This window comes from Phyllostomus discolor, chromosome 12, assembly GCF_004126475.2.
Source record: "Phyllostomus discolor isolate MPI-MPIP mPhyDis1 chromosome 12, mPhyDis1.pri.v3, whole genome shotgun sequence".
NCBI classification, from domain to species: Eukaryota; Metazoa; Chordata; class Mammalia; order Chiroptera; family Phyllostomidae; genus Phyllostomus; species Phyllostomus discolor.
This window is the reverse complement of record NC_040914.2, coordinates 65,463,823-65,582,749: the sequence shown is the minus strand read 5'-3', so window position 1 is coordinate 65,582,749 and position 118,927 is coordinate 65,463,823. Positions and strand designations below refer to the sequence as shown.

At 40.7% G+C, this 118,927-nt stretch overlaps 1 protein-coding gene and 1 pseudogene across 1 annotated transcript; both read left to right on the top strand.

The window, feature by feature from the left end:
* Positions 1–7,132: 7,132 nt before the first annotated feature.
* Positions 7,133–116,213, top strand: GLG1 (golgi glycoprotein 1). The gene is made up of 26 exons (XM_028534741.2): positions 7,133–7,596; positions 60,874–60,906; positions 62,998–63,084; positions 67,179–67,394; positions 74,890–75,093; positions 76,149–76,220; positions 77,119–77,302; positions 81,181–81,395; positions 85,049–85,170; positions 86,606–86,707; positions 89,154–89,307; positions 91,257–91,394; positions 94,122–94,208; positions 95,852–95,914; positions 96,648–96,761; positions 97,802–97,890; positions 98,819–98,936; positions 100,111–100,203; positions 101,621–101,758; positions 103,278–103,401; positions 105,018–105,160; positions 105,353–105,454; positions 106,404–106,511; positions 107,850–107,970; positions 108,580–108,686; positions 111,229–116,213. Exons 1-26 carry the CDS (start codon positions 7,147–7,149, stop codon positions 111,394–111,396), a joined length of 3,552 nt encoding a protein of 1,183 aa, XP_028390542.1. The 5' UTR covers positions 7,133–7,146; the 3' UTR covers positions 111,397–116,213.
* Positions 43,857–46,763, top strand: LOC114488352 (annotated as a pseudogene).
* Positions 116,214–118,927: the final 2,714 nt, after the last annotated feature.

The following is a 118,927-nucleotide window of genomic DNA, read 5'->3' as shown; positions in this document are numbered from 1 at the left end:
ATTTCTCGGTGCTGAGGCTGGGAACACTGTTCAGTGGATGAGTCCATGACATGGGGACTAGAGCCACCTGTTCTGTGCTCATCCCAGAGGTCAAGTGAGGAAGGGAGGAAAGAAGGTGGTGGAGCTGCTCAGGCTTGTTCTCAGAAATACATGGACACTGTGAAGGAGCTTGCTTACCCAACTTTTGTGGAGAAATAAATCAGGGCCGGGGGCAAGGTGTGGCATATAATGGTCATGAAAATGTGTCTCAGATCTCCAACTGTGGGAACTGTAGTTGACCAATGTCCCAGCTGCCGTCCTCTGGAATTTCATCATGTTCCCTTTGAGGCCACACTCTAAGGATTGCTCCTAGCCAATGACTGAGAATGCCAGAGATGTTGAAACAGGCCCATTGCTGGGAGGCTTACATCCTAATAAGTTGTCCATAGCTAATCCTATCTGGAGAAGACTTCTTATAGAACCCAAAGTAATCCACCAGCGGGCAAGTAGTGAAGTACATAATGAAACCCAGTCTAGGCTAGTTCTAACTGCAGTGCTATCCCCAAGGCAGAAAATAACATAGGTGCTCAGAATATAATTACTGAATAAATGAATATAAACATGACATGTTGACAAGGGATAAATTTTCCCAGGGAGGCTTTAAGATGTTGAGACTTGAGATAAGCCTTCAAAGATAAATAATTTTAGGATGAAAGGGTTAGAACTTCATGGGTCCATGTTCTGTTTGATCTTGAAATCTTGGACATGGCAAAGATCAGGATGTTGCTTGAGGAAAGGGAGACCACCAAGGCAGTCTTGTACTACAGTAATAGTTGCTGTAAAGACTGATGGCCCATTACTGGCTTAGTTTTGGGGAAGAACATACTTTTTTTTTAAGATTTTATTTATTTACTTTTTAGAGAGGGAAGGGAGGGAGAGAGAAACATCAATGTGCGGTTGCTGGAGGCCATGGCCTGCAACCCAGGTATGTGGCCTGACTGGGAATCGAACCTGCAACACTTTGGTTTGCAGCCCACGCTCAATCCACTGAGCTATGCCAGCCAGGGTGGAAGAACATATTCTTGATGACCACAGAAATTTTTGAAAATGGCTCCAAGTGTTTGAGCTGCACAGTCAAGTTTGGGAAAGGATACTTGTATTTCAGAAGCTGCAGTAGTCCTCAAGTGGAAAAAATGGTTGAGAAGTGAGGGTCGGGGGGGAAGTGCTCTGCCCAAAGGTCTCTTTTCACCTTACCTAAATAGTGGGTGACAGAGAGCAACTAGTGTGTTTCGGGGGAAGTAGGAACATTTCCTACTGCAGTTTCGCTCAGCAGTGCGAGCAGTAGTGTCTTCACTGATGGCCAACACCCTGCTGAGTGCCGTGAAGGTAATTGTGAGGTGGTTAATGGCTACCTTTACTAGCTTTTGCTTGGCGATTAAATCACACACCTGCTGAAAAACCCTTCAGTGGTTTCCCATTGCACGTACTTTTAAGTATGCTTAAACCTAATGCAATTGTTTTCTATTTATCCCATATGTTCTTTTTGGGGGGACTAATCAAGTGCTTTCATTACAGTATTTTTTTTCTTTTATTAGCTTTTCACATACACATTCTTGTAGTATTCCTTTAGTGTTTACCCTAGACTCTAGGGCCTGCAGATTACAATCTGCATCCTTGATTTGTGCTGTGGGAGCCATATCTCTATTGCGTATGTTATAATCCCTCATTATTGTCCACATATTTAATCTTTTGGTGCTCTCTATTTCCTCCTCAGTCCTGTGTTGGGGGATCACTTTCCTTCAGCCTAAAGTAATACAGTTCTGCTAGCAATGAATTACCTATCTCAGCTTTAGTTTGTCTGAAAATGACTTTCTTTCTTTTTTTTTTTTTTTAAGTAGGACTTTAGCCCTGGCTACTGTGGCTCAGTGATGGAGCACTTACCTGTGAACCAAAGGGTCGCTGGCTCGATTTCCAGTCAGGGCACATGTCTGGGTTGTGGGCCAGCTCTAGTGGGGGCCGTGTGACAGGCAGCCACACACTGGTGTTTCTCTCCCTTTCTCCTTCCCTTCCCCTTGCTCTAAAAATAAAGTATTTTTAAAAATTGCCCTGGCTGGCGTAGCTCAGTGGATTGAGTGCGGGCTGTGAACCAAAATGTCGCAGGTTTGATTCCCAGTCAGGGCACATGCCTGGGTTGCAGGCCATAACCCCCAGCAACCGCACATTGATGTTTCTCTCTCTCTCTCCCTCCCTTTCCTCTCTAAAAATAAATAAATAAAATCTTTAAAAATTAAGTCTTATTTTTTAAGCAGTTTTAGATTCACAGCGAAATTGAAAGAAGGGCACCTGGTCAGCGTGGCTCAGTTGGTTCGAGCATTGTCCCGTACATACACAAAAGGGTTGGGGGTTCAGTTCCCGGTCAGGACACATACCTTGGTTGTGGGTTTGATCCCCCATTGGGGTGTGGGTAGGAGGCAGCCTATTGATGTTTCTCTCTTTATTGCTGAATAATATTTTGTTATCTGTATGTACCAGTTTGTTTATCCATTCACCTATTGAAGGATATCTTACTTGCTTCCGAGTTTTGGCAATAATGAACAAAGCTACTATAAACATCCATGTACAGCTTTTTGTGTATGTACTAAGTTTTTTTCCTTTTTTAAAATCACCACCCAGGAATATGTTTATTGATTTGAGAGAGGGGAACATCTATGTGAGAGAAACATCAATTGGTTGCTTCCCTCATATGCCCTGACCAGGGATCGAACCTACAACCAAACCCACAGCTGCAGTATGTACCCTGACTAGGAATCAAATTCACACTCCTTCAGTGCACAGGGCACGGGACAACACTCCAACCAACCAAGCCACACGGGCCAGAGTGACCTTCAGTTTTGAAATACATTTTCCTTGATTGTAGAATCTTAGGCTTTAGGCTGTAGAATCTGGCTTTATTCCTAGGGTATAAACCTTCTGAGGTCTCAGTTAAAAGCCCGGGTACTTGCTAAGGCCTCTGTACCTCAGCAGGGTTTAACTCTAACTTCTATTTCCTCAGTACTTACATGGCCAGTGAAATCTCTTCCAATTTATTGTTCCATTAGCTATTATTTTCTTCTGGATCTGTTCCTGTCTCATCCTGTGCCTGCACAGCTTAGGAATCAGCCAGTGACAAGAGAAATTTGTTCATAGATTTTTGGCTCTTTCTCTGTGGTTTCCTTCTCCAGTGTTTTGACCCTTAAGTCCCTGCAATTTGGGGGGCTCTGAACTCCTCCTACCTGTGTATTTTTAGCCCAGTAAGATTGCTGCTCACTGCACAGGTTTGATTCTTTTGAGCCACAATTTGGATAGTACACTTGGGGAAAAAAATGGGCAGTGGAGGTTCCCCATATACTTTCCTTTTCTTAAAGATTGTATGTCGCCCCTTACTTCCTGACTGCATTGGTTTCTTTCTAATTTCTTCCAAAGATATTTTATGTATATTATCTAGATTTTATGGTTTTATTTTAGTGAAAGTGGAAACTCTTAGTCATGGTTGGAATCAGAATCCTCCCTAATAACATGTATATGTAGGGCCTACAGGGCCCTGCATGATCTGACCCTTGACCAGTTCTCAACTCCTTTTAGTCCCCCACTTTTCTCGTTTTAATTCAGCCACACGGACCTTCATGTTAAATGCTTATTCCCACATCACAGGCTTGAATTTGTTAACCTCTGAGGTTAACATCTGCTCGTGGAGCACTTTCACTATGATCTAAATTTTTTGTCCCCTAAATTCATATGGTGAAATCCTAATGCCCAATGTGATAGTATTAGTAGGGAATGGGGCCTTTTGGAGATGCTTAGGTCATGAGAGTGGAGCTCTCATGAGTGGGGTTAATATTCTTATCTGAGGCCTCACAGAGCTCCCTGGCCCCCTCCACTATATCAAGACACTGTGAGAAGTTGGCATTCTGCAACCTGGAAGAAGACCTTTGCCACAACCCCACAGAGCTACACCCTGATCTCAGGGTTTTGGCCTCCAGAACTGTGTAAACAACAAGTATTGTTTATAAGCCAACCAGTCTGTGTTATTTTTGTTATAGCAGCCTGAACAGACTAAAACAACCTAGATCCATTTCTTTACATGGTTGTCATCTTTATGCCAATTGGCTCATTTATTACTCAGTTTTTTCCTAGCTGCCTTCATGTAGAAGTTCCTACCCACCCAGCCAATAGGAGAAAATAAAGTATTTTTTTATTTTCTTTATAGCACTTAACACTGTCTGAAATTATCTTGCTCTCTCTTTACTGTCTTATTGTTTATCATATAAGCCAGTGCAACTGCGCAACATATCTGTTGAACAAATTAGGAAAATGAGAATAAAAAAACTAAGGGTACAATAATGGGTAAAATGAATTCCTAGTTTATGACAGAGGTAGTATATTTTATCTTGAAAAGTCAGTGAAGCCAGGAGACCCCACATTAGGTCAGCCCTCTTTCCAGTGACATGGGGGTTTGTGACTTTTGGAAGGTCTAGGCTTGCTGCCACCGCCTGAGCTGGCCAGGCTCCCAGATTTCTCATGGTATCTTGCTTCTTGGTCACTGTGATTTCAAGATAGGCTCGAATACTTGTCCCTATCTCCAGAGGCAATCTGTGGCTGGGCATAGGGTTTCCTCATTGCAGGATGAGACATAGGCAATTGCTGGCTCCTCTAAGCAGGCTGTCAATTTCTAGCCTTAAATTGGCTTGAAATAATCTCCCACTTGTCTGAGCAGATGTATATCTGTCATTGAAAATTAATGGTCCTTAGTAAGAACTACTGGTAATGTCTCTTGTGTGCCTGATTGAGACTTACCTATGCCATGTATCTGTTAATATGTACACTTATCTGGTCTACCCTGGGCTGCCTTAGTCAATGCTCAAGGTTAGCAAAAGTCTGAGGGCCATTTTATAGCAGTAGCAGATGTGAATGTTGGTGGAGAGGCAAACATGCCCTTATTCTTAGAGCTAGCGACCTGGAGTCAGCCACAGTGGGCAGTTTGTACCCCCCAGGATATTCAGTCTCAGGGGCTCTAAAGAGCCCCACCCCACATCCCAGACTCTAGTTATGTCTGATTTGTTTTTGACTGCTCATTTGTGGGTCAGCACAGCCAAAAGAGCCAAAGCTGCATTTTTTAACGTCTGACCAGTTGGTATCACGTGCTTCAAGCTGCCGTCATTTCCCAACATGCTGGATTGGTAGAGTAGGATACGGGTGCACCAGGACAGTGGGGAGCCCCAGGGACACTGGTCCTAGGCTGGCAGAGTTCATCCTGGGCAGATCATTTAATCCTGCTCTGCAGAACTGTTACCATCTCTGTGCCATTCCTCAGTTTACCGTATTTTGTCATGTATAATGCTTACTTTTTTGCCCAAATTTTTGAGGGAAAAATAAGGATGCACATTATATATGGGTATAATGACTTCATACCATGGGTAAAATAATCCCATGTATAATGTGCACAAAAACATGGGTGCGCATTATACACGGGGGCTTATTATACATGAAAAAATACAGTATTTTTCAGTCCTTTTTATTTTCTTCATTTCCTTTCATCCTTTTCTCTTGCTTTTTTCCCCCTTTCCTTCTTTTCCTCCTATGATTGCTCTGTACAGATAAAAATCACACAGTCTGATTTTGAATTTCCTGGTTTTCTTGACTGTTATAGCCTATGTAGTTTCTAAGGTTGTGGAAAATTTACTGTGGACCAATACCTTTCATTGTGGGGAAGTGGCAATTTTGTCCTCGGGGGACATTTGAAAATGTGTGAAGACATTTTAGTTGTCTTAGTCAGAGGGGGGTTTGCTCCTAAACGTCCTGAAATGCACAGGGCCCTTCCCCACAATGAGCAAGTACCTATTCCCAATGCCAGTAAAGTGTCCTTGTGGACAAACCCTGTTGTAGATACAATGTTTGATCGTTGCATATTATTCTATTGTTTTCAAGTCATTTATTTATTTAAACACGTCCTCTGTTGTTGGATGTTTGATTTTTTTTACCTAATACAAATAATATTGAAATATGCTCATGTGTTTTGAATTAACACAAAACATAAATATTCCTGTTTTCCTGTAAATGCTGAACCAAATTTCAGCAGTGGATATTGTAAATGTCAAACGATCGTGACAATTAGAACCCAACCCTGTCCTGATGCGTGACTTAAATGACACGGTGAATGTCAAAAAGCTTTGGGAAGATACCTCTCCTGAGGGAAGGGAGGGGACACTGGTTGAGTTGAAACAACCTATCCCTGCCTAAAGTGCTGCATTCAAGTCAGCAAGAACAGTTACCCAGGCACAGACTTAATAGGCCTCAAAGATGTTTTTTCTTTTCCTTGTTCTTTAAAATTTATTTTTTATTGTTTTTCAAGTACAGTTGTCTCCTTTTTCTCCCTTCTACTCCCCCCCCCCCCATCCTCATCTTTTTTAAACATGAGTTTAAGTTCTGGCGTACAATCAGATTCACGTGCAAAGGGCTTCACAGTTTATTTATAATGCTGGCTATAACTTTAAATTCCATGTTGTGGGCCAGGCACTTTCCTTTTTATTATCTCTAATCTTCACAATTATACTTTACATCAGAGCTCCTCTTTTGAGACGCAAAGAATGAGGTTCGGAGAAGTTAAAGAACTTGCCTAGTCTGCGGAAGAGTAAGAATTATAAGGGGTCTTTTCTTATCCCAGAATCTGTGCTCCCAACCCTGATTCAATACTACCTTCTCTGGGTAAGAGAGACTTTTGAGGCGGGGTGAAGGAGGCAGGGAGAGATCAAAGAGACTCTTAGATTGTGGAGTACACCTGACCGTGTAAAATTCACCTCTGTATTGAATGGGCAACATACTCTATCGGCCATCTTGGTTGTGGCAACCCCAATTCCTTTAGATTTTCCTGTGACGACAACCAAGAGAATAAGGCAAAGCCGTTCAACTTAAATTTTTTTAAGAAGCACCAGCAACTCTCCCGGCAAAGAGCGCGGCTTTCTAGGCGGCGGAAGTCCCTGGCGTGGACCTTCCGAGCCGGGTCTGCATCGTCCCGTTCCCAACTCGTGGGTCCGCGCGGCCGGGGAGGGGCTCCGGAGGGCCCTGCCTGCCCCGCCCCCTCATTTAAATACGCGGCGCCCGCGGCTGCGTCGAGCTCGCCGCGGACCCAAGATGGCGGCGTGTGGACGTGTACGGAGGATGTTCCGTTTGTCGGCGGCGTTGCAGCTGCTGCTGCTGGCGGCTGCTGGGGCGCAGAAACTACCGGGCCAGGGCGGCCACAGCCAGGGTCTGGGCGCCGGGGCCAACTTAGTGCCTTTCGAAAGGCAAGCTGGAGGCGGCGGGCCGGCGGGTCAGCCGCTAATCCAGCTGCCTCCGTCATCTCAGCTCCAGCAGCAGCAGCAGCAGCAGCAGCAACAGCAGCAACCGCCTCAGCCGCCACAGCCGCTTTTCCAGGCTGGTGGGCCTCCAGCCCGGCGGGGCGGAGCGGGGCCCGGCGGGGCTGGTGGGGGCTGGAAGCTGGCTGAGGAAGAGTACTGCAGGGAGGACGTCACCCGTGTGTGCCCCAAGCACACCTGGAGTAACAACCTGGCGGTGCTCGAGTGCCTGCAGGACGTGAGGGAGGTGAGGAGGCGGAACGGGCCGGGAGGGCTAGTCCTGGTGCGGGCCGGTGGGTGTCGCCAGCCTTGGAAGCCGCTGACGCCGATCTGCCGCTTACCTCGCTTCCTCTGTGCTGTACTTGCTCCTTCCTTCTCTGTCCCTTTCTCCTCGGCGCATTCCGAGAAGAACTCCCCCGCCCCCGCTCCCCGCCACTATCCCTCCCGGGTGCTGGGGTATGGGACGCAGACCCGGACTCCTGGCCGCAACCGGCCAAGGCCCAGAGCGTATTTGTGTTTGTTCCGATCTTTTGTGTGATGCTCTAAGCACAGTGGCTCCTCGCCGAAGACCTGTTCAGGATTTTGCCATCCGTTTCGACTTAACAATTTGCAGCAACCCTCTTTTAACGTGAAAATGGTTGGCGTACTTAAACGCTGTTAAAGAATGAACTGCTGTTTATTGCCAAAGATAATGTTTGTTTAGAGATCTCGGGTTCTGTCTGATGTGTATTGTAGTCAACAGCCGAATTCACTGTCTTGACCTCATTCTTTTGTAATTCGCCTGTTATTTACTGGGCACTGAAACTGATGTATGCTTTCCACCCTATTCACTTTCTTTTTTCATTTTAAGTTTAAGCAATTACTGCAAGTGATTTACAGTCCCAGAGCTTGAAAAGTTGGGGCAACATTTGAAGCTGTAATGCATATACAGTATTTGTGATTGGGTTGTGGAGTCTTGTCTTTCTGATGTCTGAATGTGATTTTAACAATGCCTCTTAATGAAATCTAGATTCGATGTTATTTGATGTGATTCAGTTAAGTGATAGGGCATTTCTTCTCTAGATTTAATGCTGCAGACATACGTGCAAATAGAATTTCCAGTCAAAGTTTGAGGAGCAAATCTGGTAGGGATACTTAAAAAAATAGGTATATAGAATTAGGCCCAAAGGTTGACAAGTAGAATGAAGTTGCTGTTTGATACAGTTGTGTTTGACAGATTGTATCATCAGAGTTGTCTGAAGCGTTCATGGTCATGGGAAGACCACTGGTTTGTAGAGTAGAGCTACTCTTGGCAGTCCATCCCCACCCCCAATCCCATGGTGATGTTTGGTCTATATTCTATACAAAGTAATTCTCGAGAGGAAAAGACATGCATGATCAGGAGACAGGGAGAAAGGAAGTTTCTAGAGCAGCCAGAAATGTGGGGCCTTCAGTGACTTCTCAGCTACAGCTTGAACACTGGGAAGATGATAATCTCTTGTATTCTCTGTGCTTCAGCTAGTCCTGTAGTAGATACAACTAAGAATCTTAACTCTGTCAAGCTTTTTGGAATTTTTCTGTTGGCAGTTGCACATATATAATAGAAGTTGCTACCTCAAACTAGGATCCTGGTATTGGTGACTGAACACATTGTTAGTGGTTTGTGGCAAAACAGGACATTATCAGGACAAATGGCAAAAAGTGGCCCTATTCAAGGAGTGCGCGTCTCTTTCTTTGTGTGCATCTGGGACACCAGTTACAGGAGCAGTTTTCCTTTGTCAGGCATGTAGAAGTAGGTAGCAGCATATGTAATCCATAAATAGTTCTGACCACTTTTGGAGAGTGTTTCATTTAGTAGGTACTATCTGTCTGGTATTATTTACTGTAAAGAACTTGGCCTGGAAATGTAGTCCTTGCTCCACCTTTGCGTGTAAGATTCTCAGCAAATATATTGTTTCAGTAAGTGCATTTTCTTCTTTGATGGGATGATATATAAACTCTTCCAGGGTAGTCACTGGGTCCATATTTCCTTTGTAACTTTACAGAGCACCTAGTTCAGTGCTGAGTCAGTTAATATTGTTGACCGGTTGAGGATGAGCAAACTAATGGAGTCAGTTTTATGCTCCAGAAGAAGAAAAGGTCTCAGTAATTCCAAGGTGGGGGTAATTAGGGGGATAAGGGAATTTTGAATTTCCAATTTAAGTAATTTTCCTCCAATTTTATATACATAAAAGTAGAGTGCCATGAACAACTGTGTATATTGTTCAGAAAGTGGAGCTATTTTTAAACTTTTTTTCTTTATAGGCGGCAGAGGAAGTTTTATTCCATTTAGTTTGAGAATTAGTTAAATCTGATTTATGTGTTTGAAACAGCACAACTTAAAGTAAACTAGCTAGGTACATTTGAAACGAAGTTATGGAATATGTTTTATATTTTCTGTTCAGTAAATGGGACTATTGATGGGAAAGGAGACATATGTACCTCTTTATCCTTTGGGATACAAATTCAAGGATTTTTCTTTGTGTACTTGCTGTTAGAATTATGAAAAGGCAAAACATATGGGTATTTAAATGGCTGCATAGTAAACCACATTTTAATTTTGAAACAACATGGGGTATGTAGTGTTAGGTTAAATCCTTTTTTTAATTTTAGTTTTCTATTACAGTTTATATTCAGTACTTCTTTGTATTAGTTTCTGGTGTGCAGCACAGCACATGGACATTCATACAGATTATCAGGTTAAGTCTTTAGAAAACATATTTTTTATTTTTTGATGAAAGAGAGAGAGGGACACTGATTTGTTGCTCTACCCATTTATGCATTCATTGGTTGCTTCCTGTGTGTACCCTGACCAGGGATGGAACCCTCAACCTTGGCATATCAGCACGATGCCCTAACCAACTGAGCTACCCACCAGGACCAGTTTAAGCCTTAAATTCAAATATGTTAACGTTCTCCATAGCGTAGTGTTCAAAGTTATATAGCAGTTCACTTGCAAAATATACTTAAAGGCATTATGGTTACCTTTAAATAATTTCAACTGATATTAGTCATAGTTTGACTAATGCATCATTTGAGTGTGCCAACAAATTAAAAATATATGTAGAAACTATACTAAAATTGCATACAGACTCTAGATCTGTTTACAGCTTTTTCTCAGTCAGTTTGGCCATTATTTTGAAGGTGTGTGTTAATCCAAGGATTCTTCCTTTTTAAAATACCGTGTGATGAGTCATGTTTTTTAAAAGGTCAAGTATCCAATGGGCCCACTGTTAAAAAGTAGGTGTAATAGTAGTAATGGTAGGACAGTAGAGTTCTAGCGTGTGTGTCTACTGATTAGTAGTTCTGGTTAATGAAAAAATAACTAGAAAGTATAGGGAAAAGGAAAAATGAACCTCAGAACTGCTATGTCAACCAGCAGGACCTGGAGCCATTTTCCTGTGACATCCACATCGACTATATACTTGATAAAGCCGTTTCTGGGTTCTACCTCTCCTGTATGATTCTCAAAATTCTCATGACCCTCACAGTGCCTGCCCGCCCCGGCCCATGAGGCCCTGATGGCTACTCTGTGTGTGAGACACAGCCTACTCTACCACAACCCCAGCTCTGCCCATGGACCAGCAGAGAGGTCACCATTGATCAATGTGCTAAGGGAGGCCTGGATGAGCTGGATCTGGCTGTGGCTCTAGCTTGTTGGTAGGCCACCTTCACTGGCTGCGTGATTGGTGTAAGGCTGCTTCTCTTGGCATCACTCTGTGCCCTGGTGGCTGGAGGAGAGGTCAGGGAAGTTGCCATACTGCTCTGGATCCCCAGTGTAGGATTGATGCTGGGGGCGAGTGCAGTCTATCTGTTCCACATGCAGGAGGTCAAGGGCTTATGTAGGACCTTGGCTGAGCTCCAACATGTGCCGGGAAGGGCATTGGAGGCCCAGGTCTTGGGCCCAGAGTCTCAGCCAGCCTTGTTCCTGGGACATCAGGAGGGTGACAAGGCTAAGGACCAATATAGATTGACACTTAAGAAAGAGAGAGAGAGAGAGAGAATAAATACACCGTGGAGTAAAAGGTAGAAGAGTAGTTAATACTGATGCAAGAGAAGATACGGCTCTCTAGTTAGTATTTGATAAAGAGATAAGACATACTTCGGTTAAGAGTAATTTTAAAATACTTTCTGTATTTTTGGCTGAAATGACTAGTAGTGTCTTGTGTTTAGAAGTTTTAGATGGAGATGTTTGTTCCTGAGGAGTTTATTAGTGCTGTACATAGTTTTTCTTAGTTTTTTTGTTTGTTAGATTAAAAAAAAACCTTTCTAATTTGGAAGTTTCAAACATACATAGAATAGTATGACTTCCCATGTATGCATCACCCAACTTTAACTATCTTTTTTGGGGTGGGGGGCACAGGGTTTGGGAAACAGGCATGTTTTAGCAAGTCCCAGGCGCTACCTCATTTTTCTTTCATACTTCCATGTATGTCTCTGATAAGGACTTAAAAAATAAAACTAGAACCTAAGTATAATTTTTAATATTAAAAATTATGAAATATTTCTTCTGAATTTCTTGGTGACTTCTTGGTATATTAATTTCAGACTGTAAATTTGTAAACTGTTATCTCTAAGCTATGCACAGAGTGAATGCTTTGCAAATATTTAAGATGACCTATTTTTTGTATTGAACAGGAGTTAACATTTCAACATTACAAACTATAAACCCACTTTCAAACTTATAGGTGAACATTTTTCTTACTATATTCTTAACCTTCACTTAACTGTGTTCTAAGATAGAATACCACATTATCTGTAATATGTCATTTAATACTTTTGTTAGCCATGTGAAGTAGATGGTGTTATCTTATTATCTTAGTTGAGAAACAGGCTCAGAAAGATGAAGTAATTTGTCCAGCATTATAGCCTAAGTGGTTGAGCTGATATTCAGGAAATTCTTTTGGACTTCAAAGACCATCATTTTTCCAGTCTACCACGGATGGCTGCAGCTGGGGACATTACTATGTGACTGTTGGAATGCCTGGTGTTCACATAGAACCTTCTTCACTTCACCAACAAAAACAGTTGGGTAGCAACAGCTAGTATGCATTGAAGTATTAATGGATTTCTCAGGCAGATAGGCCAGCATTATTAGACAAAGCTAATTTAATTACTAGTCTGAGTTCATGATCAGCAGATTTCCTTCTTAATGAAAAGAATTTTTTTTTTAGATTTTACTTATTTGTCTTTTTAGAGAGAGCAGAAGGAAGGGTGAAAGAAAGGGAGAGAAACATCGATATGCAAGAGAAATATCAATTGGTTGCCTCTCACATACCGTAAATGGGGACCTGGCCTGCAGCCCAGGCATGTGCTCTGACTGGGAATCGAACCAGTAACCTTTCAGTTTGCAGGATGATGCTCAGCCCACTGAACCACACCAGTCACGGCTTAATGAAAAGAATTTTTAAATTCCTTTTAAGCAAGATTTGTGCTACTATAACATAAAAAAATTAGATATATCCCTCTACTCTTTGTATAGAATCCATGGAGTGGCATAGATTGTGAATGAGAACTGCAGCTGGCACTGTCATTAACTAATTGAATGACTGTGGGCAAGTCATTTTACCACTCTTGAGTCTCAGTTTCCCATGTGTTAAATTAGAGGCTTGAGTAATAATACAATTTTAAGATCCCTGTTATTTAACCTGAGTTGTTCCTTGTATGAGGCGGGACCAAAAAAAAAAAGGCACCAGAATTTTATTATGGAGGTGGACCCCTTGTAGTACAGGTTTCCCCTGCTAGGTGAGTGTTCTAGGAACCCACCTGTATCCATGTACTAGCTGGCGTTGTGAGAGGCTGCGCTTGGTTCAGTGAATTTTTTTTGAAGCCTCTTTCAGCCCACTTGCCCATTTCATGGTGGGTGATTTACAAGCACAGTTGTCCACACTGTGCTGAGTGTTTGGCAGTTTTTGACCAAAAACAGCATGACCCCTGTGTCCAATGCTTCCGATTCACCTGATCTTACCCTGAACAACTTTTTTTTGTTTCCCTGGATGAAGAAAGTCCTCAAAGGGAAATGTCTTGTCAGTGTAGAAGAGGTGAAATAAAAAACTGCAGAAGCACTCAAAAGCATCAAAATCAATGAGTTCAAAAACTGTTTTGAGCAGTGGAAAAAAAATGTCTTAATAGGTGTATTGCATCAAATGGAGAGTACTTTGAAGGTGACTGAAGTTTAGGCATGTAAGAATACAATATTTTGTGTAAGAATACACAATTTTTTATAAATATATTTCAGTTTTGGGAGGTTCCCCCTTGTGTATATATATTCCCTGTATTATGTATTGTATACAGTTATACCTCAGGTGTTACAGATTCAGTTCAGACTACTGAACTTGTAATCTTTTTGCTAGTGGAGGGTCTTGCCCTCAATTTGTTAAAAATGCAACATTTGTGAAGTATGGTAAAATGAGATATACCTGCAGTTTCTAAGATTTATATGTGTATCATCTTCTGATTCCTTATTCATTCACGAGAGAAGTAGTGGTCTGAATAACACAAACACCAATTAATCCAAACATTGTTTGGCTTTAGGATGTATTGTGATTGTTTTGTTTGAGCCATAGGAATTTCCTCCTATGGTAACTCTCAGTGGTTGGAAGCAGTCTAACCACATAATCAAGGCATTATTGATCTCCTGTTCTGGACCTCTCATTGTGGAAGAACACTAGCACTTTACGACACCACCATCTCTTACAGTTGGTTTGATAAATGAGACTGATCGAGAAACTGTTATGTAAGAGTGTTGATCGCTTGGTGTCATAGAATACGTTTTTTAGAGCAATGAAAAGTGCACAAAATTAAGATTTAGACGTGGATGGAACTCAGCTCTGCCACTCTTAGCCTAAAAATTGTATCACTTTCCCCTCCTTAAGTAGGGACTACTTTAGTCCTATTGTAACTGAAGATATCCATGAATTCTTGAGCTTGATGTACTAATTATATTTCTCTAATGTATACTAAACAAAATTATATAGTGATCGAAGTACACAATTCTAATGCATACCACCTAAAATCATGTTGCTTACCACCTATGGTACATGCTTTGGAAAATACTAAGACTGGATTATCTCTTAAGATGTTTCTGGCTGGTACTTTGTGATTTTGTGATCTGTAGAAATACAAAAGATTGCACTGGAGTTATAAGCACAGGAGAAGAGGAGAGATGCTTTGATCATTTCAGGGGGCTATACTGACTGAAGAAGAGTTTGAGAATTTTTTCAGAGCCTGTTTATAAAGGATCTTACATGTACCACTGGCTGGTTCTCCAAGTAAAGCCCAGAAATGGAATGTGTTTTTATCCCAACCCAAGATAAAAATATTTCTGTAGATAATCGAGAGTTACCTATAAAATAGCACTGTCATTTATGGCAAACACTTTTAAGCAGCTGCTTGATAAAAGTGCTTTACAGCGCATAGTTGCTTAATAATTCATTGTTTTTTGGAAGAAAACAAAATGCTTGATCAATCCAAAAGATAAAATGGTACATTTTCTTTTGTACATTTCTCCTAATGTGTTCAAAACAAATTTAATCTGTAACAATCCAAAAATATTTTTGAGATACTTATGTAGTCGTTTTAAAAGAAGCAATTGAATGGGGATGGCTTATAGGATGTCATGCACATTAATTTTTCTTCTTTCAGCAAACATTTACTGAATACTTAGTATTTACAGAACACTGTGTTTAGTGTAGAGGATACAAATATTTGATAATGACTTTCTGTGTGCCTTGTAAGGGACAAGATGTTTTCTAGGCATTATATCGCATTAATCCTGTGAGAAGTGTATTATTATTTTAAAATGTTTTTAAATATTTATTTTTTTAGAGAGAGAGGTTACGGGAGGGAGAAGGAGAAGGAGAGATACATGGATATGAGAGAGAAACATTCATTGGTTGCCTCTCGCTAGTGCACTAAGGGGGGCTGAACCTGGAATCCAGGCATGTGCCCTAACCTGGAGATAGAACTGGTGACCTTTTGGTTCACAGACCGATGTTCAACCAACTGAGCCACACTGTCCAGGCTTAAGGTTTATTTATTTTAATGAGGAATCTTCTTTAGGGCCAGTAAATTGTAGAATTAAGATTTGAAAGTAAGTCTGTCCAGTGTAAAATAACTGGACATTCCTTTTCTTCCTGTCCCAGTAGCAGTCCAATGTGGTAGTCACCAGCTAAATGTAGCTATTAAACAGTTAAAAAATAAGTTATCTGAATTGAGATCTGCTGTAAGTGTAAAATATACACTTGATTTTGAAGAGTTAGTATCCCCTCCTGAAAATGTAAAGTATCTCATTAATTTTTATATTGCTACATTTTTAAATGATAATATTTGGGTATGTTGGGTTTTGAAATCAATTTTACTCTTTATTTGTTAATGTGACTATTAGAAAAGATAAAATAATATATGTGGCTCCCATTATATTTCTATTGGACAGCATGGACCTAGAAGAAAAAGATACCTTCATTCTAAAAACCATAATACTTTATAAAGTAGTAAGGACCATAAGAGAAAGATGAATTAGATGCTATGGGCATATAGTAGAAGAAATGGATGGGGGATCAGAAAGAAAATCTCTTTAGTGTTTTTTGTTCTTCTTAAATTGTTAGTTCATGTGGTATTCCTTAATGTAGCTATGTTAAAATGCCTCCCAACCTGGTTAATGAATGGATCTCTTCTTCAGCATGCCTGATTTGTTGGTTGTAATAGGTGCTGTAGCTCCTTCAACTTGAGAAGGACAATATTCTTATGAAACCCTAAGTCATAAGTGACTCATCTGTTTTTGGTTGAGCTAAATAAATTTGAAGCTTAAGAAAGAATCTCAAGGATGGCCCCCACAACTTGCTAGTACTAACCCTTGTATCTGCATTAAAATAGTGTGTGGAGGAACAAGCAGTGTGGACTGGAATCTAAAAACAATGGACTAAGAGAACCAAGCATCCATTTTCCTTCACCCTTAATAACTTTACTGAAATTAGAAAATTTTGTTAGGTTGAATGCATGGTATTTACAATACCTATTGAAGGCTTGAATAACATCTGTAACTCTTTATGGGAGAAGTCATAGTGAAAAATGAGTGCTGACTTAAATTCTTGTATTTGTACACTTGTAAAACAGAACACACTCTTAAAATGGTTTTGGGTTTCTTTTAAAAATACCAAATGTGATGTATAATTAAAATAATAAGCAAGATAAACAGTAAGGTGAAATCAAATTAGCCAGGAGAATGTGAATATAAGTCAAAAATCAATTCAAATCCAAAATTACAGAAAAGAAAAAAGAACCAAAGAAAAGGAAATCATGTTTAAAGAAGTGTTCTGTTATCTAGGAAGGTTTCATTTGTAATTTAAGTTTAAATTAGAAAGACAGCCTGCAGGTCTCTTAACCGAACTCCCAGAGTTCCTGCATTGGCCGCAGTAGGTCTGCCGGGTGAGTGAGAGACGACACGCAGTGGACAAAATTGGACCAGGGGGCGTGAAGTGGAGAGTTTCAGTCATGAACAGAATCTGCCACCTGTTGATTAGTGCCATCAGCTGAGCACACCTATTACTGTGAGATAAAAACCAGAAGAGAGAGGTCCTGTAGTCATGTGGAGTCCTTGGGAGGAGCAGTATTGTGAGTGGAAAAACAGAATGGGCTTTGAACTACAAAATGTATAGATAAAAATCTATGTGCGGAGATAAAAACCTAGATCTCTTACCACTTACTGTGACCTTGGACAGATTAATCTCTTGAACCTGCAATTTTCTTATTTATAAAATGGAGGTATGAAACCTACCCCCAACAGGATTATGGTGAGGATAAAAAAATTTAAAATATATAGACCATCCATCAAACTACATTTGTCCATAAATGGTGGTTCCTTTCCCTTTGTTGTTGCAGATGAAATCACTGAAGATAAGGCTTTATATTCTATTTTAAATGTCTTAAGAGAAAAGTTCAAAAACATTGATATAGTCCTACCAGGTATTTAAAATGTGTATGCTGTGAGATTATGGAGTGCAAAGGGGTGCATTCTCTGGGCAAAAGAATTTGGTTCTACCAAGTGTTTTTTGTTTTTTTTTTTTCAGCTTAAATAATGGCTAAACTTAGAATATACTGTCTATCACACAAAGGAAAACTGTTTTCTCATGTAAGGGGGAAGAATATAGCTCTTCTATTCTGGAGACTGTCTACTTAAAACAGATCCTCCATCGAGTGCAGTGAGTGACTAAGGACATAGCTATTTTATCAGCTGAGAAACCGCAGGCATTGATTGTATCTCTTGCCCTTTGTAAAATGAGATAAATATAAAAATCGTCAATGTAAGAAACATCCGGACCTGTAGAGATTTTTATTTTAGGTTTATTTGAGCCAAACTGACAACAATTGCTGGGAAGCAAAATCTCAACGGATTAAGAAAATGCTCCAGAGAATGTCAGTTTGGCAGTTTATGCATTAAAATCAGAGGAGGAGACATAAGGAGAGTTACATGAAATTCATTGGTGGTAGATTAGGGAGGCAGGAGAAAGCAAAAAGGGGAAATCTCTGAGACTGGAAAAAAAGTTGGATGGAGAGACACATGCTTTTGCATGGGTGGGTACAGGATAGTTACCATTTAGGGGCTCCTGTGGTCTTGTGCTCTGGTGGGAGGTTGTACCTTGCAGGGTCCAGAAAAGGGGGGTTACTCTGACATTCCAAGGGTGTTACCTTAGATGCAGAAAGACAATAGACAGCTTTTCTTAAGGTAAAGATAGACTTTTGTCAAGGAAGCTACAGGCCTAGGATGTGACTACCCACCCTTACCTACTTTCAGTTATGTTCAGACTGTCCTATGTGGTTACTTTCAGGCTCTGAGTTTGTAAGGCCCCCCCATTCAGGCCCCCCCTGAACTTGTCAGGTTTAGTGTGTGGCCCTTTTTCATCCACAAAATCACTGAAATTTCCCCCAAAGTTGGCAGCTTTTCGGAGGGAAAGTAGTGTGTAAGGACTTTTATATTGCTGTTAAATAGAATATTGGAGTTTAAGTACATATTGTAAATTAATCATTCATTAAGGACAATGAAAAATATTTTCAGTATGTAACCTTGTTCTGAGGTAATTAGATAGCAGAGTTAGTTTTGAATAGTTTTGAAAGTTCAAATTCTATAATCTCATATTAAAACTCAAATTTGATAGATTTATTAGGACCTGGCTATTTGTTATATGTATAGATAAAAACCTTTAGTGTATCTGGTGGTTGTTCTTTATCATCACAAGAAGTTTCGAGGATTTATACTATTATATATTGATTTTTCAACTCTATAGTGTACCGGAGTAGAGGAAATCCGGGTGTGAAAGCAGAAGTCAGAAGACACTGGTGTGGTTGCTGTCGTCTTACGGAAACAAATTCACTGTCCTGGGCCTCACGGTCTCAGTCTGCCTCTCCTACTCTGCAGTCCTTCCCTCTGGCTCTTTACACAACATCCTGCTTTCTCAACACCTACAAATACACAGTGGGGTGCTGTGGGCTTCCAGAGAGTAGCAGGGTACAGCATTTGAGTTTACAGGGTACATGTAAATATTAGTTGTTGGTAAAGGTTTTAAATTGAGTGGTTTGGGGGTTTTCTGCACCACAATATTGCTCTGTAGCTTTCCCTTTTGCACAGCCCATTGCACCTCTCCCCACTGTCCTTGGAGCATTGTTTTTAGACTTCATTGGTTGCATTAGATTGAACCATAAGAAATTACCAATATTCGATGATGTTTGACTTATAAAAGCAGCACTTTTATGTGGTTCAACCTAATTGTTTTGATTTTGAATAAGTAGTATCTCCTTTCCAGCAATTTCATTGCTGCTATTTTTTTAAAAAAAGACTTTATTTATTTTTAGAGAAGAAAGAGAAACATCAATAGGTTTGCCTGTTGCACCACCCCCAACTGGGGATCTGGCCTGCAACCCAGGAGTGTGCCCTGACTAGGAATCAAACCAGTGACCGCAGTTTGCAGGACGACATCCAACCTCTGGAGCCACATCAGTCATGGCTGCCTTTTGTATCATCTTGAAATGTACAGTTACAAACTAGGAGATAGGAGGAATTAGTCATTTTAGAGGTCTTCCTCAAATTTTTTTTCCAGTTTCTCATTTGGCTTATCTTTGTAACCAAAAGAAGAAAAGCAGTTACTTTTATATTTCTACTGTATACTTTTTACTCATTCATTTATAAATATTTACTGAGCATTTACTTTATGGGTTAATTAATAAGCAAGATTATTATTTGGCATCAAAAAGGTGACTTGAGAGTTGTTTCATTTAAATGTGTTTTGAAACTTTTCTTAACTCCTTTACAATAGGGGAAGTGTAGAGCCAGGTATAACTATTAGAGAGGAACTCCCTAATATTCTTGCTTTTTAAAAACGGATTGTGGACCTAACCACTTTGTCCCTAAATGTTTCATCATTCTGAGTCAAGTTGCTATCCAACATTTAATTTATGGAACCCTTTGTATCTCATTTACAGTTCTGGATAATGGTATGTAGTAGATAGGATAAATGTCAGCCTTGTTTACAGACTTAAAAAAAATGAATCAGATGGGCTGTGATTTGCATAAGTATTAAGAAACAGTTTAGATGCCAACTCAAGTCTTTTTAAATTCAAAGCTTCAGTTCTGTGTTACCACATGGCTTTTCTGATAAGTTTCACACACACATATATATAATGTATTTTCATATTATTGTTTTTCATACTTTATATCCCTTTCCTACTTTTATTTAAATCTGTCAATATTTGAACACATACCACGTGCCCATTATTTCTTCAAATAGTTTTTTTGTTCCTTCTCTCCTGAGTTCTCATCTTACAAAGATTAAGTGCTGGCTACTGACTCACAAATTGAAAGGCTCTGTTCCTCACCCTCCCCTCCTCCCAACAGTAGCCCCACTCCCAATTTCGTTTTATGTAATCACCACTGCTGTATCTCTGTGTCCACCAATCTTTTCTTCTATAGTTTTTAGTCTGCTATTAATGCCATCTAGTGAATTTTTTTATTTAAGATACTCTATTTTTCATCTGTAGAAGTCTGATTTGGGTCATATTTTTATATACATATGTGTGTGTATGTATATATTCCATTTCTCTCTTAACTATGCTCATGTTTTCCTTTATATCCTTAAGTATACTTACAATAGCTGTTTTAAGGTCTTCATTCGCTAATTCCATCATCAGTCATTTCTTGGTCTTTTCCTAATGATTGATTTTTCTCCTGGTGATCACATTCCTGCTCCTTTGCACGTGTGCTAATTTTTTATTGGATATTGGCCATTGTGACTTTTACATCTTCAAGTGCAGAATTTTGTTGAATTCTTTTCAAGAGTGTTGTATTTTGCCTGGTACTGAGGTTAGTTTGGTCCTTCAGAGACTTGTTTTGAGGCTTTTCAAGGGCAAGCCTTCACGTCTGTGCCTAATTGAATTGTTCTGCTAAGATGTGGCTCTTCTGGGACTCAACCCAATGTCCCGAGTTACATGAGGTCCTTCCTTTTTAGTTGGTGGAAATGAACTCCTCCCTTCCTTGTGTGATCTTCAGGAATTAATTTGGTCTATTTGCTCTTGTATTTTATTTCCCACCACACATACATAGGACAGGACTTGACTCAGAGGAATCCTTCTGCAGCTGTCCTGGGATTTTTGTGCAACTGTCCTTTCCAGGATTCTGTCTTGCAAATTTTAGCCACCATGGATTCCCTGAACTTGGATTTCTCTCCTCTGTTCTGTAAGAAGGCTGGTTTCTGTTTGGGTTCTCCCTCCCTGTACTGCAGCCTAGAAACCATCTCCAGGCAGTAAGCTGGGGTAATCATCAGGTTCACCGTGTTTATTTTCTTTCTTTTAGGATTTACAGTTCTAGGCTGCCTGTTGTCCAGTGACTAAAAATTATTTCTTGTATTCTGTCTAGTTAATTACTATAGGGCAATTCCTGTAGTAAATAATCCTTCATTGAGTGGAAGTAAAAGTCATCATCCCTTGAATTTTAACTTCTGTCATATCAAATGGAAATTAATGGAGAGAGATTGTTAGAAAAGGAAATTGAGCCCTGGCTGGTGTGGCTCAGTGACTGAGTGCTGGCCTGTGAACCAAAGGGTTGCTGGTTTGATTCCCAGTTAGGCTACGTGCCTGGGTTGGGGACCAGGTCCCTGGTTGGGGGTGCATGACAGGCAACCACACATTGATGTTTCTCTCCCTCTCTTTCTCCATCCCTTCCTCTCTCTCTAGAAATAAATAAATAATTTAAAAAAGAAATGGAGAATTATTAAAATTACAAATATATGTATATATTCTTCGACTCAACAGTCCTACTTCCGAAAATGTGTATGTAACTGTGATGAATGAACAGTGGGAGGGGTTTTATTGAAGGATTTTTTGGTAATAGAAAACAATTGGAAGCAACCCAACACTTCTCAGTAAGGAAATAAATAAATAATTGTGCTGCAGTACAATGCACTATTGTATAGTTAAATACATTATTGTGCATCTATACAATGAACTGTTATATTGCTGTGGAAAAGAAGCTCTTTATGTCAGATATGGAAAGGTCTTCAAGATCTGTTGTTAAATGAAGAAAGTCAAGTTACCACTCGAGAGTATACTATCTTTTTTGTAATCAAGGAGGAAGAATAAAAATATTTGCTATTCTTTGCTTGCATTTGCATTAGAATACACTGGAGGGGTGCAGAAGGAACTAAGGTAATGGAGGGTTAAAGTAGATGGGAAGCTTTCCGCTGTGTTCTTTATATTTTTCATTTTTTAGTGAAAATATATGAGCCATATATGTGTATGTTGCCTATTTAACATTTTTTGGAGTTTATTTCAAACTGTCTTTTATTATTATTATTATTACATCCATTCTTTTTTAAAATTCTTACTTGTTTATTTAAAGTTAGTGAGGAAAGGAGAGCAAAATACTGATTTGTTGTTCTACTTACTGATGCATTCATTGGTTGATTCTTGTATGTGCCTTGCTGGGGATCGAACCCACTTCCTTGGTGTAGCAGGACAACACTCTAACCAACTGAGCTACCTGGCTATGGCCAAATTGTCTTTTATTGAAATCGAATTTATTGGGGTGACATCAGTTAATAAAACTACACATTTCAAGCGTACAACTCCATAATACATCATCTGTACGTCGTGTTGTGTGTTTACCACCCAAAGTCAAGTCTCCTTGCCTCACCATTCATCTTACTATAAGTAACATGAATCATCCATCCATCTGGGAAAGAAGCATACTTACCCTCAGAAAACCCATTTTAAATTATTGGACTTAAATATTAAAGAGAAACCAAACCACTCGGTTGTAATACGTACTATTATTTCACAGAGATTAAAGTATCATAGCATAGTCACACATTATTGAAGTTTTTATTTTTAGGTATGTTTTTTACATTTTATTTTGTACAGAAACAATCCCTTGAGAAAGAAACTTGCAGTTTCTTAATGGATATGCTGCATTAATGGATTTTTCTAATGTTGAACTAGTGTTCATTTTTAAATTTTAAAAAGCTAAATTTAATTTGCCATAATTTTACTTAAAATTTTTGAATTTGTGATTAGAATTTAGGGACAAATTTATAAAATGAGACTATTTGATACTGTAATTGAGAAGAATGTTATAAATAATAATATAATCATACTTTATAGGAAACACTTCCTAAGAGATGGTTATAAAATGTGCTATCAACAAAACTTGGTTAATCTTAGGCATTTGTGATGCAAGAGTCACATTGCCAAGGTAATATCACTAGTGGTGGTCTTCAAGGAGAATAAGGGAGAGTCAAAGAGAAGGCTCATGTCAGTGTCTTTCAAAGCCATAGCTGGTGGGAAAGGCTGCCCTAAGCACCTGACTTTCATGTTCTGGGCAAATTGAACTTTTAAGTGAAATGTCTGTGTTAGCTTAGATTTGTATTTGACAGAAATAGAAAGTCACTGAAGGTTATTGGGTAGGAGAATTGCATGGTAAAATAATTAAGGAAATTGGCCCTGGCTGGTATAGCTTAGTGGATTGAGCCCGGGCATGCAAACCAAAGGATCATGGGTTCAGTTCCCAGTCACGGCACATACCTGGGTTGTGGGCTAGGTCCCCAGTTGGGGGCACGTGAGAGCAACCACCCATTGATGTCTCTCTCCCTCTCTTTCTCTTTCCTTCTCTCTAAAAATAAATAAAATCTTTTTAAAATTTTAAAAAAATAAAATAAGGAAATTATTCTTGTGCAACATGGACTGTAGTAAGGAAAATCTGAAGGAGCTCATTAAATAAATTGCTTTTGTAATTAAATTGTATGGTAAAGACTTAAACTACAGTGAACTAGTAACAGTGAGATAGAAATGTGGTTGACGGGAGACTCAGTACCTAGGTAAAATTTAGAGTGCTTTTATTCATTCATTTGACAAACTTTGGATAAATATTATTTAGTACATGCCTAAAACTTAATGGTAGATGCTGGGAATACAGCCATTATCAAACCCTTCACCTCCCACTCCTAAAAGACATGTCCCTGCTCTCGTGGAGCTTGCCATCTACTAGAAGAGGTAGCCATTAAAGAATCACAAAATAAATGGAAAATTATAGCTCTGATCAGTGCTATAAAAGAGAGGTACATGGGCATTAGGCTAATTAGATTCTCAGAAAGTGTTTTCCCAAGAAAGTGATGACTGAGTTGAAGGAGTGGTAGAATTTAATCAGGTGAGGAGAAGTCAGAGTTGAACTGTTTGGCTGCCTCCAGAAATATATATCTCAGCTTGTGTGGAATTTGAAATGACAGCCAGGCACTTCAAGCAATTTCCAGTAAGAAGATTTAAATTTGGAAGTAAATCTTGAACTGAATCTAAATTTTAGAGTGATCCAGCTTAAAAGGCTATAGTTGGAGGTATGAAAATGTTTGAGCCCTCTTAAAGAATGTGTAAATAGAAGAGTACGATTCCAAGGATTGAGCCCTGGGGAATGCTCAAAATTAAGGGTTGCAAGGAGGCTTGTTGAGGAAATTACAGGGAACAAGAGTGGCTGAGAGTTAAAAGAAGATTTAGAGTTTAGTTGTAGAAGCTAAGGGGGGAATTTTAGTTGTGTGAGCCCAGGAAAGGGAAATTTGAAAGGAGATGGTAGTAATCACTAGGGGAAATTGAATGACACAGTTAAGGTTAATGACTGAGTACAGAGTTTGGTTTTTGGTAAATTAGTGATAGAACAGTTTCTATAGAAGCCAGATTTAGACTATTTTAATCTATTTCAGAAGTTTGATAGTAACAAGAGGTGAGACTATTTGGAAGGGAGGACACCCAAGTTAAAGATTTGTCAAGATTAAGGAGATCAGTTTTAGTTTAAAGGCAAAGAGAAAGCAGCCAATAGAGGAGGAGATTGGAGATGCTAGAAAGGAAGAGGTTGAATTATAAATGCTCATAAAGACAGGGGGAGGAAATTTAATAAGTTTGGTGCCCTAAAATATGATTTAAAATTGTTTTTGACGTACTTAAAGGCTGTAGTCATTTTGGATTTCATAAACCTATTAGTTCCCAAGAGAGTTGCTATTTCAGGTTTCACTTATGATTCACAGAGTAAAGATGTTCTGCTTTTCTTTTTTTCCTTCCTCAGAGCCTTTTCACTCTGCAGTTACATTTCAGCAAAAGTGAATAGAGATATTTAGCCCTATTGTCCACAATAATTGTGTAGCCACTTTCTAAATTGTCACCATTTGATTAATATCACAAGGTAGTTTTGGGTTGGAGCCAAACCCTTAGGGCTTTGTGCCCTCAAAATAATGTTTAGTTAGCCTGGGAAGGCTCAAGGAAAGTAGACCAAAGATGGTTTAAATGTCATTCTGGAATAGATCCAAAACAGTTAAGAGAAGCACCATAAGTAGCTATCATAAAGAAGAATTGTAGCCTTAAGAATGCAGAATGTCAATTACAAAGAGTGAACATTCTGGATCCAGCTAGAAGTTTTCCAATAAATCTTATGCCTAAACCTGATCAGTGTGTCGTCTAATAGTGAGTTTGTTTAGAAACACCTTGTCTCTTGGGCTCTGAGTGTAAGCAGGCCTAGAGCAACACATTGTCTTCCCAGTTCCTAACCCCGTGCCTCTTGTGTGTTCAAAAATCCTTGATGGAAAAAAGAAAGCAACTTTCTACTGACTGTGAGTAATTAAAAACTTAATTACTTTAAGTTTCTCTGCCACCAGTGGAAACAAGCAGTATCTGGTTTTGTATAACTTGTTTTCAAACTTGGCATCTACCTCACTCTTTGTTTTATTATTTTACCAGCATCATACAAGTTCAAAAACAACACAAAACGTATGCCAGCCATTTTTTAAACAATTTTTATTGTGGTAAAATATATATAACATGGAATTTGCCATTTGAACCATTTTTAGGTATGTATTTCAGAATGAATTAAGTACATTCACATTGTTTTGAAACCACCACCATCATCCATCTCCAGAACTTTCCATCATCCCAAACTAAAATCCCATACGCATTGAACAGTAACTCCCCATTCTCCCTCTCCTCAGTGCCTGGGAACCACGGTTCTAATTTATGCCTCTGAATTTGACTACTCAAGTACCTCATATAAGTGGAATCATACAATATTTGTCCTTTTGTGTCTGGCATATTTCACTTAGCGTAATGTCTTCAGGGTTCACCATGTTGTAGCATGTATCAGAATTTCATTCCTTTTAAAGGCTGAACAGTGTTTATACACACATACCGTTATATATAGTACATACCCACATCTTGTTTATTCATTTGCTGGTGGAAATTTGGGTTGTCTTTACCTTTGGACTATTGTGAATAATGTTGTGCTATGAACATAGATGTACAAATATCTGAGACCTTGCTTTTAGTTCTTTTGGGTACATTCAGAAGTGGAATTGCTGGATCATACAGTAATTCTGTCCTCAATTTTGTGAGGAACCACCGTGCTGTTTTCCACAGTGGCTGCACAGTCTCACGTTCCCACCAACGGTGCACAGTCTCAGTTTCTCCATATCCTCTCTAGCACTGTTGTTTTCTGCTTTTTGTTTCTTTTTTTAAAAAGTAACTATTTTAATGGGTATAAAGTGGCATCTTGTTGTGATTTTGATTTACATTTCCCCAATGATTAGTGGTGTTGAGCATCAATTTTCATGTGTTTATTACTGATTTGTATACCTTCTTCGGAGAAATGTCTAAGTCCTTTGCCAGTTTTAAATCAGGTGAGTTTTTTTGTTGTTATTCTTGAATTATAGGAGTTAATATATTCTGAATGTTAACTTTTTATCAGATGAATGAGTTGCAAATATTTTCTCCCGTTCCATGGGTTGCTTTTTAATTTCAGTGTTATCCATTTTATGTATTTTTTCTTTTGTTTGTATTTTTGGTGTCACCTCCAAGAAATCATTGCCAAATTCAGTTTCCTGAAGTTTTTTCCCCTATGCTTTTTTCTAAGAGTTTTAGCCCTTATATTTAGGTCTTTGACCCATGTTGAGTTAATTTTGTATACACTATAGGGTAAGTGTACAACTTCATTTATTTGCATTTGAATATTCATTTTTTCCAGTATTATTTGTTGAAAAGACTGTCCTTTCCTCATTTAATGATCTTGGCACCCTTGTAAAAAATCATTTGACCATATACAGGGTGGGACAAAAATAGGTTTACAGTTTTTCATATGGAAAATAATACAATAATTAATAAACAATACAAGAATAATAACTTCTGCGTTTTGCAGATTCACAACTGTAAACCTACTTTTGCCCCATCCTGTATATGCCAAAGTTTGTTTCTGGGTTCTATATTGTATCTCATTTGCCTGTATGTTTGTCTTTACGTCAGTGCCACACTGTTTTGATTTTGTAGCTTTGTAATAAATTTTGAAATCAATAAATGTGAGTGAGACCTCAAACTTAAAGATTGTTTTGTCTATTCAGAGTCCCTGGAGATCCTTTCTGAAATTTTAGGGTGGGTTTTTCTATTCTGCAAAAAATGACATTAGGATTTTGATAGAAATTGCATTCAGTCTGTAGATCTCTTAGGGGATTGTATTGACAGTGTTAAGTCTTCTAGTTATTGAATATGGAATGTTGTTTCATTTATTTGTATCTTCTTTAATTTCTTTTAACAGTGTTTTGTTCTCAATGTACAAATCTTTCTCCTCCGGAGTTAAGTTTATTCCTAGGTATTTGTTTCATTTTGATGCTAGTATGAATGAAATTGTTCACTTAATTTCCTTTTTGGATTATTCATTCCCCTGGGGTTTTAACTCTCAGGTTGTCCACACTGAGTCTGGAGCAGTTGTCAGTTACAGTTAAGTGGTCCTGTGGGCACTGCTCCAGCAGTGGGCTTTTGCTCCTGGGCCTCAGCTTCCACTGAGCTGTGATTCTCTGAACTTGCCTCTCTCTCCAATTTGGGGGCAGAGGTTTGCCTGTTACTTTAGTTCTCCAGTGGACCTAAGAAGAGTTGATCTGGAGTTTCTTTAGCATTTTTTCTTGTTGTGATATTTTAAACTTTTTAAGTCAGTAAAACTAACATGCTTCTACAGTTGCCTCCTTGCTACACCTTTTACCCCATTCCCATCCTTCCATCCAGGTTTTCTTCCCATTTTTAGAGTAGTTAGCCTCAACTCTTAGTTTATACTTTCTGTTTCTTTGTGTACAAGGGAGCAGATACATGTATATTTTCTTGTCCCTGCCCCCCTTTTTTAGATCCTTATCCGAGAATATTTTTACTGTTTTGAGAGAGAGAGGGAGAGAGAAGACATCAGTTGGCTGCCTCCCATACGCTCCCCAACTGGGGACCAAACCTGTAGTCTAGGTATGTGTCCTGACTGGGGATCGATCCCCCAATCTTTTGGTGAATAGGATGATGCTTCAACCAACTGAGCCACCCAACAGGGCTTTCTCCTTTTTTTCCTTATTCAAAAAGTGGCATACTTGATATTCTTTTGCACTTTGCTTTTTTTCATTAAACATTATGTCTTGGAAATCACTTCATATCAATTCATAGAGATCTTCCTTAGTTTATTCAAGCACTCTCCTCTGCATGGATATTTAAGCTATTTCCCATATTTTGCAGTTATGAACAATATTGCAGTGAATAATCTTGTGCTTGGGTAGTTTCATATTGTTGGAGGTACTATTATTAGAAGTGGAATTTCTTCCCATTTGTTGGCTTTTGTTATTGCACCAGCAGCACATAAGCTAAATAGGAAACAAAAAACTCTTGAAGTTTTGGAGAATTTATTGTTCACCAACATTAGTTGGTCTTTCAAACACCTGTTGGTAGATGGCTCCTCAGGTACCACTACTGAGTGATGTAACCTGGCAGAAAAAATCCCCCCTTAACAGAATTGCTCTAAAAGTGAACATGCTGAAGTAATACAGAAGGCATTTCCTTAGTCAGTAGACTGCTCATTCTGTGACATGCAAGTCTGATTCTCTTAGGGGGGAAAATCTAGACATTTAACAGTACTTAAAGTTCTTTAATTGGCACCAGATTATGAAGCAAAACCTCATTGCATTAATTGTTGGTATGGCTTTGATTTTCAAGGACTTTCTGTGATGAACCGTTGCTGTTCTTCTACTCAGTTATCTCCCATTTTCCTGAGAGACCCAAAAAAGCCTCTCTGTGATTTGTTCAAGTCCTCATTAGGAGCACATTTTCAATTTAGTTCTTTGGCTTAGCTCTTTAATAGCAAATAAGCTTTAGGATTTAGACCTGTGTTTTCAAAAATGGTGCAGCATGGGATTCAACTATTCTGGAAGAGTTATGCTAATATATTTAAATGAAGATCTCTTGAGTTTTTAGAAGTTTGTACATTTAGTTTCTCAAATCCTGGTGTGTGATTGCTGCTCAACATTCCTGGGGCAGCCTTGAACTCTCTGGTTCAGGATTCCAACCCATTTATGTGAATTATTAAGAGCTGGCTCTTTATAAATGCAGAACTTTCAGAGCCCATTTACCTACTTTCAACTAACGGTTACTGAAATGCCTTATAAGACCATGTCATCTTAGAAAAGAACATTGTTTCATAGGTCTTTTCTTAAACTTTATTTTAACAGGATGACTCTATGCAAGTGGTATTTTGGGGAATGAAAACCAAACCAAAACAATAACAAGAAGAAACAGTATTTTTAGATCAGGTGTGTGTGTGTGTGTGTGTGTGTGTGTCACAGCAGAGTAGAACGGGAATGTATCTTCAGAACCTGGTCACATAGACACCATATGACCTGACAGGCATATGCATTTAGTGTCTTCCCTTTCTATTTTTATTCAAGCAATGTGTATATAGTATTAATACGTAGCTTTAAAAGTTAGGGTGCTGCAAGGTTTATAATGGAAAACTTTAACCTCTTTTAGATCTCTCAGCTTTCAACTTATTTAACTCTTTATTCTTGTATTTACCTAATTTTTAAATAAAATACGCCATCCTCTTGTTTTTTTTTAAATATTAGACATGTATTGATTTCTTACAAACGATATAATCCTCATGAAACACACTTAACTATATTCGCCTCTGAAATTGAAATTCATAGGAGAAATCCTACAAAGCTAAATAGGATAAAATAGACTATGCAGCACCACAAACAGTATTCACACAAGTCAGTAGCTTTAGAATATGGCATTAATTGACTGAGTTCTACAGAAAGCTTTTAACTACTTTAATGACATTGATTTTGGTCCATTTCCTTCACATCTCAGTCTCATTCATCAATCAGGATCATCATCATACTGATACAGTAAATAGTTTTTTTAAAAAGAGGTCAGATTTATTGCTATTAGGTCTGATTAGTTTTTTTAAAAAGCAAATAAACAAACACCCCAAACCTCCCCAAATTGCATCTTATTTATTCTTTTAGTTTTAACAGAGAACAAAGAGCAAATCCTAAATTGTTACTATAAGTTGTATACAAACAGCCCACTCTAAAACACATCATAATTAAAGTGCCGAAGGTTAAAGATAAAGAATCTGAAAAGCAGAGGGTTCCCTTTAGACTGTCAGCTGATTTCTTAAAAGAAACTTTGCAGGCTAGACAAGATTGGCAAGAAATATTCAAAGTCATGAAAAGTAGGGACCGACAGCCAAGATTGCTCTACCCAGCAGAGCTATCATTTAGAATCGAAGGGCAGATAAAGAGCTTCCCAGACGAGAAAACATTGAAAGTTCATCATCACCAAACCATTATATGAAATATCAAAGGGACTTATTTAGGAAAAAGAAGAAGCCCTGGCTGGTGTGGCTCAGAGGACTGAGTGCCAGTCTGCAAACCAAAGGGTCACAGGTACAATTCCCAGTCAGGGCATGTGCCTGGGTTGTGGGCCAGGTCCCCAGTAGGGGGTATGTGAGAGGCAAACACACACTGATGCTTCTCTCTCTTTCAACCCCCCCTTCCTTGTCTACAAATAAAGAAATAAAATCTTTAAAAACAATGTAAAAAATTAAATGCTTAAAAAAAGGAGATCAAAACTATTGACAGTAAAATGGCAATAAATACATACCTGTCAACAGTTGATTCTAATAAACTAAGCAAACAACCAGAACAGAGACAGAGTCACAGATACAGAGAGAGTTTTGATGGTTGCCAGATGGGAGGGGTTGTACGGGAATGGATGAAGAGGTGAGGGGATTAAGAAGTACAAATAGGTAGTTGCAGAATAACCATGGGGATATAAAGTCCAGTACAGGAAATGGAGTAGCCAAATAATTTACTCACCTGACCCCATGGAGATAAACAAAGGTGTCAGGATTGCCTGAGGGAGTGGGGAGTGAGTACTGGGTAGAGGGGGGCAAAAGGAGAAAATTGGGACAACTATAATTGCATAATCAATAAAATGTAATTTTTAAAAAATTATATGTTGTCTCCCAAGTAATTCTTTTTTTAGCCTTTAGTGAGCCATTTTGTATTATAGAGACAGTAAGGGTTTTTTTTAAGCTTATTTCAATGGAGAACCATATGTCAGTAACTTCAAAAAAGGCAAGCCAAGTAAAAGGAGAAAGGTGGGTGTTAGTACCAACTATATATCTGCAGGCATCAGTTTGTTTGTTTGTTTGTTTGTTTGTTTTTTCATTTTTAAACCTAGCAGTTTAAACCTAACCAAGGTAAGGTGATTTTTAAAAAAATATCAATACCCAGATGTCCCAGGTAAATTAAATCAGAATGTCTGGAAGTGGTTGCTAACATTGGTTTTATTTTTAATTAAAAAAAATTATTGATTGATTTGAGAGAAGGAGAGACATGGATTTGTTGTTCCACTTATTTATGCATTCTACTGATGGATTCTTGTCTATGCCCTGACTAGGGATGGAACCCATAACCTTGGTGTATTGGGATAATGCTCTAACATACTGAGCTATCTAGCCAACGTGAATTTTTTTAGTCCTTTAAGGTACTTTTATTATTGTATTATAAAAGCAGTGTTTTCATAGATTTACCTGCATATTTAGCTCTTTTTTTATTCTCATACCTTGCATCTTTGATCTTCCATGTGGAATCTCTTTCCTTCTGCCTATAATACAGTCTTTAGAATTTCTTTTAGCAGGTATCTGCAGGTGGCTAGCTGTCAGGTTTTGTTTGTTTGGAAATGTCTTAATTCTATCCTATTCTTGAAAGATTTTTTTTTAATTTCCTAGAAGTCACCTCTTTTTTTTTAAGATTTTATTTATTTTTAGAGAGGGAAGGGAGGGAGAAAGAGAGAGAGAGAGAGAAAGAGAGAGAGAGAGAGAGAAACATCAATGTGCCGTTGCTGGGGGCAGTGGCCTGCAACCCAGGTATGTGGCCTGCTGGGAATCGAACCTGCGACACTTTGGTTCGCAGCCCGCGCTCAATCCACTGAGCTACACCAGCCAGGGCAAAAGGTATTTTTTGATAGATCTAGGTATCAGTTATCTATTTCTGGATAACAAATCATCTCAAACTTAATGTCACAAAAACAAGTATCTGTCCATAAGTCTGGACAGGTCAGCAATTTGGGCAAGGCTCAGGGGAATGGCTTGTCTCTGGTCTACATGGTATCAGCTGGGCCCATTCATGTATCTGTAGCCACTTGTCAGGTCAGGTGGCATCTGGATAGTCTCAGATGGCCTCACTTCTATTACTGGTAGTTTGCGAGGGTGAGACATGAAACTAGACAACATATCTGTCAGCATTAAGCTGACTAGATTAGGCTTCTTCACACGGTGGCTGGGTTCAAAAAGCAAGGTAGAAATGCCAAGCAAGCTCAAACCTCTGCTATTATATTTGCTAATGTTTGACTGACCAAAGCACTTAAGGTGGCCCACCAACCCCAGATTCCAAAGGGCGGAGGAATTAAGCTCCATCTGTTGATGGGAGAAGTGACAGTGTCACATTCAAAGGGGTATGCATATAAAGTGGGAGGGATTTATGGCCTTAAAAATCTATCACAGTATATACAAAAATATCTTATCACAGTATAGAATTTTAGGTTGTAATACTTTTTTTTTGCTTTAGCACATTTTCTTCCTTCCACTATTTTTTGGTTTGCACTGTTGCTCTTGAGTAATCAGTTAATTCTTATTGTTTCTTTTCTGATTTTCTTTCTTTGTGTTCTCTCATTCACTTTGATTTGATTAGGTATGAACTTACTTTTATTTATCTGGCTTGGGCTTTATTGAATTTCTTTTGATTTGTTATCTTTCATCTTTTCTGAAAAATTCTTAGCCACTGTCAGCCGCTGCCCCTACTCTTTCTCTACTTCTTCTTCTAGAACTTCAGTTAAGTTAGATTTCTTGCTCTTTTTCCATGTCTATAGTTTTTTTTATTCTGTAAAGGTTTTATTATGCACAGAGTGGGAAGGATGGGGGCTCAGTTCTTGGCAACTGCTTTTCTCTTTGCAGCCAGGACATTACACAGCTCTTCTTGCTTCCTCTTGGCATGAATGTGTGTCCTCATTCATTTCTTGATGAATTTGGCCAGCTTGTCCTGGGAGACCTTAAGCAGCTCCAAAGTACTGTGCTTGTATGAGGCAAACCTGCATACCTCTCAGATTATGCCCCACATAAACTTGGTGAGCTTAGTGAGGGTGTTCATGGTGGTTGGCTAAGCTTGTTCATGTTCCTGGTCACCCTGTGGCCCTTGTCGAGACCCATGGTCATGGGGTAGTGCAGAGCCATGGCTGGTGCTCCTCAATGGCTGCTGCACTGAAAGCCTCCGTATCTTCTAACATCTTCTAAATACCGCATTCTGGATAATTTCTTTCGATTTACCTTCCAGTTTACTAATTTTTTCTTTAGTTATGCCCAGCTGTTTAACTTTTCTACTTTTTTTAACCAAATTAAACATAATTCACAATTTTTTTTAACTAAGGTACAATTTACGTGCAGTAAAATTTGTGCTTTTGGGGGGGCTTGGTGTGCAATCTGTGAATTTTAACACATGCATGGATTCATTCCTTTTACCTCTATGTCTATGCTTTCATTGATATCACACTTTTAAGTACTGTTGCTTTTATAGTAAGTCTTGAAGTAGGTATGAGCCTTCCAACTTTCTTTTTTAACAGTCTTCTAGTTTTAATCTGCTAGGTCACTTTTTATATTTTCCTATTTCCTGAAGATGTTTTTCAAGTTTGTCTTATTTCTTTAAGTTTTGTACTATAAAGATCCACTGGATCTATTCTTAGTATTTTTTTTTGTTTTTCTTTAATTTAATCTTAATTGTATTTTTTTCCATTACCATTTAATCCCATTATACTCTCCTCCCCCAGCAATCAGCCACACTGTTGTCAATGTCTATGAGTCCTATTCTCTTTTTGCTCAGTCCCCCCACCCCTAACCCCCCACCCACCCAGCTGTCATCCCGCTCTACATCTATGAGTCTTTCCCCAGCTTCCTTGTTGTTCAGTTTGTTTGTTAGACAACACATACGAGTGAAATCATATGGTATTTGTCTTTCTCTGACTGGCTTATTTCACTTAGTATAATGTTCTCTAGGTCCATCCTTACTGTCACAAAGGGTAAAATTTTATCCTTTTTTTTTTTTTTTTTTTTGACTGAGCAGTATTCCATTGTGTAAATGTCCCATGGTATTATCCCACTCATCTACTGATGGGCACTTGGGCTGCTTCCCTATCTTGGCAATTGTAAGTAGTGCTGATATAAACATAAGGGTGCTCACGTTCTTTCAAATTGGTGTTTTGGATTCCTTCGGATATATTCCCAAAAGTGGGATAGCTAAGCAGATCCATTTTTAATATGTTGAGGTATTGCCATATTGCTTTCTACAGTGGGTTTACCAGTCTGCACCCCTCCCTACCAACAGTGCAAAGGGGGTCCCCTTTCTCCACATTCTCACCAGCACTTGTTGTTTGTTGATTTATTGACTGATAGCTGTTCTGACAGGTGTGAGATGACAGCCATTCTGGCAGGTGTGAGGTGATGTCTTATTGTGGTTTTAATTTGCATTTCTCTGATGATTAGTGACATTAAGCATCTTTTCAAATGTCTATTGGCCATTTGGAGAAGTCCTCTTTGGAGAAGTGTCCTCTTTGGAGAAGTGTCTATTCAGATCCTTGGCCCACTTTTTACATGACTTGTTTGGTTTTTTGGTGTTGTTTTGTGAGTTCTTTATAAATTCTGGATGTTAACCCCTTATCAGATGTTCTTCCATTCTGTGGGTTGTGTTTTTATTTTGTTGATGATTTCCTTTGTTGTGCAAAAAATTTTCAATTTAATATAAGCCCATTTGTTTATTTTTTTCTTTTGTTTCCCTTGCCTAGGGAGATATATCTGATAAAATATTCCTATGAGCAATGTCTGAGATTTTGCTGCCTTTGTTTTTTTTTTCTTGAAAAATGTTTGTGAAGATGACCTTTATTTTTAGAAGTTTTTCAAAAAAACAGAAACTCACTTTCTGTCTTTGCAGTGACTGTACGGATGCATTGAACCCTTTTGGAATTCTGAGATACCATCTTTGTAGTTCACTTGAAGCTTTGATTGAACACAGTAGCAAAGTCAGAATTTTTCATTTTCTGCCTATAATGGCAAAGCGAAGAACATTGACAGAAGAAAATATTTCACTATTATATGTATTAGAAAATAAATGTGAAGAGACAAATAGCAGCACCTTAGACTTACGCTTTCCTGTATGGTAGCTGTCAGCCATGTGCAGTTATTGAGCACTTACAGAGCACACTTGTGTTGTGCTGTAATCATAAAGCATGCATGGGTTTCAAAGACTTGGAGAGAGAAAAGAAATGTAAATTATTTCAATTTTTGAGGTTGACTACATTGTTGAAATAACATTGTGGATATTTTAGGTTAAATAAAAATATTAACATTAATTTCACATGCCCCCCCCACCTTTTCTTAGTGTAGCTACTGGGAAATGTACAAAATTACACGTGTTGCTCATACTGCCCTTCTGTTGGGCAGCACTGGTCTGTACTCTGACGGTACGGAAGCAGCATGTTAGCCTGGGTCTTCAGATGGCAGCATCGTAGATCAGCTTTCTGAACAAGTTATTTATGGTGAACAAATATTTTCTAAGGATGAAAATGAAATATATTATTCTCATCTAATTAGTCATTCAGTAAGAAGGCCTTCGTCACGCAGTATTTTGTGACAAGCACCTAGAACGTCTCCTTCTGCTAGGAGACTGTGTGACAGTGTTTGTACATCTTTTATGTTTTTGTACTAAAATTTCCTAAACAAGTGGACAAATACTGAAGTCAAGTGTATATGCAGAGGTGAATAGAAAGAAATGATGATATAGAATTGAAAATATTCTTTGGATTTATTCCTTGGCTTTTGTTAATATTTGAAAATGTTTTGCAATTTTGGAGAAAGAAGAGATAATTCTGTTTTTAACAAAATTGAACCATCAAAAACATTTAAAACTTACATTTTAATGATGCAAATGCAAGAAGAACTAGAAGTAATAACTAGAATCTGTTAGAGATGTGTTTGAAATCTGGAATTTATTTACAAGGAGGGTATGTATGTTCCATGTTTATAGTTGATAGTTGATAAGCAGCTGAGTATGTATTGAGTTGGCCAAAAAGTTTGTTTATTTTTCCATAAGATGACTCTCGTAGCGCTTAGTTGTCTTTAACTTCATTTGAAAAAATTTTATTAGATTGTATTGTGGCAACTGTCATATCAACATGCATTAAAAAAGATTTTTCAAAACTGGTGAATTTTTGTGCAGCCATTTTAATATTGAAGGTGGAAGAAAATAAGCAACATTTTCAGCACATTATGCTTTACTATTTTTTTTTACGATTTAATTTATTTTTAGAGAGAGGGAAGGGAACAAGAAAGAAAGGTAGAGAAACATAAATGTGTGGTTGCCTCTTGTGCACCTCCCTACTGGGGACCTGGCCTGAAGCTCAGGCATGTGCCCTGGCTGGGAGTTGAACCACTGACCCTTTGGTTTGTAGGTTGGTACTCAATCCACTGGGCCACACCAGTCAGGGCAGAAACTGTAAGGTTTTTTAATTTACTTCTTTCATTAGAATACAGACATACCTGTCAATTTGTTCATTTCACATTCTAAAGAGCTGGCATTGCAGACTTCACTGAAACAACTGTGAACCAGGCTACAGCCAAGGGAGATGTTCCCAACACAAGTAATTGAACTTACTGTGTTCCTCCCACCAAAAAAAAAAAACAGACGAAAAGATCTCTCTCTGTCTCTGTCTCTGTCTCCATCTCCTGTCCCCCACTTCCTCCTTCCCTCCTCTTCTCCATCTCTCCCTCCCTTTTTCCTTCTCCCTCTCACTGCCCTCTTTTTCTCTGTCTCTCTCGTCCAAGAGGTCAGTGCCTGTGTTTCAGAACCTGAACTATAGATCCCAGCTGTTGGTCCTCATCAGTAACCTTAGAAGTTTATAATAATTAAGTTTCATTTTGCTAATTTAAACAGCTTTTGACCTCTGCAATCATATCTCCCTACATTAAAAATAATAATTTTAAATTTTATCTAGTCAGGAATGTTATTAGCATTCTATAAAAGCAAAGAAAAGTAAATGACACTTGGGAAACTTGCACTTTATTTCCTCAACAGAATAAGATCTGTTCACCACCCCCCACTTTTGCCACTGCCCTACCATTCTTTCTTTCTTGTGTTAAATAGCTGCACCACAGTCTCTCCTGCCCAGACATCAAGAGCTGGCCTTGGATTTCTGTGTTAGAGCATATGAAGTTTAAGTCAAGATTTTTTCCTATAGGAAGTTCAAGATTCTCCTAGTAAAAATTTTAAACTTTCTAGTAAAGAACTTCTAGTATCCAAAGTCAGGTTTTATAAAATGACGAAATAATCAATAGATTTTTATTTTTGCTTATTTCTACCATCTTGCTTTTCTCCTACTGGATTGTTTCTGCTTTCTTGTAGTAAAAGCAAAAGGGATTTTTGTGTGTGTGTGATTTAGAAATTTAGAATTAACCCTTACTGTAGTATAATATAAAGTAGGTGAATTATCACCAGCTTATAACTGTCCCTGTATGAATCGGTGACTATTTTTTCCCACAGAAATCTTGGCCTAATTGTTGCTGAGCCATTGGCCAACCTGTATTCAGAAATGGGAGCACATTTTAATAATTAGCTTAAGGGAAACATAACATTAATCTGTTGCCAATCCATATGTTTTGGAAAGTCTGATATTCCAAAGCAAAATACAGATATGGGTTTACATATTCCAAACCAAGGTCGTTAGTTAGCAGAAATAAGTAAGAGAAATCCTGGGAGTCATCCTGCTTCCTGCCATTGAAGGAGGAGCTAGCAGGAGACCTCTTTTTCACCATCCTCTGCAGTCTGTGAAAATTTTGTTAGTGCTGCACTTTATTACAGAAACTGATTAACACACATTTATTAACAGTTGTCTTGGTGTTATGCCTTGTTATTTGACACAGAAACACAAAAATAGTTGCAAATTATTCTTTAAAGAATGGAATCACAGCCTTGGCTGGTGTGGCTCAGTGGATTGCATGCTGGCCTGCAACCTGAAAGGTTCGGTTCCCAGTCAGGGCAGATGCCTGGGTTGCAGGCCATGTCCCTGGCTGGGGGCGTGTGAGGGGCAACTGATTTATGTGTCTCTTGTCATCAATTTTAAATAACTAAAATATTTAAAAGAGAGAATGGAATCACATTTTAAATGTACTGGTAGAATTGTCAATTTAAAGGATACTTGTACTAAATTTAAACTTTTTTGTTTTTTTCCTCTGTTGTGGATATTTTCCTAGCACAAATAATTGATCTATTTTATGTTTTGTCAATCTGGAACAAAGCCACTAAACAAAAACAAGATTATGATTTGGGGAATTTGGTGACCTGATCTATTTTTAAAGAAGGAAAAACTGCAATTTGTGAACATTTTTAAAACCGCCACAGTGGCCATTATGATCAGTTTCTGAGAGTAATCCATCTAGTTGTACTTCTAAGCAAGCTGTAAATGACTTTTTTAATTTCTTATTGATGGTTTTTTCCATTTCACCACAAAAATTTTATGAAATAAACTGAAGGAAGTTACAACTTTTTATACTAGCATCTCATTTTTATTTAGATATCTAACAAGTCCACTGTTGAGCAGAGAGCTAGTTAAAGTCACAGTGATGTCATTGAATTTGCAAATTGAGGAAATGAATGTTAATAAGATACATCATTAAAAGATACTTTCATTCATACACTTTACCGAAGTTCCTGTCCATAACTTTGTTCCTTTCCTGACTATTCATTTTCACCATGATTTAATTACTATGTTGAGAAAAGTGTAGGAGTCTCAACCCATTTATTGAAGAAATCCTGTCTTAAATCATTTTGGAACAAAGTAGGGTGTAAGTAATACTGAAAAATTGTGCAGCTTGTTTTGTTTCCCCCAGGACTGACGTATGCAGCAGTGTTCCCCAAGTGCCTCCTGCAGGTGACTCCTTCGTGCTGCACCCGGTCTGAGAGATTCCGTCAGATTTACCAGCGTCGTGAACCGTGTTGCTGTGTTTGAGAATGTGGGATGCGTGTGCTTTGGTTGAGGATGTTTAACAATCCCTTAATTAGTCAGTGCTGGGAATTTGTAGGGCAAATGTGATAACCTATATTAGTAATTTTTAACTTTGTGTATGTGAGACATAAGAGATGGCTACTTTAAAAAAGTGCTTTTCACCAAATTATGAACTTTGAGTACATAGTGGAACCTCAGCCGTTAGCAACCACAAGAAAACCAACTAATGGCAGAATGCACTGGAGTTGAAAATGCTGTGGAGTCTATACCTACTTTAAAGAATGTTCCAGAAAATTGCCATTTACATAACTAGTAATGTTAAGCTATGTCAATGTAAGAAACATCCAAACTGGTAGGGAATTTTTATGAGTTTATTTGAGCCAAACTGACGACATATGCCAGGGAGCAAGATCTCAAATGCTCCAGACAATAACAGTTTCGCAGTTTCTTTTGTGCATTTGGGATTAAGGAGGAAACGTAAGGAGGATGACGTGAAGGTGGGGGAGAGCAAAGCAGGGTGAACCCATTCCAGGGTGCCCTGCCTTTCACAAAATCCCAAGGCTGCCACCAGCTCTCCAGCTGTTGAAGTTGGGGAAGCAAGTGTCCTTTCTTTCAGGGCCAGAGTTCAGTCTCTCATTTAACCAGCAAAGTGTTTATTCATATTCTCAGTAAGCAATCCAATAAAAAAGTGAAATTAAAAGCAGCGACCCATTTCTTTTCCCTTTCCCTGGGTAATCTCAACCCTTATCCACCTCAAGGATTTTCTAAGAACAATTCAGATAAAGTCATGGACCTGATACTTAGAGCAAGGAGGCCCGACTCCTAGAGAAAACTCACCCACGTTCCCCTGGTGCAAAGTGGGGAGTCAGCAGGGCACGATGGGCTCTTGCTGGTGTCTGGCCCCGGGTCCCGGTCCTCAGGGTGGTCCTGGGAGGGCTTCTTGAGAATCCTCCCGTGCTGTACTAAGCAAGTGTCCACTTAGGAAACATCCAAAATTGTAGAAAATTTCTCTAAGAATGTATTGAGCCCAAACTGACAACAATGGCTGGGAAGCAGGATCTCAGATGCTCCATGAATAATAGTTTGCCATTTCTTCTATGCAGTTGGAATTAAGGAGGGAGTTTAATGAAGATTACATGAAGGTGGGAAAAAGCACAGTGTGTATTGGGTTGCTGAAGTGTTAACAAGATTATGTGCTCTCTTGAGTGTGGTTGCCCCTTCAAGCGGTATTATTTTTGGCATTTCAAAGGTGTGTTAACCTAGATGCAGGAGAACAATGGACAGGGAGTGCTTAAAACCTTTCTCTAAAGAAGTTACAGGTCTGTGGCATGACTGTGCAACATGACCTGCTCAGTTAGGAACATATGATTTATTAAAACTCCCTTTTTTATCCACAAATTAAACATTTAACACTGAGTTAGTGTAAGTGAATCTGAGGGTTGTTGTCACGAAGAGTGTTGTGTTAGAGGTAAATTATGCTCAGAAACTGAAATCGCCTTTGCCAATAATTAATTTAACACAAGTTCACTATGGGAATTATAATTTATGATAATTCACAAGCCAGTAGCATATAGGATAATGTCTTTTAATAAGCCAATAAATAAATAACATACTCCAAATGGTAGATTAATGATACCATTGTTGCAGGCAAAGGAGAGATGAAAGAAATAAGGTTCAAATTTAATTGAGGTGTACCTTCCCACAGATTGGTTCTTGGCAGAATCAGGCCTTCCAGCTAAAAGCTGTTTTGGCTGCCGCCTTAGTTTTCTTGCCTTCTGGGGCACATAGCTAGTAAGTGACAGCATCAGTGTTAGCAGCAGTCAAGGTGAGCTGCTTTGAAGGTCATTACTGCAGGAACCTTTACATGGCTAGCACCACTGTCCACAAGTAGTAACTTCACCAAGGCAGGAACAGATGTCTCTTGTCTTACAATAATGACCTATATTTAGCATATTTTTTCCTTATATCAGAGGCCCAAGTATCGTTACCTCCATGGTTCTTAAACTTGAGCATCCATCAAATCACCAGGAAGCCTTGTTAGAACACAGATTTCAGTACATGAAGTGTGGGGATCCAAGAATTTGCAAATGCTGATATTAGTGCACTTTGAGAACCACAGGAGCTTCTGTGGATGTTTTTGCATATTTGTGTTGGCCAGCTCAGAGCCCTTTTGAGTTTACAATTCACCTTACTAGATAATTTGTGTTTATTGTTATGCAAGGTATTGGGTGGGCAGGTAAATGGAGTTTTCACTTGTGATTTTAGATTCAGCCTAATCCTTAAAATTTTCTTGCTTTGTAATGAAGCAGTTCATAAAATGCGTTTTGCCAACTCAGGGCAAACTAAAAGCTGTTTTTTAAAGATCTTATTTATTTTTAGTAAGAGAGGAAGGGTGGGAGAATGAGAGGGAGAAAAACATTGATGTGAGAGAGAAACATCAGTATGTTGAACCCACAGCCCAGGCATGTGCCCTGACCGGAAATCGAACCAGCAACCTTTTGCTTTGTGGAACAGTACCCAACCAACTGAGCCACACTTATCAGGACTAAAAGCTATTTTTATTACCTATAGTCATTAACCTGATTCAGGAAAAAGGAGCAGACTGGGAGGAAAGGCCAGCATTCAGACAAGAATAGAAGCTCAAAAATTGCTTTTTTGAAACAGCTTCAGTACAGCATTTGAAATGATTGATTTTAGAATTCTGGTCCTAGTTACTCAAAGCTAGGACTGAGTTGTAAGGGCTAAAGAGTTTGTCTGTTAGGTTCCATGTGAATGTTTCCAAGGTTGCTGTAACTTCAGACATTATATCAGCTGGTTAGAGTAGTTGGAGGTGTGTTACTATGCAGAAACTTGGAGACGTGGCTAGAGAGAAATACAGGGTTGATCACAGTGATGAGCTGTCATTCATATTCTCACATCTACTGCCCTTGTTTGATTTTATCAAGACATAGTATTCCAAAAGCTGTTTTTACACATTGTGCCTTTATAGTATAACTATAAAGAGGTTTTATTTAAATCTTTTAAAAAGTTTTTCAGAGAATTGCTGCCAGGCTTATTCCCAATCTTGACTTTTGTTTCTTTGTCTTATCTCAAAAACTGAGAACTGTTACACAATTGAGCCTTGAATTATAAAAGTACAATCTTTCTGAACCCTTAAAATTAAAAAATAAAGACCTTTCTTAATTTAGAAAATTTGTATGTTTTAAATTTGGGATTGATCGCATTTCATGGCCCAAAATTGCACATTTGATTTTTGGCACCTTCTGTCCTGCTTCTGCCAGTGAAAGCAGCACCATATGGTCTGACTGTTGTTACACTAGGAAACCCACACCCTTTGGAGACTGCGTGGCACAAAGCAGAGCCACTGCTTCCCATATGCTTAACCTTTTAAGTCAAAATATTGACCAAGATACATTAAGATTTTAGGACATCGCGGTATCCTATCAATTGAGTCTTACAGCTTTTTCCTACCAGCTTTAACAGTTAGCCACATTGTGAAAACACCTACTCAGAGCTTCATGGAAGCTCTCACCCAGCTTCATTAAGAAGCTTTTGAATGATTATTGCAAGAAAACAAAGTATGTACCTTTGATAATGCAATCAATAAGTATTTTAGTGTCCCTTAACTGCTGACGCCCCTCTACCACTGTGCCCTTTTTTTTCATTTATTTTTTTAGAGAGAGAGAAACATCAGTTTTTGTTGTCCCTCTTATTTATGCATTCATTGGTTAATTCTTATATGCGCCCTGACCAGGGATTGAACGTGCAACCTCGTGTATCAGTACAATGCTCCAACTGAGCTACCCAGCCAGGACTGCCCTCTCTGATTGGTAATAATCTCGTCCTCTCCTACTCACCCCACTCCCTTAACCAAATATCCTGAAGGACGATAGTTTGCAAATATTGATCCTAAGTGTTAGTATCGGAAGGTAGGCTGAAATTTGTGATGGAAAGAGTTTAGAATGTGACAAGTAAAAGGAACTAATCGCTGCTGTTTTTCTCTCACTTCTGTGTGTTTTGTCCTTTGTTAGAATAGATGTATTATGTTTTCCAAATAATACATCCGTTTTCCGAATAACCGACTCTGCCTGTTTTCGTTTAGTTCATTGTGACCCTCATCCAAATGTTTCTCAACCTTGTAAAATTACTGTGAAGACTTTCCAGTATAAAATTAGCTAATTCTCCTGAAAATAAAGGCACACCGGTGGGTTTTGTTTATGAGATACGTTAGCTTTTGTGGGGGAGGATGAAACTTTTCCTCTACCATTTTGGATTCTTTCACTTGGTCTAATAATCAAATAGACGTGAGACAAGCTTCAACGGAGCGGCGACTCGCCTAGCCACCTCTCTTTGCCCAGCATCGCATCTTCCGCTTTTTGGACCAGTAACCTAAAGAAAAAGTGTTTGGTTTTTTTTTTTTTTAACTGAAAATACTTTAAAACCTGGGAAAAAAAGAAGAAAGAAAGAAAAAGTGAATCCTCTTCAGAGGACCCAGGGGAAGTCACTTTTGCACGCTTGTGGCCTCCCTGCGCCTGCCTCCGAACTAAAGCATTTGGGGGTCTGTCGGTCTCCATGCATCAGTCCAGTGGTGAGCCGTGGTGGCCTCCACGCGCCTCTGCTGTGGCAGTGCAGCGCTCCACGTGGCAGTCCCACCCCTGCCTCACGCACCTGTCTCTGGGGCTCACCCAGTTGGCACTGACACATATTTTATCTTGCTTTTCCCCTGGCTGCTGTAATCTTAAACTGCCAGGAGCCCAAAGCCTGTGTTCATAGAGATATGTGGTCTGGGGGCCATGTGGACACCATTTGGTTGCTTCTTGAAGAATTTTTTTAATTTGAAGGGGGTCCCCATTTTAATTTTTTTTTTTAAATTTGGAGGTTCAGACCAGGCTAGCTGAAAATTGCAAACCCCAGGGAGGGCCATATTGCTTTTGAGAGCCTTTTGTCTATGGTCTTGCAGTTTTTTTGTTTTTTTGTAACCATGGAGAAAAATTTTTATTTTTTCCTAAACATCCTCCTATATTTCATTTTTAAATATATTGTATTGGTTATGCTATTATAGTTTGTCCCATTTTCCCCCCTTTATTCTCCTCTGCTCTGCAACCTCCCTCCTACCCACATTTCTCCCCTTAGCCTTGTACATGGGTCATACATGTAAGTTCTTTGGCTTCTCCATTTCCTATACTATTCTTAACCTCCCCCTATTTTGTACCTACCATTTATGCTGCTTATTCCCCATGTCTTTTTGCCCATTCTCCCTACTCCCTCTCCCTGCCAATAATCCTCCATGTGGTCTCCATTTCTGATTCTGTTCCAGTTCTAGTTATTTGCTTAGTTTGTTTTAATTTTCTTTTTTTTTAGGTTCAGTTGTTGATAGTTGTGAGTGTGTTGTCATTTTACTCTTCATAGTTTTGATCTTCTTTTTCTTAGATAAGTGCCTTTAACATTTCCTATAATACAGGCTTGGTGATGATGAACTCCTTTAATTTGACCTTATCTGAGAAGCACTTCATCTGCCCTTCCATTCTAAATGATAGCTTTGCTGGATAGAGCAGTCTTGGATGTAGGTCCTTGCCTTTCTTGACTTTGAATAGTTCTTTCCAGCCCCTTCTTGCCTGTAAGGTTTCTTTTTTTTTTTTTTCTTTTAATTTTTTTTAAATATTTTATTTATTTTTAGAGAGGGAAGGGGGAGAGAGAGAGGGAGAGAGAGAAAGAGAGAGGGAGAAAGAGAGAAAGAAACATCAATGTGCGGTTGCTGAAGGTTATGGCCTGCAACCCAGGCATGTACCCTGGCTGGGAATCGAACCTGGGACACTTGGGTTCCCAGCCCGCGCCCCATCCACTGAGCTACGCCAGTCAGGGCGCCTGTAAGGTTTCTTTTGAGAAGTCAGCTGATAGTCTTATGGGAACTCCTTTGTAGGTAACTCTCCTTTTCTCTTGTTCCTTTTAAGATTTTCTCCTTATCTTTCATAAGGAGAAATTCTTAAAAGAACAGGAAGTCAAGCTTAGAGCCAAAGCCAAGGAGTTCACCAGAGTGTGTATCAAAAACTTTGGGAAAGAGGTGGATGATGAGAGTCTGAAAGAACTGTTCATCCAGCCTGGTAAGACCCTGAGTGCCAAGGTCATGACAGATCCCAGTGGGAAATCCAAAGACTTCGGCTTTGTGAGTTACTAAAAATGTGAGAATTTTAACAAGGCTATGGAAAAGATGACTGGAAAAGAAATCAGTGGGAAAGTCATTTTTGTAGGCCGTGCACAGAATAAAGTAGGGTGGCAGGCTGAGTTAAAACGGAGATTTGAGCAGCTGAAACAAGAGAGTTCGTTGATTTCAGGGAGTAAATCTCTACATTAAGAACTTGGATGACACCATTCATAATGAGAATTTAAGGAAAGTGTTTTCTTTTTTGGATCCATCACCAGGGCTAAGGTAATGTTGGAGGATGGGGGATACAAAGAGTTGGCTTTGTTTGCTTCTCCTCTCCTAAAGAGGCAACCAAAGCAGTCACTGAGATGAATGGATGCACCATGGGCTCCAAGCCACTGTGTATCACCCTGGCCCCTTGGAAGGAAGAGGGAAAGGTTCTGCATACCTGACCAACCAGTATATGCAAGGAGTGGCTGGAATGAGAGCACTCCCTGCTGGTGCCATCTTAAATTAGTTCTAACCTGCAGCTGGTGGCTGCTTTGTGCCAGCAGTTCCACGGGCTCAGGGAAGACCTCTGTATTACATACCTAACAAGTTAGCACAGATGAGACCTAATCCAAGCTGGCAGTAAGGTTGGAGACCTCAGAGTTTCCAATGAATGCCAAGTGCTATATGCCAGCCTGAGCCTTGTCCAACTCTTTGACATCTGGATCCAACTGGTAATGCTCTCCTTGCCTGTCATACAGCCTCTGCAGGCACCCCAGCCTTCAACCCATGTGCAGGGACAAATGCTGGGAGAACTTTTGTTCCTGCTCATCCAAACCGTGCACTTGAACTTGGTCAGAAAGATTACGGGAATGCTGTTGGAGATTAACAATACTGCTACACATGCTAGAGTCCCCAGTCTCTGTGCTCCAAGGTGGATAAAGCTATGGCGGTTTTACAGGCACATCATGCCAAGAAAGAAGCTGCCCAGGAGGTGGGGCGCTATTGCTCTGCTACTTCTTAAACAGGGAAAAACCGATGTAAAAGCCAAATAATTCCTCATGGAATTCAGCTCAAGGTTTGAAGGCTTCCTGGCTTGCCCTATGGACCTCAACACTAAGAACCACAAATTGCAAATTTAATAGGTCATTTTTGTATCAAAAGGTCAATTATGAAGCACCTGGAATTTTTCAATTAACAGACTATATTCTCTGGATTCTGTTATGGCCCAGTGTCTCTTTCTTTTTCTATTGTGGCTTTTAATTCCCTCTCCCCCAGACATAGGTTTTATTGATGTATACAAGTCTCAAATTTCTCAATGAAGAAAAACAATCTTCGTTAAGAAAAAGAGATGTACCATATTTTTCAGATTATAAAACGCACCCCACGCCCCCAATTTGGGAGGAGTAGTGGTTGTTAATGCTGCTGTTGAGTTCTGTTTACATTTACATTGGTGAAATATTATGTTATTTATGTTATTAAATATTTTACCACATTTTTTGCTTCAAATTTTTTTTCCTATTTTCCTATAAAACCTAGGTGCATCTTATGGTCCAAAAAATACGGTAGTTGTCCTTGTAAGATAACTAGGCTTGAACTTCATCCAGGAGTTCTCTCTCGTTTTTCCTTCAGATCTAACTTATTGATGTTTATTTGTGATGAGCAATTTCTCCTGGGGGAGTTGGATTTAAATAAATAATGGTAATGAATTCTTTAGAATTGTGCAGAGGAACTCCAGGAGTGTGATTTTTTTTCCTTTAAAGATTTTATTTATTTGTTTTTAGAAGAGGGGAAGACAGGGGGAAAAAGAGGGAGAGAAATATCAATGTGGGAGAGAAACATGATCAGCCACCTCTCGCATTTCCCCAGCCAGGACCTGGCCTGCAACCCAGACATGTGCTGTGACCAGGAATCAACTGGTGACCTTTTGATTTGTTTTGCCAGATAATGCCCAACACACTGAGCCAACACTAGTCAGGGCCAGATATGTTACTCTTCATCATCCTTTTCTTCCCTGTCCTAGTTCTTTTTTCATCTGGAAACCAGAATAGTGGACTTAATTTCCTGAGGCTAATGCTTTTTTGACATCCTTTTTTGGTAATTTCTTGTCCTGTCAGCTGAAGTCATTGCACAGTTTTAGTCTTAGTTTAGGACTGTGTTAGATAATTAACGTTAAATTTTTATTATCTGAGAAATAGACCAGAAAGGAGAAATTGAGGAGAAACTATTTATTTCGTTGTGACCCCAGTGACTGACACTCTGCCTTTGGGAACCTAGAGATCAGGTAGAATTTCCTTCAGCCAAATAACAAATGTACATAGAATGCTGGTGCGTGTGCCCAGTGTTGTGGTAGCCCAACCTGCGATTGCTGCCCCCCCCCCCCAGGAACTTTCTTACATGTAATTTAAGAGGAAGAAAAATTTTGCCCAGAGACTGGAGTTCTTGTCATCAACCAAGAATTTATTTCATTAGGACACTAATATTTTCAGGAAGAATTTCAAGGTAGATATAACTTGGAGCCAAATTTATTTCAACAGAATTGTTTGTGCCATTACCAGCTCTGTGACTTCATGGTTGCACCAAATAAGAATTAATTAAGAACATAGATTTGAAATTCTTCCTCACTTTCAGATTGAATAAGGTGTCCCTTGGCAGATATTTTTAGAACGGTAGAGCTGCTAAAAGGCTTGCTGTGAGTCAGATTCTCATTCAGAAGCTGATATGGAATACCGACTTCTAGACTGGGTTTTTCATTCCGAGTTAATTATTTTTCTGTTCTGAAAACCCAGGCTTAAGCTGTCATCCACAGATTAAATAAATTATATATATCACAAGAATACAACTTTTGGCATCAGAGACAATGTAAATGATCCCTCTATTTGGAAGTGTATATTTTTCACAGATGTAAACTGTGGTAAGTTGGTAATTATGTTATTAGAATTGTCAAAGGGCTTCACAAAGGTTTGGTTCTAATTTTTTTGAGAAAGGTTTGAAAAAATGTGTTTTTCTCTTTTCACCATAGTTCAAATTCAAAGCATGCTAATGGCAAAGGATGGGAGAAATGATTGGCTTCTCCCCAGTCTTTGTGTGGGTTAACCGGTAGAATATGAATTGGAATTAACTAACAATTGCATACATAGTCTTACCCAGTAAGTTGCTTTCCTCATTATGCCCCCCCAAAATAGATAATTGTGAAAAAATTGGAATTTTGTCGTAAATGGAAACAGTAGCCTTAAGCCAATGCACAGATGCAAGACACTTTTGTTGTATCTGATCTATTTTGGTGGCAGTTATGTGAGCCCCTATGTACTTAATCTTCAGTTCTAAGGCGATGGTGATTAGTCATCTTTGGAAAAAAGAATTTGCCGTTTGTTTTTTTCTGGTTTTGTTTTTCTGGTACTTTTAGAGGGGATTATAATTATGTTAAATAAACTACTGGTGAAACAGAGAACAGGTTGAGGAGGTAACTTACATTTATAGGAATTGTTTTGTTTTTAATTGGGGTGCTACCTCCTCCAAGGGTGCAGGGGCACAACAACAAAAAGTACTATAAAAACTTAGGCATTTTTAATGGCCCCAAAATGAACTAATAAAAGGCACTTTAAACCAGGGAAGTCAACTTTCTTATACACTGATTCTTTGTTTTGAGGGCAGGGACAATTTTAGAGACTGGTTGAATAAATTACTTCGTTAAGACATGGATATTGAAATAATTTGTTCCATGTCAAGCCTTTTAGAAAGAAGTGTTAATATATTTCCTTCTCTTTCTTTTCAAACTTTACTAACTTGTTCTTAGGTCACATTTACCCCACATTATTTTATGTTTTAAAATGTGTATTTGGTAGTTTTTCAATAAAATTTAAAAATTAAAATTCTCATGGGGGGGTAAATGCAGACAACTGTACTTGAACAACAATAAAATAATTTTTAAAAAATTCTAGCTAAGGTTTTTTAGTAAGTTAATTAGATAAAATATCTTAAAATATCTCAGTTTGAGTTATATCCTAAATTTTTATTTTGAAAATCTGTTATGAATCACATAAATTGACTTGTGTAGGTGCTTCTGAATTTCTTCATGTTAATGGCATAGCTGGCCACCCATATTTATAGTGCTGTAAGAGTTCTCACCAGACGATGACTCGGGGCAGACATACACATGTGTACAGTACCTTTTACAACCTAACCGTGTAGATTAAATGTCTTCAAGTGTTGCATTTTGTGGACTTTATGTAGTATATATTACAGAGATTATCTCTCATAAAGGCTTGAAACTTTTCTTCTTGCATGCCGGGGTGAATATAAGGAACATAATTGACATAAACAAGAGTTAAGTTCCTACAGCACCTTATCAACCTTATAACAAAAGGACACTGAATGAAACAATGTTATTTAAGGACCTGTGGTATGGTCTTTTTGATGAAATTTCCTACAAAACATTTTATAAATGTTAGCCACTTAAGACTGAGTAACAACGCCACTCTTAGGGCATGGGCACGAGAACCTGCTTTACCCAGGCAACTGGGTAATGGAAAACAGGCCTTTTATCCCTGTACAGCTATGGGCCTGCCATGGCCGGGAGCCAAATTCGTAGACCTGTCCGGGATTGTTTCCCTTGAGGCTAACGGGGAATCTGGCCAAGCATTTGATAGAATGCTCGACCTGTTTCTTTCCCCCATAAATTAGGTAAAAATTCTTCTCACCAGCATCAAACTGGATAGATTTTTAGTTGACTTCTAGAGAGAAAAAAATGAATGCTAGGAGGTAACGTTTGGCTCCCTGCTGGTAGTAGGCTTTCATGAGGGTAATGTCATCCCAGAGAAGGTCACTTGTTCACATTGGGGAAATGAGGCAGAGGCTTTGCAAAGCCGTAAGTGGATTTCAGAACACTTGGCATTACCAAACAGCTCTACATTTCTTGAGTGTTGGTCAGTCCCAGATGGGAAAATGATGGAAAGGTTAACTGATCTCTATATGTGAAAAGAAATAATCCCTAAACATTTCTTTTCATGATGGCCTGCCTCCTACAGTTTATAGGCACCTCTGTTTCTAATTTATAATAGTAAAATAGGGAGGAAAATGGGGAAAGAATCCACAGTATTTCTTATAGTAGAGAAAATTGTATGTTTTTGTAAGATTTGTAAAACCATCATCCAGTGTGTGTCCATTAGCCATATGTAATGGTAAAGTTTTTATTCGGTAGTTAGATTACAGTGGTCCCTCATTATCCATGGCTTTGCTCTCCAAGGTTTCAGTTATCTGTGAATAGCTCTGGCCTGAAGATATTAAATAGAAAATTCCAGAAGTAAACAACTTCCAAACTTTAAGACACATGCCACTCTGAGTAGTGTGAGGAGGTCTTGTGCCGTCCCACATTGTCCTCCCAGATGTAAAAGCACCCCTTCCTTCAGCATAGCCACACTGCGTGTGCTTCTTCCCTGTAGTCTTCTTGGCTGTCGGATCAGCCGTGGTGGTGTTGCCGTGGTGGTTGTGTGTTAGTAACCCTTACTGTACTTAGTAACGGGCCTGAAGTGTAAGAGCAATGATGCTGGCACTTCAGGTATGCCACAGAGGAGCCACAAAGTGCTTCCTTAAAGTAAAACGTTGCGTGTAATACAGTAAGACATTTTGAGAGAGACCACATTCACATAACTTTAATTATAGTATATTATCATTGTTTTATGTTAAGGTATTATTGCTAATCTCTTAACTGTGCCCAATTTATAAAACCTTAGTGTGTGTGTGTGTGGAAAAAGCAGTGTGTATAGGGTTTTATACTATTCATGGTTTCAGGCATCCACTGGGGGTCTTGGAACATCCCCCCCATGGATAAGGATGGACTGCTGCACTATGTTTTTATTTGGTATTTCCTCCTTTGAGCACAGAAAATGATAAATTATATTAATTTTCAGTATTTCCATTTGGACAATTTAACTAGGTTTTAGAGTTTCCTTAAAAATAAGATGTAGTTTGATTTCTCAGAGTAAATTTTGGGGTATAACAGCTTCATGGATATGGATCATCTTTCATGAGGCAGGAGTTTCTCAGTCTGTTTTCTCCCCCCCCCCCCCCCTCGCGTTACTGAGTCCGGTAATTAGCCAAATTGCTATGTGTTCTCATATTTTCAGAACAGGGATACAACCTCCCTGAAGAAGAATGAATTAGTACTTGACAGAGCTGAAAGTCTTAGCAGTATTCATACGTTTGAGTAAGAATGCTGTCTAAACAAGAGCAGAACTATTTGCTAATTCCCACTCTTGCACGCCCTGCCCCCCATACACACATCTTTTTCGTTTTTAAGAATTAAAGTATATTGAGGGTATTTTCATTTTATGTTTAAATTTTATTTAATTTTAGAGAGAGGAAGAGAGAAACAGAAACATCGATTCATTATTCCACTTATGCACTCATTACTTGATTCTTGTGTGTACCCTGATTGGGGATCAAACCTGCAACTTTGGTATATTTGGGATGATGCTCTAACCAACTGAGCTACCTGGCCAGGGCAGAGGTTATTTTCACCTTAATGGTATAAGACAGGCAAGCCTTGACCTCACCATAGCTCCATCCCTGCCCTGCATTTATGTGAGACTATCTAAGAACCAGGAATAAATGGGCCCTAATTTGTGGAGGTCTTGCCTATCATCTTTTACCCCTTTAAAACATAGCACATTCCTATAGAAGTAACAGTAATTATTCTTGGCATTAAGTTTTTGGGCTGCTCCTCTGAGCTATGCCTAAAGTGGTGTCCCAGGAGGAATATGACAAGGACGGGAAGCCCCTCCACATCTACTACTATTTGTGCGGCCAGCTGGTCCTGGTGCTGGACTGTCAGAGAAATTGCTGTTGAGGCCCCGGCATTGGTTCTGTGCAATTGATGCTGCCAAACACACCCACAAGTTTTGTGACACAAAGGAGGCGGAGACTATTTTTGGAGCCCTGAAGGCACTGAACGGCAGTAGAGGAAGACGTGTGGACTGCCTCTCCTCTACCAGTCCCAGCAGGGGAATGCTCTTGTGCCCTTCATTGTGAACGGAGCAGTAGTCAAAGTTTGGTCAGGGTTTTGAGAAAATGAACATATAATATATACTCAGAAACAAGAGCCTCCTGGCCCTGGCTGGGTAGCTCACTTGGTTAGAGAATCATCTAGATACACCAAGGTTGTGGGTTCGATCTCTGGTCAGGGCACGTGTAAGAATCAACCAATGAATACATAAATAAGTGGAACATCAAATAGATGGTTTTTTTCTTTCTCTCTCTCTCTTTCCCTCTCTCTGAAATCAATAAATAAAATTTTAGAAAAGGAAACACGAGCCTCCTAAGAAGGTAATATGACTAAAAAGACCAAAGACATGGACAAGTTCCGCTCTGTCACCGTGTCTACTATTGGTGAAGAGAAGAGGACACTGAGGAATTGCTGACTTGTAAAAACAATGCCAGAGTGATTGAATAACAGCTGGAGCTCAAGGGCTTGAACAAAATGAGTCTGCAAGAGCTGGCTGAACTGGAAACCAAGAAAGCGAAGATGAAGGGGAGCTTGACTGAGCCCGTTCACATGATCAGGACCTTTTTTTGAACCCAGACCAGAGGCAAACATCTAGATTAAGAGGAAAAAGAACTTTTTCTTGACTACATGGACTGGCTTCTTTCTTTATGCCCCAGCAGAAGGCTTCACCACATTGCTTCCTGTTGGTTCTTCTGTATTCAGTGAGGTGTTTGAGTCCATCTGACCCTGCTTTCCAGAGATGGATTTTTAGAAACTATTCTGTTGTTAGGTCTTCTATATGATCTTTTGTCCATTTAGTGTAAACTTCCTCACCCTTTAGAAACTCTATGAACAGATCAGTACTACAGTGTCTCTGGTTTCTGAAGTACCTGTCCTTATTCCTCCTTCAAAGTTACTAGTATAAAGAAGACATAACTATACAGTGTTTCTTGGCTGTTACCCTTCCACCCACCTGGAAGCCCATAGGTAAATAACAGTAAATTTAATTACCACTCTCCACACTGTGTTTAGTTATAACATTAATTTGGGTGGTGGGAAACCATTATTGGACCAGTTTTAAGATTTTATTTAAACTTTGTAGTTATTCCACCACATATTAGAAGATGCCAAATATGTACTCATAAACCTGAGAATATTCACCATAGGGTGTCTCACCGTCTCACTCAAGCCCTGCCCTCTGCCCAAATGTGCCTTACCAACTCAGGGCCCCCTCTTGTCTTCCTCAGCAGACACACAGCATGACAGCGTCAAATTACAACTTCCTTTTAAGGCTCAACTCAAATATACCCTCCTCCATTAGGCTTTCTGGTTTCCTTTCTGTCATTCTGTTAGTGGGGGTGGTGTTACTTTTTCATCCTTTAAAATATCAGGCCCTCCCCCTGTCCCCACAAACTCCACATTTAGCTTTGAAGGTTAGGTCAGACTTGTGTTTTATCTCCTTAGCACACTAGTTTACTTGAGAGCTAGTATCTGTAATCTCTATCACATACCTTTTTAAAATCTGCTGGGCTCGTATAGTAAATCCTTTTTGAAGAGGTGGATGATGTTAAAGAATCATATAAAAGAACAGCTCCACAGTGAACCAGAACATCGTTGGAGGGCACAAAGCCTATGTTGATCACTGTCCTTTTGGAAAAGCAATACTTAGCAGCTACCCCTGGGTACAAATAAGAAAAATTAATTCTGAGCCCAGAATAAGGCACTAAAAGGAACTTAATTATGAATCTAAGAGTTAAGATTCAATTTATACTTGCTCAGGGAAAGTTTATCAAGACTAAAAGACTGGGTTTAGCTAACATTACTATGTTATATTGAGTTTGTTTTTCAGGTGTGCAGGAGGTGGGTGGTTTGGGCCAAGTTAATGATAAATGGATTGCTTATATAGTTTATTGGATTCTTAGTGAATAAACTCCCAGAAGAACTTACTGACTACTGCAGCAGAATGCCTCTAATCGGAAGGAGGCATCCGGTTGTTGCCCAGCCTTCGGATTTCTGCAAGTCCATTAAAGCACTGACACTATTGACTTTTTTTGTTTGTTTTCTCCCAGGTGATTAATAAACAGAGTCTGTTGTCACTTAATTTAGTACCAGGTGTGATCTGGTGGATAGTTCAACTTTAGTCGATGTAACTGTGTAGAATATTCCATATTTTAGACACAGTCCAATTCTCAAGCATTTTTGTTTCAGAAACTGGCACAACTTCCAAGTTAGTTTTGTGAATCCTTTAATATCTCCTTCCAGACTCATTAACTCAGCCTGTACACCTTGGGGAAATCATAGTTCCAGACTTGTGCTTTCTGTAAAAACCATCCTGTTAAATGAGTGTGATGGTTGAGCATTCAGACTCATGCTTTTCAGTTCTTTATTCTGAAACCTGTTTGCAGTGAATTTGACCAGCAGAGAATGATTAGGTTGAAGAAGGGAACCAAAATCATAATATGTAAATTACCAGCATTAAAAAGATGTGGAATTCAATAAATATTTCTCTTTATAGACTCAGAAAGGTAGAATCTCACCCATTTTAGATAAATGTTCTTAATCTTTTTTCTTTTTAAAAAATTTTTATTTATTTTGAGAAAGAGGGAGAAAGAGAAGGAGAGAAACATCAATGTGTGGTTGCCTCTGACACACCCCCTACTGGGGACCTGGCTCAAAGCCCAGGCATGTGCTCTGACTGGGAATCGAACCAGCGACCCTTTGGTTCACAGACCAGCACTCAATCCACTGAGCCACACCAGCGAGGGCAAATATTTCCTTGTCTTATGGATCTTTCCAAGATTATGACAGCTGTGGATTCTCTTGTCAGAAAAATGTACTCAACATACAAAAGTTTATATTTAGATTTAAGACATTCTCACTCCTTAGTATGTTCATGGATCCTAGGTGGAAGAAATCCCTTTTCTAGTCTAAAACTCATCCTCAGGGGTCTGGAGAATTGACCCATCCAAAATCACACTGCTTCTCTAGCTAACTACTTCTGTTCTTCCACCATTCTGTTTCTTTCCTTAAAGCCAGTTCTTAAAGGAAGGACTAGGGGTTTTAAGCCTTAAAATCAACTCTTTCAACTTTGGCTACCCAACTAGGAGATTAAAGTACAGTAATACCCAAAACATTTAAATCATTGATTTAGAAAAGCCAAATCAAGCAAAGTTTTTTATAACTTGCTGTGATTATTCAGGGGCTAATCCAAGATCCCTAGTTGATCTAATTTTTCCATCAGTTTCTTACCTGGGCTGCCTACATCTAAATTCATCATATATCTGTCAAACAAATCATTCTAGAGGAGTGATTTTCAACCTTTTCCATCTCATGACACATATAAACTAATTGCTAAAATTCCATGGCACTCTAAAAAAATATATGTTTTGTCCATCTGAAAAAAAATAGGAGTAATTTTTATTCAATCACACCAGGCTGCTATTGTATTTATTGCCTGTTGTCATTTTTTTATTTGACAGTCAGAGAGAAAAGACATCAGTGACCCCGACTACATAGTCAGGTATTGCACATTTACAAATGCCTGTGGCACACCGGTTGGAAATGGCTGCTCTAGAGCAGGAGCTCTGTTTGTTTATTCCATCTACCTTTCTTTTTCTTGTGCCTCCCAAAGGCCCCCCACCATCATCACTGTGCTGAACCTGACCTACCGAGCGTTTTGGAAGAGGTAGTGAGCTGACAGCATCACAATAAACCTGTGATGCCACTTACTATCATTATTTAAATCTAATTTTGTTGTCTCTTAGGACTGTACCTTTCATCACATTACTCAATTTCTCTGTATTTCAATGTCTTCATCTGTAAAATTGAACACATTACAGCTCATCATGTTGTAAGAAATAAAATACAGCACCTAGCTCAGTTAAGAGACTGCTTTCACTGTTTCCTGCTACACTCATCACATTCTTTATTGGAGTTAGGCAGGTGCCTCCAGATGCTCGGTGCTTATCTCCTTGGCAGTGTTACTGTTGTGTCATTTCTTCAGCGTCAGCTAAGTTTCTTCTCTATACAGTCACTGCTGTGTTGGGTTGGGGGGTTATATGTCATGCTCTCTTTCTTCTTCCTTGATTTATCATAGTTTATTGATACTAACATATGCAACTTTAGCAGTCTCTTCTACAAAATTTGATCATTAAATTAACAGAAAATTATTTATGAAGCTTTTAATAAACTTTTATCCTCCAAATTTTTTATTGTTAAAATGACAACCATTTTATTTCCAGTGAGGAAACACTTGATGTAAAGGACACTTCTTTTCAAAGTCAGACTTCATCTCCAGAGTGATAGAGAGCAGTTAAAATGTGACAAAGCTGAGCTAATTTGATGCTTCCACAGGCCAGGAGCCCTCACTTTGCCTTTGGTTTGAAGGGGTGGAAGTAGAAGTTCTAAACTGGTTAGAAGAAAAGTTTCAGCTCTTAATCCTCTATGTTGATTATGTTCTTATCATTTGAAAAAATTGTTAAGCATATCCCTAGTAGATATATAGTTATTTATAATATATTAACTATTCTAACATAAACATGATAAAAATTAAACTATAACTTAAAGGTGAGTTTTTGTTTTTGTTTGAAATTTCCTTTCTGAGCCCTGGGGGATCATCTAACTTATATCCTCTTTGGAAATCATTCTTCTGTCTAATTCTTTAGATCCAGCTCAAGTACATACTCCTGCTTAATGGCTTGATTGCTCAATTTTATCTCTAGAACTGGATTGTAAACTGCCCAAGGTTAAATCTGTCTGTCTTCTGTGTCCCACAGCGATGCTGAGTGCACTTTTGTATACATTATAATTTTTCAATACTGCATGTACTTGCTGGTTCATTTCTTGGAATTATTTCCAAGTATTGTTTCATTGATTGTGAACAAAAGGGAAAAAAACATTCCTAGCCTTATTCTACCTTAGCAATTGGGTTTTATTCCTCATATTATTATTATTGTAAGAGTAAAGATAATCAAGTCTGCCTTCACTTACAATTTTATGGAAATAGATATGCTGCATGTAATGAAGTGGTTTGATTGGGACATCATAGGACTGGTGTAGTCTGAGAACCACACCTGTGTCGGCACCCACATCTGGTTTTGTTTCTCGAGATTTCTGTCTTTTAGTGTCTTAAAAATGGCTGAATGGTATACTGTAACATTTTCTCTACAGTTAATTTGCGCTGGTATTATTGATGTTCCCACTGTTAGGGTATACTACTTCATGTTTTGTATTTTGCAGGTCTCTGTTCTGTTTTTCAGAACCAGTGATTTTAGCCATTGTGCTGCGGCAAATCAGTGTGCCACAAGAATTTTAAAAATAGCCCTGACCGGTGTGGCTCAGCCGGTTGGGTGTTGCCCTGCAAACCAAAAGGTGCTGGTTCCATTTCCGGTCAGAGCACATGCCTAGGTTGTAGACTAGGTTCTCAGTTGGGGGCATGGGAGAGGCAACTGACAAATGTTTCTCTCCATGTGTTTCTCCCTCCCTTTCTCTCTCTCTAAAAATAAATAAAATCTTTAAAAAAATCTTAAATGTTCCAATACCAAATTCTTTAAAAATTTTTTTGCCCTGGCTGGCGTAGCTCAGTGGATTGAGCACAGGCTGGGAACCAAAGTGTCCCAGGTTCGATTCCCAGCCAGGGTACATTCCTGGGTTGCAGGCCATAACCCCCAGCAACCGCACATTGATATTTCTCTCTCTCTCTCTCTATCTCCCTCCCTTCCCTCTCTAAAAAATAAATAAATAAATAAAATCTTAAAAAAAAATTTTAAAACATGCAATAATACATGGACACATTCTCAGGAGTGTGAGGATACAAGTTAAACCACCCAAGCACATTTAAAGTCTATGCTCCTGTTATGTCTGCTAAAATCCCATTAGCTAGTGCAAGTCCATGGCCTTGCCGAACATCAGTGGAGCAGGATGGATGTGTCCTCGGTCCAGGCAGTGGGCTGTGCAGAGTTACAGGGCAAAGGGTCTGGCTCTCAAATTCTATTAAAGAGTGAAAAACTGAGGGAAATCATTCAATCTACCACTCTTGGGAAGCAAGCATTAAAACAGTCATAAATTTGCTATAATAGGTCCCTTTCAACTCTAAACATGACAACACTTTTTCCCCAATGGGTAACTTACATCTTATTAACTATGTTATTTTGAAAATTCTCCAGTGCTCTGAATTTCTTTAAAGAGTAGCCCTTTAATCTAAAGTTATTGTTTAGCAGAAATGAGTATGAGTAGAAATAATAATGATGTTAATTACCTTCCATGCTTTGTTTAAGAACTAGAATTGCTGATTGATTGAAAAAATTAAGGGAGGGATTAAAGGGGTATAAGTTAGAAAACTGCCTGAACAAAAAGCATTCTTGATACTAGACTTTTAAGAGAGATAAATTATGCATTTGGAAGTGAAGTGTAGGGAACAGAGTTACTAGATTAACTCATAGTAGGAGGTTGATTTCTCAGATGCAGAAAAGCACCTCAGAAAATGCATTAAAATATCTTTCGTTACTTAGACAAGTAGGGAGAAAGTTCAGAAGTGCTATGTTATGATCTTACAATTACCTAGCAATCTGTTAAAGTCAGTTTTAATAAAATATTTGATTAATAAGTATGAAAATGAGTTTTTATATTAATATTGACGCCTACTAAGTCCTGCAGTGAAATCAAGTTTCCTGGAAACTTTTTCTTCTTGAAGTGATATTAGGTGTGGCTGCTCAGTTTGTTAATATTTACCAATTTCTTTCTTTACATTTTTTTTTAAAAAATTATTTGAGAGTGACATCAGTTTTATTGTTCCACTTAGTTATGCATTCATTGGTTGATTCTTGTTATGTGCCCCAACCAGGGATCAAACTCGCAACCTTGGTGTATCAGGATGACACTCTAACCAACTGAGCTATCTGGCCAGGGCTTACTATTTTCTTTTCTTTTTTCTAAATTTTATTTTAATTGTTGTTCAAGTACAGTTTTCTGTCTTTTACTCCCATCTCAGCCCATGCACCCAGCCCTTCTCACCTCCCTCCCATTTCCATCCCCCCTAGTTTTTGTCTATGTGTCCTTTATACTTGTTCCTGTAAACCCTTCCCCTTTTCCCCTGAAAGTCCCTCCCCTCTCCCCTCTGCACACTGTCAGTCTGTTCTCTATTTCAGTGTCTTTGGTTATATTTTGCTTGTTTGTTTGTTTTGTTGTTTAGATTCCTGTTAAAGGTGAGATCATATGGTATTTGTCTTTCACTGCCTGGCTTATTTTGCTTAGCATAATGCTTTCTAGTTACATCCATGCTGTCGTGAAGGGTAGGTGCTCCTTCTTTCTTTTATTTTCTTCTCTCTCTCTCTCTCTCTTTTAGAGATTTTATTTCTTTATTTTTCGAGAGAGGGGAAGGGAAGGAGAAAAAGAGGGAATGAAACATCAAAGTGTGGTTGTCTCTCACACCCCTCTACGGAGGACCTGGCCCGCAACCCAGGCATGTGCGCTGACTGGGAATTGAACCGGTGGTGCTTCGGTTTGCAGGCCCACGCTCAATCCACTGAGCTACACCAGCCAGGGCACTATTTTCTTTATTGTCTTTTTCTTATCCTTAAATAGAAAGAATCTTTTATTTTGAAAATGATACTTTTCACAACCTACGCTGGTAATATTTCATGGAAGGCACACAGAATTGACTTTGAACAGGTTGGGATGCTATGGAAACTCAAAGGAAATGGTACTTTATTGTGATGTGTATTATTATAATTGTATCTCCTTTAAGTTTACAAACAAGGGAACTAAAGGAAATGTATATTGCAAAGCTATGCAATATTAGGCATAACCTAGTCTACCTTTTTTGTCATCGGAATTCAAAGTGTATTTTATCTCTGGTACAGGTACCTTGTTTTATAAAACAAATGTATTCATGGGAAAATATGAATATATGTATATATTGCTGGTTTTCTAAATTTTATATTTTTAATTATAGACTTGCAAGATTAGAGACTCATAGAAGTTACAAACATAGTACATAGAAGTTCTGTGTACATATTACCTACCTTCCCAAAATGGTGACAGGAGACTAATTTTTAAATTATTGATGGACCTTTTTGCCCTTTTTAATAATCCCATTTTTTTCTTTAGATTTCTAACTTTCTTTAAAGAAAGGACACCCTTATTTTACCTGATGCTCTTTATCTTTCAGAATTATGAAGTGTCGTGTAAAGATCCTCTTGTCCCTTTTGCATTAGCTCCAGTATAACTGAGTGCTTCTGCATTTTCCCCTTCTCCAGACTGTACTGTTGATTGGGAAAGGATTGCATCTCATCTGCTTTCCTGTCGTATTTCTCCCCAGCAATCTAAAAGATATATGAGCCCCACTTTACTCCTTGTATTGAAGAAACATATTTAGTTGAATATTCAGATTTCTTGTTTTGAGTTTATTTTGGTGCTGTTTGAAAACTTGAGATTTGAGATTTTTTAAGCACCCTCTCATTTTTTTTCTTTCCTTTTAGCCTGAAAATGAAATTTCTTCAGATTGTAATCATGTAAGTATGACTTTTTCATAATTCACCATATGTGCTTTCGATATATGACGACAAGTTTTGGGATGCTTTTCCTGTTGTTCTGGGAAGTGTTATATTTTGTGAAATTCTCTTAATCTTAAAAAGAGAATGATAAATCCTGTATAAGGGCCATGGTAAATTTACAAATATCCCTCCACTGTAGAAACCAGCAGGTTCTGTCAAATAATATTTGTAATAATAATAATAATAATATCGCTGTACTTTAGCTTAAATTTTCCTTTAGCTACCACATGAAATAATTGTTTCTGTGCTTATCAAGTTTACAATTTAGATTTCTCTATTTTAAGGTGGTTTTATTTAGTCAAAGTCATTTAGTAGTTGCAGAAGTGACTGACTAATAGATTCCTCAAAATCTAAAATATTTACTTTCTGGCCCTTTGCAGAAAAAGTTTGCTGAATTCTGCTCTGGCTAAAAACAGGAATATAAATAAGAAAAATTTATTTATAAAGCCCTCATCTTAAAATGCATATGTGCTTTGGTCCAGCATTTCTTACTTAGAATTTATGTGTAATTTTACTTAAAAGAATGGATTAAAATGTGTCTATAAAAGGATATTTGCTATGGCATTATTTATAAAGCAAAAAAAAATTAGGGAAAAACTTCAAAATTCGTCAGTTGAATCAATTTGGCAGAGGGGAAGCTCAAAAAGAAGCTTATCTGTGCCTTACAACCCCAAGGACTAGAGAATAGGAAGGATATGAAAGGAAAATAGGGACAATAGTATACAGAAAAGGGGACAGTTGGTGTCACAGAAAAGAGAAGATTAGGACACAGACACAAAGGGAAGAACGTGTGAAGATACAAAGAGAAGATGCCCACCTACAAGGAAAGGAGAGAGGCCTCAGAAAAAAATCCGTACTGTCAACACCTTGACCTCAGACTTCTGGCCTCCAAAATTATGAGCAAGTAAATTTCTTTAAGAAATTTGTGATATTTTGTTATAACAGCCCTAACAGTCTGATATGTGGGTTGGCATTATAATTTTTCCTGTAATGGAACAAATTTTAAAAATTGAATAACTTCACACATAGTAGGAAGTTCAGGGATGAATTAATGTCATTAAATAAGAGATAAGATAGTTATGAACAATTTTTTTGGCCAATGAAATTGAAAATGTTGATGCAGTGGACAAATTCCTAGAAAAACGAACTTACCAAAACTAACATAAGACATTGAAAATCCGAATGTTTATTTTTAAAATTGAATCTGTAAATAAAAATCTCCCCAATAAAGAAACCTCCAAGGCTAAATGGATTTATTGAAATCCAAAAAGTTACAGAAGAATAACAACAGTCTTTCAGAGAATAAAAACGGGAAACATTCTCCTGTTCATTACGGGGCTGATGTAACCTCACTGTCTCCTAGCAAGGATGTAACAAGAAAGGAAACACTGGCCAGTGTCACTCATGAACCATAGATGAAAAAATGCTAAGCAAATTAGTAGCAAATTGAATCCTGTAAAATATAAGAAGGGAAATACATCAAGACAGCATTGGTTTTACTCCAGAATTGAAGTTAAATTTAATATTTGAAAAATTAATCTCATTGAAGAAGAAAAATCATGTTATCTCAATAGACACATTAAAAAGCATTTGATTAAATTCAGTACTCGCTTTTCTGCGCTTTAATTATGGTGAATTTCTGACATGCATAATTAGAACTTTTGGGTTAGGCTTTTTGGTTTAAGCAGAATTTAGCTTCTACTACCTATGAATATTTTCTCTGAAAACTTCATCAGGGATTTGGTGTTTAATTTTTTTCTTGGCATTAAAAAAATTACCCTTACATAAAAAAAAGAAAAAAAGGGTATCTGAATGGTAGTGTTTGTTTTGTCTGTACCTTTTTTCCTTTTGCCTATAAATTCAATGATATTTTGTTTTCCTTTTCTGTTCATTAACTGAAATGTGAGTATGCTTTGTCTGACTCTGTATGATGAACTATCATCATTTATTGGTGTCATAATTTATTATAAATCACTTACATTTATCATAGTTGATGGTGTCATACGATTCGAACTGAAGTTTATTTGTTTGTTTCTTTCTTATACCTAGTTGTTGTGGAATTATAAGCTGAACCTAACTAAAGATCCGAAATTTGAATCTGTGGCCAGAGAAGTTTGCAAATCTACCTTATCAGAGGTAAGTTGTAAAAGAATTTTGTGGGTATTTAATGAAATTGAAGAGAACATTACATCTGTTTACCTGACCAGTTATTCAGGGAGGAATGACTCATTCATTTACTTTACTTTTCTTGGAATTCACATCTGTGTTGGTTGAGAGACAGGCCCAGCGCAGTGCAATTAGACTTCTCTTTGTTCACGTTCACCTGCACTTGCAATAGGATGCTGTTGACTCAGACAAGCTGGTAACCAGGCTCTGTGGGAACCCAGAGAATATATACCTGCTCCTGTCGTCAGCACTCCCCTCGCACATGTCACAGTCTGCTTATGTCTGAGGCATACGGAAATGGTTTCCCCAGGAGGCTTGTAACTGTTTCTGAATATTTTGACTGGACAGTTGGATCAGTTGAACCACAGGGGAATATGCTTCAGATAGGAATTAGTATTAAAAAGGAGTATAAAAAGATTGTATAGATTGTTATAAGTGGATGTTGAATATAAAGACAGAAATAAGTAATGAAAATGTGTAGCATTGTATAGATACTAATTGGGGAAATTTTTCAATCATTTCTCTTGGCTTAGTGTAGAATACTGTATTTTTCAGACTGTAAGACCCCACCCCCACCCATTTGGGAGGAATAATGGTTTCTAATGCTGCTGTTGAGTTCTGTTTACATTTGCATTGGTGAAATATTATGTTATTTATGTTATTAAATACTTTACCCCTTTTTTGCTTCAAAGATTTTTTCCCCTATTTTTCTCTAAAACCTAGGTGCATCTTATGGTCTGAAAAATATGGTGACTAATGTTAGTGAAAATTGTGGTATTGAAATTTTTATTGTATTTTATTTTATTTTTTGCTATCAGTGATAGAAATTCCAGGAAGACAGATTTCTGTATATTGAAGTATAAGAATCACAAAGCACACAGTTGCTATTTTTCCACCTCAAAGTTAATAATCGTAGATCCTGCAACATGTAGATCTGTCCTCAAACTACCCTATTTGATGACTTAAGTTGGGATCATTTTCTCATTTTCTCCTGAGCTCTTAAGGAAGGTCCTGCTCCAGCCAGATAAGCCCTCAGCTTGTGATCCTCGCGGAAGTCGTTATGGGATCCTGTAGAACTTGTTTCTTCCTCAAGCCTTCTGATCTTGGATCAGATACATTTTATTCTTTTCTTTTTTTAATCCTTACCAGAGGACATGTTTATTGATTTTTATAGAGGAAGAGGGAGGAAGGGAGAGAGAAAAACATGGACCCATTCCCTCTTGTATGCACCCTGACCAGGATTAAACCCTCAACCTAGGTATGTGCCCTGACTCGGAATAGAAGCCACAACCTTTTGGTGCATGAATGATGCTCCAACCAACTGAGCCACCCAGCCAGGGCTGTTTTATTCTTTTATAGGAATGACTCTTCTTCCTATTACCCTTGGGCTTCAGAATAGAATAGTATATCTTTGAAACAGTGCTCTTTAGCTTCTAGTTCCAGTATTCTCCTCAAACTCCCTTGGCTAGCCATATGACTAGCTACACATACCAGTTTCATTGCCATGTGGGAATTTAGCTCAGAGTATACGCAGATTTATCTGAATGATTTCACTCTTTGCTTATTTTATTTATATATATTTTATATACACATATAAAATATATTTCAGACACCATGTATAGGGTATCAAAGGTTTTAAAGGAATGAAGATAGATACATTGGGAATGACATACACAAACACACACTGACTTCCTTATAATGCATATGTAATGACGGCCGCCTCGTAACATTTTGGAGTGTTGTGATTCTGTAAAAGATTCAAGTAATAAGGGCATTTCTCCCTTCCTAGAAGGATATTATACAGGAGTCAGGAAAATTAAATATCAGGAAAAATATAGTTGTAAACTAAGTATTTTATTCTACATCTCCCTCCTATCTTCTTTCCTGATTTTGGAATCCTACTTCCAAGGAGAAAAACAGCAACGCACGAATACCTGCAAACTGCAAGCCAAACTTTTTATGTGCTCTCCATGATTGAACCAAATACTGCCAGCTCCTCTCCTGTCCTCATGTCAGAAATGGAGTGGATCTGCCCCCTGCCACTTCAGAGTTTACTCCTATTCATAAATATGTTGATGATTTAATGCTGTTTTTTGCTATTAATCTTGGAATTTTTTTTTCATAGTAAACTTCTGTCCAATAGAAAGGTTGAAGAAAAGCATAAACTTCTAATTCAAACACTATACAGCCTATTATAATGGGTGGTGAACTAAAATACAAATAGATACTACATTTCTGTGTTTCAGTAAAATCTCAAAGTGATTAGAAGTAAATATACATTCCATTTCTTATTGGGGCTCCAGTTTAACTTGTAGTCTTGTGTTTTCTTCAGATTTTTAAACTGCCAATTCTCCAGTATTAGACTCTATCTGAAAATTTCTACTTCATTAAATTTTCAAACCCACGTGTCTGCCAAGTGCTAAAATTTTCAAGGAGTTATTTCTCCTTTTACTTTTTGAACTGGATTCTGTTTTATTCAAAAAAAAATCCTCCTCTTGGGAATAATATTCATGGCCAACTTTTTAGCCATCACAAAAAAAAGAGATCAAGGTTAGGCTGAAAGAATTGCATTCATCTTGACTGTTGAAGATCCATGCCTCTTGAAGCCAGTGTGAGACTATTTACTTAAATTCCAAAGTTTGCTTCTTTAAAAGTAAACACAGTTTTCTGTCTTGAACGGAGTCTTTGACTTGGTCTGGAGTTAAACATGAAGAGACCCAGCGGCCTAGAGTGTAATGTGTGGTGCGTCCTTCACGCAGCATCTCTTGGGAAAGAGGTTGTATTTGTTTTGCCCTATGTACACATTTGTGTTAAGTGATGTGATAGTGGAGAACGGTCTCCATTGGTTTAAAAAAAGAAGAGGAAACAGTAAAACCAAAAAATTCCCTTCTCATTTATATTCAGAATGAACATTTATATTTGGTTCCTTTCTCTTCTCAAAATTGCTATTTTTGTTTTTAATTTCTCCAAATGCAATAATAGGCTTTTTCCAAACAACCTTCTTTGCATTGTAATCCAAGCTTGTAACCCTGTAAGTAGATTTGAATTTCAGCATTTTGGGTTAATTTGCTTCATTAGCACTTGTAGTTTGATACACACTTCGCAGGACCACTAACCATGTGAAATCACTGTGTGCTTGATCCACTAGATCTTATGTTGAAACCACACAAATTAGATTTGCAGTGGCCTTCCCCCTCGCAAACTTCTTGCCAGACTGCACTGAACATTACTTTAAACATGATTCTGTTCCAGACCACAGTGGTGAAGCTGAGATTTTACTAAGCTCAAAAACACATGTCCATATTTATAGTTAATTCAGAACACATTAATGTCATGTCAAGAAGTAATATTATGCCTTTTCTCCCTCCTCCCTCCCCTTGGCCCTTAGGTTTACTTAACAATAGTTTGTTGTGTAGCTGGGCTTGCAACCTGACTTCAGTTCTGCACCTGTTTTCCAGACCTGTTCTCTAGATTAATCTCCTCGCTGTCCATTGCATTCTTTGCATACATAAAGGAATTTCTCAGTAGAACCATTTTGAATGTTAAAAGCTCTCTTTAGTTATATTTCAATAAAGCTGAAAGTTTTACCACCTCTTTTTACTTCATTTGGACATGAGTTCTATCTAGCGTGCATGCGTGTGCGTGTGTATGTTTGTATGTATTTTCTTGCAAAACACATTAATCGGGTATTTCCTAGAGAGCATAACAAGCTGAGTAGGCTAGACACACTATGAACATGAATATATCAAACGTTCTTTTGTAAAAGTTGTTTGATGTGAGCCTTGACTGGTGTGGCTCGGTTGAGCATCATCCTGCAAAGAGAAAGGTCGCTGGTTCGATTCCTAGTCAGGGCACATGCCTAGATTGTGGGTTTGGTCCCCAGTTGGGGGTGTACCAGAGGCAACTGATAAATGGATGTTTCTCTCTCACATCAATATTTCTTCCTGTGTCTTCCTTCCCCTCTTACCCTCTCTCTAAAAATAAATAAAAATAAAATCTTTTTAAAAAGTTGTTTGATGTGAGAATAGAATACTTTTGTAAGACAGTCACTTTGTTTTGAGCAGATTAAAGAATGTGCTGATGAACCAGTAGGAAAAGGTTATTTGGTTTCCTGCTTGGTGGATCACCGAGGCAACATCACTGAGTACCAGTGTCACCAGTACATCACCAAGATGACAGCCATCATTTTCAGTGATTACCGTCTCATCTGTGGCTTCATGGATGACTGCAAAAATGACATCAACCTTCTGAAATGTGGCAGCATTCGGCTTGGAGAAAAGGTAGGTACTGCACTGGCTTTACCAAAGGGGTCTTACGAACTTGATAAATGGAAAGCATTGTATAACTGGCATGGAAAAAATTTAGGGCTGCAGGTAGCCTTAAAGTTGAAGTCCCAAGATCTAAGACTAGTTGAATTTCATCTGTTTGTGACAAAATATTCCAAAGGTATGGAGAAGTAGAGGAATTAATACCTGCTATGAGTAGTATCTTCAAAATACTAAACCACTTGCTGGTTACCTATAACATTCTCTGGCAAAATGTGTTGTCTTATGGGAATAGTAGTTGGGTTAGGAGAGACTTGAGTTGTCAAAACTTTGTCTGCATGTACCTCACTGTTGCCATAAAAAAAAAATCACTCAGCACACCAGTACAAAAGAAGATATTGAAATATTAGAAAATTTTAAGTTATGTGAAAGGACTTCTTTCTAGTTTGTCAGAAGAAATGTGATCTATTACCTTCATCTCAGAAGAATTAGTTTTAATAAAGACAGGGAAGAAAATAACTACCTACCTACTAGTTTCTTCTTCCTTTATTATATTTGATCTTACTTTTTTCCTTAATGTCTGTTGTCTAGAAGGTCATAATGGAGGTTTAACCAGGTTTATTCTGAATTTGTTTGCTCAGAAAAAATGAAAGAAACTCCTGAGAAGTAATAGGTGCCAGTAGGAGAAATAGTCCAGGGCATGCGTATGGCATTAGCTCTTAGTTGCCACTGTTCATCAGTCTGCTGTTTAGGAAATGTGAAGAAGAATAAAATCCGCTTGTCTCCTTGTTCCTATTTATTCTTTGTACCATGCTTTGCAGTTTTCCCTCCCGGAGGAAAGAGAGCATGATACTGTGTGCCAGAACTGCAGGCTTCACACACCGGTTCCATTGAAGGTTTTAGTTCTGGTTATTGTCTGGCTGTCACCAAGTACCCTTTCCTTCGCACCAGCACAGGGCTCTGGCTCTTTCATAGGGCACCTCTGGGTCTATCTTGAGAGCATTATGAACTTGGCATACAGCTTTCAGGCAGCTAAATAAAGACCCATTTTAATAAAGAAGGCAGGTTTTTTTCCCCCTTCCCAGCAGATTCTAGAAATGGCACAAAAACACTTAAGTCGCCCTGATAATTCAGGAAGCGCCTCTAGTTTATTTAGGGTATTGGAGATTATATTCAATTCTAATCCTCACTCTTTTTTAAATCTTCACATGAGTGTACCAGACATACTTTCCAAAAATCAGTGATGACACTCTTTCATAGTTGTAATAAGTGGTCCATGCTGTAGATTCACCTCTTTGTAGTAGTTCTTCCCTAATGACTGCCAAGATAATCTCTAGTTAGCTTCTCACCCGCAATCTGAATTGTCAGTATAAAACCTGCTTTCAGTAGCATGTAAGAGTTTAGTCTACAGTGACCGAAATGATTGCAGAAAATAGTAGACCCAGAGCCCAAAGACATGACAATGAGGGTTTTCACCTTTGTTAAAGTAACAAAAGATGTTTCCATGGATCATCAACATGCATATTTTGCTCATTTTTATCTTTTACTATACCTGCGGTTAGGTGAATTTCTGTTGATACCAGGCACTCCAACTTTGGCATCAAAGGCTTTCTTGTATTTTGGGCACAGTAACATGACTCATGCCTGCACTTCTGAAAGCATGTTCCTTCCTATATAATCCACTCTGTTGCTACAGCCAGTTTTAAAAATGAGGAAGCATGTCCTCAGCCCTTCTTTGCCTTTTCTAACTGTAGTTTACTTCTCTGTAGCTAGTCATTTAGATACGAAAATTATCCTGGAAAATAATGAGTCAGCTCCTGACCACAGAAGAGAACAGGCTCATCAATTTCAAATTTGTTGCCACTGAAGCTTGCAAACTCCTCTTTGGCTTTGAATGGACTCAGTTCAAAGGTCAGAGGAGAAAGGGTCATGGTTAAAACCTGTTTGTACTCTCCTCTGTATGAGCATATAAATGTTATGATTTCAAAACCATGATGATTTTTTCCAAAATGTTACTATATATAAAACATAGAACCAAAGACTATATATTAATAAGATCTTTAGAATTTTCTAAATAAATATTGTTAAAGTGAAGATCTCCAAAAGTAAAAGTGTAAATGATGTACATCATCTGAAGAGAAAATAGAATGTGGCATGCAGTATAGGAGCTTACTATGGACATGAGCCATATTATTACTACTTTTATACTTTTCACTTAGTAATTACATCACTTTATCATTGCCCACTTTTAACCAACTACTTTGAATACTTCAGATATTCTTTTTCTTTTTATGTAGTGATACAGATCACAGAAGATACCAAAAACATTGAAATAGAGAATTTATAGCAGAGGCGAAAACTGAGTTCTTGCCTGCCTTTTTGAGATTGGTTTAGTGTTATCCCTTTCTATTCTTAAAAGTGTGGGGGTGGGGGGCAGGGACATAGTATATAGGAGAGAAAAATACATTACTTATCAAACTGCTAAAAATTGATCAGGACACTAGGAGTAATTTTAAGACAGATGTCTGTCTCACCGTAGTGGAATTTTAAAAATTCATGGTAAGTCCACTTACAGGATTGTTTATTTATATGTCAAGCCTCTGTATTAATAACGTAATGTTTTTTAAGCTAAGTCATTTTATTTTCTTGTAGATAATGTGCTGGTGTATAGTTCACTTCCTTGCTTTTGTATATATTCAGTAATTAGCCATGCAGTTTTCTTTGTCAGATATTTGCATGCACTATATAACTCAAATGGGCTGAAATAAAAAGCTCAGAGACTCTGGGGAACTGAGAAGAATTCCTGAAATATCTTTATTTGAAAGAGCATCTATCTAAAGTTATGATGAATGAAAACATCTAATGGAGGTCCTGTTATGGCCCAATGCCAATATGTGGTGCTACAATTGGTATAATTAAAATTAAATCTCAGAACCTTGGGTGGTCGCAAACCATGATGATACCTTCTTAGATCCAATAAGAAGCAAATGTAAGATATAATAGGCCTAGTTAGTCTTACTAATGGTACATTTAAAATAGTTATAAACCCTAAGTATATAGGGAAATATTTCAATTCATTACATGGAAGTCATTTCTTTACCCTATGATGCCAGGACCAAATACTGAATCTAAATCAAGTTTGATTATCATGCTATTATTTTCAACCTCTTTTATATGATTAAGACCTAATTGCTAGCAACCTGTAAGTAAGTTATTATAAGCTACTAGGATTTCATATAGGACATTTTTATAACATAAAACCCTGTTTATAATAATCTCTTATATACTGTGAATAATACATGACTGGTAAATTTCTGTTCAAATCTGTTATCATACGTTTGTTTTCCCTTGGAAAGTGGAAATAAGCAGGCCTTCCCTAAGTGGGTCATGGACAGATTTGAATATTACTCATAACTTAGGAAGAAAAAAATAAGGCTTACTCTGGATTTCTGGAGCATTGTGTCCACTTTTCTCTGTGTCATCATCTTTTTGTCACTTGTCCCTGAGAGTTTTATCTGTTTAGAATTACTCTCCAAAATAATGTTTGGTCATCTTAGGTTTCCAAGCATTAAACAGAACTAACTATTCAGCTAGTGAGAAAGGTTAAGATGTGAGAATCTGCTGGTATACTGTGCTTCCTGATCTTTTGGAGGTCAGCAAACCTTTTGAAATTTAATGAAAACTATGAAATTTCCTTGGAAAAAATATACAAAACCCACCTACAAATTTTAGGAGGTTTCTAGAGCCCCAGGGTCTTAGCAAGCCACGTTACATTCTGTAACTCAGATGAATTGATAAACTCCTCTAAGCCTCTGTTTGCTTATCTGCACAGTAAGTGCCACCACTCTTATCCCCACTTAGCAGATAAATTAGAAGAGAACATGAACATTTTCATGGTACTACTTGGAAAGTGGTGTGCTGCAAGACAAACTCTGTTACAACAAAATAAAAAAACTATACTTTCATTGAATTGAAATTTTGCTTAAAGTAGATGTTTGCCTTTCTGGTTTTAGGGGTCTTTTTATTATGTACAGATGATTCCATATACAGGGTATCATACTATAACAAGATTTTATGTGTGTGTGTCTATAAATAAATGATAGCACTATATTTTCTGCTGCTTTGTCTTGCTCTATTAAAGGTTATACCTCTGAAGTTATTGAAGCATATCTTTTGAGTATGAAGATTAGGATTCTTGAGTAGAAAATATTCAGGGGAAGTTTCTCATATTTTGAATGAATAAATGCTTGTGGTTGCTATAAGGATGATGCAATGCATAATTAAAGGTAATTGCATGGTTTTAGGAAACTCAAAAGCAATAGTGCTTCCGGTCAAGATGGCGGCATAGGTAAACATGGCTTGCCTCTAACACCACATCAAAATTACAACTGAACTATAGAACAGCCATCACTCAGAACCATCAGAAATCAAGTTGAACTGAAGTCTGACAATTATGGAGTTAAAGAAACCACATCTGTCCAGACTGGTAGGAGTGGCAGAGACACAGAATGGGATGGTCCCAAATCCACATACGGAAGGATAAAAATTCAGGAGGGATATTTTGGTAGGGAGGACTCCCAGCCCCACACTAGACCCCTCAGCCTAGGGTTCCAGTGCTGGGAAGATAAGTCTACACAACTTCTGGCTGCAAATACCAGTGGGGATTGAATTGGTGGAAGAAACTTCTGCTTCCTAAGCAGTTCCCCTTAAAGGACCTATACATGGACTTACTCAAACTCACTCCCTCTAAGCTCTAGCACTGGGGTAGCAGCTCAGAAGGCACCATTGGCATACAGAGAGGAATTGAAGTGCCTGACATCAAGGAGGGAGCTGGGGGACAGCTTTATCCCAGATAGAAAGGTGGGCAGAGGCCATTGTCTCTTTACTGAGCCCTTCCCCCATAGAGCTGGCAATGGGTATTATATCTGAGTCCCTATCAACCTGGCTAACACTGTTTGCCCTGCCCTGGACATCTCCTGAGACTTCATCCAACCCAAATTATGGGTCCACCCAAACTGTTAACCGTGACTTTTCCATATAAATGGCCAAGGCTCATGCTTTACAACTTCCTAAGTCCTACTAAACAAGCAGCAGCCAGCCTCAGTAAGCCCCTAGCCTCTGTATCTCTTGCTAAGTGATCCCAAGCATAACAGTTGCAACAGCCAGCCTAGATTCACAGCTTGGCTTCACCTGGGAATCTCCAAGCCCAGCACAAGTAGCAGCAATCTCAGATTGCTTTATAGTTCATGCAGGGTGGTTCTGGGCAGAACACATGTGGGGGCTGACCTTGGCCTGTACTACCTGGGAAACACTAGAGCCTGTACACCCAGTGAACAGCTACAGACCATGTCTGAGCATCACCACCCTTCCCTGCATGGCTGATCCTCCACAGAGGGTGGAGGTTGGTAGTGAGTGGTCACAGCCAGTTCTTGTAGCTGACTGACCTGGGTAAATCCCTCCCATTAACCTGCCAACAGCAATCAAGGCTCAACTACAAGAGATACATGTATTCACCCCACATGGAGGGTACACCTTGAGTACCCAGCTTGGATCATAGGGGAGACTGTACCAGTGGACCCTACAAGGCACCTACTATATAAGGCCACGCTACCAAGACAGGGAGTCATAGCACCTCTACCTAATACATTGAAACAAACACAGGGAGGCTGCCAAAATGAGGAGACAAACATGGCCCCAATGAAAGAATAGGTGAAAACTCTAAAACAAGGGCTAAACAAAATGGAGATGAGCAATCTACCAGATGCAGAGTTCAAAACACTGGTTATAAGGGTGCTCAAGGAACTTAGGACCTCAACAGCATAAAAAAGATCCAGTCAGAAATGAAGGATACACTGACTGAAATAAGGAACAGTTTACAAGGAAATAACAGTAGAGTTCATGAAGCCAAGAATCAAATTAATGATTTGGAACATAAGGAAGCAAAAAAACAAGCAATCAGAACAAGAAGAAAAAAGCATCCAAAAAAACCAAGAATAGTGTAAGCAGCCTCTGGGACAACTTCAAGCGTTCCAACATTTTTTCATCACAGGGGTGCCAGAAGGAGAAGAAAAAGAGCAAGAAATTGGAAATCTGTTTGAAAAAATAATCAAAGAAAACTTCCTTAATTTGGTGAAGGAAATAGTCATGCAAGTGCAGAAAGCACGGAGTCCCACACAACATGGATGCAGAGAGGCTCGCTCCAAGACACATCATCATTAAAATGCCAAAGTTTAAAGATAAAGAGAATCTTAAAAGCAGCAAGCAAAAACAATTTGCTACAGGGGAGTTCCCATTATACTGTCAGCAGATTTCTCAGAAGAAATTTTGCGGGCTAGAAGAGATTAGCAAGAAATATTCAAAGTGATGAAAAGCAGGGACCTACAGCCAAGATTACGTACTGTACCCAGCAAAGCTGTCATTTAGAATTGAAGGACAGATAAAGAGCTTACCTGACAAGAAAAAACTAAAGGAGTTCGTCATCACCAAATCATTATTATATGAAATATTAAAGGGCCTTATTTAAGATAAAGTAGATACAAACTCTGAACAAATAAATGGCAATAAATACATATCTGTCAACAGTTGAATCTAAAAAACAATCTAAGCAAACAAGAACAGAGACAGAATTCTGGATTTGGAGAATGTGTGGATGGTTGCCAGATGGGAGGGACGTATGTGGGAATGGGTGAAGAGGTGAGAGGATTGAGAAGTTCAACCAGGTAGTTACAAAACAGCCATGGGGATGTAAAGTTCAGTATAGGAAATGGAGTAGCCAAAGAACTTATATGTGTAACCCATGGACATGAACAGTGGTGTGGGGATTGCCCGAGAGAGTGGGGTTGCTGTGTGTCTGGGTGTAAAGGAAAAATTGGGATAACTGTAATAGCATAATCAAGTTTAAAAAGCATAAAATAAACCCAGTTGTGTAAATAGTGGTAATCTCATTAAAATCACATTAAGATAAATCCAAAACACCAAGTGAATATTATACTACAGATTGTACATATTTGGGTCTTTGTGGGCAATATAGAATAGAAGAAAAGGAGAAAGTGTTTCTATAGTACTCTTTCTCAATGGATTTTGTGGGGTTTTTTTTTTTACTTGACTAAAAATACTATTACTTGGGAAATAGCCCTTCAAAGATTAATGAATAGAGATTTCTGTAATGTTATTTCAGTATGGACATGAACTCTGCTTAGAACATTAGGCTGATGTAATTCTTTTAATGCTTCTGACATTTTAAACTTTAGGAACTCAGGCTCCTATTTCTATTATTAGCTAAACTATACTTAATTTTCCAGTATCTCTGTTTCCATTTGTACCATGTAAGTATTACATTCTAACTAAAGATTATTGAGGACATTTTCTGTAACCTATAATGTGGTTGGTTCCCATCTGATTTCTTAATAGTACATCAGTAAGCTAACTATGTATTGTTTTTTTAACCAGATGACGTTTAGTTGAAAGGCATTGTGGTGAGAGCTTTAAAACATTATCCTCACTGCTCTAGGATGCACATTCACAAGGCGAGGTGGTGTCATGCTTGGAGAAAGGCCTGGTGAAGGAAGCAGAAGAACGAGACCCCAAGATTCAGGTCTCTGATCTCTGCAAGAAAGCCATTCTGCGGGTGGCCGAGCTGTCCTCGGATGACTTTCATTTAGACCGGCATTTATATTTTGCTTGCCGAGATGATCGGGAGCGTTTTTGTGAAAACGTGAGTCAGTTCGGAAACTGTTCTTCTTTTCCTTTTCTTTTTAAATATTTTTAGATACTCTGTTAAAAAAACCCAGAAACCAACACACACCTCACATGTAGAAAAGCTACAGAAAATGGAAGGTGGAGTTGGTCTCAGGATAACAGAAAATGATGTTGGCTGCTCAGATTTGATTGAACATCTGGTTGACATTTGGCTCTGACAATCTACATACGTTACTTTTTTCTACTTTATCTAATGTCTCAATTTCAGTTCTTAGGAGTCTATTTTATCAATAGGAATCCTGTTTTACCAGAGAATCTAGTGCACATCTACCCCATGATTAAAACTTTGCCATATTACATACTTACATTTATATATTTTGGGCTAAAGTTAAAAAAAACAAACAAACAAAAAAACAGGTGGCTAGTATTTAAAACCAAATCCCTGATTACTACCCACAAACCCTGTAGAACAACCTTCTGACACTTTAAGTAGAACCTTCCATCTTTACAACAAAGAACTGAGCGTGAGTCGTGTGTACTCCCACTCTGCCTGCTGTTTTGCTTTAACAGCTCTAACCATCACAGCCACTAATTACAAGAGTTTTATTTTGTAAAAAGGGAGACTGACATTTCCCTTCATTCCCTGATTAACAGTGTATCTGGGAATAAATAACAATAGTCAGACATTATGGTAAAATTTTTCATCTTGCCCTGGCTGGCATAGCTCAGTGGTTTGAGTGCAGGCTGCAAACCAAAGCATCACAGGTTCGATTCCCAGTCAGGGCACATGCCTGGGTTGCAGTCCACAGCCCCCAGCAACCACACATTGATGTTTCTCTCTTTCTCTCTCTCTCCCTCCCTTCCTTCCCTTTCTAAAAAGAAATAAATAAAATCTTTTAAAAAAATTTTCATCTTTACTAGAGGTGTACAGTATTCTTTCAAAGGCTACTAAGTTTTATAAACGGCTGAGCCATTTGTTCAAAGGTGCTCACATTATATTACTGTAACAGAAGGTTATATATACAGGATTATGGATAATGTCCAGCATAATGGGTATGTTTCATTTTACAGACACAAGCTGGTGAAGGCAGAGTATATAAATGCCTCTTCAACCATAAATTTGAAGAATCCATGAGTGAAAAGGTAAGTATTACTTTAAAATAAACCAGTATTTCATTCATTTCTTAAAAGTTTTCTTAAATCATCTCTTCTAATATTCTTCTAAACTGATGCCAAAATAAATGACTGATAAACCTTTTTCAGAAGTAAGATACTTGGCTGTTAGTAAGAAACCAAAGCATATTTTTCTTAAGCCAAGAAAATGAAGTTTTAATTGTGATATTTGGACATTGGGAAGCCAGTTGGGATTCCGTTTGGAGAGTAAAATTGGAGAATTTTATATCAGAATGACACTGAAGCCAGTCCCACATTCTCAGGAAGTTGAGGCTAACCAAACCAATGTGCTTCATAGGTAGTTAGCTATTTAATTTTTCAGCAGATGTCTCATTAATCATATTCATTACTGTTAGTCCTCTGTACCTGTATGAATGCAAGAATCTTTTTTCATAACTCTTTAAAGTAATTATTTTTGTTTTTTATCTTGTCATTTACTTTCTAAGCAGCTGAGGAAATGTTTTTCATTTCAGTTTCTTTACTGTTGAGTAATTATATTTAAAAAGTATAGAAGTGAACTTCTAGTGTATCATGTTAGTTGCCACTTTGATTCTGATAGAATATTGTTGAAGAGAAAAAGAATACTTTGTCAAGTTCATGTATTAGAATCTACCAAACATGCATGTGGTAGGGACAGCTGCTGTTCCAGCTGCAATCCGGGATTCACTGTAGAATTCCAGGGCTCCCCACCCGTGTACCTCTTCCTCTTGCCATACTAGTTTAGCATGCTTGTGTTCAATGTTTACCAAACTTAGGGATTTGGGTAACAACTGCAGTTGTTGACATGTACGTGGCCATGAGAGGTACATGCAAGGAGCTGAACCACCTGAGCAGCCTTGTAACGTTCTCAACTGCACTCTTTACTCAGTGTCGAGAAGCACTAACTACCCGCCAAAAGCTGATTGCCCAAGATTATAAGGTCAGCTACTCTTTGGCCAAATCCTGTAAGAGTGACTTAAAAAAATACCGGTGCAATGTAGAAAACCTTCCCCGGTCCCGAGAAGCCAGGCTGTCCTACCTTCTGATGTGCCTGGAGTCAGCTGTGCATAGAGGTGAGAGTTTCTTTTTATCTTTCCTATGCCTTCTTGGAATCACATTCCAAAGCTTCGTGTACTGTACTTTTTGCTTGTATTTGCACTTTTGAGTACAGCTCTGCCTTGTTACTTAGCAGTGTCTTTGTGAGCATACGCTAGGAACGGAAGGGTTGGAATCCCTACACTTTGTTAAAGGCCCTTCCTCTTACCTCAGCAACCCTCAATTTTGTCCTTCTTTATATCCCAGCTTGCTTTTTAAGTGTGTGTGTGTGTGTGTGTATATATATATATATTATCTTTAGAGAGAGGGGAAGGGAAGGGGAAAGAGAGGAAGAGAAGCATTGTGCATGTGCCCTGACTGGGAACCAAACCAACTACCTTTCGCTTTGCAGGGTGACACCCAACAAACTGAGCCACACCAGTCAGGGCCCAGCTTGCTTTTTTCACAAAGTAAAGTATATTTCCAAATCCAAATATTTTAATTTTTAAAAAATATTTTATTTATTTATTTTTAGAGAGGGAAGGGAGAGACAGACAGACAGACAGACATCAATGTGCGGTTGCTGGGGGTTATGGCCTGCAACCCAGGAATGTACCCTTTCTGGGAATCGAACCTGGGACACTTTGGTTCCCAGCCTGCGCTCAATCCACTGAGCTACGCCAGCCAGGGCAAATATTTTAATTTTAAAATATATATACAAAGTGGGGCAAAAGTAGGTTTACAGTTCATATGGAAAGTAATAGAATAATTAATAAATACTAACACAAGAATAAGCTATTTTACATAGTCATAACTGTAAACCTACTTTTGCCCCACCCTGTATTGCATAGCATTTTTAGGAGAGTCGGGGTAGTAGGATGATTTAGCATATGAGCTTTGGGTCAGAGAGACATGGCTTCAAGTTACCACTCTGTCATCAAACTAACTGGCTGGGTGTCCATTGTTTACATTTTTAATCTCTCTAAACCTCATTTTTCTTATTCATAAAAAAAATATTACCTATGTTGAAGTGTTCATATGAGGACTGAATGACATTATTTGACATAGCACTTAACATATAATAAGTGATAGGTAATGCTATTGTTACAACAATGACGATGTTAAAAAATTAAACAGCAGCCCTGGTCAGGTGGCTCAGTTTGTTGGAGTGTCATCCCGTACACCAAAATGCTGCAGGGTCATCCCTGTCAGGGTATGTACTTGGGTTATGGGTTTGATCCTTGATCGGGGAGTATATGGGAGGCAACCAGTCAATGTTTCTCTGTCACATAGATGTTTCTTTCTCTGTGTGTCTCCCCTCCCCTCCCCAGATCAATAAACATGTCCTTGAGTAAGGACTAAAAAGGAAAAAAAAAATTTTTATAAAAGGAAATTAAACAGTAAAAGATGAAAGGATTACCCCCATAGAATCAGACTCATTGTCTGTTAGTTCAAAAGTCAACCCCTACCAGAGGAAGCAAGGAGGATGTATAGAAGGCCGGGATCGTCTTTCTTAATATGGCTATAGGCTGCAAAAATGAGATGTCTACCTCTTATTAAATAAATGGTGCTTCAACAGTTGGTTAGTGATTAAAGAGTTATGTGGAAAAAAATCAATTATTAAAGACAACTTTTTGGTGAATTTTTTTTTATCTTGGTGTTTGAAAGCACTGAATAGCAACTAGAGAAAATGCATGGTTTTAAACTGAATACCAAACAAAGCACATTTTAGAGACAATTAGGGAATATTGATATGTTCTGTGTATTAGGTGATATTTTTTCTAAAATGGAAAGGTAGACATTATTGACTAGTAAAAGTATATTATAAAACAGCATGCAGAATGTAATCTAATTTTGGTATTAGAAAAATAGAGAGTTAATGTCCTTAAATTGCAAGTTGACAAGAAACACAACAAAGACTCAGTAAATAAATGGCCAAAAGATATGAACAGATAATTCAGAGATGTTGTATAGATTGCTTTAAAAAAAAAAAGACTGATCATATTAAGTGTTGACAAGGATGTGAGAAAACTAGAACTATCGTACATTGCTGATGGGAACTTAAAGTGGTACAACTGCTTTGGAAAATAGTTTGCTAATGTCTTAAAAAGTTAAACATGCATCTCCCATATGACCAGCCATGTATCTGTAGTCAGAGAAAGCAAATCAGTGGTTGACTAGTGATGAGGTGGATGGAGTGGAGAGGAAGGGAGAAGAAGGATTCTAAAGGAGCATAAGGAAACTTTGGGAGTTGATGAGAATGTTCAGCATCTTGATTGTGGTAATGGTTTCACCTATGTGTGTGTGTATTTCTGGTCTTTCTGGTAAAAGTCCAACTGTTGTTACCCTAGTGAGAATGGTTTGCCTGACATCAATGTGACCTGACAGCCAAGGAGAGTAGACTAGAATGTGCGTGCATGAACCAGTGACTTCACAGTACTAGTCAGTGGGGGCGGTATACACCTTTGAGTGAGCATGGGTACCGTGTGGCCATTGCATTCAAAATGACTGACCAAGTAGAGCAACAGATCTGCATAAAATTTTGCATTAAGCTTGACATTCTTCCATGGAAACTATCTGGGTGATTCAAAGGCCGCAGCTGTGGGCAGCTTCATCACAACAACATGCCCACTCATGTGTCACGTCTTGTGCAGAGCTTTTTGGCAAAATATCGAATTACCCAGGTGACTCAGCCCAGAGTCTGGTGCCCTGAGTCTTCGGGCTGTTCCCAAAACAATAATCAGTTTTGTAAGGGAAGAGATTTCAGATCATTGATGAGATTCCGGAAAATACAACAAGGTAGCTGATGGCAATTGGGAGAATTTGTGAGATCCCAAGGTGCTTACTTTGAAAGAGACTGAGATGTGTGTTTTTTTAACTTTTTAAAAAAGATTTATTTATTTATTTTTAGAGGGGAAGGAAGGAAGAAAGAGATGAGGAGAAACATCGATGTGCAAGAGAAACATTGATAGGTTGCCTCTCACACGCCCCCAGCGGGGAACTGAGCCCACAATCCAGGCATGTGCACTGACTGGGTCGAACTGGTGACCTTTTTGCTCTGTGGGACAATACCCAGCCAACTGAGCCACACTGGTCAGGGCTGTTTTTTGCGTCTTATGTCTTGTTCAATAAATGCCTCTATTTTGCATAGTACATGGTTGGATACTTTCTGGATACTTTGTGGAGACTGTATATGTCAAACTTACCCAATTGTAGGCTTTAAAAGTATAGTTTATTATATGTCAGTTACACCTCAATAAAGCTGTGTTTTAAAAACATTTCTTAAGTTTTCCCAGTTGGCATTTACAGCTGAAAGGAGATGGTAAGCTATAGTGAATATTTGAAGGGTAGTCTGTTCTGTAAGCTTTAACTGTGTAGGCCAGTAGAGATTGTTCTTGGCTTTCACTTTACCCAAATAGTTATCTTATTGATAAGACTTTCATTGGTACCCTCACTGGTGTGGCTCAGTGGGTTGAGCATCATCCCTCAAACCAAAGGGTCACTGGTTTGATTCCTGGTCAGGACATATGCCTGGGCTGCAGGCCAGGTCCCTGGTTGGGGACGTGCAAGAGGCAACTGACTGGTGTTTCTCTTTGTTTCTCCCACCCTTCCCCTCTCTTTAAAATAAATAAATAAAGTATTTGTTCAAAAAAGACTTTCATTGGTAAAACATTTGCATTATTAGTTTAGTAGTATAAAACCTATATAATGCAGAACACTGACAAGATAAACAGTAGTCTCTGGTGCTTTAAACTCATTTTATGCTGATAAAGCTTTTGCTAAATTCTAAGCTTTTCAGTCTGAATAATAGCATGACTGGTATATTATATTCGAGGAGAAAATGTATACTCTTCATATGTTGTCGATATTCAATCCTAATACTCACCATAATGTTATGGCTCAAATCCTAATTCAGGGCGACAGGTGAGCAGTGAGTGCCAGGGGGAGATGTTGGATTACCGACGCATGTTGATGGAAGACTTTTCGTTGAGCCCCGAGATCATCCTGAGCTGTCGGGGGGAGATTGAACACCACTGCTCTGGGTTACATCGAAAAGGGCGAACCCTGCATTGTCTGATGAAAGTAGTTCGAGGGGAGAAAGGCAACCTGGGAATGAACTGCCAGCAGGCGGTAAGGAAAATTTTTCTACTGTGGTTTTGAATATCATATTTTATTAGCTGGGGAGCCCCCTCCTACACTGTCCCTACAACTTTATTTGGATTATTTGTGCTATCACAGTGAATGTTAGGTACAAAGAAGCAGACACAGAAGATTGTTTCTCCAGGTATGTTATAGTAAGATGTGGCTTTTGCTGCAGAGCAGAAGTTTGAGCTCATAATCAATAAAAAGAACTATATACATAAAGAAATAGATAAAATGCATTGCTCGCTAGAGTTTTGTTTGTTTGTTTTAAGGTAACTTACTAGATTGGATTTACTAATCTCAGTATCAAGCAAACCAAGTTCCAGTTACATCAGCCAAATTCCTCCACCAAAAGAGAATTTGCCTGTCTATAGTAGGCTTGATTGACTTGAGGCTAAAAGAGACCTGAAATGAATTGAAATTTTCCGAGTTTCTTTTTATGGCTGATGTGCAACAAGGAATGAATTCCAGGTCTGAAGGATCAAGAAAGCAGGTCGTTTTCAAAATCACCATCTTTTCTTGTTAGACTAGGGCAGCTGTATGTGGAGGATTTTCTTTTTTACCTCCAAACTCTGCAGTCAGTTCTATTAAAATAGTCAGGAAAAGTTAGCATACTTGGCTTGAGAAGATAAAGTTATTCTTGTCCAGGGTCCAGAAACAGCTGAATAAATAGTTCAGGTACAAAATATAAAGTTAAAAAAAATATTATAGCTACAACACCTCTGTTTCATCGAATTAGAAAGTTGAGGCTCTCTCCTCAGGGAAACTGGAAAACCACAGTTCATTAGTCTTATATTTTGTTGTTGACGTTTTATTAAAAATTGAATATTACTTGAGTTTCGTTTTCCTGCTAATCACTGCCCTGCTAATTCTGATTTTACAGTCTGAAACCCGAAATGTCCATAGAATTTTGATGTGGAGTAAAATTTCACCTTAACTTCTATTATCCTGACGCAGAATCTGTATATCCCATGGTGGGAAAAAGAGATAAATGTAGCCTCTTTTCCAAAATACAAAGCCTAGCTAGACAGCAAACTTGTGGATATGGTTCCTCAGGAGCAGTCGTTGCTGATGGTTGTCCTAGGAAACCTCTGTGACAATGTGTGTGTCTGGGCCCCAGACCAAGAATTAATCAAGACATTCTGTATTTGCAGTTCATCCCTAATGCAGCATGGAAAGGGGAGGGGGTGGTTAGGAATAAACCTTTTTTTTTTTCACCCAGGCTACACTTGTACTAAGATATACAGAAAAAATAAATTACTTTGACTTTATTTCAGAGCAACTAGCTAACCTCCAGGGTTTTTTAAATTGAGCTTGTTAAAAGAGCTAGTGACTCAACAACTTACTTGAAAGATAAGTGGGTACTGCCTACCTCATCCTTAGTGCCCACAATAAAAGTGCTTTCCAAACCTAGAGCTTAAGCTTCAAATATTGAAATATGTGGTTTTGCCCACATTAAGTGTAGCCACGTGGGAAACAAACACTTTATATTGTTTTTTATGGACTCATAGTTTTTAGGAATTGAAAGAAAGGAAAAAATTTTTCGTAAGTCTTCTACTACATTTTCCACCTTAGTCAGATGGAGGAATGTTTTGAAGTAATTTGTTCTGAGTGGGTTTCTTTCTTTTTCAAAGTTTTATTCCCTGATGCAGTGAACTTTCATGCCTGGGTGGTTGGCCATTAATTTTCCCTATTCTCTGTTTGGCTGTACTTTGATTTAGTGATATCTTAACAAACAGTAAACTGTGAAGCATAAAAATAAACGTTATCCTAATGAGTACATACTTTTCCAAATGTACCATATTATGAACTTGCTAAATTCTCTTCTGTTGTGGTCAAATGGGTCTGGGCACAGTCTCTCCCAGGCCAAAGATGACTGCCCGCCCAGCCTATTCTCTAGACTACTCATTTTCCAGAAATCTTTCCCCAGGTTTCTCCTCGGCAGTCAGGTGCTGGAGTAGATATAGAATCACAAAGTACTATACATCCTTAGTGTTCATTTCCCATACAGTTGTCCCTGGATCCCAGGGTGGCAATGACCTCTTGAGCAGTTAGCCTTTCAGAGTCTATAGGGTACCCATTGCTTCCTTTCAGTAGCCACAGTCTAGAGCATGCATTGTGAACTCTCCAAGTTTGCCTGTCCACCACCAGTCATGGACATTTAGCTGATACAGTTCTTTGCAGAGACTTTCAGACTCCCATGCTTATGATTTCCCTCAGAAAAAGATGCAGCGATTTTGCTCTGTGTCAACAAATGTCATTAGTGAAATCAACAATCCTTTGACAATAATCTTCCTACCAACTAACCACAGCATTTTGTTGCTTCTCCAAATTGCCACCAGGAATTGGTATAAATAACTTTCATCCCAGAATACTGGAAATCTTTCATATTTCTCCCATCTTGGTTATTGACTTATTTTAGAATAGACACAATGGGGTTTTCTTCCTTCATTTCCTTTTGACCTGTATCCTGATCAATATGTGATGCAGTCAGCACCTGTGGGGTCATGGGTCACACATCTGAGGATCAGAGAAGGCTCTCACAGAGCGAGGCTGAGTTTGTGGCACAAAAAGGGCTCCAGGCCTTGGACTTGGAGAAAAAGCAGCCCAGACCGGGGTTGTAGTTCTCACATCTGCTTTCTGTTATTTAAGGTTCCTACCCCAGATGATCCTTTACATCTGTCAAATGCTTGCAGTTTGTGCAATTTTCTATATATTCTTACAGTCCTCTGCAGTAGAAGAAACTGGAACTTAGAGGTTAATCAATTTGCCCACGTTCTCAAAGCTAGTATCTGGCAGAATCAGAACTATTAATAGAACTCAGGTCTTCTGGTCCTTAATTTAGGGCTATTTCCTCTGCGCTCCAACTGCTTTCTCCTCACAGAGAGGAAGAAAGAATTGAAGGCACATCCCACACTTTCGCTTTATTTCATGATAAAGCATGGACCAACCAAAAGTAAATGTTAAAGAAGGTATTCTCACTTTCAGCTGCATGATGATAAATAGTTCTCTGTATACTTAAATGAGTGAGCTCTGGTTTACCTCAAGGGATAATAGGAAATTACAAGTGTTATGTTCTACTTTTTGTAATTGGTATTTCTTTCAAGCTAAATTAAATCTCACATCTGCATCTAATAAAGCAGACTGTGCTTATTTTAATGCCACTGTCTTTGCAGCAAAATTTAAATTCTAGATTTTTATAACCAAGTTAGGCCTCTAACCAGGAGTGTTTTCTATTTATTCTTCTCCACTCAATTCATGCTTGGCCCTGAGTGTCAGATTTAGTAATCTGATTAATACTGAGGCAGATGTGAGAGGAAAGGCAGCCTTTATATTGTAAAGACCTTCTGTTTTGTAACTGTCCAGGGATGATGCAGATTAGTAGGCAGGCAGTCCCCACAGTGGTTTAAACAGAAAACTCTCAATCATGGTAGAGAAACCAGTTGGAAAGTATTTGGCAAGAGCTCCTGAGCTTGGCTGATGATGCTTGTAGTACCCTGTTAAGAGTCATTGTGATTTACCAGATTTAGTGACTGTGTGAAGAGGTGACATTGCTCTTCCCTGATGTGTGACTTTCTTCCTTCATCTTCTTCTTCTTCTTCTTCTTCTTCTTTTTTTTTTTCATTTTTGTTTTAATCCAGCTTCAAACACTGATTCAGGAGACTGACCCTGGTGCAGATTATCGCATCGATAGAGCTTTGAATGAAGCTTGTGAATCTGTAATACAGACCGCCTGCAAACACATACGATCGGGAGACCCAATGTAGGTGATCTTGTCTGTAGTATTCATTCGTGTTGTATTGTATTCAGCAATGTAGCACAGGGAACATTCCCTCAACATCACCACTGGAATTTTGTTAAATATCAGCACACACTGACTTTTGTTACAGTTAGTGTGGGAATTGAGACTTCGGCTCTGCCTCATTGGTGCCGTGGAGACGCCCAGACCCGGCATAGTGACGATGTTTGCTGACTGTGACTGAGCACAGATGGGCCTGTCTGTTAGGTCACTGGACAATTCAAGTAATGGTCAAATAAAAATGGGAGAAACTCTCAGGATAAAGTGACACATGCTTTGACTCTATACTTTTCATCCTGGTTGTATAACTAACTCATATATTGGCTACTTGATAGTCATTAGAAAATAATTAATTATCATTGAAATGTCAGACAAAATATGGTGGTTGAAAGAGGGAATCATGGACAAAATGAACTGTGAAGTTGAATCCAGGATCTAGGAAATCTGTAAAATTCTATAATGAAGTATTTGAATCCTACGCGTTAATTTTATTCCATATGATATGTAACCAGCTCTTAAAACCAGGTTGCAAGTAACAACAGGTTTCCCATTCTGCAGAAATCTTCATAGCCTGCAGCTGGCGGTACCCAACAATAAAATGCATGTAGTAGGTGTTTATCATCATTCTGCTCTGCATACACAGTCCATGCTGCGATAGGGGATTTTAAAAAGATGCTCTTTCTTAAAGCTTTTGTGTGACTGGGGGAGATAGACAAACACTTAAGACTAATTAAGCATACTTACCAAAATAAAAATAACTATATCAACTACAAAGAGGGAAGGGGAGAGGGAGAAAGGAGGGAACTACTATAGATTAAGATAGATTTAAGATACTATCTGTGGACCTTTTCTGGGTCCTGATTTGAACAAACATATAAAAAGGTATGAAATAATTGGAAAATTTTGAAAACCGACAGGACATTACATGATATTATAGATTTTTAAAAATTAGTTTCTTTTAGTAGATGACGTTTAATTGTCATATGATAGAGACACATGCTAAAGTATTTATGACAAAAGGATATGGTATCTGGGATTTGCTTCAAAGTATCAGTAAAGGGGGGCAGAGTTAAAACGACTGGGGCCATAGGTAGATACAGCTGCAGGAAGGAAAGGTGGATGTTATGTGATTCCCCACCTCTGTGCGTGTTGGGAAATGTTCATAATAAACAGTTAGAAATAAAGCAGCTGCACACGGATCTTGTGCAGGCTGAGTCCTAAGCGCTAAGTGGCTCTGAGGTTGATAGAAGGCTTAATCACTGCCAGGGTAAGTGCCTGTCTGCCCTAGGAAAATAGCTAAGTGGCTTTTTCCAGAGACCAAGGAAATACTGAGAGAGTTCTGTACATATTGTCATAACCTTTGCATCTCATTACAACTTCATGCCTGTTTTGTGCCCAGGATCCTCTCGTGCCTGATGGAACATTTGTACACAGAGAAAATGGTAGAGGACTGTGAACACCGTCTGCTAGAGCTGCAGTATTTCATCTCCCGAGACTGGAAGTGAGTATTTGGAAGCCAGCGTAAGTGTCAGTCTCAGCCTGTTCTGTGTAGTAAGTACCCCTTGTATTTTCTACAAATAATCAGTAGGAATTTGTTTTTGTTAATTTCTGGGGTAGCTGACAACTTTAATCTCCTGGAAAACTTCTTTCTTACTCTCAGAACAGTGTCTAAAAGTACAGGCAGCCCCTGCCTATCTGTCCCCAAGTGTCCCCATTCACTGCTCCTTTGAAAGTCAGGACCACATGGATCTAATACCACAGACATCTGTCTAGAAAGAACTTGGGCACCTTCCAGGCAGCGGAAGCAACTTCAGATATGTCTCTAAGAAGATAATAGTGCATTTTTATTTTTATTGATTTGTACCGGGTATGGGAATTTGCTTTTATTTCTTTTTAACTATTTACAGTTATTGAATTTATTCCATCTTAGGAGGCTCTTATCAATGACAACTTTATTCTCTTCTCATCCTGTTAGGCAAAAAACAGAGGGAGGCTATGAGATAGGAGACAGATCTATTACCGTCAGAATCAATGTATTATTGGCTCCCCTTCCCAGGGCTTATTTTCTCTTCGCACCTCCAGAGCAGTCAGTAGGATCGGCTGTTCCTCCTGCTTCCCAGGTTCAGCTCCTTCCCGATTCAGTTGTTTGAGCCCTTGTCCTTTGGTCATTAACTTTTTCTGGGGACTAATGTATGTTTTACCCACATACTTTACTAGGAAGATTGCTTGAAGATTCGATGTGTTTCTGTTTCCTCAAATTTGCTCTAGAAAAAACTACAGAAAGCTGGGTGGGACTTTCCCTCTGCTTACTCAGCCATCTAAACCGAAATAACAGTTTACTACCTTAACAAAATTATGTCTTTTCCTCTTCTGTAATTTCCTTCAACCACAACCAAAAGATGCTTCAGAGTCTTAAAAGCTACTCATTAAATATTATTAGCCTTTCTCCCCCCATTTGGTAGCCCTCCCCCAAAATTGGCTTTATAATATGGACAGAATTAAGCATCCATTGGTTTAATTTGCAGAAGCAGCAGGCTTATTGCTTAATCCACAGTCTCCAGAGTCAAAGTTAAATGTCAAGCTTTTGAAACTGATAAACATTCAGGTGAACTAAAATTATAATGGCCTTACCTTGCATGGGAAAAAGAAGAGGAACAGTTTTACTAGAAAGGAAGCTGAATGAGAGATTCTGTTTATCTTGCCATTTCCTGATCTTACTGAATCTAGTATATCAGGTAGGGTTGAACTTCACTTAAACTTAGAAAAAAGTGTTGAGTAAAAGTTGTGAATTTTCTGCTGATGGCTACTGTGGGGAGGCTCTGCCCACAGGCCAGGCCCCCCCTCGCCTCCACAGATGAGAGTAAGTCTACCAAGACAGATCTGCTTGGGGAGGAAAGGTAGCCGATCTCTCAAAGGAGAAGGACCAAGAGCCTTTTCTTCAGTGGGCTTTTATTGGGTTTATTTGCATAGGAATACAGGGTGTTTATGTAAAGCTCATCAGTCATTGCTAGGCAGTAATAGTCAAACAATAGATAACATTCAGAGAACTATGAGGGCTTATTCTGAGTCAGGGTCAGATAGCTAAAAGGCCAGAAAACTTTGGGGAAACAAACTCATTTCGTGCTTGGATTTATCATTTAAATTGAGGGTATTAGCAAAGCAGGTTTCACAGGATTTTATGCATTCTTTCTTAGGCCTAATTGCCCCAGGGAACCTGCCCTTTCCAGCATTGGGCCGTACCTACCTCTGACATTGTTTTAGGCTTAAGTCGGGTAGGGGAAGTAAGGCAGCTAAGAGATTAGGAGACTTCTTGCAGACAGAATGAGGACTCAGTTTGTGTCAAAGCCGAGGGGTGAGGGTCCATCACCCCCTTTTTCTATAGCCCTCTAAGTCCTTCCCTGAGGGCCCCTCTGTGACCATGCCTGTCTTAGGTCGTCCCTCCTTTGAGGAATCTTACCCATCATTGGCTAACCGGTCATGCACTGGGGGCCAGGCAGGGTGAAGTAAAGGGGGCAGAGGTGGCACCCCTACCAGGAGATAAACTTTATCTCCTTAATGTCATGTGGTCCCAAGGTCTTTTTACTCAACCTTAGCCATGAGGGGTTACAGTTTCTGAAACCAGGCAGGGTGGTTCCCAACATCCTACAATCCTTATTTTCTCATTTCAGCCGTGGCATGTTACTGCTGAGCCTGTTATTGAAATGTGTGTCTTACTTAGCCAAGATAACATCTTTGAGGTAGAATTTCCATCTTCTGTGCAGAACAAACTTCTGCAGATTGACCACTGTGTGTTCATGAAGAACCAATTTAGGAATATACTTGTGCTTCCCTGCTGTCTCCACTACCCTGGAGGTGGCCACTAATGAGTACATGAGCGCATTGTAAAAACCTTTAGCATGTGTTGGAAGGAAAGGTATAGTAAGAGTGGTTATCTTTTAACCTTATAGGCTGGATCCTGTCTTATACCGAAAATGCCAGGGAGATGCATCTCGTCTTTGCCACACCCACGGTTGGAATGAAACCAGTGAACTTATCCCTCCTGGAGCTGTGTTCTCTTGCTTGTATAGACACGCCTACCGCACTGAGGAACAGGGCAGAAGGGTATGCATCACCGTTGACTTCGTTTCTTCTTACCGTCACTTGTTTTTTAATTAGTTTGCTGTATACCGTTCTGATTTCTGTCCTCCTAGGAAAGCTTTGTTAGGGTGTCTGGTGGGGAGGGGTTTGTGCATTACTAAAAACTTCATCATTCAGCGAGTTCTACCAGCTTCTTTCTGTCTGATTGTATGTGTTTCTGTTTCCTCACATTTGCTCTGGAAAAGACTACAGAAAGCTGGGTGGGGATTTCCCCATGCCTACTCAGCCATCTAAACTGAAATAGCAGAGTTTACTGCCTTAACGAAATCACGCCCTTTCGTCTTCATTAATTCCTTCAGCCACAATCAAAAGATTCTTTAAAAAGTGAGTCAGGACATTTCCAACTTTTTCTTTGAATTGCCAAAATCCAAATCACAAATAGACAATTAAGTTCTGCTGCCCTAACTTTATTTGGCTTTAAATAAAGATCCATTAGAAGCTCTTAGCCAAGATACAAATGGTTTTTAGGCTTCTGCTCTTGGCATCAGAACACTATATTAATAGGCCTCTCTCACAGGACATTAGTTGGAGCAGAAACCTCCATACCCCCCAGTCTCTTAGTATTTATCTGCAATGGTTGCCACCTCTTTGGGGATATTTCTGTGCATTTAACTCTGAGGCAATATTTACTGCCTTCTGGTGCCACACCGACATGCTGCTTGCTCTCCTGGATGGCCTTTTTAAGCCTTCTGAGGTTCTCTATTGCATTTCAGGCCTGCATTTGTTACAGAAAATAGAGACAGTATTATTTCACATGCATGTTAACAAATATCCCTTCTGAGCTTAATGCAAAAGCCTAAGTTTAGTATTCAGAATGAAGAGACCAAGACAGAAAGAAATGTTATGCTTCAGTTACTGCAGTTGTAACCCAGTTTTTATACTGCTATTTAAGAAAATATGGGAATTTGTTGTTACTTTTTTCTTCATGTTGTGAGCCTGTCATTAATCACAGGAACCAAGGTAATTATGGTACCTTGGTAGTCACTATAGTGGGAGGTTCCTTGTCTTATAAGTGAGGGAAGGGTTGGAATCTGGAATGCTGTCTTTTTTTTTTTTAAGATCTTATTTATTTATTTTTAGAGAGAGGAGAAGGGAGAAAGAGAGGGACAGAAACAATGACAGAGATACAGCAATCGGTTGCCTCTGGCACACCTGCAGCTGGGGACCTATCCCACAACGCAGGCATGTGCCCTGACTGGGAATCGAACCAGCGATCTTTCAGTTCACAGGCTTGCACTCCATCCACTGAGCCACATCAGCCAAGGCTTTTTTAAAAAATATGTACTTCTTTTAAAAATTGAGGAGCAATTCACATAAAATTAACCATTTTAAAGAGGAAAATTAGTGGTATTCAGTACGTTAACAAAGTTGTGCAACCACCACACCTATTTCCAAAACATTTCCATGTCTCCAGAAAGAAACCCTGTATCCACTAAGCAATAATTCTCCATCTCTCTCCCCTCACCCCAGGTACATGGGCCCTTTTAGGAAGAAAGACTGTCTGTACCTGTAAATGACAGCTTTCTCACAAACCTTCCAAAAATAATAGTTTTCATCTGTTTGACCCTCCGCTAATTCTGACTCATCTTGAAGAGTCTGGCCCTGTCCTGTGCTAACTGTTGCTTCTACTGTTGCCTGCTTGTTCTGAGTTGAGGTAAATTTGAACTCAGTTCTCCTGACCCATGTGTATTTGGACCCAGCATTCTACTGTACATAATATATTAGGGTAGGCTGAATGTATAATCCCATTCCAAGAGAGGTGGGTTTTTAGAAGCCTCCTAAAACATTTAATTCTTACTCTGGAAGAGATTGAAGACATAAAGCTATTTGTTAGTTTCATGATATTATCAAGTGTCCTTTGGTTTTGATTTGGGTTTTGGGACCTTTAGAGTACTTTGCTTGTTCTTGCGTAGCTCTCACGGGAGTGCCGAGCTGAAGTCCAGAGGATTCTGCACCAGCGTGCCATGGATGTCAAGCTGGATCCCGCGCTGCAGGATAAGTGCCTGATTGATCTGGGGAAATGGTGCAGTGAAAAAACAGAGACTGGACAGGTAGGTGACGGTGCCACCTATTTATTTTTATAATCATCATAATAATGTTCATGATTAACATTTTATGTGGAGTACAAACCCCCATAAAATCCATTTCTGCTTACCTCATGGACATGATTTGTTATATTGTTTGATGTTTTCTCTATAAAAATCTTTAGGATTCTCTAATCAGGAATAATTGTACTTTTCCTAAGCAGTCAGTATGTTTTTATATTATGGCTACTGTGTTTTGTAATTGATTGTTTTCCCTCTTTGTGTTGCTTCTTAAAAAGCCTAGAGCCCAAGAAAAGTATGGCCTGCCTCTAGCAAGCATGTAAGATTTTGTGGTAGGCTGACTTACTACTTGCTCCATCCACTTTCTTTGACATAATTTCCTTTTCTTTCCTCTTTTTTATTCATTTTAACTTGCCTTTTTTCTTCTTTTTTCATTTTCATAAGCCACATTTTGGGGGGAGGCAGGTTATACATGCATATGTATGTGTGTGAATACTGGAGTGCGTGAGTAGTGTGCGTGTCCTGCAACAGTGCTGCAGGATTTGTAAGAGTGGAATTGTTCCATCTAGTAATTGATGAAATCGAGGCTCTGAGAAGTAAAGTATGTTGAGTCCCTTACCTGAAGCTCAGGTCTAAATCCCAGCCAGGCATTTGTTCCATTATGTTACAACCGCCTCCCATACAGGCAAGCATAAAGAAGGAGCAGCCCCCGAGAATTACGTGCATGCTGTGAATGGTTCCTTAGGGTTTTATGTCTAGTTTAAAAACAATGGTACATGACTGCGTCCTGTCAAATTAAGTGGGAAGGTAGCTTGTTTCCTATCTTAAAGCAGGGAAACTAAGCAGTAAGGAACTTGTTTAAAGCCCCATTGATACTAGAATAAGGTGTGAACCCAGGGTCCCAGGTTCCATTCGTACCACTCCAGACCCTCTGTGATTAACCATTAAAAAGTCGCACATATAGTAATTGGACAGTTGTTTAAATCCTCACTTGAGACTATGTTTATTGATTTTAGAGAGAGAGGAAAGGAGGGAGGGGGAAAGAGAGGGAGAGAGAAACACTGATGAGTTGTGTTCCACACTTGCCCCAACTGGGGATCGAACCCACAGCCCTACGGGACAGTGCTCCAACCAACCAAGCCACTTGGCCAGGGCAGTAATTGGATATTTTAAAGAAACAGTGGCTTCTTATACAGATCTGTTGAGCTTGGGAATATCATTTTTAGCAGCCTGCTTCCTGGGCCTGCTACAGTTCTGTCAAATTTACTGCTAGAAAATGCGTATTATCTTTACATTCTGTTGCCTCTGTCCAATGACACGAGGAATATGGTCATACAGAATCCAGGAAACAGTTTCCTTTCATACCCTCTGGAAAGTAACATTGAGAAAGCCTCACTATGCTGCAGGCCATCCCTGTGATGAGGCTAAATAGGATTCCATGGGTGGGATTTTTACCTTCATGATTTGTTTTATTCCCAAAGAGTATTATGCATTTTCCTTTAGGGTTGGGTAATTCCTACAGCTCTTTTTCTCCCTTCCTATTTTAATTTCAAAACAGAGAGATTGTTGCAAAATAGTAAGTTAAACTTGGTGCTTTCACAGAACCCTTTGCTGAGAAATAGCTGTGGGTGTGCTGTGGGAAAATGAGCTGATGTTGTACTTAAACACCTGAATTTCTAAGAGAAATAGTAGTTGACTGATGCTGCAGGGTAGCTGCAGCTCAGTTTCCAAGGCCCGAACAAGATAGCCCTTAGATACCCAAACCCCAATGTGCTCACTTCTTCTGCAGTTTCCCTCAGAGAGTCCTTCTGTGCAGGCTAGGGTTCAAATCCCAGAGTAGACTTCCAGGAACTTTCAACTCTGTGCTGTGTTTAAGATCCTGGGGATAACAGGGAAAAGAGGAAGGGTTGTCAGGGAACTTGTATAAAGGACCCAAGGACTAAGACATCCCAGCAGAGAGGGGGGCAGGAATGTGGGAGGGGGGTGTGTAGGGTGGAGGAGAGTAATCAGGGGATAATGGGGACAACTGTAATTAAACAGCAATTTAAAAAAGTGGGGGACTGGATCCCAATGTACTTTGCCCATAAAGAGTCTTAAAATATTCCATGTCTTTGCCCTGGTTGGTGTAGCTCAGTAGATTGAGCACTGGCCCATGAACCAAAGGGTTGCCAGTTCAATTCCCAGTCAGGGCACATGCCTGGGTTGCCAGCCAGGTCCCCACTAGGGGGCATGTGAGAGGCAACCACACATTGGTGTTTCTCTCCCTCTCTTTCTCCTTCCCTTCCCCACTCTTTAAAAATAAATAAATCAAATCTTAAAAAACACATATGCCATGTCTTTCACCATAAATTTGTTGTCCAATGATTATTATCAATACATTTTAAAAAATGGACAGCTGGGTGTTGATGGAATGGAATACTAAAGGCCTGATAAGATTTTTAAACTTTGGGAACACCTGAACATTAATTCTTGTTGGACTTCAATTTGGCCTTCTGGAGGATTCCCATGGCTGTTGTACCCCCTTAACCCTCTTAACCACCCTGTTATGTCAAGTAAATGTCTTTCGAACCATCCCAATTTGGGAAATAAAAGTTTAGTGTTCTGTTCAGTCAAGTAGCTTTAAAAAGAAAAAAGAAAGGAGGACCACTGAAAAGGAAGTAGACGCAGAAATCTCAGCTCCCCTTGATCACGTCTGTAATTGACCGACCCTGAGGGATTGCCTTTGTGTTGCAGGAGCTCGAGTGCCTGCAGGACCATCTCGACGACCTGGCCGTGGAGTGCAGAGACATAGTCGGCAACCTCACCGAGCTGGAGTCGGAGGTAAGCGGTGTGCAGCTCGTGGAGGAGAGCGCCTCGTCAGCAGCCTTTCCTTTCTTCTTGGTCCAACTGTTTCCAGCCTCGTGAGCGTACAGATTCAGTGGAAAAACAAAAGGAAACCCATCAGATGCGGTTAGCTTTATAAAGGAGAATATTGTGTTGCTTTCTGAACCCCTTTCCTCATTTCTCCAGAAAACTCTATATGTTTAACCCTCTGGTTTACTTCATAAATTAGATTTATCACAGTGATTAGACCAATCTTTTTTTTCCCCCTTTAAAGATTGTATTTATTTATTTTAAGTAAAAATCCGCATTTTCAGTGGGAACTCATTCAAAACATTTGAAATCATTGTTCAGGCCCAACAACATATGTTTGTGGGTTGAATTTGTTTGGCAGTCTGCCGGTTTTCCGATTTCATTTATTTTTTTTAGAGAGGGGAAATGGAAGGAGAAACAGAGGGAAACACCAGTGTGTGGTTGCCTTTCACATGCCCCCACTGGGGACCTGGTCAGCAATCCGGACATGTACCCTGACTGGGAATCGAACCGGTCACCTTTTGGTTCATGGGCCAGTGCTCAGTCCACTGAGCCATACCAGCCGGGGCTTATTTTTTCCCTTCAAGAAAAGATAGCAGCTGTACTTGAAATCTCTTAATCACATTCATGAAGCGTCTAAACATTCCCATTATCTGTAGCCCTTTCAGTTAGGTCATTTGGTAATGTCTGTGTGTTTAATGAAATAAAAGCCTGGGACTCACAGTTAAACATGGAAGATTGAAGACTTGTGTTTATCTGTATTCCATCCTAAAACCCACTAAAATATAAAAAGGTGAAATTGAAAACCTCATAAGCATAGGCATATTATCTAAAATACAGAGACTATTATGAGGGAACAGCTAAAAATGTTTAAATTGTCCTGGGCAGAAATCAGGGAAATAGGGAATTGCTTTTCTCCTTGTTTATCATAAGCCTTTTAGGATTATTTGAATTGTCAAAATTGACGGTACATAAAATTACATTTCTCTACCAGTCTTTTTTTTTTAATCTTTTTCAAAAGTTTATTACCTTCTTTCATCTTCTGTCATCTCCTGTCTCATTCACATTGCCCTTATGGGCTGACGAGGACATTCTAGAGTGTGTGGCTCTTTAAAGGAAAATGTTATTTCTGCAGCTAGCGCTATACAGGGCTTACAGGAGCTAGCGCTATACAGGGCTTACTCTCTGTCTAAAGGCAGTTGGTGTGTGTTCCCCAGAGCAGTGACTTACTATTTCGTTTGAGGACGGCGATCTGGTTTAGGAGCTCATGAACTAAAGATAGATGTCGGTTACCCCTGTCTTCATTTTGAATTGTTCAGCTTTTTAGAAAAACTTGAAAGGCTTTATATACTCTAGTATTATTAAATGTTTTTTCTCCTCACTCTTCGTAATTCTGCATCTGCGTGTAAGAAAACCTGCCTTTCAAAGTATAATGCAAGTGCAGTTCTAGCTATGCTGGTGGGGCTGCCTGACTCAAAGACTAGAGTCGTCTCCAAGTGCGCGTGTTAGGTTCGTGCCCATCAGGTGCTATTGGTTCAGAGGAGGAAGCTGCTCCTCTTCCCATCCCTGGTTCTTACTAAGGCACAATTACTACGTTTAATCTTTTCCAGGACATTCAAATAGAAGCCTTGCTGATGAGAGCCTGTGAGCCCATAATTCAGAACTTTTGCCACGTAAGTGATGTCTGAGAAATGAGGGTTAGAACCTAGAACCGAGTACTAGGACCATACTAGATCCAGGTGTGCTGGGTCATCTCTGTCATCAGTATGCATTGCTTCTGGGTGGCCAGCTTTGAGAAGTTGAAGATGTAAACAAATCAAGAGGGGATGCCACCATCCTGGGAAACTCTATTCGATGTCCTTTGTGGGTGCCCAGATACGTGCTCAGCAGCAGCTGTTGGATGCCCTGTGTAAGAGAGCAGGGAGCGGGGAAGCCCCAGTGCATGGCTGAGTTGCTTCCAGTATATCAGCACAGGATTTTTTAGTAGTGACAGTGGGTTCCCCTTCCAACTGCCTTCTTGCACCTGGATATTGAGTGAATTCTCTTACCTTTTTACTTCATTCACTTACTGAATCACCTAAATTATGGGAGCAAAACACCCCAGGAACCATGAGGATCTGACAACCAGGAAGCAGCGCCAGCTTCTGGTGGCGCTTCAGGAGAGGAGTGAAAGCACCGCATACGGCATGCTCCTGCTGGCGCTCCGTGCAGGGCAGCCTGCTGTGTGCATTGTATTCCCCGGGTGTCCATCCCTCCTCATTTCTCGGGCATGTTTTGACGTAATTGAATACCAACCTCTTTGCGCAGGCTCTAGGATCAGTCTTATTTATGTTTTTCATGGGATGGGGTACAAGATGTGTTTACCAATTGTTATACATGAATGTAAATGTGACCTTCCTTTTCCAGGATGTGGCAGATAACCAGATAGACTCTGGGGACCTGATGGAGTGTCTGATACAGAACAAACACCAGAAGGACATGAATGAGAAGTGCGCCATTGGAGTCACCCACTTCCAACTGGTCAGTGACACCCAGTTGGCTGTTTGGTTGGTCACTGAACCCCTTCCTCTTTTAGAACATCAGAACACCTCCTGTGAAAACCTTTTTTCCCCCAAATACATGTCCCATTTTGATTTGTCCTCAATAAATGTGGTTTTAATCTGCAATGGCCAGAAACTTCGGCAGGCCCCTGAAAATTCAGTGATAAATATGTAGTTTGTGCCCTTAGGAAACGTGTAGTCCATTGGGGACTGAGGCAGGTAAACAGGAGCCTCTGGCTTCAGTCACATCACTTGCTCTCATAAAGTATATCACCCTGTCCTTTGACACTGTCAGTGAGATCTGCTGTTTCGGGTCTCCGTTCACTGCAGCAGCCCAAATATGCATCAATACACTGGACTCTGAGCCTTTTTTAAAAATCATACTATCCAGGTCTAGCATTTGAATAAAAAGGTTAAATCATACTCTTTGTTACCACGTGTCTAAGGGAAGTGTTTCTGGTAAAGCAAGCAATTTCTTCCCAGGAAGGCGAAATCTGGGTATCTGTGCAAAAATTCCCTCTTTGGGGCCAAGTAGCTTTAACAGATGGATTAAGGGCCTCTGGGGTGCGGGCACCAGGAGTCAGTGGGGAACGAACTAACGTGCTCTTGTCAACTATGTTCTAGTAAGAAGAGAAACAAAACACGTCTATAAGTAAATACATAGTCTCAGGTGCACCTATGAAGAAAAATGAAGCAGTGTGAGGACTGGAGGGTGAAGGAGACAAGGGACTTAAACAGGAGGCACCTGAATAGAAATGCCAAAGAAGTGACAGAGAAAACCATGGGGAGATCTGAGAGAAGGGTCCTGTTGGCTGAGGGAACAGCATGTGTGTGGCTGGAATGGAGTGGCGGAGGGGGGATGGGGAGGTGAGCAGCTGATGAAGCCTGTGGGAGACGAGGGCAAGTCGTGCAGAGCCTGCAGAGCTCCTTCTGCAAACTGTATGAACACGGTGTCACCCAGCGCTGCTGCCTAGAACTTACCACAGAGCTTCTGATTTTCTTTTTCATCATTGTTTTTAGGTGCAGATGAAGGATTTTCGGTTCTCTTACAAGTTTAAAATGGCCTGCAAAGAGGACGTGCTGAAACTTTGCCCCAACATAAAGAAGAAGTATGTGGCTCTTAATTGACTTGTTCTCCTTCTCTAAAATCCCTGTTAGCTACTGAATGAATATCCAAAATGGCAGGCCGCCCCCTGCTGCCTGCCAGCCCAGGAAGCCTCCTGCACACTCCTTTGGAAGTGTGGCCAAACACTGCATTGTCTGGACATCGTCTTCATAGCTGTTGAGAACCACAGCTGCTAGTGGTAGTTCTGATACGGAAAGCCTGTAGGCTGAAGGAGCATTTTAAGTTTTTCCAGTTCAGGCTGTGTAACTGAGGGAGCAGGTACAGATCGTGTACTTAGAAGAGCAGGTTGCGGTGTGGCTGCCAGAGGCTGGCTGGCTGGCTTCCTCCTGACATAATTCTATTCTCTCACCCCTTCAGGGAAGGAGCAGAGGCTTTCACTGAGTTAGAGATCTAGTGAAAAAACAAAAGCTTTATTCTCTTAAGAATTATGTCTTAACCCTGAAGAGAGTGATGAGCTTATACCCAAATCTTTCCATGTCATTCTTTGCAAAGGCACGTTTCTAGAACATATTTCCCCTCATGTAAACCAAATCCCCATTTTGGTCAGGTTTCTGTACTGTTCAAGAATGAGTTCACAGTACATCAGGGTCACAGCCCAGAGTGAGGAGCTGCATTCCTCTCTGGTCACGTTTTGAACAAAACAGGTGTTGAACTGTCATCGCACACACATTCCCTCTCTGGCCTGCTTGCCAGTCAGGGGCATACTCAGCATTTAGGCTGTGGCCTGAGTTTTATGACATATATAGTCAAATTCTACTTTTAGAGCTCTAAAAACACAGTGGACTTAATAGGAAATGCATTCAAAAACAGGGTAAAGGGATCATGAGTTCTGGGAGGCATTGTTGCCCAGCTCTCGGCGGCCTGCCATCGCGGCTCCAGCCAGTCTGAGACCTCCTCCCCTTCTTTGGCAGGGTGGACGTGGTAATCTGCTTGAGCACCACCGTGCGCAACGACACTCTCCAGGAAGCCAAAGAACACAGGGTGTCCCTGAAGTGCCGACGGCAGCTGCGGGTGGAGGAGCTGGAGATGGTAATGCCTCGCTCTGCACCCTCCAGTCCCAGGAGCCACAGGAGGAGGGGATAGAAAGTTGGGCAAGGGACCATGGCCGATGGAGAGATTTTAGCCAAAATTGTGATGGTTAAGACCTGGAGCCATGTGCTAAAATTGTACCATATGACAGCACCTTGTCTTACTTTTTTTTTTTTAAATGATGAAATATTTTAACTGTGCGAAACCGGAAGTCCAGAGTAAGACACACCGTAAGCACTCGATACAATCATTGCATCGATGCTGTCCTTGAGGGTCAGAGTCTCTACCTTTTCACTCTTCTGTCCTTGGACCGGCCTCATCATGAGGCCGCTTTCCCTCACCATGGCTGCCTGCAGCACCTGGGCCACCTGCTCCAAAGTTCATCTCCTGCAGGATAGTACAAACAGGAGAAACCTTCCCCAGCATGAACAAGAGAGTCCATTTGATTGTGTCAGTTTGAGGCCTGTGCCCACCCCCTGACCAGCTGCAGTGCCCAGAGTGCCATGCACGGAGGAGCTGACTGGCCGCCCAGGTGCAGCAGCAGTCACCCACAGTGCGCAGTACAAGAGGGAAATTCTTGCTTTGGTTTCGAAGTTAAGCTCAAACCATGTTAAGGAAACAGCTAAAAATATGTAATTTGTTTATATTGTGAATCATACTTACTTCACCTCAGTCTAAGCAAAGCTAGTAATGAACACCAAACATTGTTAATATCTCAAAAGTCACACTGTCAGATTTTCACATGCAATGGCAGTGATTCCGCAATAACCGTGTATAAGTGGAGTTGGCCTAGATGTCCTGTTTAATTGAGGCCTTGGGCCCCTCATTTTGAACCTACTTCTTTCAGTATAATAATAATAATAGTGAAAGTAGGATCCTACATTTATATAATGGTTTTAACTTTCTAAAGTGGTTTCCACATCATATCATCACATCTCACAGCAGTTCTGTGAGGGGTTGGGGTAGATGGTAGCATTTTATTGCACAAAGGAAGGCCAAGGCCAGGTAGCTAGTTAGTGGCAGAACAGAAAGTAAATTCTCATCCCCACTGCCACTTTGCTGTGTAGAGTTGTGGTTACTAGACAAGATCCAGTCAGCAAATACGTATGTAGAGCATTCGACATCCCCAGCTCAGAATGGTCGCCCTTTACCATGCTGGCTCCCTCTCGTGCAGACAGAGGACATCCGTCTGGAGCCAGACCTGTATGAGGCCTGCAGGAGTGACATCAAGAACTACTGTTCCACTGTGCAATATGGCAATGCTCAGGTAACTCTTTGTTATTTTCTAACTGCAAAAGTAATGTGAAGGTGACATTTTAATTCTCTGGTGGGGTAGGCCTCATCACGTCCTCTCCAGCCCAGTCATCCCCTCACAGGCTGCACTAGACTTCTCCCAGGGTTTCTCTTTGTCTCCTGTCTATTCTCTTTCCTCTTTCAGGTTACCTTGTGCACCTAATAACATCTTAATGACCCTTCCAATGCCTCCTCCTCTCTATGGCTTTGCCAATACTCTGCACCTCCATGGTGAATCATTCCCTCCCTATGTTCCATTGCAGTTACCAACTAAAGGTCACACAAGTAGCACCTAGCAAGCTTTTTTTGAAAATACATGGAACAGAGTCCTACCCAGAATTGTCAGGAATGAAGTGCAAGCAAATGATTTTTTTTTTAATGTTTTCCCAGTGACTCAGCTACCTCTTCTAGTTCAGGGCATTGCCATGGAGCCCTCCTTTGAGATAATGACTTCATTGTGTTCTTGTATCTGCATTGCTAATGCAAAGTCTTAGGTCAATCTCATTCTCATTTCTATGTAGTTAATCTGTCTGTATGCGTTCTCTTTGTCTTTAATAATCTGTAATTCCACTATGACATAATTAGGTATTTTTTAAATTTCCTTATTCTAGTTGTCTGTCTCAGTCTCAGAATTCATGTCATTCTGCAGTTTTTATTGCCAAGATCTGTAATTGATTCTTTTCATAACCTATTCTTGATTTTTATTTACCATTTTGCTGTATTATTCTGAGGATATAAGTTTTAATTGCTCTGTTACCTTTTTCCTTAGTTATTTGATGATTCTTGGGTGTACCTTGAGGATGTCATGAAAGTGCACAGCTTTAGCCACCCAAGCTTCCCATCTGCTTCCCTTCTTTACCGTTTCCAGGTGATAGAGGGAAGGGGAGATTTCAGGGTACAATTAATTCACTATCATAAAATACATCCTGTAATACTTTATGCTTTTATGTTAGTCCACTCATGTTTCTTACTGCAGTTGTTTGTTTGTGTAAATTTGCCCTGTGAAGGGTAAGGATTGGGTCTAGTTAATACCTGGCATCTAATGCTCTGTTCTCATGTGGTAAGTGGTGAGTTATACTGAACTTGCTGGCTTATGCCGACTGTCTCGTCAGGGTTACTGTTCCGGGAAAGTCTGAGGGCCTCATGTGTGCTCCAACAGGAGTCTTGTCTTAGAGTTCAGTGCAGCCTGCTGTTTACCCATTATTTTTATCTAGTTTGGTTTACTATTAGCTCTGAAGTTGTGACTCTACTGATTCCTATTACTGAGGAATGAGAAATGGAAGGTTCTTGTATGGAAAAATGGGGGATGCCCTAAGATCAGAATGCTCACAATAAATGGATTATCAATCCCAGATACACTCCTTAACTTGACCATAACTCTTACGCCATAGATTATTGAATGTCTAAAAGAAAACAAGAAGCAGCTAAGTACCCGTTGCCACCAAAAAGTTTTTAAGCTGCAGGAGACAGAGATGATGGACCCAGAACTAGATTATACACTCATGAGAGTCTGCAAGCAGATGATAAAGGTAAGGGGTCCAAAACCAAGCACTAAGCACAGGGTGAGTAGAAATAATAACATAAACCTCTTTAAACATTAGAGCATATTCATATGATCTTCCTGTTTCTGTAGCTAAGCAATCTTCTACCAATTTATGTAGCTGAGACGTGGTTTCAAAGTCTGGTCCCTAGACCAGCAGCATCAGCGCCACCTGGGCATCTACAGACCCCTGGGCCTCACCCCAGATCTGCTGAATCGGACACTCTGGGGTGGAGCGGTCTGGTTTGACAAGCTCTCCAGGCGATTCTCGTGCATGCTCAAGGTCGAGAACCCCTGAGCTAAGATAAGCGACATCACTTTGACCTGAGCCACAAATAAAGAGAGGTCCAGTGAATATATTACTGGTTTTGGGGGCAGTTCATGGTGGTAGAGTAAGAAAACCACCATCAATGTCCTGATCATTCATCCTCCACAAGCAGAAGTCTTTTCCACTGTACGCAGGGTTTTTTGCTTCGTTTACTTCTCCAGTGAACGTTCTCTACAGCAGGGCTGACCTGAGAACACAGACATCAGTTCCTAGATCTACCCTGTGTACACAGGGGTTAAACTTACGGTTCTAACGCATTATCTCAGCTTCCCTTTAAAATAAAATGTTACTTTTCACCCGATCAGATATATTCCAAAGAGAATTGTGAAAGTTGGTAGAGTTCAGCTAGGCCTGGTAGACTTGAGTCCTCTATAAAAGTGGAAATATCAGGCTCTGATTTGTGGGAATTTTATAAGATTTCAATTTTCATAAATCCTCACCTGAGGATATTTTATTACTGATTTCAGAGAGAGAGGGAGACAGACAGACAGACAGAGACAGACATCTATTGGTTGCCTTCCACACACATCCTGACCGGGTATCAAACCTGCCACCCTTTTGGAGTGCAGGACAGTGCTCCAGCTAGCTGAGCCACCTGGCCAGGGGAGAACTTCCTAAGATTTTGATGACCTTTATAAAAATTAGTCAGCAGCCAATGTCCTCAAATTCAGATGTCAGTGGACTATAATTAACAAGTAGAGATGGAATTTTTTGCTGATCCAAAATGGAGCTCTGACTCTAGCCCTGTCGTTAAGAGGTAAACCAGACGAGTCCTTTCCACATGTCTCCATTCACATGGGTTAGTGGGTAATTCCTACGTTTCCCATTGGAATTAGATAGACATTTGGGCACCTGGTACAATGTTATAGTCATGCACAATAATATTTAAGCTCAAGAGATTCCATGTAATGTAACATCCATGAAGGCGGAGAACCAATCCTATGCAAAGTAGGAAGCACTGAGGTGAGAGAAAGAAATGTGAGAACTGCAGTGGAAAGTAGGTAAAGAACAGGGAACTTGAGGCTGAGTGCTTGTTCAGGCTTAGACCTCTCTCTGCTGTACCAGGCGATACCTTCAGGCTGCTTCTGGTATAAGCTTCTCAGTAGATGTGCGAGGGATAGAGATGGTGTTAATTGCCATGTTTGGATAGCCATTTTCATAAAACTTTGATTCCTTGCAGAGATTCTGTCCAGAAGCAGATTCCAAAACCATGTTGCAGTGCTTGAAGCAAAATAAAAACAGTGAACTGATGGATCCCAAATGCAAACAGATGATAACCAAGCGCCAGATCACCCAGAACACAGGTAACATCTTGGTTGGGTTTTCTGGGTCCCACACTAAATGGAACTGAGAGGGCGTATCCATGCCTAATTAAACTGTAGGTGCTTTGTTGCTTGTGAATGTTAAGGGAGAGCGGGGCGTAAGCACAATGACTTACATCCTTGAATAGTATCCAGAAGTACAGAGTGAAAGCCATGGGAAAGAGGAAGCTGAAAAAAACAGAAAGCTGCCTTTGATGGGCATACAAAAGAAAGCAAGGCTAGATTTCTTAAGAAGTCTAGAGATTTAATAAAACTTCATGCATATGGCAGGCCAATACAAGGCCTGTCCAGAAAGTATCCAGCTATGTCATATGAAAAATAGAGGCGTTTATTAAAGAAGATACGAGAAACATTGTACATAGGACAGTGACACCTCAATCCCTTTCAAAGTAGTACCTTGGGACCTCACACAGTTCTCCTGGAGTGTCTTCCACGGTTCAAAACACTCTGCAAAATCCTTTGTTGGAATCTCCATTAGGTGCCCTGTCATATCTGTCGTATTTTCCTGAATCTCATCCATAGTCTGAAATCTGTTCCCTTTCAAAGGTGATTTTAGTTTTGGGAAAAGCCAGAAGTCACAGGGCACCAAATCTGGGCTACGGGGAGCTGAGTCACTTGGATGATTTGATGTTTTGCCAAAAAACTGCACAAGACCTGATGCATAAGTGGGCACATTGTTATGACGAAGCTGCCAATCACCAGTTGCCGTAGCTGTGGCCTTCTGAATCATTCAGATAGTTTCTACAGAGGAATGTTCAAGCTTAATGCACAATTTGATGCAGATTCATTGTTCTGCTTACTCATTTTGTATGCGATAGCCACACAGTACATGTGCTCACTCAACAATGTCTAACACCTCCACTGACTAGTACAGTGAAGTTGTCCTTGTTCCCTCATACACAATCCAGCCAACTCTCCTGGGCTGCCAGGTTCCGTTTCTTACAAATCATTCTCATTATATTAACAGTGGTTGGACATTTTCCAGACAGACCTTGTATATGGGTAATTGTTCTTTGTTCATTTGTTTGTTTTTTTAAGATTTTATTTATTGTTTCTTAGCGGAAGGAAGGCAGAAAGGGAGAGATATCATGTGTGATTGTCTGTTGAGTGCCCCCTACTGGGGACTTGGTCCACAACCCAGACATGTGCCCTGAATGGGAATTGAACTGGCGACCCTTTGGTTCGCTGGCACTCAGTCCACTGGCACTCAGTCCACTGAGCCACACCAACCAGGACATGGGTAATTGTTTTAGAACAGAGACATTTCATCCCTGAGTTGCAAGATTTTGTAACATAATGGCCAAGGTGACTTTGAAATTCTGTTCTCAGTATTTTCAAAAATAACTGGTATGGGGAAGGTTGTTGATGTCTGTCTGATTTTTATAAGGAACCTGCAGAGCTGCTGCAGAGTAGAAGGATTCCTGATTTATATTTCTGATGAAAAACAATATAGTGAGAGCTCAGTAAAGATTTATTGAATAAACAAATCAGTGGTTTCTTTGTGGTCATTGGTGTCATATGCTTTAGAAGGTGGATCTCTAAAAGTTTGTGAATCCAGTTGGAATATTTTATCATGTTCCTCCCATTGTCTGCTCTAGATTACCGCCTAAACCCTGTGTTAAGGAAAGCCTGCAAAGCTGACATTCCTAAATTCTGTCACGGTATCCTGACGAAAGCCAAGGAGGATTCGGAGCTAGAAGGTCAAGTCATCTCTTGCCTCAAGCTGAGATACGCGGACCAGGTAAATCGGCCTGGGCGCTCCACAGAGGTGTGTTGGTGGAACCACCTCTGTTCCTGGCAGTGGCTCTCTTTGGAAGGCCTTAGTTTGGCCCTACCTTCCCAAGACCTTTTTCATACCTTCCCCAAGTCAGGAGACAAATAAAAAGCTGAAGTTGTCTAATAGGCTGACATACTCTACCTTTGTGACGTGTAGCGCCTCTCTTCAGACTGCGAGGACCAGATCCGAATTATCATCCAGGAGTCCGCCCTGGATTACCGCCTCGATCCTCAGCTCCAGCTGCACTGCTCGGATGAGGTAGGACTTGGGTGTGGAACTGGTGGTGCACAGAGCTAATCAGAGACGCTTCTATTGGCAAAAAGTTCTTTACTCTTTCCCTGAGCCCTGACTCCGGGGCTGGTTGAAGGCCTGTCTTCTAGGCTCCGCTTCGCCTGAGCTCCTGGTTCTCCGCAACGCCGAGGCAGACGTGGCCCTGTCCTGTCGCTGTACAGTGTTGGCTCTGTATTTCTCCATTAAACAAGAGCATTCTGTTGTTATATCTGTTGACGTATAGTTTGCTCTCCCCTTCTCCTTACTCTGATGGTCAGCCCAGAGTGCCCCATGGTTTGTCAGAAAAATAGAAGTGCTCCTATGGGAGCGCCAAGAAGTTGCTGTCCTTGGAAATTATTTGACTTCCTCGCTAGAAAAGGCCATGTGGAAAACCTTGTTCAACATACGTGCATTTTAGAGGATAATATATAAAAGTACTTCAGAAAAGCTTACTAAAAGCTTTCCAAAGAAAATTAAGTTTTTAGTCTGTGCTGCAGGTTGGGTTTCAGGTCCTGCGTGTGTGTGTGTGAGAGAGAGTGTGTGTGTATGTGTGTGTGTGTTTCCAAGTTGTGAGCCTGGGTTGACCCTGAACCTCTATAAATGTCAAGCATTTGCTTTTAGTATTTTACCTGCCTCCATAACCTTCCTTCAGTGGACTCGGACTCGGGGAGTCCTTGACCAGTCCTGGGCAATCCGCATCACATCTCAGGGTTGACGGCTAAAGTGCACTGGCTGGTGTCTGACTCAGTGCCGGTCCTTGTGAAGGAAGACGGAGCGTGGTGGCACATTCTGGAGGGAGGAGGGGAGTGACACCCACCAGGAGTCTGAGAAGAGCCCTGGGCGTGTGTGTATGTGGGAGGACCACAAATCGACCCATTTCAGAGACCAAGGTTTCCGGTGAGAACTAGGCGGCCTTGTCTCTGTGTGTCCTGAACAGATCTCCACTCTGTGTGCCGAGGAAGCAGCAGCCCAGGAGCAGACAGGCCAAGTAGAAGAGTGCCTCAAAGTTAACCTGCTCAAAATCAAAACAGAATTGTGCAAAAAGGTAACCACTTTTTCCCACTTTCCTTCCTCTTCCCTTTCTCTTCCTTTTAATGCTATAGTCTGTGCTTTTTAGTAATAAAATCTAAAACTTCCTTCCTAGGATGCTATGCTGTTCCCTCTTACCGAGTTTTAATTTGGTCTTGACCATTAATGGCCTGTAACTTACTCTTCCATGTGCGCTGATTGTTTGTGAACGTGTCTCATTCCCGTGACTAGACCATTGTCTAAAGGGCACTCCTGAGTGAGGTCCCAGAGCAGAATGTCAATTGCAATACATCAGTAAGTGTATTGCATTCATGAAAATCAATGAATCTAAAAATTTCAGAAACATCACATAAAAACAAATCTATCAAAATGTGACTGTGACGCATACATTATCTTGCAAATTTGAAAGTGAGATAATGTATTTGACCTTTTTAGAAAAAGCTTTATCTTTTTTTTGAAAAGTGTCTCAATGATGTCCTTGTTGAGTTGATGTGAACATTGTGTGCAAATATTTTCATATGCTAGAAATGTTTCCAATTTCTCCTGGTCTGAGTTCACTAAAAGCTAAACCTAGATATTTTCTTCTGCCATCAAATGGTCCCATATAGCTTTTAGGAGGACTTTTTGAACAATAAGAGTTTCGTTGGGGGTGGAGGCTTGTTATTGTTGCTTTATGGGGACTAAAGCCTTTCTGTTGACTGCAAGCTAGTTTTTATTTAAGAAATACTTTCCAGCCCGCCTTCACCTCCTGTAATTTCATCAAGGAGAATCGGAGAGTCTGCAGACTGATTTCAGGTCTGTTGTGTTTATATGTCTCTTGTTCAGAACTTCTTCAGACTCAAATGAGAATTATTCTTTCAGTAGCATTATGCTCTGTCAGTTTCTTATTTTCCTTTTGAGGATAATGGAGGTAAAGTGAAACACTCAGCAGACATTTACCTTTGGGAATTTTTGTATAACTTATTACTCTGATTTTCAGATTCACATTTTCTGACTTCTTAAAGTATCTAATTAACTGTAATGCACTGATATGAATACTAACATTGAGTGTTTAATAATAAGGCATGCCAGAACATCAGAAACCCAAATCTGATCTTACAGTCTCCTGCTTTGCTTAGCAAATAGCTCTGCATTCACTAGGTCCCCAAGTGTATTATTTATTGAATTAAATTGGATGCTAAAAATCTGCATTCTTTGCATCATCGCCAGTTGCCACCTCTCTCAGAGTAGGCTCTGTTGTTAACCCTCAACTTTCCTTCCTTGACTTTTTTGTTTGTACCTAAAGTATTTGTGGACAACAGGTCTGATGCATTTTCTCTGTAAGAGCTCTCTCTGCAATGCTCTTCCCTTATAGGAGGTGTTAAACATGCTGAAGGAAAGCAAAGCAGATATCTTCGTGGATCCAGTTCTTCATACAGCTTGTGCCCTGGACATTAAACACCACTGTGCAGCCATCACCCCCGGCCGAGGACGTCGTAAGTCACTGTGTTTGCTCTGATCCTGTCTGAACTGTCTTGGGAGGAGCAAAGACCGACCCCCTCCCCTCCGGGACCACTGTTCTGTAGCTGCAGCTCAGCCGCAGACTGTAACGTCTGGGAGCCTGGTCGATGCCGCGATGGCTCTTTGTGGCAAAATGAACTGTGAAATAATCCTGCAATTCGAACTGGCCTGACTGTGAAAATTGAGTTATCAGGCGAGCAGAAATTAAGCCATCATCGTGAACCTCTTTCCCATCTTGTCCAGTTTGGAACAGCTTCCTCAGCTTCCCCGGGGGCCACAGCAGTGGCCTCAGTCCACAGGTTCCACGGGAGGTCGAACCTGGGGAGGGGTAAAGTTGTCTCTGTGCCGTGCATGCCCAGTGAAAAGTAAGAGAGACTTTCGGAGAGACTCTGGACGGCCCGCCTTGAAAACGAAGTCTCACTGTGCTCCATTTCAGGTCTAGGGTCGAGTTTCCTAGAATGGATTTAACTTTGTCCATCCAGCAGCTCTGAAGTCTCTGGTGGTTAGGCACCCTTCTCCCAGCCTTACCCAAATTTCTCTGTTCTGTGTGGTTTTGGACTTTTCTTACTCCTTTCCTTCCACAGAAATGTCCTGCCTCATGGAGGCCCTGGAGGATAAGCGGGTGAGGTTGCAACCTGAGTGCAAAAAGCGCCTCAATGACCGGATTGAAATGTGGAGCTATGCGGCGAAGGTAAGGCCAGGAGCCCCTCCCGAAGTGGCCGTCTCTCCTGTCAGTTCCCAGTCTCTTCAAAATGCTTCCCCAGTGTTCCTGTGCGGCTGGCGGGAAGTGTGGTTGCGAATCTGCCAGTGCTCCTTTAAGCCTCCTTGGCTGTGGTGAGCCTGGAACCACACCTTGCTCTGCATCGGGCGGGGTCTGCCAGGCTTCGCCAGGGCCGTTACTCTCTGCCCCCATTTGCTCATAGTTCACTGCTAAAGAGTGAGTCACGCAAAGGAAGGATATGACTTGAGCCAACTCTGCAAAGCAGAACTAGACGTCGCCACCCATGGGAAAAAGAAAGAAATCCAGCCACTCCTGTTGTATAGCTTGTTTTTCTAATTCCACAGTCTGCGGAGAAGAATGTGTATGTGAGACCGGCCCCCCACTAGCCTGGAACAGGGAGAGTAATAGGGCCAAGAGAGACATCAGGACACTAGTGAAAGGGTGTGGTACCCAGGCAGGCTTGGGCTGGGGGAGATTTTTCCTACAAAAATTCAGCCTCTTTGAGAAGACTGGTAACAGTTCTTCTCATGTATACATTGCTTTGTAGTTTACAAATCACTTCAATGTGTATGTTACCTCATTTAAACCTTGAAACCCTATTAGGTAAGTGGAATGATTATTTTCATACATTATGGGGGGGCTGACCTCAGAAATTATGATTTGCCCAAGGTAAAAAAGTCAGGTGTCAGATTTAAGCTCTTTGTATCTCCCTGCACTGGGAGAGACACATTCCTTGGATCAAGAGCGTGAACATAAGGACTCCTTCTCTACAAGTTCCTCCTGTCACCCGTGTGCTTAAAGGTCAAGGGTAACAGGCAAGCGGGAAGACTGCAGAAAGTCTTCATACTTAGACATAAGGGAGCAGAGCTGTCCATATTGCGAGTGCACCCTTCACCCCTTGTCCCAAGGGAACAAAGTCAGCTTTGAAGTCCTTAGTTGAAACAGCGGAGACACGAAATTAGTCTCTTCTTTCCTCATCAATTTCCACTTTGGAGCTGCTAATAAGCATTGCTTCAGGGTAACGCCACTGCTTGTCTCGCGTTGACAAGCGTCGGTGTTCCAATCACATTCGTCTGAAGCCTCTTGCTCTATTTTGTGTGTGTGGGATGAGCACAGAAGCAGCCCAGACATCTCCAGGCCAGCCCTTTTCAGGCACCCGGGCTAAGGGGAGGCTCAAAAGAACAGGTTTGTGTGCAGCTGGGGAGCCTTTCAGCTCTGACTCTGACGTAGCAGGCTCCCGTAGAGGTGCACTGAGACAGCAGCGAGGAAGACTGAGGATGAAGACTGGTGTTGTTACACGTGTCTGCGATGGGGAGAGTGGTGAAGTATAGTCAGTCCCCGCATGTCATGTCTGCACGTTATTTTTTTATTGTTTATGATACAGCAATGAGCGAAAACAAGTCAAGATACAGAATTAGCATACAACACAACTTCAGTTATTTTTTACAAACATGGCGAAGAAAATAAATAAGAATACGTAAGAACCTGTGACTTTCTGCTAGTCTCGAAACCATCTCCCATTCCCTGGGGCCTCTGGGGCTTCACCTGGCGTATGGGAGGCACGAAACCCGCTCGCTAGGACTGGTGTGAGGACTGAAGGACTGAAAACGCGGGGAGCCCGGGCCAGGGCCCAGCACATCGCCCCGTCCTTGGTGTGCGGGCTGTTGTTTTGTCGTCGGTAGTGACTCCTGTGACGAGACTTCCCTCTTTGGATTTGTCTGCATTTTCTCATCTCTTTTCTTTGTAATTTTCTTAGCAGTCCCTTTTTTTTAATTTTTAATTTTTATTCATTTTTAGAGAGGGAAGGGAGGGAGGGAAGGAAGGAGGGAGGGAGAGAGGTAGAGAAACAAACATCAGTGTGCGGTTGCTGGGGGTTATGGCCTGCAACCCAAGCATGTACCCTGGCTGGGAATCAGCAGTCCCTTTTTTAATTGAATTTATTGGGGTGAGGTTGGTTAACAAAATCATACGATCTTCAAGTGTATAGCTCAGTAAAACACACTGCGTTGTGGGCCCAAAGTAAAGTCTCTTTCCAGCCTCGATGACCTCCCCTTTGCCCTCTTCCGCCTCTCCGTCTTCCCTTTCCCTCTGGCTGCCACCATACCGTTGTCCGTGTCTGTGTGTTTCATGTATTGTTTTTTTCCTTAGTCCCTTCACCTTTTTTTACCTAGCTCCCCAGTCCTCCTCCCCTGACAGCTGTCAGTCACTTTTTGTTTCTGTGCTTCTGTATTTTGTTTGTAAAGTTACAAGTGAGATTGTATGGTTAGTCATCTTTTCCCGAATAGCTCATTTCACTCCAGGTCCATCTAATCATGCACATATATGATTGCATATATGATATGGTCCATCATATATGCAATATTATGATCAGAAAAAGGAGCCATAGCTCTTGTCCCTTGCCCTCTGTCCTCAAAAGAACTGATGTCAATTCAACTAGGAACGGAGGTAGGGCAAGTTAGAGCTCCCAGCCCGGTTCTCTCTCAGAGGGTGATGCTGTTACACGTCCTTCCAGGTGGCCCCAGCGGATGGCTTCTCTGACCTCGCCATGCAAGTGATGACATCCCCGTCAAAGAACTACATTCTCTCTGTGATCAGTGGGAGCATCTGTATACTGTTCCTGATTGGCCTGATGTGTGGACGTATCACCAAACGAGTGACACGGGAGCTCAAGGACAGGTAGAGCCACCTTGACCACCGAAGGAACTACCTGTCCGGTGCCCAGTTTGTACAGCCCTCCTGTATAGCATACCCGCTCGCCTCGTTCTTCTCAGAGGTGCCTCCGACACCTGTGTTAGAGCAGCAGCGGGTATCCGCTGCGCTGTCCCGTCTCAGACTCCGCCCGTCTCCTGGTGCCCCTCTCCTCTCCGCCGTTCGTGCAGCATCAGCAGCTGGCCGCTCACTACCACCTTCATCGGCAAACTTGGGTTTACCTGCTCGTAGACGAGTCTCTCTCATACCAATGGAACTACCGGTACTTCAAGAACCAACTCACCTGACCTGCAACTCAAATGATTTTTTTTTTTTTTAAGAAAAAAAATACCAAAAAAAAAAAAAAAAGAAAGAAACATTTTTAAAGAAAGAAAAAAATGTATATAGTAACACATCTCCTCCAGGCTTGATTTGGGCAGCGGGGTTATTTCTTCTGTGGGACTGTGTCAGATGAAGACAGGACATTTAGAGGGAAACACACCACCCGATGTGCTGTGCCTGGGATGTCTTGCTTATTTCTCAAAAGCACCTTGGGACCATGTCAGGGCTGTGGACTTCACCGAGTCGTGGGAGACCACCTACCAGCCTGCTTAGGGTCCTGTTTTCTTCTGCTGAGACAGTTATGCCTTCCAGCTTCCACCCTAATACAGCCACTGCTAGTCAAGACCCCCCGCCCCTGCCCCCAGGTCGTGGGTATTTCTGTGATCTCCTCACCTCAGTGAAGCAAAGCATGGTTCTCCATAGGCCAAGGGCGAATGGATTGGAGAGAGGATCAAAACTCTGTGATGCTGATCCGCCCTGAGAGGCTGGACCCTGAGACCCTCCAGAATCCCAGGTAGCAGAATCCCAGTGATCTCCCTCCCCAGGCTAGTGCAGGACTCGGTTACATTGGATTGACCCTGCTGTGGTAGCTGTTGCCCCAGAAGTCCCGCCAGGAAGCAGTGTGTGTCGGGGAGGGACTCGGGGCAGGAAAGAGCAGCCAGGAATTGACTCACTTTGCTTTATTTTGTAGGCAACAATGCAGGTCAGAGACAATGGCTTATAAAGATTCTCAGCATGGTCTCAGGGTGTGACTGGCAGTCCAACCTGACCTTTCTGCAGGCTCAAGGCCACCTTCCTAGACAAGCTCCTTTATGCCTCTGCATGGGGAGGACGTGGAAAGCTTTTACATGAAAAGATGGAGGCTTTCTCCATTTTTTTTTCTTTCTGTCCATTTGCTGCATATACCCACTGTGGTAGGCATTGGCTGAATGTTGTAACTCTGGTGATTCATCAGTCTTTTCAGAGTCTGAGCTTAATGGAAGCAACATTCCTGGCCCCCTCCCTCCCCTGCAGTGGGGAGTGACAGCTTCAGAGGGCACGGAGGGAGGAGCCCCGGCCCCGCGGTTCTCCCGCACACCTGGGCCCGAGTCTGGGGCATGGAGTCACAGTAGCTGCGCAAGAGGGCAGCGTGTACAGTGGGAGATATATTTATATAATATATATTTTATTAATCTGTTAGACGTCCACAAAGTATTATAAATCATGTGCCTAAAACTGTCTGCATAGACCATGGCGCCCTTCCTCCCTGGCCCCTCCTTCGCCACCGTCCACGTGTGCCACGGACCCACACGGCACCTGTCTTCCCTGGATTGCGTTCAGTACAAGGTGGGACCGTCTGTGGGCCACTTGATCCAGCCTACTCCTTGTCTGACCTGACTGATGTGTATCTGATACTGTGGTTTTCTTCTTTTCCTCTCATTTCTCCTCGCTACCCTTCCTGGAGGCAGTGGGTTCCCGAAGCCAGCCGCGTGTCCCCCCCGCCTAGGGCACTGCAGGTCACCGAGGGGGGCTGCTGGGCTGCTTGGTCCCCGCAGTCCCGCTCGCAGAGTCTTCCTGATTCTCAACAGCTGTCGTGAGGTTCTTCAGTCTCACAAAACTTGAAACTCTCAAAGTCTGAGCAGCACTCCCTGCTACCACCACTGCCAGCCAGAGCTGAGCTGGTCCCAACAGCCTACTCCCAGGGGTTCCCACCTCGGGGTGGGGGCTGCTGAGGCTGGGAGTTAAGAAGCGGGGCTATCCTCTAAACGCAGACCCCCCCCCCCACCCCAGAGTGTCTGGTGAGGTTTACAGATAGGATTAATGTTTACCTCTTGGAGGGGCGGGGCCATCGTCATCTCCACAGTCTCCCTCCCAGTGCGCATAGAGCATCTCCATAAGTCAGTGTTTCTCGGTACACCTGTTCTTTCCGAACTGAGACCCTCTTTGTTCACTGTCTGCCGCAGATCTGGAAGTTTGAGAAGGAGTTTGATTCTTGAAACATTTGTCCTCTTTAGATAGAAACAGTCAGAGTAGAAGGGATAACTCTGCCTATATCTTCAGTTTTTTGTTGCGAGAAAGCATTTCCCCGTCCTATTTGGAATAGTTTTTGTATGACTGGTATTAAGACTCCAGGCAGTGTCCTAGGCAGTTTTCTGCGCCCGGCACCATCCGAACCTGCACTGTGTCTGTTCTGTTCTGTCTGGTCCACACTGGGTATAACACATAGGTTCTGGGGCACTCTGGTTGTCATCAGCCTCGGGATTCAGTTGTGGGTGAATCAAGGAGTCAGGAAGAAACCGTGGCCCTGCTGGAGGAACTAATGATAGCCCGTGGATTTATCTTCTGCTGCCTAGCCCATGAATAATAGCAGAAGTAACAAGTGGGGTTTTTTTGCTGAAAATTACATTGCCAGGTAACTCTCCTGGCCATACTAGCTCACTCCAGTGTCTCAGGGACTCACACTTAACGTGCTCCATGACATTCCAGAGGCACCAGGAGGTCAGGCTCCTGAGCTGGAGGCGCTGTGTACAGGAAGTCAGCAGTCTGGGCAAACGGCAAGAACAAGACCAGCTGCTCCCTGTACTGGAGTGTCGCCCACAGAGGGTGGCTCTGGGAGCGAGACTTTACCCTGGTGCATCCCTGGCCCTCCTCTGCTATTGCTGAGGTCCCTGGAGAAGCCTGTTCGCAAGGTGCACCGAGACGGAAGCCCTAGCAAAGGTTCAGGTTCTCTGAGTTCCCGGAGGCCCTCTGCCGGCACTCCCAGTCTCAGTCCTGTGGGTCCAGTCAGCTCGTTCTGAGCCCGTGCATCCTTAGGAGCTAGGGGAATTCTAGTATTTAGTGAACAGGTGTTGACTTGAATTCACTGCAGGCTTTCGGCAATCTCAACATCCTGTGCTTACACTTCTGGGGGGCAGAGAGCAGTTCTGCTGCTGGGGAGAGTGGGAGATTATGCTTTCCTAGAAGATGTCACAGAAAATTGCTATTAGATTTCATCTCTTCCCATTTCCTGAGGTCACATAATAGACGAATCCAATGATTAAGAGGTCCGTGGTGTCCATTTACATTTTATCAGCCAAAGCGGAAAGGAAGTTACATGCTGACTTCCTCTGCCTCCCCAAGAGAAGAGTCACTCTCAGACGTGAGTGTGACTTCTGGAAAGGGCGCCCATCCTCCCCACCCCCAGGCGGTGGTACTACTGGCTCAGAGATCCCTTCCAGAGTGTTCCACCAGGGAAGGGTAGATTGCTACGCGGGACCTCCTTTCTGAGCGGACCTCAGGTTTCTCTGAGAAAAGGCCTTCGCTTCCCATTTCTTCCCTTCCCTCACCAAAAAATAAATGAACAAATAATCATTCTTCTCCTAGAACTCATGCTAAGTAAGCATATATGGAGAAGGAAGCTAGAGTAGGGACCCTTGGAAGCTAGCCAGCCCAGCCTGACACATTCAACCTAAATTTTGGCATAGAACAAAAAGAAGAGTATGGCCTTTGAATTATGTGCATTTTGATATGTTTGCTTGTATTTCAGATTCTTATAAATTTGAAAAACCTCAGAGATCCCTTTTATTTCTCATCATCTGACAGCATCAGAGTAGTTTTACAGAGCAGTGCTCAGGTGCCCTGAGGTTCTCCCGGGCCTTCAGGGACGCTCCTCACGTCCCCTGTGGTCTTTGATTCTCAAGGGCCTGGGCCCAGAGCGGGCGGGCGTTCGGTCTGCCCCTCTCACTCTCAGTTGTCTTGCTTGGCCACTGCTCTGACTGCGCTGCTCTTGGCCCTGCCTCGACCTCAGACTGCGTAGAAGTTGTTAGCAAACTCAGACCGACCTTCAGGGTGCAGGTCTCCCCAGCCCGTCGAGTGAGATCACTGTGAAGACAGGGACTGTTTGCGTCCGGGGCACAAAGGTGGGGTGGTCTGCTAGGGCTGGCGGTGACAGGATCCTGGCGGTGGCTTCCTCTCCTTCCCCCTTCCCACGATCCACCGTGAGGCACAGGCAGGGATGCTGGGTTACGTGCAGTGGAGCAATCTCCCTGGGCAAGGAGAACATCAGATAGTGCCCCTGTGTTCTGTTTTTGCCTCCCCTCCCCCCAACATAGAGGTGACACCCGGACCCCGAGCCCAGCAGCACCTCTGCCAGACATGCTAGGGTGGTGTGAGCAGGTCCCCCGGTCAGACGGCGGTGCACTGGGTGGGGCGGCCTCTCCCGGCGTGGTGTCCCCAGGTCAGTTGGGATGGGAAAGCGGCCGTGCAGCCGATGCTGTGTGAGGTCTTAGGCCTTTGACTTTTTTTTTTTTTTTTTAAGGAAGACAGAAAAGTAAAATTAACAAGCCTCTTTTGTAAATGGTTTTCCTTTCTATGTATAAACTCCCCGCAGTTCCTTGTTTTTACATGTTCATGCTGTGTAATTTTGAGATGTTTCCGAGATTCTGAACATAATGTGCATTTTTTTCTGTACAGATGAAATGGGAGAATTTAATAAAGAGTTTGCAGGTTTTTACTTGTTAAATCTTCTCTATGGTGACTAGGAGGACTCGCTGCAACCACCTGCTCTCCTGGTGGAAGTCCACGGAGCTGTGAGCACTGACTGCGAACTTGTCACTGGTGCTCACAGAACTTGCTGTTGAGTGTGTAGTGTTCTCGGTTACGACGTGCAGAGGAGGGCCGTAGGACTTCCAGAGGAGAGATGGGAGTCAGATCTGGGTTTTTCTGGCCCTCGGGCTGATGTGTCCAGAATTGTTCATTCTACTCGTGTGTTCAAGCCGTGTCCTGAGGCTCCTTCCTGGGAGGAGCACCTACCTGGAGCCTCTCCTTACAGGTACGACACGTGGGTGGTGCCTGGTCTCGCAGCCACCTTCCAGTGAGGCCCAGGGCTAGGCCGCATTTATTTTCTGTGCCCTGCCCAGCTCTGGGGCCCGTGGCTGCTGCAACACCCTCGATGAGCCTTCTGCCTCCGGCACTTAGCAAAGCTAATTTGCATCCGGGTGTTTAAAAAGTAATAGCTTAATGAGTTATCACAGTAGCAAAGATTTTTGAAGTCACACTATCCATACTAGGACTCGAGTAACAGGATGTTCTGTGAGAAAGGAACGGGAACCCCGGGACCAGGGTTTCTTCTCAGAACCCGTCACGTCCATCTCGGCAGCTGCCCCGTAAGAGGGGGTGGGCCGCGGTGTAGAGTGGAGGCCAGGAGGAGGTGAGGAGCAAGAGGAAGGAGGAAGAGGGTTTGAGGGCCCTCTGAGTGCGTGCGCCCCGAGTGGAGCATCCAGCACCAGGTGCTCCTGAGTGTCCCAGCAAAGCTGCCTGCATTGCTGTAAGTGTGGGAGAGGAGGTGCAGGGTTCGAGCTGTCTGTCTCCGTGCCCCACGAGGGAGAGGTGGACGCGTAGCCCAGCTGCACTCGCTCCTCTGATGGGGGACATGCTGCCCAGCTGAAGCCTCAGCTGCCGCAGAGTGAGTCGCCACACCCCAAACTTCATGTGTCTGGCTTTTCTGGTGAAAGGTTCTTGTCCAGCTGCAGTCCTGAGAGACATTCAGCACTAATTCTCAAAAAGGGCTACGAATGGCAGGGTTTTAGCCAAAAGGGGGAGAACCTTAGACCATCTAACTCTCAACTTGGATGAGGAGCGAGGTGCAGGCAAGGGAAGCGACCGTGCTTTCACAGGCAGCTAATTGGCGGCAAAACGGGAAGGGCTGCTGCTACCGTGTGCTTTTCCCCCTGACCGCCCAGATCGGCTTTGGGACGGGCTTTGGGACCGGTGTGGCCGAACTGAAACCCCGCCCCATCGTGCTCTGGCCTGCAGGCCCTGGACTGGCCTCCCCTGGGAGCTGTGGGCCTCCGCCCTGGGTCCTCACCTTGCCCCAAATAACCCACAGCACAGCAGTGTCTTCCCAGAGTCCCTGTGTTGGGGGGGGGGGGGGGCACTCATACAGTCCGGAAGAGAGCAGAGGGATCTGAGGGGGAGCAGGCACTGATTAGGAAAAAGCTGGCCGGAGCCAAGAGGGAGCACCCAGGGCTTGGGCAGTTCCTGGCAGGATGTTGGAGCTGCGGGCGGGGTGGGGGGGGGGTCACCATGGGCCCTCCAGGGCTCTGGTGGGGCTGCGCCTTCCACCTGCCTGCATCCGGAACCCAGGGCTGCTGCGCGGCCCTCTTGGGTAGGGGTGGGCCCAACAGCAGCGACTCCTGCAGGGAGCAGCCAGGACCAGGCTGCGGAGCTGAGCTGTGCCCAGTAGCCCCAGGCAGCAGCAGGTGATGGCAGCGGGGGTCTGTTCCAGCCCACTGAGGGGGAGAGAGGCATGGGGGGTGGGGAGGGTGACCCACCCACTCCTCTGACACTGCATTTTCGTGCTCTTCTCCCTGCCACTCGCTGCCTTCTTCCAAAAAGCTTGCTCCAGCTCCCTTTGTCCTCCTAGAGGTTGTGTTACTCCCTCTTCACAGAGGGAGCAGTTAGACTTGAGTTCTGTACGGGCAGAGATGGTTTAGACGGGGCGTGATGACTGGGTGGGGGGGTGGGTCTGAGGCCAAGAGAAGTTAAAGGACTCACCCAGGGGACACAAGGCTGGGAGCCAGGTGCCCTGCACACTTCCCCAGACTCTGCAGCATCCACAAGAGCTCCCCAGACCCTCCAGGGGAAGGGCCCCTCCCCTCTGAGCTGAGTGTATTTTGCGTTGCTACCCTATGGGTCTCAGCGCAGTTCTCCTTTCATTCTGATCCTTGGTGCAGTGTCCGGCCTGGCTGGCCTCCTAGTCTGGCTCGTGTTCGCACTGTGTTCCAGGCATCTCTGTCCTGGCACATACTCAGTGCTCCATAAATATTTATTGAATGGGTCACTCTGACGGGGGGAAGTCACGTCTCACCCCCTCGGGGATCCCAGGTCAGTGTCTGGAGCTCCCTCCAAGGCAACTGTTCTCATGGGTCTCATTCCAGCTCTCTGGTTCCACCCTTCTCCTGAACCCTGGACAGAGCAGATGCCCTTCACCTAGCTTCCAACAGGCACTCGCCACCAGAGAATGCAGAAGCCAGGAGTGACAGAGTGAGTGTTAGGACCTCACGGGTCCTCCAGTGTCATTGCAGTCTCCGAAGCCCAAGCTCAGGCTTCCCCTGGAGGCAGAGCTGAGCCGGGGCGCTTTGCCATACACAGCAGTGCCTGTCTTGACCTTCCAGGTAGCCAGGGGGTGATCTGGATGTCTAGGTTCCAGGTGGTTGCACCAG

Excerpts from the sequence above, each read along its gene's own strand:
- GLG1 (XM_028534741.2), top strand. The coding sequence starts at position 7,147 with ATGGCGGCGTGTGGACGTGTACGGAGGATGTTCCGTTTGTCGGCGGCG. Across the intron at positions 86,708-89,153 it reads TTCATCTCCCGAGACTGGAA|GCTGGATCCTGTCTTATACC; the intron begins GTGAGTATTTGG and ends TTAACCTTATAG. Across the intron at positions 105,455-106,403 it reads AGCTGCACTGCTCGGATGAG|ATCTCCACTCTGTGTGCCGA; the intron begins GTAGGACTTGGG and ends TGTCCTGAACAG.